The sequence below is a fragment of the Elaeis guineensis genome, chromosome 1 (genome assembly GCF_000442705.2).
Source record: "Elaeis guineensis isolate ETL-2024a chromosome 1, EG11, whole genome shotgun sequence".
Classification (NCBI taxonomy): domain Eukaryota; kingdom Viridiplantae; phylum Streptophyta; class Magnoliopsida; order Arecales; family Arecaceae; genus Elaeis; species Elaeis guineensis.
This window is the reverse complement of record NC_025993.2, coordinates 4265491-4409669: the sequence shown is the minus strand read 5'-3', so window position 1 is coordinate 4409669 and position 144179 is coordinate 4265491. Positions and strand designations below refer to the sequence as shown.

Sequence of the window (144179 nt, the reverse complement as noted above, 5' to 3'; positions counted from 1 at the left end):
TTATAGATGAGGTTCTTGTAACCGTCGGACGTGGTCCCTGTTTTATGACGCTAAATTATCGGACCATAATCACGTAGTGGGTCATTAATTTTCACTAATTGCACCGTGATATGCGGTCGATAACCATTCGTGACGGTATGGCATGTTGAGCAGATCAACCGACCATACGTCGGTAGTAGGCGTGGCCGTCGGTTGATAATTTTGTCATACCATCAGCTCAAGTCGTCCGCTATTTACCAATAGTAATCTGTTGCAGCTAACTCCCCGTCTCTGTCATCGGTAACGAGCACCTGCAAAACAGCATTTACACAGACTAAATGGTGTCCGATGGAGACCTTCCGATGCTTCAGTCAGAGAGAAAGTTGGTGAACAGTAGTTGTTGAATATTCAGTGTAGCAGAGCTCTGATCAAAAGTGGCTTACCGATGCTGTTCACTTACCTCCTTTTTATAGATGAGATTCTTGTAACTATCGGACGTGGTCCCGTATTTTATGGCGCTAAATTATCAGGCCATAATCACATAGTGGGTCATTAATTTTCACTAATTGCACTGTGATATGCGGCGAATAACCGTTCGTGACGGTTTTGGCATGTTGAGCAATCAACCGACCATACGTCGGTAGTAGGCATGGCCGTCGGTTAATAATTCTGTCATACCGTCAGCTCAAGTCGTCCGCTATTTACCAATAGTAATCTGTTGCGGCTAACTCTCCGTCGTCTGTCGCTGGTAACGAGCACCTGCAAAACAGCGTTCACACAGACCGGAATGGTGTCCGACGGGGACCCTCCGATGCTTAAGTCAAGAGGAAAGTTGGTGAACAGTAGTTGTTCAATATTCAGTGTAGCAGAGCTCTGATCAAAAGTGGCTTATCGGTGCTGTTCACTTACTCCTTTTTATAGATAAGATTCTTGTAACCATCGGACGTGGTTCCGTGTTTTATGGCGCTAAATTATCAGGCCATAATCACGTAGTGGGTTATTAATTTTCATTAATTGCGCCGTGATATGCGGCGAATAACCATTCGTGACTGTTTTGGCATGTTGAGCAGATCAACCGACCATACGTCAGTAGTAGGCGTGGCCGTGATTGATAATTCTGTCATACCGTCAGCTCAAGTCGTCGCTATTTACCAATAGTGGCCAAACACTAATCGGTCACCGGCTATAAGTCGGTGAGGTTTGTTCAATCAGTTGATAAAGAGTCGGAACTATCAGTTTGGCCGATGATCAGTCGGAGTTGCATATTCGGTCAGTCGGCTGTTGTCGAGTCAGAGTCGGAAGTCGGTTGGCCTGAGTCGTGGGTCAGTCGGTTTATCCCAACAGAATTTCTAGGCTCTTGCCATCCTGATTTTCCTCCGGTGTTCATATTGAGCAATTCCCCCTCCATAGGTCATATTGAGCTCCTGGTTAGACATGGTTTAGTTTTGAATACCGGTGGACAAGTTTTGTACAAGAAGAGCATAGTGATGAAAACTCAGCTGATTGTTGTTATTCGACTGCTAGATATGGAAAGTCACTGTTCTAGCCATTACCATGTGCTTTTTACTCTGCCACATATATCTTGAATGATCTTGGAATTAATTCACAATCGTGCCTTTATTAATTTCACTGAGCTCAATAGTTGAGCTTCCTGACACACTGCCAAAGTCCATTAATCTCAATCTTTGTCTCTTTACAGTATTCCACAATTTTATGGTGCTAGTAGTTCCTTGAATCTAATTTGCCATATCTTGCCTAAACTTTCTTTTACATCCTTTTCTATTGCTGCTTTATGACCATATGATGCATGCATGAATCTTCATGCTTTTAATCCTTTGTAACAAGTTATGAAATATCTTCTCCATTGTTCATGATCTCATCATGCTGAATCAGATTTATATTTCAACCTTTCTTGTTATCAGACCATCTGATAAAAGAAAAAGGAACTTTGAATTGGTCTATGTTTATTTGCATTCATTCTTCCCTTGTTCTTGCTTCATTTATCATAGATACAATTAAGAAGTGCTTTTGATGGAAAAGGTTAAGATTGACACACTTAGAAGTTCTTTCTATTTTTTCTTTAGATAATTTGACCAGAAGATGAAGAGTTTGAATTTGAACTTTTAATTTTTCATTTTAGAAGTTTAGATGTAAAACTCGCTTCATGCACCACCAAATGCCATGACAAACATGGCACCATGACTACATGCGTGGTTTGCAGTCCTGTTGCTGAGTATCGTTTCTTTTGTGTAAGATAGCTTTGATGGCAATTCCTTAAAAGTGGCTGAACTTTTGTTCAAGAATGGTTTCAAAGAGGCATATGCAATCAAAGGTGGACTCAGAGGGAAGGATGGATGGCAGGTTACTCTTCTGTTACTTTGTAATGTTAATAATGAAGGAAAATGGCAGCAATAATGATGTTGTTATTTTGTGTAGGCTATTCAAGAAACCTTGCTTCCACCATCCGTGCATGTTTACCCAAGAAAGAAGAGCAAAGCAACAAATCCCTCTGGTGTTAACAGTCAAAGGACAGATGAGCAGAACAATGAGAATGGTTGGGCACTGGCCTCTTCAAGCATTCATCAGGACAAGAACCAGAATACAGGAAATGATCACATAGACTCTGTGGAAACTGCTTCAGAAGCAAAACTTGCTCCTGAGAGACCTTTGTCACCATACCCAAATGTATGATTCTCAACTTCTGCTTCTTACCATTGAACTTTTTGTTCTGGGTTCCATTAAATACATAAAAATGCTTCAAATATATATCCATGTTTGTGAATTAATACTAGATGCATTCACATAGATGGAGTACTTGAAGGAAGTGCTTGTAAACCTTTCTTCCTCTTGAAGGAGCCCCCTGAGCCCTGACCCAAATCCTAAAACCTAGTTAGCCAGTCACGGAGTCTTATCATACAAATAACTGATGCATTTGCTTATGACCTACTTAATTTGTGAATGCAGTACCCCGACTTGAAACCACCCTCTTCTCCAACTCCTTCAAAGCCATAAATATTTTTTTGAGTGATGATGTGCAAAGGTTCGCTGCTGGATGAGAGGAGGAGCCATCACATGCATGACGCCAAATTCTTCTCCACCACCACCATATATTTGAGCATTTGTCATGGGCATGAACGGCTAGAAAGCTATTTGGATTGAGGGTTTGCTTGGTTGCGTGCAGCTTCACTTACTTCCAATAAAATTTGCAGTTGAAAATAGAAATTGGATTGAGGGTTGCTTGGTTGTGTGCGGCTTCGCTTGCTTGCGATAAAATTTGCAGTTGAAAACGGAAATGCTGCAGTTGCATTTGTGGGTATCTTCTTAGTTTGCCTGTGATTGTGGGAACACTTCTTTTTTATCTGGATGCCTGCACCCAACTATTGTAATGGCAAAAGTTTTGTTTGATTGTTTGATGCTAGCTCTACTACTAATCCACTAAGATTGCTCTTTCAGAAACAATAAACTGTGTACTTATTTGTACAGGATTTAGCATTTTATTTCTACGATATAATCATGTCATTCCAATGCTTTATTCTAATAACAGTATTCCTTTATTTTCTTTTTCTTTTTTTTTAATTACAGATCCCACCACAGGTGGGCGTAACACCGTCAAAAAAATGTTATAAGTTTAAATAAGAAGGGATTTGGGCCTTGGAGCAGATCGAAGACGTATGCGATCAAAGAGGCGATAGAGGCAACTCACCGAGGCACACGCAACTCTCTCATCTGCGGCTATTTGTGGGTTTTCGAAAGAGAATAGAGAGAATCCGGAATAAAAATTTTTGTTAGCAAAGAGGCCCCAAATATTATGCTTAGATGGTGGCGGTCAGGAGGACGTGACAACTAAAAAATATTCTAATTGAAGAAAAACAAACAAATTTAGAGATGCTGGAAAAAAAAAAAAAAAGTTTCCGAAATACGCCCCCTTTTCATGCAATTATTCCCCAAGTACGTACGAAAACGCGGTAAATTCTCCCTGCTCGCACCACCTTTATATGACCTAAGAAAATTCTCTCTCTTTATATGGCCGAAAAATAGCGCTGTCAGCGACACGGTGAGGGTGACAGAGACCAAAGATTTGGCTACGTTTCTGGAGATTAGCGGTGACGGTGCCCTTGTAGCAGCACCGACCATCCAAAGGTATACCAGGAGGAGGGCAAGAGTGAAGGTGACAAAATTGATCACGAGGTGCGTCTCCATCGACAAGTGCAGGTGGCGGCCCATAAGATCCAGTGGTGTGGTTGCGAGAATGAAACCGCCGGCGGCGACGAAGACGGCAAATGTGCCGACTATGATGAGGTTCGGATCCCGGCCCCGGCGGGCTGCCCCAGGGTTGTGGACCATGGGGCTGGAATGAAGAGAAAATTAGGGAGGACGGAAGGTGGGCTGAGGAAGGAGAGGGCCAGTGGGGGAGAGATGGTGGTGAGGCCGCGAGAGACCAAAGTTTTGTAGAGGTAGAACGGGACGGGGTGGGGTGGGGCCCCGAAAGAGACCGGAACAAAATTTTACCAATAAGAAAAGAGATAGAGGGGGGTATGGAACGGATAGGTGGCGAGCAACTATTGGCTCGCAATGACCAGATGCTGGAGAGGCTGGCTGGGTGCCAGCTTGCTTCTGCAAGCAACCCAGGAAACTTCCAAGCTAGGTGAAACCAACCTCTGGCTGGGAGCTTGAAAGATCCGTCTGACTTTTTCTATATAATTATAACGGCTGAATCTGATTGTAATAAGTGATGACGTGCAGTATATTATATTTTAAATTAAATTTATTTTATTTAAATTTATTAAAATCATTCAGATGCTGTGATTACACGAATGTTAAAAATTTTTTAAATAAAAAAACTAACATCTATATAAAAAATTATATAAAATATATTTTTTTAAAATCAAAATTAATAATAATTAATATTTAGATATTAGTAAATCATAAAATAATTTTTAATAAATTTTTGAATTCTTTAACTTATTCGTTTTGAAGAAGAAAAGTTTTAAAAATTTCGGATTTGAAAAAAAAATTGAACTAAAATTCAAGTTTTGACTTCTTATTTTTAAAAATTTTAATTTTTTAATATTTTTATTGATTTTAAATAAAAAAATATTTATTTATTTATATTTATATTTTAAAATTAATAAAAAGTAAAATAAATGAAGATATTAACTTAAAATAAAGAAGAAAAGAAGAAACGGGAGAGTCGCCCTGTCAAAGGGCAACTTATAAAGTCGCCTTATCAAAGGTGACTTATTTCTCTTATCCATCTGGCCTCCAGCAGGCGGTCAGGTTGGTGAGTTGGCAAAGAAAATCATCTTGTGAAGGGATGATTTTTTTCTGAGCATTATTTTCGTAAATAGTTTGAGCTCGATATTATTTTAATAATTTTTTTAAAATTAACCATAAATTGATAAAAAATCTTTGGATGGAAGGTGTGATGGGATTGGACGGGTAGAGAGGCATGCATTCGTTGTTCTTTACTAGCTTCCTCCAACAGCATCATTTTGTTCGAGGCTCTCTCGGCGCCTTCAAGTTCGCAGTCGAGACTGTCGAGATCAATGGCTATTAATGGTTCAGTGATTTTCAAATCGATGATGGTGGCGAGGATACTAAAATCCATTGATTATTTATTTATATTATATAAATTATATATAATATATTTTGTTAGACTATGAATATATTATGATATAATTAATGAATTATATGGATCAAATGATGTATTATCCTATATTAGCATGATCTTCGCATTATTATATTACACTAGTAGAGGTGGGGCAAGCTCTAGGAGGATAAAGGGAGTGGGAGTCATGGTATCAAAGCGATGCGAGTAAGTATTTAGCACGAAGATAGAGTGCAACCAATGATCACACGTGCACTCAACTGTGGGTGCAAGAGAAAAAAATATAGGATCAATTGATCCCATAAAAAAAATTAATCCATATATTTATATATTAAATTATTATTAAAAAAATAATAAAAAAATAAAAATTGACCCCACAACATAAAAATAAAAATCAAAATTGGCCCCATAATATTAAAAAAATAAATTAATTTTATAATTGACTTCATATCTCATATAAAATTTTGAAGAAATAAAAGATAAGAAATACTACATCAAAGGAGTAATTATGACCAATATTTTCTTTCTTTGATGATTCACATGTCTTACCTCTCTTTTCCTCTCTCCTTCTCTCATACCATTTTGATATCTCTCCCTTTCTCTCTCTCTTTTTCTCTTTCTTTATTAATTATTTTTTTATTTATCTTTTAATATTCCATCCCAATCCCATCCGTCCACCTCTTATATTTAAATCTTACATCAATTTATTTTTTATATCCTAAAAAGATCACATTAATTTATTTTTTATTATAAAAAATATTTAAGATATTATATATTATTATTTTTTTTAAAAATAATAATAAATTTAAAAAATAATATTTTATTATTTTTTTTTCTTTCTTCATAATTTGTCTATTTTTTTATTATATTAATCTTATAAAATAAAATTTTTAGATCCGCCGCTGCATGCCCTGGTGGTGGAATTTTTATTGTGATTAGTTTTGCAATAGAACCAAAAAAAGCAACCTACAACTATCCACCGAGAAGCTACTCATGGTGAACTTATTTGACAGCCTCCAGATGTAGATAATATGTGCACAGCCAAATGGCTTCTTGGAGGAAAGTTCCAATCTCCTGGGGAAAATTGTAGCAGGCCAAGCCTTTTGAGCTTTTTGGAGCCAGTTTGGGAAGAATAGGATTGGCTCAAATCCTATAAAATTTGAGAATCTCAGAGATAAAAATTTTATTTTATATTCTAACTATTATTTAGCTAGATTAATCATGAGATTAAAAATCTATTGGAAGTGGCTAATCCCAATGGAAAAAAATAATCATCTCTATGGATCTATTTTTTTTCCTGAGATCGCCGGGCTTTCCTCCTCGTTCCTCTCATGTTCTCTTCTAAACATGACATTCTTTTCTCCTTTTCTGTCATTCTTCTCATGCGCACCCTCTCCCTCCTCCTCCTCCACTTCTCTACCCTCTCGCCACCTCCTCCCACGCTGTCTATATCTTACTGCCCTCCTCCTCGCTGTCACTGCCGCCATGCTCTTTTATTGTGCTTGCCTTTGGTGGCCTTTTTGACCCCATCGCTGCTACGGCAACTCTAGCTGACACAATTCCTTGAAAACCGATGATTCAATGTCTTATTTCAGATCGAAGAGGCCCTCCACTCTCTTCTATGTTGGATATCCTATAAATTTTGCTCATCAACTGTTTGATGTTATGCTAAAGTGAAGATGGTAAATATTAAATATAATGATTCCTATGATAAAGATTCTGATGGGATTCACACCAGCAACTATAATGGTTTAATTTCTGACTTTTCGATGGGTAATTTGGTTTATACTCACCATCTGACAGAACTAAATTTTCTCTTTTGGAGATTAGCCTTTTGCCATGATTGTATAGCTGCATCATCTATTCTACAACCTATCACAATCTACTACTTAGTTGTCTCGCTGATCCTTTCTGAATTTCTATGATGTGCCTATAGATGCATTATACTACTAGCTGTATTCTTAGGCCCCTATACTCTTAAGATGTTTCATGTGTCTTCTGCTTTGGACTTTAAGTTGCTAAAAAATTTATGCTATTGTCTCTTGAAGATAGTATATCCCTGCTTTTCTATTGGCCCATATGATAATTCAATTTTAACCTGAACTGAAGGGCAGAGACTCAACAAGAGCAATGGCTCTTTACCTGTAGCCAAAGAATTCATTACCTTGAGTTTATTTAATATGCTGTTGCTCAGTTTAAAATTTTCAGATGATGTTTCAAGTTTTAAAAATTCTGATTGGAAATACTCCATAGCATTAAACTGCCCATGCCGGCCTATAATTCCAAATTGGAGCTTGGTTCCACTAATTATCTTGCTCTATCATTATGATGTCTCATCTTTTACAGGGTACCATGCTTGTATGATATGCTTATAATTGTTGCTTGCATTATGAGAAAATACACTATTTTCAATGCTTCTATATATCTATTTTACATGTAATTTTTGTATTGCTCTTTGTTTTGCTTCAACAACATCCTGAATTCAGACTTCTGATATGCACTGAAGAGGTTTACTATCATGTCAGTTTTCTTCTGTTTACTATCGTGGTTTCTTATTTTCTTAAAGGAATTGGGAAGAAGAAGGAGGGAGGAGGAAAAAATCATAATTTATCAGTCAAACATAGAACAGGATTATTTACATGAATTTTTTTTTCTCAATAGAATTTTTTGTATAATCCTATAGGATTAAATCCTATATCATATCATGATTTTTATCTTAGGTTTAAAAATCTTAGATATCCAAACATGTTCTCAAGGGCATGTTTGGATTTTTCAACGGATTTGGTTTAAAAATGCCTTCTCATATTTTATAAGATTTGGGCCAATCCTATCTTTCCCGAACAAGCCCTAAAATTGAATACGGTGAGAAGGGATTACAAAAATTTTTAAAACAAAACGCAAGGGATTATGAATCGTATAAAACAAAAGGACTGTGAAATCTTTTCTGCGCGAAGTCAAACCTTTTTAGGTCTTTAAGATTGAATCTGCTATGGCCTAGGCTAGGCAGTCCAAGGGCTCTCGTCCAGAAATTCCATCAATTTGAGAGTGGCATTGAACTACCTGGGCCACCGGCTTCCAAGCCATCAATCTAAGGTAAATTGGAGTTTGCTGACGGCTGCATCGAAATTACTTGGACACAGCCATTGCGAGATATGAAAATGCTACTCAGGATGCTGGAGGAAAAGTCTGTTATTCAACAGGTTACAGAAGGGATTACATAAAACATGGAGAAATTTCAGAACAGAATGCAAGAGATGATGATTTTTTTAACAATTTATAAGGAAATATGAATTTTTTGGAAAGAAATTTATGAATGATCTTTTTTTATTATATTTTTAAGAACATTCAGGAGGTTATAAAGGGATTATGTAATATTTCAATAAAACTTAAAAGAAAATGATTATGAATTTTTCAACAGAATGCAAGGGACTTGGATTTTTTAAGAAAAAAAACTTAAAAAAAAACTTACAAATTTTCTTTATGAAATTACGACTTGGCCCATGCAGGTCTCGAACCTGCGACCTTCGCGTTATTAGCACGACGCTCTAACCAACTGAGCTAATAGGCCGGTTTGAGACTCGGGTGAGCCATAAATAATATGCAAGATAGATAACACGTGCGTTCTTCATATAATTTTGAGTAACATGCAACTATTGGATACGTATAATACAAGCATGCACACACACACTGTTAGTTTGAAATGGTAGCATAAATACCAAATATACCTTCACAAAACCAGCTGATCTAATGAGCCACCTAACAAAATCCTTCTTAGTCATGGTTGTAAAATCATAATAATCAAGCATTTTTGCTTGTTACTTTGTAAACAATAGTGGTATTTTCATAGGCCTGTTCATGACTAAGATAAGTATCATGTACTTGTGCAGATCTTCATAAATTTAATTATAATGAATAATTATTAAAAAAATATGATTTAATGACTAGTCCCTATGTAGACCGGAGATTAACAAAATATCCTTATTGAGCAACATTCTAACACACGGTCCACTAGCTACAATTTTTTTAATTTCTGGTCCCTCTAAAATCATAGATGCCTAGTATGGTGATGGATAAGGGAGGGACTAGAAGTTAAAAAGCTGGTCCACAACCCTCATCATTGCATATGGGTCAGAGGGATTGCATGTTAAAAATGCCTATAATGTACAATATAAATGCACACAAGCACATAATTAATATATTTTGCATTTATGCTTGCTAATTCACACTTCCACAAAAATTTTCCTTTTTGATCTAGGGTGCACTTTTATTCCTTTAATTTCATGATTTTATGAGTTAGGGACTTGCTCTCTTTCTCAAACTTTTTTTTTTTTGTTTTCTTTGATAACTATCTCTTTAGAACTTGGCCAGAGGACTTACCAAAAAAATGGAGTTTCATCTTAAAGAAAAAAAAAAAAAAATTGTTCCAAAGGATGCCTAGATCTTACGTGCAAAGAACATAGACAATCACTATTTTTGAGCCTAAAAGAATCGTATATGGACGCACATGCCCTAAAAGTGGACCTTCAAACTTCTATGGACTTTTGCAAAATTACACAACAAGATTGGCACTGGCAATGCTAAGTGGAATATAAGCTTTGATGAATATATTCTGATGTCATGTGAAAAGTATAAAAGTACAAGCACTAGCAAGGAAATAGATTGAGATGACTCTAAAAATTATTCACCTCATTCAAATAACCAACTTTATAAAGAAAATTCTTAAAAAAATCATCAAGTAGATACTCTTGATATGAGTTAGTTTGATGTGGGCCATTCAGCTTACCTAATACAGGAGTGACCAGGTAAGAGATTATGCCTAGCCCACATGAAAGGATAGTTACAAACATTTGAATTTCTTTGAATTCTTTCTATTGTAATCTAACATATCAAAATTATAAATTCTGTGTTGAATGCTAATATGAAAAGAAGAATAGAATGGAGTTTTGCTCTTTTCTCAAACTGAAGAGAGCACTTTAATTCACCAACTCTATTCTTTTTTTTTCCCTCATTTTTCTTAAGTACCACTATGCAAGGAACAAATTATGCAACTCTTGTTGTATATTTTATGTGTGTATATACATAAGTACTTTACACACACACTACATGAGTTGATGATGTAATAATTTTTCTTAATGCCGGGAGAGAGATCTCAAATTAACAAAGTAGGTTGGTTTTACCTTTTTTTTAAAAAAAATAATATAACAGATAAATGTATTATAGCTATATTACCAAAATAAACAATTATCATGATTGAAAATTTATAAGATGTTAGGCACCCAAATTGATGGTTAATCTAGTTAATAGATTGTTGAAGAGTACTACCTGTTAAACTCTGGGTCAATTAGTTACTTAACATGATATCAAAGCCTGAAAGGTGAAACTATCACTTTCTAATTGGAACATAAAACCTTTTCACAACGCATTTACTGAATAGAGAGATGCTGACTGGCATATCGATGTCCTTTTGGTCAAAATGCTTGGGTATCGCATGGTTTATTATTTGTCGTTGCCCTAAACAATAACAACTTCTTTTGAATTGAATGCTCATCCAATAAATCTGATGGTTGAAATTGCTTCACCATTATAAAAAGTAAAGAATATTTTCCATTCTATATAATAAAGCAAACTTAGCTTGATATCCTTTTTTTGGAATCAACCATACAAATAATTTGTTACATGAATCTTAGGTGTATGTATAAACTAAGAACATTGCAAAAAAAGTTCTTTTCAAGGAAAATAGTAAAAAATAAATAATTCAAAAGAATCCATATACTTGTGATATATACTTGGATGTGATGCACATTGAGCAGAACTACTTATGCGTTACAGAAATAGAATCAATTCTTCCATTGCCGTAGGTTTTGCATCAAATAAAAGATATGATTATTTTAAGTTATGGCTTGGCTAAGTGGCCTATTGAATTGCCAAGATTAGTCACCCGGTGAGCATTAATGACCTTATCAAGAGATGAATAAGAGCATGTAACTTAACAAGTAATGCTAAATAAGGTCCACATTCTCGTTAACTTGGTTCACTCTAATTAATATCTCTAAAAAAGTTGCTCTATTCTGCTAGTGAATGCTTGTAGAACATTAGGCCACCATAGTTCTTTCAAGAAGGCATGATTCTTGAGTCCAACAGGCATTTTCTTTTCTTATTTTTACCTAAGCAGTCACTCTATTAATTTTATAAAATATGATAATGGTTAACATTAAGCTTCTATTACATAAAGACCCATACTAGCCATTACAAAAATAGAAGTTTTGTTGTTACTAAAATCTTCCAATAGATTACATGAGATGGAGGACTAGTTTATAGACTATATCATGGAAACTGAACTTTGACACATCAGGTTGTTGGAATTCCAGATTGAGGCTTTTGACTAAAGAGTTCGATTAAGTCAAGAGACAAGATTTGGCCATACCTTAGCAAGAGGGCTTTCACAAGTTCTAATAGGATGAGAATTTCATTCAATAGTAAAGCCAAAAAGGAAAGTAATAACTCACACGTAAGTGAAACAAACTAATGAAATTGATTTCATAAGGATATATAAGTGCAAGCAATAAAAGGAGAAATAAATCATCTCTGCTGCTCCAAACATGGCCAATTCTACTACTTGATCCCATATAAAAGGAGTAAATTGATTTTTTTGCTTTTATGTGAGACTCGAATCATTTTAGTCCACGACCAAATTCACAAGTCACTTAAACTCTATGTGCAACAAAGTTGATCCTTCATTACTCAACCTCTACATGCAAACATGTTTCTTTTTTTTTTTTGGTAAGGCATGCAAACATTTGAACCCACAAACAATGAGTTCTTCAACATTCATGCAAAATTAGGTTGAGCCTTTGCTCTGGATGACTCAATGCCGATGTAAAAATGTAGATTGAATATTCGCTTCTTTGGTAGAAACTGTGTTGCATTCATTGATTGATGGAAGATCATTTATTGCCAAGAAAGACTTTGGATCTTAAAATCCTAAGAGAAGATTGGAAGCGACCATAGTGGCTTCTAGTGGTTTATTACATAAATAACTCCCTTTCAAATGGTTCTTTTTGCAAATGACTGCCTTACATTTTGATAAGTTCCAGTATAAAGTTAAGTTAATGGCAAACTACCAATACATGACCGCTTATATAAATAAACAAGTGGCCAAATTTAAGCCTTCCAATCATCACAAGAGAAATAATCAACCAAATCTTATAATCAGTCTAATATTTTTGACTATCCATGGTAGTTAGTGTGGGTTTTTTTTTTTTTTTTTGAATATAAATATAAACATATTAGAAGTCTCTAATTTCTAGATTTTCTGAATCAAAATTTTTTTGGGATCAATTACATTTCTGATCCTCGAACAATGTTGGATATTCTTAAAAAATCTCTAAATTACAAAAAGCTAAAGTTTAGTCCTTGAACTATCTAAAATTATTTTAATATTGCCTTCATATGCTATTCTGATGGCTTTCTTTCATTGGAAGTCTGATGTGACAACCATTGATGCTTATATGGTACTTATGTGGCATTAAAATTTTAAAAAATTATTGATCTGGCAAAAATAATGATTATTTTTTTCTCTAATCTTATTTTTCTTTTTTCTTCTCTGATTATCTTTCAGTTTCTCTTCTTCTTTTCTTCTTACTGAGAAGAATCATTATTTGAGGATATGAAGGTTGAGATGGGAGGAGAAGACAATGAAATTGGTGCTGGCTTAGTGAGAGGTGTTGGGAGGAGACGATGGGAGACGAGTGGAGGAGAAGAACCGAGCAAAGAAGGATGGTACCATGGAGGAAAGGGGATTTTCCTTCTTTCTCTCTTTTTTCATTGGAACTTTAGGGATAAGAAAAAGAAGATGGGAGATGAGAGATTTGAGAAGGGGGTGGAGAGAGTTCAATGAGATGGAGAGATGAAAAATAAAGAAAAAATGGTTGGAAGGAAGAGGATGGAACCATGGAGGGAAGGATCTTTCTTTCTTTCTTTTCTTTTTCTGTTGAGATTTTGGGAATGAGAAGAAGATAGGTGGAAGATGAGAGATCTGGAGAGGGGTAGGTGGGGAGAGTTCAGTAAGATGGAGTGGTGAGAGATAAAGAAAAAAAGTTATGGCGGAAAATAGGAGGTAAGGGCCATGGAGGGAAAGTGCTTTCCTTTTCTTTCCATTGGAGTATTGGGGATGAGAAGAAGATAGATGGAAGATGAGAGATTTGAGGAAGAAGATTAAATTAAGAATTTTGATTACATCAAAGTATGTCTAAAATATTTTAAATCACATGAACGTCGGTTTGAGCCATGCAAGTAAAGTTTGCTTTACATAAGCACCGATGGTTGCTATATTGGACTTTCATTAGAATCGTGTCTAAAGATAATATTAAAATGATTTAAATAATTTTAACTTTTTATAGTTTAAGAAAAACTATAAATATAATTTATCCAAAATTATTTTGCTAGCCTGAGGCAAAATCTTTTCCCATCCGATCAATTGGGCGGTAGAGTCTGCGTCATGGTATGATCCAATGGTCTTTGTTCTTCTAAGCGCTCCGGTGTTTCAAATCAAGTTCCAGTTGTTCCCGATGTACTTAATAACAAGTGCTCATCAGATCAGCTATTAGGATAGAATACAAATAAATATTTTTGTGCTTTCGATGTCGACACGTACACAATACTCAAAGTTCGATTTTGCTACTGGACCCACCTCTTAAGTACTGTCTGGTAGGGGATGATATTTTATATCACCCCAGTGATGTGAGTTAGATGATGTGATCATCTTGTTTGGTATTTCAAAATTTTATCTAATGACAAGAATCTAATGATAAATTTGATGATAGCATCATTGTATTATATATTGATGCTATTACCATACATACCTCAAGTGATAGTACATCATTGGATATTGGTAATATACTGAAATTATTTTGAAATAAAAATATCTCTAATCACTAAATTAGAAGAAAATAAAAATCTTCTTCATCTCTTTCTTTTTTTTGACCTTTCATCTTCAATAACACTCCTATAAAAGAAAATCATGATGATTTTCTTCTCTAATCTTTCATTTTTAATAATATCTCTTTTTATTTATTTACTAGATACTATTTTATTTTTATTGACAGATTTAGTTAAACAGTATGAATATCTTTAATTTATTTATTTGATGTCTATTTTATTTCTATAGATATATGGTTAATTGGTATGGATAGAATATGCTAAACCCTTCATGCTTTTTTTTTTATTTTATTTTGATGGACTAAGTTATTTCTAATGGACAATCCTGATATTAATAGTCAAAATTAGCTAAGCCTAGTCAAGTTGATTATATATAATATTATCATAATATCATTTTAATAGCATAATCAAAATAGATATTTATAATAATAATAATAATAATAATAATAATAATAATAATAATAATAATAAATATTATTATTATACTACTGCTTCTATTACTATATGTTTTTATGAGGAATTATAATGAAAAATATTTAATCAAATTATAGAGTAATTATTAATACTAATGTGTAAGTTATTTATAATATTTTATATATTATTACTATCACTTGGTGGTATATCAAACACAGTAAATTATATTCTCAGTGATATACCAAACAAACACAGTGATCACATATCATTCCAATATTTATATATCATCCTAATATCATCTCAATAATTATATCACCTCAATGATCAGTTGATATACCAAATATCATCTTAGTTCGAACTTACCTTGAGTATAATTCAAAAATAATTGTATTTCTCCACTTCTAGGAGAATAATTCGCAACCAATAAAAGTCTCCTCCAATTAAGTGGCATCATCGTAAATAAATAGAACTAACGGCTTCTTTTCCTAAAGCGGAGTTTACTTCCGAGTCCCTCCGCACCGAGAGTTCGACCCGACGCCGGCGTCCTCTCGAGTCGGTCTATAAATACTTCGCTCCAAACCCTCCCCAAATTCCGAGCGTCCTCCCCGCTCTCCTTCGCTCCAACGGGCTCTCTAACAACCTTCTCGAAATCCCTAGACATGGCGCAAGAAACCCTAGAAACCCTCGAGGACTGGATGGTCTCCGCCGTCGACCGGGCAGCGCAGGAGCCCGCCGGGCCCTCGCTCTCCCGCACCGCCTCCTCCAGCCGCGGCCTCAACGCCGACGCCCCCGAGTTCGTACCTCGGGCGCCGCCGCCGGGGCAGCACCCGCGGGTGGTGAAGATCCGCCACGGGCCACCGCCGCCCCCGGTGATCCACGTCTTCCGCCCGCCGCCACCTCCGCCCCCGACGATGAGCCCACCATTCATCTCTCCGGTGACGAACCATGGACCGTTCGAGTACTTTGGGGGCGGCGGTGCCGTCGCGGGTGGAGGATTTGGGGAGCATGAGGCGGTTCAGGCGGCGGTTGATGTGGATCCGTTCCTCCGCCGGGTTGGGAGGGGCTCCCTGAAGAGGTTATCCAAAAGATCACGAAGCAGGTCGGTGCTTATGCTTTCTTGATCTTTTTTATGCTTGGTCGTTATTTTTGTTGGTGATTTTGGTTTTGAGACGATGTTTACGTAATTCTTGCTGTATGGTGACTAGGTATTTGGGGAGGATATTGGCGAATTTTTTGCAATCAGTAATATTTTCACGTATTAAGAATTTGTGATGATCTTAGGAAGAGGCTATTCATTGGCGCATAATAGATATTTTGATATTTATGTGCGTGGATGATAGCATGCGATTTTTCACTTTGAATGCCTCCATCATTGTGTTTATGGTATCAAGAAAGTTATTTGATGCCATTGGGTGTTCTGTTCGGTTTACTAAATCTTTTATGTATTCTAGACGATACACACTAGATGGATGATTTTTTGACAATGCAATTGAAGGGATCATGCTTGTACATTAGGGCAAGAGGCTGTTGAGGTTTCTAATTGCTTTTGTTGCTCTTCTTGACTAGATGTTTCAGTTCAATACTTCTGTTGGTGACTAAATCTATGAGCCTTCCTTACAAAGTATTCTCAACCTACTTTATTTTATACTTTGCTATTCTGTACATTGAATAGTAAAAAGTTAGTTGAAGACGTCAAGTTCAGAATGTTTGGACTAAGGCATTCTATTGTGTTGAATTTTTATGCAGAAAATCTTTCTTTATAGCTATTCAATGATATGAAATTTAATTTAGAGCTGAAGTGTATCTTTGCATCTGATATTCCTTCGTAGGATCAATTTCATAGCCTTACGGCAATTCATTAAGTGCTAAAAATTAGGAAAGAGTGTAAAGAAGGGAAGAAAGAAGCAACAGAAATTCCGTTAATTTCCTGAATACAGTAGTTAGAGTCATATAAGGCACATCATGTGAGAATGAACAACACAAATATCTAAAATGGACAGATGGTTGGGCAGCTAGATAACAGATCCCTGAAGGGCCAAGCTGCTTCTTCCATAGATCTTCTTTTCTTCCTTTTTGTCTTTTTACTCATTATCCACCTATCTTATATCTTCTTACTGTTTTCCACCTCCGTCTCTTCTTTTCCACATAATTTATGGCCTTTTTTTTTTTAATCTTCCTCTTTTCCCTCCTTTTCTCTTCTCTTTTCTCTCTTGTCCCATTGCCAGAGCCAACTTACCTCCCCCATCCAATTCAAAATGAAAGGCCTAAAACCCATATAAAAAGGAAAATCAAAACCTTTAGAAACTAAATCGTGTTATCCCATGATTGTATATCAAGTGGCCACATACATACTATCAATTTGTATTTTTGGAATAATATGCGAGCATATGGGGTTTCTTGCATGTTGACAACAATAATGAAAATTTAAGAGAATATTTTAATAAAACCATGATGGTCTCATTTATAATGAAGAGAATATGGTGGTGAAGATAAAAATAGAGTTCCTAAAAGTTCCAACTGGAGTGATTTTGGTCTGATCAACCAAAAAAAAAACTGAAACAGACCTTTTGTTGGAAGGCCATATGTATTTTGTGGGCTACATCTTACTTTTTTTCTTAAAAATAAAACTCTTTTTTTAAAAAAATTCATTCTTTGCTTTTCTTTCATCTCCTTATTTTTCCTTTTTTTTTTTTTGCTTGCATCCTTTCATATCTTCTTTTTCTTTCCCCCTCGTCTCCTTTTTTAGCTCTCTATTCTCGGATTTTTAATTACTTTTCCTTGCCTTCTTTTTGTCTTTTCTCCATATCTCCTCAAATGTTTCCTTGTGGAGCTTACGCCTTCCCCCCTTGCAGGATCTTTCATCTCCTTACCTCTAGTTTGAAACTTATTGAAAGAATTCCAAATCATGCATCTTAAAGTTTGCTGTTTGACTTATATAAAACGTGAATCTGTGTATGTATTAAACCTTCTTTATCACGTATAACTCAAGTTAAGATAATTCACTTAAGATGAAGCATTCATGGGAGAAATGGTTTTAAGTGAAAACAAAATGATTTGTTGCACAACTGTGGAAAGTTGCTTTATTAGCTATTGTAAATTTACTTTATTAGGTTGCATGCTTCTTCTTGCATATAATTATCGATTCTAATAGTCAGAAATGCAAACAGATGATATAACTCCTAAGGAAATTTATATGGAACATTTACCAATTATCATTTGAGTAAACATTATATCGTATAACATGTTTATCTTTTTTAGACATTTTAATGTACCTTGTAGCTTATGTGTATATGTTATGATTTGATTTGAGCCATGGTTCTAAATATTGAGAATTGGTATCCCTGGTCAGCACAATACATGCTGTACCACATATTGACCAACACATTATACCATTTGATACATGGTTCTAATTACCTTTTTTTTTTTTTTAATGTTATTGTGTTAATGTCCAATTGTGCATGAATGTGATGGTGTATTCATGTGAATGCACTAATTACCCTATTGAATGTGTACTGGAGCTTTATTGTTGCTATTTGACGTGTTTTTTATTATGTAATACATATGTCACCCAATTTATTATAAATTGAATAACTTTACTTGTGCTTTAACAAGTAAAATATATTTAGTTTACATTAAATCAATGAACTGATGAATAATACTATAGATTATGAAGGTCAAGTAGTCCTAGTATTGTGGAGTAACATGCATTGGTAGTATCATTCATTATTTTGCCTCATGTACTCCATATACTGCATCAGTCATGATATGCATGACTTTCATTGGAACACATTGCAGGTGGGTTTTTTCTCCTTCTTTCCCTTTTTTTTTTTCCAGGGGTGGGGGGTGCTCAGGCATGCTTATGTGCATAATTGTGTTTTGCAAAGCTTGATTGACCATATGGAGGGTAATTATGTGCTCTATGGGGGTTATATGTGGATTTCATGCAGAGCCTTGCACGTGAATCTGATCATTGTATGCTCTCTAGGGCATGAATCTGACATGCATATAAGTAACTTAAACATGATCCACATTCAATAAATTCAAATATCCCTTGAGTTTTTGTTTTTGTTTTTTTTTTTTTTTGCATTTTTTGAAAACGAAAATGCAAGGTAGTATTCTATCCTATAATGGATGATCTTCTGGTGATCTGAGATCTGAAGGTGCAAATCGTCGTTGTGACTTGTGAGGACCTCCATATTGCCTTTCAATCCCATTCCCACCTTCAAATGTTGAAAAGCATGGAAGAGAGTTGGGAGGGGGGAGGGGTGGTGTTTCAAAGGAGTTCTGTTACTACAAACTCTCAATCATGTTTCCACCTTGAATGATGGAAAACATGTTTCTATGGAGTCCTGTTTAGCACTAGACATTTGATGCTTAGTTTTGGCCTGTTGGTTTGGTCTTGGCTGCCAAATGGGGTTGTATTAGGCTCTAGCTTACTACATCCAGCCGTTATGGTATGTATTGGCTGATAAATGGGCAATACGGATCATCCCTCAATCGTTGATTTTTCTCATATAATTTAAGGGACGTTTTGTTTGCAGAGCATCGCTCTAATTTAAAAAGTGCATTTTTTCCCTTCCGTGCTTACTATTAATCTTAGTGTCTTTGTATCTTTTGTTATAATAGTCGAGAGCAATCAGTAAACAAACTTTTCAAGTAAGTATTAGTGGGAAAATTTGCCGTACTGGTCGGTACCATTACCATACTGGTGTCAAACCGGTGTGCACTCTCATAATATATGACACTCGGTATGCTTTGCCATCTTATACCACGTACTGACACTATAATAAGATGGTATCAGTATGGGATTCGGTATTGAGATGGTGAATCTTATTTGGTGGTGAATTATTTTGTGTGTCTTGACTTGTGTAGTCTATTGATTCGCAGCTTCTATCACATGAGTTATCAAAACTATCTAAAAATTCTTTTATAGTTTAAGTTTCTAAGAAGCAGATGTATAGCCATTTGTATACTGAAGAAGAAAAAATTTTCGATCTTTTTTTATTGGTTTCACTTCATACTAGAATAATGCATCTTAAAATGACAGGTGGAGTACTATTTCAGTGATCTAAATTTAGCTACTACGGAGCACTTAATGAGGTTCATCAGTAGAGATCCTGAAGGATTTGGTAATAAATTTTCCATTGTCGCATAGATTTTGAACATTCCAGATTAATGGATATGCTACTTTTGTTTTACTTTTGTATGCTCTTGTCTGTTTATATTTGTTATACAAAGACTTGTTTCACTCTCTGATGCTTAGCTCAAGCTCGCTGATGGGGGTGCTGGATCACTGGATGCATGGGATGGCTCCCACATGCTTGGCAGTTTTTGAGTATATGACGCAAAGAAAGAGATAAATGGGGAGCGTAGTCATATCTTGCATGAGAAACATGTTTAGTGACATTAAATGTTAATTAAGAGGGTTTTATGAATTTGAAGTCTCTGTCACTAATCATACGAGTGCAGCATTTTTGTATATTTTGCTGTGTTTTAGTGTAGAAAGAGATATAATATGCATAAAGTAGGACACTAAACTGCTAATTGTTCACTGATTGCTAAATAGCCTTGAGTATCATGTCTTAGGATGCAGTGATCGTAAACCCTTAGTTTTTCCTTTGGGTGATAGTATGTAGCTTTTCCTTATCAAAAAAAAAAAAAGTATGTAGCTTTTGCCTCTTTGGTGTTCGCACTTCAACTCTCATAGGAAGTACCTGTCCCAATTAGACAAAAGCTTCAATACCCCAACTCTTCTTTTTGACTCCTCTCTTAATATGGTGGACTGGGATCCAGGCAGACCTTGGATGCATGGAAGCATATTCTTTTCGTCTTGCATGAGAAATGTTTTGGGTGATGTTCAGTAGGCTTATATGGTTCTGAAGTCTCTCTTACAGTAAACATAGACTGGTAGTTTGTTTACATTTTTTAAATTAGAAAGAAAATATAATATGCTTACAGATCAGGTGCAATTTATTGTTATCCATATTGCTAAATATGCTTAGGATTTTATATCTGTGGTTGCAGTAATTTTAATGCAGATCTATTACCCAAGGGTCACATCCCTCAAGTCATGTCCATGGTTTTTGCACAGGAAGCAGTTTTCTCCATATGAGCTTCGCTGTATCAGTTGGTTCCTTTCATGGGACGCATATGCTATCCCTTTTGCCACCCTAGACAGTAAAAAAGGCAACAAGTTTACCATTCGTCATGAATTCTTAACTTGTTTGTGATGGGCTTTCTCCAAAATTACTAGCCATACAAAAACTTGAGAAACGATATCATCAAGGGATTTCCAAATTCCAAATTAGCTTATAAAGCTCATAAAAGAGTTGACTGGTGGTCACAAATGTTTCATAAGACTTGTCAAGGTGAGTACCCTGGAGTAATGTGATTATGAAGTGAAGCATCTCTGATGTAAGTTAAAAAAATATATAATGCGAATCTAAATCTTATTGCAGAGAAACCTATAAAGCATTATTACTTAGTACCAATGATCAACTTAGAGGAAGAAGATGGGTGGAAAAGACTTCTGGATTCTGGTGCATGGAAATGAGTTTCCTTTGTTGTTATTTAAGGGGTGGACATCTGTTTTATCAATGTTGTGTTCATTTCTTTTTAATTGTTTGCTTTTGAGTTCTGACTATGTAATGCAAGATGTTATGTACATGTCATTGCGTTACAAGACTGTTGACTCATAAGCTGGGTGTAAATTAAATGTAAAACTTAATCCATCTTTTAACCATGTCTTTTATCAATTTTTGAAAAAGTGTAAACTGCCCTAAATGACTCAATAGTCTATCAATCACAGCTCTTAGGCTACCATAAATGAGTCCTTGATCACATGTTCTGTCAAGATTTGCACGCTCTTAACATCTTAATGACGATCCATTGCAATGTGACTACACTTAGTGATCCGCTACATTCAACAGTATGATTTATAACTATTCATGCTTATGGAATCTTTTAAATAGGTGTTGTCACCATGTACCTTGTAAATGCACCTTCACTAGGAGTGACAATGCTAAGGGAGAAATAATGTAGTATCATTGGAATAGACAATCCAGTTATATAGCATCAAATGGATTAGGTGTAAACTGGCTTTGTAGGTGGAGGTGGAGTTTTCTTTCCCCCTTTTTTGGGTGGGGGGCTGTTAGATATATATACATCGAATTGTTGAGATATGGAAGAAAGGTAATGAAATAATTCTATTGCATATTCACTGTTTATGGTGGTTATGTTCCAGTAGACTTTGTGGTAAATCAGTTTCTTATCTTTTGGCTGTTCAATACAATATGTTGCCATAATCATTGAGATGTGGTGAAGAAAAAAGAATAATACAGCCATCTACCAATGATTTACTTTGTATGATAGAGAAAGGAGACTAGCAAAAAAGAGTTTTATGGTATAAAAGATGAATTCCCTCCATAACTCGAAGAAGTTGACATGAGATTTTGCAATCCTGAGTTCATTTCTTTTAATGCAGATGTGGGCTAAAAAGCTAGGTAGAGAAAAGCAATGGGTAATTGAAAATAAGGGTGAAACTTTATTGACCAAATTGCCACCTTATTTGCTTTTAACTGTCAACTGCAAGGAGTTATATACATGTGATTCTGCAAGAAGATGATAAGCCCTTGTGGGCCATTTATTTGTTGTATCTTAAATTGTCCATGCTTGTTAAGTACTGAGAAGGAATCATTGATATCTGGTGTTAAATGTATTCCAAATGATTATTGTGGTGGAAGGTGATAAATAATGCATATTATAATGGTCAGAGCAATTAGGGGGCACTCATCCCCTCTATTTTCTTAAAAAAAAAAAAATACTGGTCAGAGCCAATTAGACAACAAAACTATTCTTTCTCTTATTATGTGGTTGTTCCTGCAGCAATTGTGCCTTACAAGATGTATTTATGAACATCCTTTTGTTCTGCAGTTTGGTGCACATGATCTAATACTAAAATCAACATCAGATTTAAAAGTAGCAACGTAGTTGACATTGTTATAATTATTACATCCTTGTTGTTGATGCAGTGCCAATATCAGTAATTGCATCTTTTAAGAAGATCAAGGCCTTAGTCCATAACAATTCATTGCTTGCTGCTGCGTTACAGACATCATCAAAACTCGTAAGTCTTTTCAGTGAGATTCTCAATTGGATCTAATGCCTTCATTTTGATCATATGCCTTCCCAACAACTGCTTTCCATAACTGGTTGCATGTTGCATTTTGTTCCTCATTCAAAATCCCTTGTAACTTTCATATAGAAAAGTTCTACAGCAGTTTGCTAGTTGGTGGCACTAGTGTCACTGATACATTTATATGCTAATGCTTCTTGCACACTCTCTTCTGATACACCATGCCTTTTGCATTTATAGGTTGTTAGTGATGATGGAAAGAAAGTTAGACGCTTGCATCCCTTCACTGAGGGAGATGTTGAAGAATTGCAGGTTTTATTCGATCACTCCCGTCATCAGTTCTTAATTTATTTATATATATTCTTTGTGATACCTTTTTTTTTTTGCCTTTACAGTCACGTATCGTTGTTGCTGAAAATCTACCCGAGGATCATTGCTACCAAAACCTTATGAAGGTTTTTTCAGCTGTCGGGAGGTAAGGAGCTTTATGTCATATAGAAGTCAATTTTTTCCAAGTCACGAAAATCTTGGTCATTTATGTTGTAAACTTATCTATTGTAGTGTGAAAACAATTCGTACCTGCTATCCTCAGAATCCTAATGGCAACCCCCATGGCACAACTGCTGCAGTTAATAGATCATCAAAACTGGAAATGCTTTTCTATAACAAGGTACATCTTCTGTTTGTCAAATGGCATTTTTTTTTTTTTGCTCATAATAACCATTTACTACTTTAAAATGTTACATGATTCTTATGATGAAGTGGAACCACCTGTGAACTTTTCAGAGTAAAATCTGCTATGTTGGTAGATTTTTATGATTAAGGCTGTATGTGGTTTCCGTCTAATTTTTACCTTGATATGTTAATAATTTTTATTCAGATAAAACTATTCAGTGCTTCCTCCTTATAGTTTTAACCGGGTTAAACCCAAAAGTTCTCTCATTACTGGGGCTTTATTCAAGAGGAGAAAAAGTTGTTCGGCTGAGTAACCTGAATAAAGCTGAAAAAGTGGTGATTTTGTTCAGCTTTATAGCCGAAAAGTTGTTATATTGTTCAGCTTTATTTAGGTTTACTTGGGAACCAAGCATGGCCTAAGTTGTGATTGAATTAAATGAGATATCAGGAAACTCTATAATCTTTTAAGAATAGTGATACTCTTACATGCAGATCTATTAAATATGACTTAACTTACTGATGTGGCATGCTGAGGTGGTGTTGCCACGTCAGCTATTTTTTTAAAAGAAATGGAAATGTCTAGCAGGCTTTTCGTGGTTCATTGTTCTGTTCCCATTTTCCACGCCATATTGCTTTGCACAGGCAACTACTTGAACTCGTGTTGTTGTGGTCACTGATGATTACTGAGTGATGACAATACCAGCTCTCTCACCTCATCTTGATCCCATCCACCGCTTGATCTTCTCTCCCCTTCCCCTTTTACCAGAATGCCTTTAATCTCAGCACACACCTTTTCTCTCTCTCCTTGCCATGGTGGAGCTTCATGAATCCAATATCAAGGCTTTGTCCTCCATCTCCCTAATCTCTGTCCTCTCTCCTTAAGTGGTCCAAACAAGATGGGTTCATTGGACTGGCTGGGCTTTGCCCAATAATTAACACAATTTGCTTAGGCGTGAGCTCGGCCTGGCCTGCAGGCTTTACTTCCAAGCCCAAGTCTAGCGCTCACTCGGACTTTGGGCCGAGCCTCAAGCTTCAAGCTGGGCCTGGGGCTTCTGAACATTTTTTCCAATACCTAAATAATGTTTAAAAATAGTTTAAGAATATTAGTATTTTTAACAGCAATTTCAATGCTTAATAACTACTCTAAGAATCTGGATCTTCTCCTATTAAATTAGATATCAACAAAATTTAAATTTAATCATAAAAATCTAGAGTTAAAAAATTTTGGGCTGGGCCAAGCTTTAATCCCCAAGCGAGACCTATCCTTTTAATAAATGGGCTTATTTTTCAGGTTAGTCCTGTTCCATTAGGTTCAAAACCGTGGCCCAAACCCACCCAAAGACGTCTTTCCGTTCTTCTGCCGCAAGCATTTTGACCATATAGATGTGCTTTGCCAGTCTGATCTCTAAAATGTCATTGATCCTGCCTAGCCTCGTGAGAGGAGGGTGGGAGGGAGGGATTGGGTGGAGGTGGGGGGAGAGGAGGAGGATTCTTGCTGATGACAACAACAGCATTGATGATCATGAGTTGGAGAGAAGATAAAAGGGAAATGTAAGAACCCAAGATCTTTCGAAGAAAGAAGGGATGGGATGCTTTCTGTTCCTTTCTTAAAGATGCTGAACTTAGTGGCATAGTATTTTCTATTGTTTAACTTTGCTATGATCCCTGTGTGTGCATACAAGTGAACATGGAGCATGCTTTAATTTTCAGTAATCACACATTTGGAAATTAGTGATGAGTGCATTAATTTGTCTGTAGTTGCAATTTATATGAAACTTGAAAGATTTATGGCAAACTATTATCAATCCATCAAAAAATCATGAAGTAAATTTGCAAATGAGCTTGTTCTTTTTTAGCACAAATAAAGAATGGTCTTTTTATTTATTTTTTATTTTTTTATGTGTGCAAATACTTGCATAAATAGATATTGTAACCAAACCCCTCTTCAGTTTTTTCCATTCTTCAGATGTATGTTCTTTTGTTGTTTTGGCTTTCAGATTTTAGATCGGTTCTTGATCAAAATTAGGTCTGAATCAAAATATGTATCAACATATAATCCATGTATGATTTTACATGAATTTTTTTTTTCCAATTTACTGGTTCATTCACATGTTGGTATATATATTTTTAAATTTTACATGCAGCTGCATGCATTTGTGGAGTATGAGACTGTCGAGGATGCTGAGAAAGCTGTATGTTCTGAACTTCTATCTCAAACGTGGTTTCCATTTCATGTGCACGCTTTGAACTTCTTTGGCTGAAGGCTCCGTTTATTACTGGGTTACAGGTCACAGAGCTTATTGATGAGAGAAATTGGAGAAGTGGGCTTCGAGTTCGTATACTATCTAAATGCATGGTACTTCCTCATCATTCTTGCTGCCTTTCATCTTTTTAACACATTCATAATAGTCATTTTTGTCATTCATACCAAGGAATCTTTTGTTCCTTACAATTATGGAACATTGCCTGGCTAAGGTTCAACGATATTCTAGACATCAGCCTATTTTAACCAGTATGATAATTCTAAGTTAATGGATGATATTTGCTGTATGCATCCAGTCTATGTAAACCATCTAGACCTCCTCTCGACCCCTAAAAAGAAAAAAAAAGTTAATTAATTGATCTTTGCGTTAATGGATTAGCAAGTTGTAATTATTTTCCTTCAAAAAAAATCAGGGAAAATATTTCCCTGATATTTAATTTTTGATGAATCATTGTCCAGTTTTTTTTTTTTTTTTTTAATTTTCATTTTGGACAGTCAGCTCACTTAGGCAGCTAGTGTGTTGATTCATCTATTACTACTTTTAGGTTTTTAGGATGATTTAGGTTAGGAAAATTGCTGTATTTGTTGATCAGATGCTTTAGAAATTGATGAGATGTTGGGTCCTAACTCATTCAATCGTTTTCTGTTTAACTGTTTAGAAAGTTTTCTGTATCCAAGCCTACATGATATTTTATCAGTGAGATGTTTGGATGTGATGCTCAATCTCTATGTGGTGGTGGTGTTGGTGATTTAGTTGCAATTGTTGTTGCAGGTGGTCACTTAGTCAGTAAATGGACGTTAGAATGCCTAGGCGACCTTTGCCTAGATCACCATGGCATAAGCACCTACACCACCCAGATTTTGGGGGCCTAAGCAGCTGATGAGATGTTGGGCCCTAACTCATTCAATTATTTTCTGTTGAACTGTTTAAAAGTATGCTACATGTAGGCCTACATCATATTTTATTTGTGAGATGTTTGGATGCTCTAAATATTGATGGTGTAGATGCGAACATGGTTTGCCGAATGGGCACCACTGGGCATATTGGCCGGTGACCAGTTCGGCATAGTACAGGTTCATACCATGCCATTCCAGGGTATACTGAAATAGGGAGAGCCGGAGAGGGAGGCGGGGAGGGAGAAAAGGAGGGCGAGAGAGAGAGGGTGTGAGGAGGAGGAAGAGGGAGGGGGGAGGGGGGGGAGGGGGGGAGGGAACCCTAACATGAATCTGCGTGAGCAAGTGAGTGTGTGTGAGGGAGAGAGAGAGGGAGGGATTTACCACTCTTGGCTGTCATAAGCGGTTGTAGGGGCAGCATTCACTAGTAGCATTGGGATGGTGTTTGCAAGTGGTCGGTGGTTGAGGGGAAGGGGGTGCTTAACTGAGTTGGTTGAGGGAATAGAGCTGGGTGAGGGATTTTTAATTGAGCCGGGGAGGGCTCGGGCTCTGTATTGAACCAACAGGGGGAACCATCCTGTTCCTTGTAGGTTTGGCTCGATACATCCCATATCAGATGGTTTAGGGTGATATGGCAAATCATGAATGTTAGTGCTTTAGTAACATTGTTGTGTGCGGTCACTTAGGCAGGAATTGGGCCTTAGAATGTGCAGGAGACTACCCTTTTGGGGGCCTTTCTAAGCAGCTGGGTGACATCTAGGTGGTGGTTTCTGAGTAGGAATTTGGCTATTGTTTTATGGGTTTTATATGTTTTTATTTTTTTTTCTCTATGCATGCATGTGTCTATTTGTGTGTTGTATGTATATGTATTTGCATTCAAACACAGAGAGAGAGAGAGAGAGAGAGAGAGAGAGAGAGAGTTTTTGTGTCTCAGTATGTGTTAAATTTTGTTTATTTAATATATACATGATCTGGAAAAACAAGGTAGATTAATGAGTGGATGATTGTCTTTTACATCAAGCATTTGCCTTCTAATTGCTTTGTTGCCTTGTCAGTCTGCCAACTTGTGTTGCCTGGCTTCTTTGATAACTACATGTTCTGTTCAATTTCTACCAGATATGTGATTGGAACACTGTAGTTTCACCAAATTTCTCATTTATCGAACGTTTATCCGCTCATCTCACCTATAACCCTGGGCAGCATTCTTTGCATACAAGTGTCGCTTAAATATCCTAATATAGCATGTAGATGCATCCAAGATTCCTTCTGGTTCGTAACTGAGTTTTCTTAGTTCTTTCAAGTACATTTAGTTTGTTAACTAGGTAAATTGTAAGTTACATTGTCTTCCCTTTTCAAATCAGACAAAACACGGGCCAGGTCGAGGCAGAAAAATAGGACATGAAGGTGATGGTACTGGAGATGAAGATGAAATTGCCACAACTAATCAGCCAAATGAGAAGCAAGTGGATGATCCTTCTCAGTCATTTGAGGACTCAATGGAGCATGTGGTGAGCATCTGTATACAATTTTTCATCATTTTCTGAAGCTTATGGTTGCAGCAACACTAGTCGCGGTCAAACCAATTTGGTTCGCTCGATTTTTCAATGCATGCTATGGTTGCTTTGTTTAAGAGTTTGTTTCTTATGAATGAAATATATAATCCATCGATCCTTGGTGTTGAAACTGAATTCGTTTTATCTAGCCTGGGAGTATTGAAATGTGGTGCATCATGGACAGGGTGAGGAGAATTTCAATGACAAGGATGGCATGGCAAGGCGCGGCAAGGGGCGTGGCCCTGGAGCAAGGGGGCGTGGACGGGCGCAATACCACCATAATAACAACCGTAATGGGGGCCATGCTCTCGGCACCCCACCTTCAAGCCACCTAATCCATGCTGATCAGCAGCTAGCGGTGGCTAGTAAGCAACCACCTGGGCCCCGCATGCCGGATGGTACAAGGGGATTCTCAATGGGACGAGGGAACCCACTTTGCCCCATCAATACAGATTGATGACCTTCAACGTTAGCTTGATACCGCTGCTACTTCGTATGGTATGTTGGTTGGGGTGATTTGGATAAGAGGGTCTGGAGGGGTGACTATCAGGTTGATCAATTGCAGTTGGCATGGTGAGCTTGTGTGATCTTTTAGACTTAAATTGATTTTTTTCTTCTTCTTCTTCTTTTGGATCCTTGCTCCCATTAGGGGATTTTTTTGGGTGTCGTCGAAGACTGATTTCAGTTTGTCCTCGTCACCTTGTTTCCCTTTTTTTTTTTTCCTGCTTCTGATGCTGTTTGGCGGTTATCATGTAAAAATGAAAAGAAAGAAAATAAAGGGTGAACTGGGAAATGGAGACCGATAAATAATATCCTCTTGGAGAGTTGATATATTTTATGTGAAGATTTATTATTTTAGCTATAGAAACTAAAGCTTGTCAAAAAAGTGTCTGGCCTTGTCTGCCTCTTTGAATTTTATTTTCTAATAATTTCATTTTAATTTTGATACGGACAATTATCATTAGCTATAATTGGCATGGCATAACTTCCACGCTGCGTTATGGCCATCTCTGCAGAAATTGGAATTACTTTCCGGAAAAAATATGTCATGGAAGAAATATTTCCACCAAACAATAAAAATGTCGTGGTATTTGAAGGGAGCTACAAAAAAATGTGAAGCAAATCTATTACTAGCTTCGTGTCGCGCTTGTCACGTGATTTGACAGGTCGCCGGGCGTGTGCGGGAACTTACTGTTTGCTCCAGCAGGATCCACGAGAGAGGGGGAGTGCCGGAGAAGGAAGGGACCGCGCAGGAGAGACGCGGGACCCGATCCCCGTGGTAGAAGTAAAGGAAAAGCATGGGCGGCCTTTTTCTTAATTAATTCCCAAAGGGAACAGCACCGGTGATCCCCCGCACACACTCTGTGGCTCCTGCTCCCTCCTACCCTTGCGATCTTTCCGTGCGAGACCTGACAGGACTTCTCAGCAGCCAGCCGAATGATCGATAAAACTTTTTAGGAGCTGCTAATCTAGACTCAGTGGCTTGCTTTAACCGCACAAGGGCCCTCTTGATATCATTCTTGTTATCAATTTTTAAAATTCATGATGAAAAATGAACTAAACTAAACAATACGTATGGTGGAACCTTTCTTTTTTCTTGAAATTGTTTGTAAAATTTTTGAGCTTCCAAAAGAGAGTGAAAATAGTGCAAATGCTATACTTAACATCAATCTCCATATGGTATTTGATTAATTTGTTGAAAGAAAAAAACATAAGAACAATGATGCCAAACAATTTATTATTGATTGGCTATAGAATAGAGTGTGGAGGTCATCGATTTCAGCATTCATTGGAGAGGATGGGTGTAACAACGTAGAACTCCATCCAAAAAGATTAGTCACAAGATATTATTTGGATTTCTCGATCCTATATAAATATTTAAAATCTTTCCAGCAAATAACTGATGTGAGACTAAATATACACCCGCATGTGAGGCTGAAAATGTACTCGGATAGGCTCGACTGTAGGTTGGGCTAGATCCGAACAAAATTAGACCGGATTTGGGTTTAGAAATGGAGCCCATTTCATTTTTGGATTGGGCTCGGGCCTACCATTGCCCCAACCTAAGCTCGACTGCAAGTGCGATCCTAACACAAAACTTAGGCCCCAATATCTAAATGTATAAAAGTTGGCTAAGCTTAGCCATTTGACTTAAGTTAGGCTCGGAGACTCCAAACTCAAAATCACTCTTCTAACTCTTTCGATTCCAATCTTCTCATTTAATTTTTCAATTGCAGCACCGCTGTTCGCACATTCTTCTTCTCTTCTTTGTTTCTTCTGGAGGGGGCACGTCGTCGAGTTTGCTCCATCAGACAGTGAAGCTCCAGAGGGGGAACATCTAAGGTGGCGGTTTTTCTCCGAGAGGCTCTAGTAGAAGAGGGATAGCTTTCAAAGCCTCCTCAAAATATCCCGGCTCTTCTTCTTCATGAGCATGCTAAAGAAAGGTACGGCATCGAATAGGCTCCAGAGCGCACACTACTTAATCGGCCCGAAGAGGAACAAATCTCTATTAACTAGCCCCGATGCGAAACCCCCACCACTGAAAGCTAAAGGAGGATGGTTGAGAAGGATCTAGAGCTTCGGAAGCCAATAGCCTATGACTAGGCGGCGACAACAACGGGGCATCATAGATTGAGAGGGGGATGGAGGAGTTGGCAGAGATGGAGGCACCGGAGATGATCGTGAAGGTGGTCTTGGTGGTGGTGGCAGCGAAGGATGAGCAGGAGTGGGCAGGTATGGCAGAGCACATGTAGCAGAAAGAGTGGCCTGAGGCCTCGTCCAACGGCCCCGAGAATTCCGACGGTCTCTCCTCATCGGAGCCCACGGGTCTCGAACAAGGCACACTCCGAGCCTAAAGCATAAGGTAAGATAGAATTAAAATAGGAAAGTTCAATAACAGAAAAGATGATAAGAGGTTTAAGCATGAAGAAAACTTATATTCAAATCAATATGATCGATAATGTGAATCATTGAACCACCACCCTCACATTATATTAATATTGGGTTGAGCTCGAGCTAGGCTTGAACTAAGTAATGTCTCGAGCTAACCCAAATGGATTCGAACCTGTGCTCGGGCCTGGATTTTTACACATTTATTAGGAGTTAGCTCGGCTTGAAGCCTGAAAATTATTTTTGAACTAGGCTTGGATAGGGGTAGCGCCCGGCTTGGTTCCACCCCTACCCGCATGGATCCTCACGTACTCTTATCATTTAAGCTAGCTCAATGAATCCGTGCTATAATATCTCCCATTCCAGATGACTTATGAGCCGGATCCCTTTGATTCTATTAATAATAATCCAGGATCTTATCCAAAAAGACTAGCCGAAAAATATTATTTAGATTATTCAGTTCTGTATAAGTAACCTAGATCTTCCTATCAAATAATTGATGTGAGACTAAATACATATCGATATAGGTCCTCACAATGGGTCAATGAGGAGTAAGGATGGCAACGGATAGGGTTTGGATCGGATATTGTACTATCCATCTTCAAACCCAAACTTAATACTCTATACCCAAATTCTACCTTATATCTGATCGGATAAGAAAAGAGATACCCATCTCCATACTCAATGAGTTAGAGGATACCCACGGATAACCCATTTCTCCATACCCAACCCATACCTATCTCATAACCAAAAAAATAAACAACCAAAATAATTTTATGCATATTATCAATCAAAATAGAATTACAAATTCAACATAGAACATAATTTATAAGTTCAAATTTATAGAAATCAAATATAGAAATAGAATTATAATTCAACATAGAATATATAAACAACCAAAATAATTTTATGCATATTATCAATCAAAATAGAATTACCAAAATAAAATTATAAACATATATATTTGGATATGGATTCGGATATTACCCATATCCGTAGGTTCGGATCAGGTTCGGATTCGAATTTGGATAGAAAATAGCACTACTCATATCCTACCTATACCCGTACTACAGTTTTTGGGTTTTACCCAAATCCGATCAAATCTTATTTTTTGGATTTGATCGGATCTGGATATGGTGCATATCCATCTGGTCGGATCGATTTTGCCATCCCTAATGAGGAGCTACTGCTCGGTGAGGAGTTACTTCCATAAAGTCGTTAGCATGGACTTTGCAATAAGATAATTTGATTCTTCAGGTGTGCACTTTTTGATATAAAATTTTGTAAAATGTTCTTATAGTAGAAGCAAGAATGTTGGTTCAACTTTTGAAAATTTGATTATTAATAAAAATTATTTATTGTCTCTCCAAATTTGTCTTTTTTTTTAAAATTTTATTCTTCTCACAAATCCTTCTCTCAATTGTTATTGGTGCTTGTTCATGGTGAGCTTAGGCCAATTGATCTTATTCCGTGGGTGATCGAGCCTTTCTACATACTATCGGCTACTATATAAAGTTTCTAAGTAGAGTGCATATAAATCCATTTACAGCAGGTTCTTAATATTTGGGACCAAGATGCTTCTATGAGGGCTCTCTTCTGCATTCAGCACAACGGAACAATTGCATGTGGCTTTTAAAATAACCAGAGTCTAATCCTTTCCCAAGAGCCAATGCATTGTTTGCGTCCAGACCACAATCCATCGGAGAATAGAGCAAAAATATAGGTAGAGCATAGCTAAGTTATTTGGTACTCAAATGCTATAAGTATAGGAAAAAAATTGCGCCACTTTAAGAGTTTTGACATGCCATCTACTTTGAGAACTATATTTAGAATAATATTCCTCAAAGATGGAGAATTAACCTTTACCTTGGAGTCCTTCCACCAATCCTCAAGGTTGGTGAATTCCACATGCCCTAGCCACAATTTTATTTTTCCCTTGAAACACAAGTATCTTGGTCTCCAAGACTCACTTGAAATCTCTAGATAGATCCAACGTGTTCAAATTTGAGAGATGTATTTGCTTTCGAAGAACAGGATGCACTTTTGAAGGGCTCATGGTTGCACTTCCCGATACAAATACAATTCCATCGAGCTTTGCCAGGGTAAGGAAAATGTTCAGGTTGGTGGAAGTGCTAAATTCCTGTTCTCAGCTCTCAATCCTTAATTCATCCAATTACATTTTCCAAAAGAGTGCATTGCAATATTTGAAGTCTCCTTCAACCACCTCTCCACATCAATGGATACATGTACAAACATCAAAACACACGCATCACACAGACTCAATATAAGGATTTTGGTCCATGTGGTCATTATCTTGAGGCTGAAACCAAGCTTAGTCCCTCTCCCAGCCCTCTCTTCAAGGTGTTAGCATCAACCCGTATCTTTATTCATTTATTTCCAAGGTCGCATAGAGATTTCCTACAATTAGAGCCCCTTGACTTCAAGGTTGCGTGGGAACTGGTATAAATAAGGAGGCCCACCACATGCATGAGCTAGAGGCCTCTCTTCTCTCCTCCTCTCTCAGCCTTAAATGTCTTCAATGGGCAGGAGACAGAAAGCATGTTTTTAAGGAGCATGATACGGGGTGTGGTGGTATTCTCTTCTTTATTTTGCTCATCGTTTCCTTCCTCCTCCTCTCACTCCTCTATTACTGGAAAAGCGTGCAACTGGCCAGACTCCGAGAAGGAACAGTCAAATAAGGCCCATGGTCTTGGCGCTGTCCCATAAATGCCACCATCCCCACCATTAAATACATCCTCTCCCATCCTTTATAACTACCCCGCCATCTCTCCTCCTCTCTCTCTCTCTCTTATATTTAAAAAAGTATTGATCACAGCTATCTATGTACATATCTCTGTTCCCTCCTATAGACACTTAAATTGTTCTCTTTGTAGGGATCAGAGTCCATTTCTTTATTCTCTCTCTTTAAAAGTTAAAATTGGTGTTACATGATGGACAGCTCTTCCTTCTTCCTTCTGTGTCAAGGCTTTAAACGCCTCTCTTTTGCCACCTACACATGTAACCGAGCGCGTGGGGGTGTCGGAATATCCCCCGACCCTCTAAACCGTCCTTTTCAAACATCACCTCACGTATATTGATATATACTCCCCAACTCCAAAACAAAGCCCAGGCCGCGGGAACCGTGCGGGTGCGTTTGAAACTTTGAACCCGTGCTTCTCTCTCTTTGTTTCTTCCATTAATGGGCGTTGGGGCTACCCATGCACGTGGCTGTTCATGGTGGCCCTCCAATCAGGGCCGTACGTTGATGTGCCTGATTAGATGCCTCCTGGGTGAAGAAGGGACGGCTTGGACTCGGACCCTACTCTTCTCTCCATGTGGATGGAGCCGAAGGGTTGTTTCGGTTCAGCACTTTTTTTTTTTTTTTTGTGTGTGTGTGTGATAAACTAGGTTTGATGCATCATGCTCCTATAGATACGTTGCATTAGACGGATACAAAATGGATTATATATGTATATATATCCTTCTAAATATATATAATTATAATAATACTCCAACATGTGTCATCCCAAAAGAAAGTCGGAAGTGCACCATTCGCTGGTAATTCTGTACGAGGGACTGAAGTTTGACACCTCCAAACAGTGAAACTGAAAGCCACCTAATAGCTATCAAGAAATTTTCCTCTAAATGAACGTGGGAAGCTCTCAAATTTTCTTAGCATAAGTCAGCTCTTTTCATGTAGCACACAGTTCACCAACTTTTTTTTGGATGCACATATGTATATGTCCAACTCAATGATGCAACGTACGAAGGTGCCACGTAAACTGAAACCATGAAAAAGCTACAGTTGGTCAGCTTGGTTTTTGTTTGGATCCATAACTCTCATATTTTTCAAAAAGAAGGTTAAAATTTAAAATTCTAGTATTATTTCTTATTAAGTTATGAAAGGGGGAAAATATTTGATATCATGATCTCCTATCGCAATGGGGCTTTCTTGGGTAATCCGGCCAAAGCTACTAATGTATAACATGTTGCATGAATCTTAGTTCCACTATAAATCCATAAATTAAAATTTATGATACTGAAAGGTTTCTTTGTTTTGTTCAAAACAGCGGATGATCCGCCGCACTTTTCGTTGATAAATGAATTATTCATAAACTTACAGCTAAACATGGAGGAAACGTGAGAAGCCATGAAAATTTTGGAAGATAAATTAGCAAGGGAGAAAATTCAGAACAAGATTAATGAATCCAACATTACTTCATAATTGCCTACTCACCGAGCCAAGTTATCTGAGTCACGTCTCAGCAGTAGCATAAGCATTGAAATGAACAAAGTCTTGGCACTATGGCACTCCAACTTTAGCTCGTGACTTTTGATGGAGAGCATCACTGGCAAGACTAGCAAAACTATACGAGATGCGCTTTTTTTGTTGTACAGATCGAGAGCACATAGTATGAGTCAAAAGGGTGATGCCTTTGTGGATTGCCGCTCTAGCATAATTCTTTAATGCAAGTACGGAACATTAGCTATTCAATTTGACTTCCTCAATTCCCAAGGAGAGTAAAACTTATTCCTTTTTTGTATTGTTGCTAAACATACTGCAGTCAACATATGCATAACCAAAGTCTTGTAAAAAAATGCTGTGAACATAGCATTACGTGTAGAAGAAAAATGAATTATCATTGTGAGCAATGGGCGCATAAAAAAATCTCTAACATCTTTACTATATGTGGTTTAAGCTCAGCCTATTTGATTCATGAGTTCCAAGTGAAGAGTTCGGAACAAGAGCATGAGGATAGCAGGTACTATGCATGGATATAAAGATGGATGGATGGATGAGATATATATATATATAGTGAGAGAGAGAAAAGAGAGAGAGAGAGAGAGAGAGATTATTGGTTGGATCAGACCCATCGGCAGTGGACCAATCTAAGCACAGCCATAGAGTTGTAATGCTTCATTTTTGTTTTTTGCAAAATATTTTCATGTATGTCGCCCGTGTGGTTTTTAGTGGGATCCATCTGCGTCTGGTACGGTGTGCTGGCGCAGGAGACGTGAGCAAAGGGCATGCATTTAAGGATGCGTTCATCATTGCTTAGGTACATCAGCAATGTCATGGCATGTATGTTTTGACTATGTTTTGAATGTCTGCACAACTCTAGAGAGGCCGGGAGCAAGAAGGGTTCTCTCTCTCAAGTCGGCATTTTTTTTTGGATTTTTTTAATAGGTGGTGGGGATTGGTGACGGTATAAATGCTTTAGGGCATTAAGTTTGCATCAGAACGGCATTTTGGGAAGGCTTTCATGACACCTTGTATTGATGGCTCCCTCTCTCTCTCTCTCAAAGAAAGGCCTTTTGTCTTTGTTGATTTGTCTTTTGCTCTTCTCTGATAAATGCTTTCTGCCACCTCAAATCCCTAACTAATCTCCCTATTTCTGTCATTTTTCTATCACTCCGCAAAGTCGAGAGAGACTCATTCACAATGGAGGGTTTAGACAATAGAGAAAGGAAAAGTCTTGTAGACTCTGGTCAACCACCAACCTCTTACAGTCTTACTTGAAGACTCAGAGGAATAGGTATAAAACCCTCTTGGGCTTCCCATAAATGTTTCAGCTTTAACTCACCATACTAACCTTTTGGGCTTCCCTCAAATGCTTCTGAGTCTACATCACCATTGAATCTGTCAATATATCCACTCCATGTACCTTTGTCTTTGGAAATTGACCACCAATATGGAATGTAGTTGACCTAACCATATGAGGGTGGTCATGAGGCCTATCTTTCTTGCTGACAAGCAGCAATACAATATCTTCTGATGGCCATCAGAATTTCATGGGCATAGAACTATTTAAGGTTTGATAGTGATGGGAAAACTGATATCTACCGAAGGAAAGGTATCATATGATGGATGTTCATAATTCTATTATCAGCACTTTGACCCTATTAAAGATTTCCCAACCATGCACCCTTGCCCATAGAATTTATTTTGTATGGAAATCTTGTTGTGTGATAAACATTCCTTGACCTTGACCATATGATATTGACTTAACCATATGATGGTTGTCATGAGACCTACCCTTCTTATTGACCGGCATCAAGACAATATCTTTTGATGACCATCAGAATTTTATGGGTACAGAGCCTTATGTAAGGTTTGATAATGATGAGAAAACTGATATCTACCAAAAGAAAGGTATCGTATGATGGATGTTTATAATTTTATTGTCAGCACTTGGACCCTATCAAAGATTTCAGTCATCCCTGCCCATAAAGTACGTTTGTATGGAAATCTTTTTAAGTGATAAACATTCCATGAGTGGTTTATTAATCATGGAAGTAGCACCCAAATATCCCAACAGATCTGCAATTTCTTATAAGATGCAAGAGGAAAGAAGAAATCGAATCCACCATAACAATGCATTAAATTGGTGGATATGATTCCAAAACAATGGATCCAAGTGGGTCCCTTCTACAGTTAAGACATTATGAGCAAATAGTAAAATTTGGGCCAAAGTGGAAGGATTTTTTTCCCCACAAAAAACAATTCTTCTTTCTTCTTGGCATCTCGAACAATTTGAAAATAACTTCCAAAATTCTGTTAACAGGTAATAAAAATCATTACAACAGAAAAGGGTGAGGAAGATCAAATAAGCCATGCAGGTAACGAAGGGGGGATACAGCAACTAGGACTGCCACTATAACAAGCACTCGGAATACAAAATGTCCAACTGGCCAGATCAAGAAGAGAGGATAAAATAAACAACGCTAAGATAAAACAAGGGGGAGAAAAGAAAAATCTATTTCATGTAAATGGATTGAAATTAAAATCCAGGCGTCTTTGTCAATTCTAACTCTCTAGCTCTCAGTTTCATCCGCAAGTGCCCAATATCCTCCAAGCCTTATACCTGCAACTCAACAATATACTTAAGTTTTAGATTTTCTGAACCCAATCCAAACAATGTTAACTATAGAAGCGGCTTTTCTTGAAGGATTTTTCTAACGCTAGTTTCTGTTAATGAAACTGTGATCGAACAGTGTAACCTGATGGAGTTTGCAATCAAAAACTTTGATGCCAACAGCACAATAGATGCGGGCAGGCATGGCATGTACTCATATGCACCACATGCCAAAGCCATAACAAATTTGTCTTCATTCTGAAAGAAACAAGAAGCTAGAAGATTTTTTACAGTAGAATTTTCATTATATTTTAAAAGAAACATTTCTCTCCCTTTTTTGGTGAAAAGAAGTAAGATCGTGGAAGTTCTGGAGGTTTATTCAAATTGAAGTGATCAAGAAATATACATCAAAATAACGAGCTTCTCTTTGGAGCATAATATCTATTTGGAAAACAGCTAGAAATAGACACCAATTAACTTAAAATGCAATATATATTTTATTATAACAAAAACTTTTTTTTGATGTAAATTATTATTACAAAAGCTATCCCGCGGCCATTTGTTCAGCCTTTGATTCTGAAACGTTCTCTATGTTGAAGGCCAATCCACCTTAAACTCCTTGCTTCAACACACAGTTATGCTATCTGGTCGTGTGAATGCCATTATTCAAAGTTAGGCAGCAGCATAATTTGCTCCGAACTTCTCCAAGCAATAGCTTTATGATTCAGATTTTCTTTTCTTTTACTGCAGCAAATTAAGGATTCTTCAAAGTCTTAACTAAAATTTCATCATGCTATTATTCTTCCATGGGACACTAAAATTTCATCATGCTATTATTCTTCAAAATTAAGGAGTTTGAACCACAGAACTCTCCATCTCTATGGGGCACTAGAATCGGCTAACCATGTCATCCAAAATGACCTTCATGCCTTAAAGCATAACCATTCAAGGATAACTGGCAGATATATCAAATTTAAAGCACTAAATGGATAAATAATCTGCATGAACTCGCTCAATGTTGTACGAGTTACTCGATGCAGATTTAAGGGATTTTTCTACCAGACTGTATTATACCAGGTTTTTGATAATTACGTAGAACAGTGCATGCCCACACTACTCCCAAAGTATTTGACCTTCTTAACCGAAACCACCAACTAATATTAAAGCCAGAGAAGTGATTTGTCACAAAATTTGCAACAATTAACTGCTAAAATTCGGCTCCGTTCTTTTCTTAGCTATGAAACAAACATTACATATATTTATATCATCTCATCACTATAAATATTGCCTAGGAGCCTACCAACTCCTTACTTACCTAGGAAATTATATATATATATATATATATATCAATAGTTTGACTACTTTTACATATATGACTTTTGCGATATCATGCAGCTAATCTCAAGCTCTTACTTTTGACTACTAATGTAGAAGAACCACCCTTGACACTAAAATCAAATAAAAGCATAGTGTTATCAAAGAGGAGGAAGCACCCAGAAAATAATAGTAGCAAAATATATAGAAACCTGCAAGGACATCTACGACGGCCCGACGCTCGGCCGGTCATTCCTGCCGGCAGAACTTGGCTTCAGGAACTGCCCACCCAATGGCCCGATGCTCGCCGCCGACGCATTCATAGCTGCCACAATTCCTGCTGCATCATATGCTCCATTCGCACCCAATCTCCCCACCAACTCCCCTTCAAAATTCCTCATCATCAAGTGCTGGTTGGGACGAGGTGGCTCCCGGTTATTTCCCGCCGGGAAGAACTGCTCCCTTCCGAACCCGATCGGATGATCGGCATTAAGGAAGCCGTGCACGCCGGCGGTGGCCAGCCCGCCGCCGAAAGTGGGGGCAGAAGACCCGCCGCCGGCGGCGGCGGCGGCGGCGGCGGCGGACTGGTACTTGGAGAGCTCGGACTTGGCGCAGGAGAGGTCCATCTGGAGCTGGCGGAGCTGGTGCTGGAGGATGGAGATGACGCCGACGCAGCCATAGACGGGGTCCCGGAGGCGCATGTCGGCCTCGTAGGCGAGGGAGTTGACGGCGTCCTCCCGCTGGTAGGGGTGCAGCTCGTTGAGCAGCTTGGTGACGTTGCTCGCGCCGAAGACCCGGTGCACGTGCACGAATTTCTGCGGCTGGTCCGGCGGGAAGTAGGGCGCGAAGACGCAGTCCGGCTGGCACTTCCGGCGGAGGAACTTGCACGCCGCGCATGGCGAGCTCGTCGATGCGGTCATCGATGACGACACCGCGGCCGATGAGGCCGGGACCGGCGCTGACGACGACGCCATCGCAGTAAGAATCCTCTTCCCTTGAATAATTCTGAGGAAAAGTTCTCAAAAAAAGAAAAAATTTTGAGACGGGAAGTGAGTAGAGATTTTGTTCTCTTAGCTTTGAGATATTTTGATTAGATTATGGATACATGGAGACATATTAACAGGACAAAAGAGAGAAAGGAAATTGGTATAAAGATGGAATGAAGAGAGAAGAAAGGTTTGGTGAAAAGATACGTGATCATGAGCGTATATCCCTTCGCGTACTTTCTATATCCTCTCTATTTCGGATTACAGGAAAGGGGAATAAAAAGAAAAAGATTTGGATCGTGGGATTTGTTGTCGGATTTGCTTTGCCGACAAATCCCGCGATCCAACTGTAAAAAATAAAAAATGAAAGAAAATAAAAACCGGTTACGGATCTTATAATTGGAAAGTATAAGTCGAGAATAACGAAGGAGTTCGGCGTTGTTCTCTTCTCTTCTTCCTCTGATATCCTCGGGAGATCTTTCTGCAGCTTATTTTATTTTATTGAAGTTAAGAGCGAGCAACCAGGACTGGCACGCGTTGATCCCTTGCAAGTAATTTATTAATGAAAAAAATTTCATAACAATGAGTGATGTAAATAAATATCTACCATTCTCTGCTCTAACTCATCGCTTTCTTCGAGTCGGTGGTTGGAAAAGAAAGAAAGAGAAAAGAGGGAAAGGGCGGTTATCCGATCCGACGGCGACCGCGACCGCGACGGCGCCGTTAAAAAGAGAGAAGGTACCTTTTTATTCCTTCTTGTTTGGCCGGATCCCGCCCTCCGCTCTTCACTGCGCCTCCTTTTCGTCTCCCTCTTTTTTTATCTCCGCGTGAGTGAGGGCTGGACTTGATTTGATTGGATTAAAGCCAAAGCCAGCGCAAGGGAGGGGAGTTGTCGAGAGAGGGAGAGAGAAGAGGGGGAGCAAGGAGAGAGATAAGCGGAGGCGAAGCACCGAAAGATGGTAGGGGGAGATGGGGCGGCGAAAAATAGGAGGGAGGGAGAGAGTAAGTGTGATATAATAAATGGAGATGGGTAGAGAGAAGGGAATAAATGGGATTGTGGGGGTGTGGGCGGGGTGGGATCCCGGAAGGAGGAGTTGGGTGGTCGCATACTCGCTTGACCAGGTCTCGATGATTTGACGCTTCACCCCATTCTAAACCCATAATCTGAAGTAACGGCCGTTAACAATAACTGATCTGACCCTTTCAATCCCTTCATCCATGGTCCTCAGAACGTTACCCCTTTTTTTTTTTTTTCTTTACGGATCAATTAGCTCCAATAAGATTAGAAGATACTAATTTATTTTTATAAAAAAATTATAAAAATATCTTCTTAATTTTAATTCAATTTCACTTACATTTTCTGTATTTTAAAATGTATCAAACTGACATTTCTAATTATTGATATGTTCCAACATTATCCAACAGTCTATTTTCATTAATAAACTTTTCTAAAACACATCTCTTTCCTCCTCCCTCCTCTTCAACTGATCATCTCTTTCATAGCTGGTGTCTCTCTTTCTCCTTCTTTCCTCATCTTCTTCTTCTCATTCATTTCCCCTTCTCCCATTCCTCCTCTGTCTCCCTCATTTCTTCTCCTTCCCTTTCTTCACCCATGCTCCTCCTTTCCTTTCTTCTCCACTTTCTCTACCCATTCTCCTCCTCCCTTTTCTCCTCTCCTTCCTGTACACTTCTCTTCCTCATCTTTTTTCTCCAAGCCATCCACAAACTATTCCTCTTTATGGCAGCCTCTTCCATAGCTTCATCCATTTTTACCTTCCCCATCTTCTACGTCCCCATCCTCTTCTCCTCCCCTTCATCCTCCTCCACCCTATTCTTTGCCTGTAGCCCTTCTCCCCTCCTCCCCTTTCTTCTCATTCCCTTTCTCCTCCAAACCAATCCATGAGCCCTATCCCTTTAGATGGCTCATTCTACATCCGTCTCTTCTTACTGGCAAAAAAAATCTTTTTTCTCTCCTTCTTTCTCACTCATTTTTTTTTCATGATGGCTCTCTCCACCTCCTTTTCTTCCTTATCCATTTCACCTCCTCATCCTCCTTTTCCTTCAAACCGCCCATAAGCCCTTCCCTTCATGGCGGCCCCTTCCACCTCCACCCTTTTCCATCGATAACCCATTCTTTTCCTCTTCTTCCTCTCCACCCTCTTCTTCTTCTTATCCTTCTTCTTCTCCTCTAATCCATTCTTTACCCATGACCATTTTTTCCTTCTCTCCTTCTTCCTCATCCCATTTTTCTTCCCATCTTCTTCCTCCTCCAAGTCCATTCATGAATAAAGGATATTTTTGTCCATTGAGAGAAATCTAACACCGTTTATTAATAAAATGAATAGCTGGACCATATTGAAATATATCAATAACTAAAAAGGCTAGTTTGACACTTTTTAAAATATAAGAGTGTAAGTAAAATTGGACTAAAGTAGAAAAGATGTTCCTATAAATTTTTTTATTTTTAAATATAAATTTTAGTATTATAATTTGGCATGAATTATAATAATATTACAAACAAAATAACTTGTTTGATTGAGATTATTAGTATAGAAATATTCTAAATGATAGAAAAAGAAGAGGAATGATTAAGACTATTACATATATGTACAAAGAATCTAAATGAATTTTGATACAATATTACTAGCTTACTTGTCTTTTTATATTAATACACCTATGTTCCAAGCTAGTTTATTTTGAACCACATTTCACAATTAGGCATTTGCATCTCAAAATAACAAATGTTATGATAGTATTGGAGTCCTTCGATAGCTCTAGGAATGTTAATGCCCTAATTTGGTTATTTTTATACCATTTCAAACTGAATCATTCAGCCACCACTAGTCAAATTTTTGAATATGCTTTTCATTTAGCCCATCAACATGAACAATCATGTTATACATGTTATCCAATTAATGAAAATGATACCCTTTTGCTGTTAAAATCTTCAAATAATTGGAAAGCAACATGAAGGTAGGTATGGAGGGCAAAATAGAAATTTCATCCTTCAAAAAAAAAAAAACAAAGCATCCCAGGGTCAATTAAACAGCACCTGGTTTAAACTTTCCATGTGAGTGTTTTAGCACACAATATGGAAAAAAAAGAAAAGCAAAGAAAACCATCTAGATGACTCAATTTACACATGGTTGTCGACCTTTGCAATGCTATAATACGTCCATTTTAAAATGATGTTGTTCCTTAGCAAATTTATTTTAGCAATATGGCTGATTCCAAACTTAGGGAAAATCATTATTTGTGCATAAATTTCTCATTTTCACCCTATCAGCACAATCTCATTTGTTAAATTTTTGCCAAGCAATGCTAGTAAGCATTTATTTTAAATATAAAATGACTCTTATCTTATTGCATCAGTACCCAAAAAAGCTTATTCAAAACAATCTCTATGTAATATGAATTAAAGATTGGAAATTTCTAGGTATATTATGGATCAAAAAAGGATAATAAACTCATTTGACACTTAAAATAACTACTAATTGACACCAAAAGCTGAAATCATAACATGAGAGGCAATGCTATTGAACAAGAAAAATGAATTTTAACAAAAAAGGTTATGACGAGGGTTATATGTGCCATAGTTATTTTCAAAGGTATATTAAAAAAAGTCAAATATATATACTCCTTGATTCATTTTTGTTTTGAAGGAAGAAATAAGAAAAAAATGCACTTTATACAATTAGGAGTCTATTTATCAAATTTGGACACAGCAAGATGGGGCAATAAATTGCTAAACCAATCTCAAGCAAACCCAAACTATAGGGTTTGGGTCTGAAAACTAAACCTAGGGAGGTATTGGGATTCTTTGGGTCCCAAAATTTAATCCAATGTATTATACGATTGGGCTTGGGGTTAGGCGGCAAAGCCAAATTTTAAAGTAATATAGGATTGGGTTTAGTGATTGCTTGACTGCTTCCTTGACACCGTCCAACGTTTGACAATGGAAGCAATGAAAAAGAAGTTTGGTAGTTGGTTCATCTATTCTATCCATTCAATTTGAGCTTCTCCATAGAAGAGATGCTAAAATGGAAGTTATATATTTATACACAAATATATTTTATTTTCCTTTTTAATTAAAAAAAAAACTAAGTAGAGAGCAGTTTGAACCATAACTCACTTGTTCTACATCCATGGCTTGTGGTTTGAATAATCCGAGCCAAATTAGGTTATCTAAAAAATGAATTAGGTTTGTTAGGATTAGATTTTGAGAATTAGTAAGATGCTTCATTGAGATAAATAATATAAGATTAAGAATATTTAGCATATCTTGAAATAATTTTAGCAAATTTTTATATAGACTTATCAATTCACTCTTTTTTTTTCTTTTTTTTTTTTTTTTTAGATATGATTAGGTGATTACTCCAGATTTATTATTCAAAGGAGATTGTGTACAAGGGGATGGTGTTACCAGGTATGCGGACAACCTGTTTACAAACCATCTCATTACATAAGAAGTTAAGAGGGTTCGAAGCTTGTAATTAGAGGGTTTGGAGCTGGTGGGCGTCTAGTCCCATCATACACCAAGTCAAATGTTTGCTTCTGCACAGCACTTCCCCAGTGAGCTGATGGTTTTGTGTTGTAGCACAAGCTTTATCTATCTTCAGCTGCTTCTCCTTGCAGTGGCACAGATGACCAATCTAGTAATAGAGATACAGCTTTTTCTGCTAGTAGTTTTTGATGTAATGGCTTCAAAGTGGATGATTCATTGGTTTTGTTCTTTCCACAAGCACCAGCTTACCATTGAGAATAAGCAACTCATGCCGTTCTCTTACTCCTTTCTTGAATCATTGTTCTCCATTGTAGCCAACATTCAAGAAGTGTTTGTGGCAGTTATTTGAACCAATTCTTGTTTTGCTTTTGTTTTAGCAATTAGGTACCTGTAAATTAGAATAGAGAGTGTTATAATAATTAGAGCAACGAATGTTATAACAATTTCATTTCAAGCTAAGTCAATTCAGTCAGGATACTCAAACGTTTTAATATGCTCTTTAATCTTTATGTAGCCCACTGGCATTTGTATTCATGTTATATGGAGGGTAAAATAGATATTTCACTGTACATTTGAATGCATCAGATCATCTAGTTTACAACTTTACATGTGAGTGTATCGGCACAAAATATTCAAAAAATCTGTCTCCTCTAATTATCCCATATTTTAAGTGTTCATGAGGCTTCATAACGTGTGACTATCAGCTTTCACACTTCTTTAATACTTCTCCATACTTTAAATACTGGATTTTTCTGCATATATGTCTCTAGTAATATGACTTATGGTAAATGCTTCGGCAAAAATTACTTTTGCATATATACTCATCATTTTAGTCCATCAGCAGTGGCTAGCATGCTTGTAAATTCTTCAGCTATTAGTGACAATAAGTAGCTACTTTGTATATATAAAGTGACTCTATTATCCTATTTGGTTTTTTTCCTAAAAAGTTTATGCAAAACATAGCTCTCCACAATACAAATTAAAAGTGGATTTTTTTATAAAAAATGTATACTAAAACAAAGTATAATAGAATCATCTTATATATACTTAAAATGGATACATATTGATGCTAACAATCAACATTGTAACATGATAGGCAACACTGCAAAAATAGAATAAATCAAGAGCTATATATGCAAATACAGATTTTTGAAGGTTACATATAAACAAACCACATTGTAGGGGTATGCATGTAAAAATTCCTGAGATAGTACAGCCCACATCATTCATTTTTCATTTTGGGCCTTCTAAAATTGAGTTGCAATTATCCACATAAATAACTTTAATCAAATTAAAGGATTACAATCATCCACAGATTCTGCATGCATTGCACATGCCAAATTATATTATTTATTATATAATATGGATAGTAACTATCCATATAGTTAAATATTATTATAAATTTTGATTCCATGATAATTCCAAAATCAAATTTTATCTTTCTCAACAAAACCAAAATTTTGTTCTTGAAATAGTTGCATAATAACAAACACAATTATTTTAAGTTATATGTTCTTTTTGAGAACAAAGGTAGGGCTACCACAATCATTTTAACTAAGTGTTGTAAATTTCTCGGGTCAAATTATTGTGAGAACATCTTTATTGATTTAAACTTGTAAAATTCTCCATTGGTGGAGAGCTGCAATAACCATGTTAAAAGTCCAATTTTTGACTAATAATATTAGTTATTTTCATTACAACAGTAGTCTTTATATGTGTGTGTGTTTGTTTGGGGGGTGGGGACTGATCTATTCAACTATAACTCTACGTACAAGTTGTGCAATTTACATGATTCTTTCATCATCTCAATAAATGAGTGGCCCTTGGGCTAGCTGAGACAGAATGGTATTATTCAGAGTCTCTCTCTCTCTCCCTCTCTCTCTTCCCCAACCCCACTCTTCAGTGGACAATTAAAATTGAAACTTAAATGAACCTAGGTTTAAATACATGTATGACATTAAATGCACATATTGTATGATCCTCTCACCATCTTATTAGATCCCTCTGCATTCAATGCAATGATAGCCACAACTCATAACACCTCCATTCCCACCCCGACATAAAAGAAAATAGTAATGACCATAATAACGACCTTTTCACCAGACCGGATTTAAGAGGAGGACATGGAAGAGGCATCAAATGAGGAGGCATCGGCTACGGGTGGATCCCTCTATATTTTAGACCCATGGGGTTAATTAGGATGGCACATCAAATGGCGACCCTTCGACGGACTTCGCGCCGTGCAGTACTGTACCATGGAATTATAATTAAGTGGCCAAGCTCGTAATTAATTCCTTTTACATGAGCCTTCAAGAGTGCAGTACATGTCCTACCACTTGAAGTGTAAAGCTTCACATTCATGCCCAACAAAATTAAATTAAATAATTACTATTTTTTCACCTAAGCTTCCTATGTGATCTCCATCATACTTTTTGTTGCGTCCAACTCCTTAGCGCCTGTCGCTGATGAAGAGCACCTGCAAAATCAAGTCCTCACAGATCGAAGTTGTGTCCGACGAAAATCCTCCGATGCCAAAATCAGAGAGGAGTTGGTGAACAGTAGATAAAATAAGTAGCAGAGTCTTGACCCAGAAATTATCCTTATCCGGTGCTACTCATTTACTCCCTTTTATAGATAATTCTGATATAATCGTCGAGCACGTGGTCCCGCTTTTTATGGCACTAAATTATCGGACCATTATTGTGGAGTTAGTGGGTCGTTAATTTTCACTAAATACCGTGACACGTAGTTGATAATCGTTCACAATGGTTAGGATGTGTTGAACAGATAAACCGACTATATATCGGTAATACTGATAAGTCGGTAAAAGATCCGCATGTGCATCGGCTGGTAACTCTGATATGTCGATGGTCTTCGGTCGACGATTTATTGAGTCATCAGTTGTTGGTCAGTAATAACCGATTCTCGATCAGTCAACCAATTGTAAGTCGGTGTCGTATGCTCATTCGACCGATGTAGAGTTAGAGTCAGGGGTCGGTTGTATTGTCCCAATACTTTTGATAGAAAATTTCATGTTCACATAAGAATTAGGCACCCTCATTCTTGATGCAAACATTACAACAACGTATGCTAAAGCACAAAAAAAAAGCTGCTAAAATTCATGAAATTGTCTTTAAATATTTATAGCCACCATGGTTAAAATTTTAGCAATAATTAATATTTGTATTTATATATTTAAAAAAACTATAGAGGCAAAAAAAAGTTGTCTTTGTAAATAGATACTTTTAAAAGTTTTTTTTTTTTTTGTCACCATATCATACAATAAGGGCAATTATTTTCTCGATTATATATGAAAATTGTTTTTAGAGGCAAATACTATTTGCCACAACAAAACTCATAATGGGAAAATTATTTTTCTCACAGTGAAACTAAACTCTTTCAACATGATGATAAGTTGAGGTTTTGATTGACTAAGTGGTATAAGTAATGTTGGAATTTTGATTCTAGCTAGCTTGAAATAGTGTGAGAATAATGCCACCAACTTAATTATGTACAATTTTAACCTATAAAATGTCCATCTTGATAGATAATATATGTACATTGTGTGGCGTGAAATGCAATGATTCAATTTTCTCCATCCTAGTGGAAGTATCACAATATGATATTTGTGTTAATGATGACCATCCAACACATGCGCTTGATGCAAACTAGGCTGTAACTCTATAATTACACCCCCTCCATTTTGAAGTCATTCTAGGTTCGAACTAGGATGTGTTTTTCCAAATGTTTGGCATGGTCAAATCATTAAAGCGTGATGATAATGGGTATCTTTAATCATAGTCAAGGGCTAATGAAAGAGATCAATTTTTAGTGTTTGTGAGGATCAGCACTGGAACTAATAAAAATTAACACCTACTTGCACTGGACCCAGATTCTATCTAAAATAATTTGGAAACTTCTGGTTAGTTATGGTCCAAGGTTAGATCTTTAAAAAATCTTAGGTTCTAACTCTCTGCACCACATTTGGTTCCCTGAAATGCGTATTGTAATGGAATGGAGATTCTAACTTTGGCCTTGTTCAAGCATTTGATATGACAATAAAGGACAAAACCATATTTTCTTTTAAATCACTATTCTTTCACTTGATGAAAGGGGAATTTTACTTATACATAGAAGGATGGTTATTCTCATGAAAATAGGAATTGGTGATATTTTTGATAATGAACCAACCAATAATTTTATGGTATCAAATGGTAGGAAATAGCATGTTTTGATGTGAATTAATTATCTATGATTATGATATCAAATGAAAATAAATAATTTATTAAACATTTAATTTAATGTATTATTTTAGTAAATAAAGATATCAAGGAGCACACCTTGTAATATTTTATCAACCAGTACTTAAAAAGTTTTACTCTGTATCATAAACTAATAAATGAGCATTGTATAATGCATAAAGAAGGTAATATCTTTATTGAGGATAATTTCTGATTCTTGCATTTCATTGTTCTCCAATAGGAGTATATATAGATTACAAGGTCTACCTATTGTAGCAATTACAAGAAGAAGGAATATCTCGATTACATACTAAGTAAAGAGAAACGAATATCTCGATTACATACCAAGTAAAGAGAAACCAAATGTAGAATAGCTAAACAAGGAGAAAGATCAAATAGGAGTGCCAGCCAAATATGAATATGTGTTGACTTGCTAAACATAGAAAAGAGCCAAATAAGAGTGCAAGCCAAAATAGAATGTTGGGTTGGAATGAGTGTGTGCTGATAATGCAAGTTAAAGAAAAAAATAAAGATATAAATATAAATTATTAGATAATATTGAACATAAAAAGTAAAAATATATTAAATAAATATAAAAAATTAATATAAATTAATAAACAAAATATAAATATGACTAAACATTTAAAAATTATAAATATAAAAATATAAAAAAATTAATCTTAAAATTTGAAATAGTAATTTTAAATTTAAGACGTTGGGATAATTCAATCGATCTCCAACTCCGACTCTCCATCGGCCTTATGAATACAATACTCCGACTAACAATCAGTTGACCGACTGACAGTCGGTTATTTTCAACCATCGACGGACAACCACGTCGACTCAGTAAATATCCGATTGATCACCATCAGCATATCAGAGTTATCGACTGATGCTCATTCGGAACTCCACGACTACCGACCTACTATTATTACCGACATATAGTCGGTTTATCTGAAACTGCCAGCACAGAATGCTAGAACGTGATCAATTGCACCCCATGATCATATAATGCCAGAATATGCGGAACCCACATATTTAACCGTTATGAATGGTTATCGACTACATGTCACGACCATCAATAGGTATAAACCATCCATTAACTCCATGATTATAATTTAATAAAAAGTGAGACCATGTATTTGACGGTTATATCTGAATTATCTATTAAAGAAAGGTAAACGAACGACATTGGTAAGATAATTCTGAGCTAACACTCTGCCATTTCAAATATTCTTATCTGCTGTTCATCACTCCTCATTGACTTAAGCATCGGAGGGTCCCCACTGGATACAATTTTGGTCAGTGTGGACTTCATTTTGCAGGTGCTCTTCACCGATGACGGACGCTATAGGAGATTGATCATAACAGATTAGCACATCGGAAAGAGGTCGAACCTTTGACTTTCTGCTTAAGAAACAGAAAAGAGCGGATAAGAGGATGAAAATTGAATTCAACGACCTATCTATTACACTAACAAGGTGCTTCATAATGTCGAAGTAAGATATTCAAGAGCGAAGAAAATGATCTACGCTCTAATCATATCATCACAACGGCTTCGTCCATACTTCCAAGCACATCCTATTGTCATCTTGACAGATCAATCGTTGAAGGTAATTTTACATCGATCTGACACTTTAGATCAAATGATAAAGTGGATAATAAAGCTCAACAAATTTGATATACAATATCGCTTCCGTCCATCGATGAAGGCACAAGTTTTGGCTGACTTTGTCGTCGAGTGTACAATACCTGATAATAATCTTGAGGATAAAGTTAACGATAAAATAAAGTAAGTTACAACTCTCGAGTCTGACTTAACGTCAGCATAGGTGCTACATATTGATGGAGCATTTAATACACAAGACAGTAGAGCTGGTCTCATCCTCATCAATTCTGAAGGAGTTGTAACTGAATATGTCCTTCGATTCAATTTCAAAGCTTCGAATAATAAAGTCGAATATGAAGCACTCTCAGTCGGCTTAAAGATTGTCAAAGAGCTTGACATTGACAGCCTGAAGATTTTCACGGACTCACAGTTGATTGCTGGGCAAGTTAAGGACGAGTTTGAAGTCCGAGATCCTATTATGATGAAGTATCTTTAGAAGGTAAAAGATCTTACGTTGATTCTAAAATATTTTGAAATCTTTCACATCCTAAGAATAAAAAATGCTCGAGCCGATGCACTTTTCAGACTTGCAATAATTTCATTCAACTCGCTGGGTCGGACATTTGTCGAATACCTTGAACAGCTGAGTATTGATAAAGTCGAAGAAGTGCTATAAATCAATGATGAACCAAACTGGATGGATCCGATCATTCAGTACTTGACTGATGGAACTCTACCTACGAATCCCTTAGAAGCTAAATGACTCATATGGATGGCCTCGCAATATATTTTGATGAATGGCTAACTTTACAAGAGATCATTCTCTCTTTCCTTAGTAAAGTATTTGGGACCAACAGACGTTGACTATGCACTCAGAGATGTTCATGAAGAAATTTGTGGAAATCACTTGAGGGGCAAATCTCTGGTTTATAAAGTCTTACGACAAAAATACTATTGGCCCACTATGAAAAAAGATGCAGTTGAACTTGTCCAACGATGTGAACCATGCCAAAAATATGTAAATATACAGCATCAATCGACTAGTCAGCTGACGTCAATTGTTGGGCCATGGTCCTTTGCACAATGAAGAATAGATATACTTGATTCTTTTCCTCCGACGTCTGATCAGAGAAAATTTATAGTGGTTGTCATTGATTACTTTAACAAATGGATAGAAGTCGGACCTCTGATATAAATCACAGAAAGTAAGATGGAAGACTTCATTCAGAAATCAATCATATGCAAATTCGATCTACCACATACCAGCATCACCGACAATGATCGATAATTCGACAATCAGAACTTCAAAGAGTTCTATGCAAATTTTTACATTACGCACAAACTCATATCAATCGGCCATCCACAATCCAACGGTGAAGTGAAAGTGACAAACCGAATAATCTTGTATGGACTCAAAATCAGACTGAATGAAGCTAAAGACCTCTGGATGAAAGAATTATATCCGGTCTTATGGGTATATCGAACAACTCCTCGCATACCAATGGAAAAATCGCCATTCAATCTGGCTTATAGAATAAAAGTGATGATCCCATTTGAGATCGGATTACCATCAGTAATGATGAAATAATATAGTGAGTCGAGCAATTCAGAATGTTGGAGGGTCAATCTAGACTTACTTCCAGAAGTTCGACAACAAGCTCAAGGTCGGATGGCAGTATATCGGTAAAGAGTAGCTCGGTACTATAATGCAAAAGTTAAACCCGAAGATCTTCTATCCAGGAGATTTGGTCCTAAGAAAAATAAAAGTTTTAAGACCTCTAGATCAGAAAAAATTATCTCCGAATTGGAAAGGATCCTACAAAATAACCGAGATACTTAGATCGGATGCATATCGGCTGGAAACTCTTGAGGGAACAATTATTCCACGGATGTGGAATGCTGACGATTTAAAGTTATATTATTAATAAAGTTGTTCATATGTACAGTATTCAGAATGAAACATTGAATTTCATAATCACAAAAATTTTGGCCAACTACAAAGTAATATTAGACTGATAAATGGATGGTCAATTCTTATCGACTATATTTTAATTTTTCACTGTAAAAATCAATACATCGACTATATCTCAATTTTTATTATAAAAATCAATATACCGACTGTATCTCAGTACCGACTATATCTCAATTTTCTACTGTAAAAGTCGACTCTAATTGAACAACTATTTATGCCGACTTAGTTTTAACTAAGTGAAATACTATGGCAATACGATCCAGATCAAATTGAAACTATACCGAGTTGACTACGATTGGTCGAAGGATATTCGGCTTACTATCGTTTATCAAATAATTAGATATACTGACTTGACTATGATCGGTCGAAGGATATTCGGCTGATCACCGTTTATCCTAATACCTAAAAAGTATGTCAATTGATATTCGACTAACGAATAATTCTACAATTACTATCGAACATTCAACTTATCGATCGATATTCGATAGTCAAACTACGATTCTACGATATTGCAAGTACATAGAAAAAAAAATTATACTTGAAAAAATTCTTTCACTTATTGAAAAGGAAGTCACAAAAATTAGACTAAAATTCGATTACAAAATTCTTTCAATTACAAAAAAAAAAATAAAAATGCTACACCTGTCACCAGTCGTTGTCTTCATCTCCTTGCTCCGGTGCAACATCGACGATTGGAGCAGCTTCTGGTGCAGTCGGTGCGTCGTCTTCAGTCGGTGTAGCCCCTTCTTCAGCAGCTTCATCTCCCGAGCCAGGAGGAATGATGCTGCTCAAGTCTAGGTCCGGATATAATTTTTCGATTGCATCTCGATCGTCCTCATACCCGACGCAGTAGGAAGCATATCCGTCTTCGAGAATTTCTTTCTTGATTTTTTTAAAATTCTTGAAGTTCTCGACGGCTAGACTTAGAGCGTTCTTCACCGACTTTACTTCAGTTCGTGCGGAGGCCAACTCAGCATTGGCCAGTGCCAGCCTTTTCAGGATGGCCCGATGCCTTACGTGTTCAGCTTCAAGTTCATCAATGCATCCATCCCTCTCTCGTCGGAGCCAATGGATGGAGTGCTTCTTGCTCCTGATCTGAGACTCGAGGGATGAGATGTTCTGGCATGCCGATTCAAGTTCGGCCTTAGAGGACTGTAGATTGACCGTCATTCAGGAGATTTGCTCTTGAAGTTCTTTCTCCCATTTAGTTACTGCTTAGAGTTGTTCGACGGCAGTATTCTTTTCGATGGTGACGGCCACCACCTTATCCATCCACGACCGACGAAAATCGATAATCTTCCGATAATCGCTTTTTAGATCGTGCATGTCATGCACTCACTGAAAGCAGAAGATAAATCAAGTCAGATCAAATAAAAAAAAGAGATGTCAGAAAATTTACCCCGAATATCATCGAATGAAAGGAAGAAAATATTTCAACGATAGTCTGGTTCTTTCTATTCTCCCGATTAGTCAGGAGAAGAGCAGCTTCGATAAGCCGCTTGGCCAATGTCGGATTGGCCAAGGCTGACTCACCCTTAGAGATCCGAATGTCGAAAAGAGTTTGAAGGCTAGCAGATGACCCGTCATCGGCTAAAGTCACTGGCGCCTTCCCTCGATCTTCGATCGACAGTTCAACGCTTGAGAATGTTGGAAAGTTGGAGCTCGACTGCGCTCGAGAATGTTCTGCTGGAGGAACGGCTGGCGCAGCTGTAGACTGCTCAGATTCGGTTGCAACTCCCGCCCTAATCCGAACCTCTACTGATGGAGCCGTCATTGATACTGCTGCAACCCCGTCCTCTCCTGCTGTCCCATCTTCAACAGATGGTACCTCAGGAAGCATTGTCAGGGCTGACAACATCAAGATTGGCTCAGGAACCATCTCTGATGGAATGTCGGATTCCCTCGCCAATACTGATGGAGTAGAAATCCGACCCTTATTCGACGATCGAGAGGGTCCAGCTTCAGCTGCTGCCTTTTTCTTGGTAGCATACGTGCGAGCGGATATCAGCGGTCGATACTCATCTCTTGGCTGCATAGCTGCAATCAAAACAAAAAGATTGATATAAAGTTTAGAAACAGACATGAAAGATAAAGTAACCGACTATATTATACCTAAAGAAGTGACCGAACTAAGTCCGGCATTGTAGAGAGCTTATTCGGTCATCAGCTCTCACTGCGGTAAAACTGCCATATCCTTCAGTCGGAGAAAATCTTTTCGATCATTGGCCTCCATCCGACTGTTCTCGTTAGGGCCAGTCCTTGGATCACTCCAGCATGAAGAAAAATCTCAAGGAGAAAAAGAAGAAATAAAAAAAAATTGGTTCTTCCATCCATGAATAGACGATGAAAGATCGATGATAAAAGATAGGCCTTTTCTCAAGTTGAAGAATCATCAATCTTTGACCTTCGGATGACGATGAAGGACTAAGAAAGATCGAAAAAGAGAAGGACGAGGAACAGTCGGTATAAGCTGACACAATAGGATGAAGCTGATGATTAGCCGGATAGAATTCAGGGCCAACTGAGCAGGACAGAGACCATAATAATCAAGAAGATTTCGGATGAACTCCAGAATCAAAAATCGAAGATCGACCCGAAGGTCCTCGATTAAATTACGACCAGACCCAGAGGAGAAAAATTCATCCGACCATCCGAATTAGGAGCAGAAAGCTGATACTGCTCCGGGATACGGTACTGCTCCCAAAGCCAGTCAACATTGTGTTCGGATAAAGAAGAAGCTTTCATTTCTGGATCCGAAGGAGAGTCGTTGGTTGGATTCTCCGATCAACTATCCCGAGAAGAAGAAGCTTTTCTACTAGCCATGAAAAATGGAGAACTAAAAAGAGAAAACAAAAACCTCTAGGGGAAAAAACCTAAAGAGGAAGACAGGAAAACTCAACTTGAAGTCAAAGGATGGTGCGAGAAATAATACCCTGGAGCTCCTAGTACTGGGGCGACCTTCCAGCAGAACCTTCTGTTGAAGAGGATGTTAACAAATGCAAAGTAAAGCCTGGATGAAAATAACTATGTATATATATAGGACCCCTCAACGGTCTGGATAAAATCGATCAAACCTGGATCTCCTCAGATATCGACACGTGGCAACATCAAGACCGACCATTGGTCGGATGATTCGATGCATTCATTCCCAGATCATGCCACCTTACCGTTATCTGCATGAACAGCTCAGAGCCAATGATGTTTGGACATGTGGCCAATATCTACTAGACAGAATCAAATCATCCAGATGTCTTGGGCGTCGAATTATCTTATCAAAACGACAGCCCAATGATGATTTCACAGCTATCGAAACAGCAAAATAGCTGAAGATCTCTCATATTGCAAAAAATCATTAATACCAGCAGTCGAGTCGGGGCTCGAGACAGCACGTGACAACTCCTTTCGTCCAACGTGACAGACCACGTGATAATATACACGTCAGACCACCTTGGACTTAGGAGTGGAGGGCAACTATTGGGATAATTTAACCGATCCTCGACTCTGATTCTACATCGTCCTTATGAACACAATACTCCGACTAACAATCAGTTGACCAACCGACAGTCGGCTATTCTCAACCATCGACGGACAACCACGATGACTCAGTGAATATCCGACTGATGATCATTGATATATCAAAATTATCGATCGACGCTCATTCGGAACTCCACGACTGTCGACCTACTACTATTACCGATATATACTCGGTTTATCTGAACTGCCAGTACATAATGCTAGAACATGATCAATGGCACCTCATGATCACATAATGTCCGAATATGCGGAACTCACATGTTTAACCGTTATGAATGGTCATCGACTACGTGTCACGACTATCAATAGGCATAAACCGCCCATTAACTCTATGATTATAGCCTAATAAAAAGTGGGATCACATGCTCGATGGTTATATCTGAATTATCTATAAAATGGAGGTAAACGAACAGTATTGATAAGATAATTTTGAGCTAACACTTTGTCATTTCAAATACTCTTATCTGCTATTCACCACTCTCTACTTATTTGAGCATCAGAGGATCTCTGTCGGATACAATTTCGATTAGTATGGACTTCATTTTGCAGGTGCTCTTCACCAGCGACAGGCGCTACAGGGGATTGACCGCAACATAAGGTATGTAATATAGTAAATAATAAATAATTAATAAAATATAAAATAAAAAGTTAAATATATTTGAAAAATTAATATAAACTAAATATATAATTAATTAAATTATATATTGGAATCCAATTGTTATTTCTTTTTCATACATTTTTTTCCACGTCCAAACAATTGAATGGAAATCGCGGCTCCAATTCACCACATTCCATTGTCATTCTATTTCGATTTACATTTCAATTTATTTTTATTATTTGAAAATAAACATAATATTAGATTTTCTTATAAATTATATATATATATGTAAAAGTAAAAATAAAATAAAATCCACTCCTATGAAAGTCTCCTCCATGTATCAATTTCATCATATATATATATATATATATATATATATATATATATATATATATATATATATATATATATGTGTGTGTGTGTGTGTGTGTGTGTGTGTGTGTGTGTGTGTGTGTGTGTGTGTGTGTAAAAGCAAAAAATAAAATAAAATAAAATCCACTCCTATGAAAGTCTCCTCCATGTATCAATTTCACCAGACAGCAAGGGTAGGTAAACACACCCCTCTCCAGCCTGGCAGAGAGGGTAGTGGTGGTGTATTGTCGTCTATGAAAACCGCCGGTCGGCCGAATCAGATATTTTCCATAAACGAGCCTTCTCTCCGTGGAACTCTCCCCTACTTTGCGAATGAGTGCGTTCCAATTTAAACAAAAACATTAGTACCTGTATTTATAATCTTTTTTTTTAAAATTTTCCTCGAATCAAAAGGTTGTACAAAAAGTCATAGCGAGGATCGCGTGCTTCTCGCGAGTGCAGAGCGTACGACGGGGGGACACGGAAAAGAAGGCTGAGGCCTCAGAGCCAAAGAAATAGTGAGAGAAAAAGTGTTATAATATATGAGAGAGAGGAAACAGATTCGTCCCTTCGAGGTGACCCATCCTTAAGCTGACCCTTGGGTAAGGCGACCCACACGCCCTCCTGGGCCAGCGTCCGGTCATCAGGTTGACTTCAAGCATCGACTTCCGTGAAGAGGGGCAAAAAAAAAAATAGAGACACGTCAATGTCAGCACCAACCAATCGTCCCTTACCTCGTGATTCGTGCTGCATATATACATATATTTATGTAGTCATAATATTTATATATTTATAATATTATAAATTTGTAGACTTTTGCCACGTGGCAGTTTTTTTGAAGGATGGGAATGACGTGGTTCGAGGAGGAGACAAAAGTTTACGGCGATCGAAGTAACTGTACGCTTCATCTATTGATTTGATGTTTGTTCTCGACTTCACGTGCGAATAAAAAAAAAAGGCAGGGGATTTGATGGGGATTTACCATTTACTTTTTGGTGTTAGGCGTGGACCGAGTAGTACGGGGCGGGGGAGACAAAACGGAGGGAAGCATTGGATGGGGTGGTGGAGTTAAATGCCCGGGAGTAGATGTGGATGTGAGCCGTCCCATCATGGGGATCTCCATGCTTGCATCATGGGTGATAAATGCTAAATGTTGCTCCATATGTATATACATGCACTCCCTAAGCTTTTTCTTATGATGCGTCAAGAAATGGTTCGTACGGCAGAAGAAAGGACGGTCGGATCATGTCATGCCATGCCAGTGCAAGACTAGCTAGCATCAAGAATTAATAGACGATAGCTGTGGCACTTCCTGGTGTTATCCTGTCACTATAAACATTCCATCATCCTTCTTGTATAGGTCATGATATTTATTTTTTTTTTTTTTTTTTGCAAAATTCGCACTTGGGGTAGGACGGGGCTACTTTTAAAGATAATCTGGCATGATCTCGAAGCTTGGTAGAGTCTTATAAGATATTCTGAGGAGACATACAATTTGTTATTTGTGTTTGAGAATCAAACAAATCTTCAACTATTTGTGTTTAAGAATCAAACAATCTCTGACTATTTTGTACTAAAATATGCTTATCTATCTGTCCTTGGAATAGAACTTCATATAATAACTAATTAAATTATTTTTATTATGATTTAGGAAAATGCAATTCAAATATCTACAAAGAATTTTTTTTTTGTTTTGTATGTCTAAAAAAGTGATTGCCTATTTTATATACCGTTGCAGTCGAGGGTTTATGGTGCAGCACGTGAAATATTGTCCACTCTAGTCTATGGACCTCATAATTTTATCTTTTAAAAAGTACTTCATATGAAAAGATGGTCCTTTTCTATATAAGCTAAAGTTCTCCTTGACTCACAATCAGGATTAATGATGCCTTTCTTTCTATACCACGACATATACTATCCTTTAGTTTTATATTTTTATGCATTAATTGCCTAGTAGAAGAGAGAAATATCATCACATATGCAACATCACAACATCATATTAATATCTTTTGAAGGAAGAGTTTGGCCCATGAAATTGACTACTATGGAGTCTCCACAAAAATACATACTCTTTTGATAGGTAGTACATAACCTTATAATTTGCCCCCTCCTCTAGCTCTTCCTCCCAACAAAAGGATGTCCAAATTTAAGCTTCGAGTAACTATCCTCATATATTTGGACCAAGCTAGATTATTATTTGTACTAAATAAGATAATTATTTATACTAAGTAAGATTATCTTACCCTCTCAAGAAAAGATATAACAAAGATAATTATAGTTATATATTTTGTATAATTAATATAAGTTTATATAATTAGTTTTATGCAAATGTCTGCCGAATTAACAAGCTATCGAAGTGCATATCTAAATTCACATAAACTAAAACATAATATGGTGGTGAAAACACTCTATTCTAATGTGGATTAATTACATCCATTCATCAAGTACTCCTTTATGGCCCAATCACAAGCATTGCACATCTACTTATATATGCATATTTTTACGCACATGCATATATCAAATTAATATAACAGCATCAAATTCATTAGTATCTTAATATAATTTTGAGTTTCAAAATTAGTATTTACGTAAATCTTGGATAATATGTTCACTATAATGTATTTGGATCACTATCATTCATCAAACAATCATCCTAGAGTTTAGCCTTATGTGTGGCAAAAGTTTCAGAATAAGATCAAATAGCAAATAATTGATTCTTTAACTAGTTTGTCTAGTTATTTCATTAGATCAAAAAGTAGAGATGATGAGTTTGGTTCACAATTGAAAATGAATTTTTAATTGCCATCTGAGGAGGCTACTACTTATCAATGAGTTAAAATCAACATGGCACCGATGAAGATACAAACTAAAGCTCAAGAGCTTTCTAACATAGTCTACATTTGTCCATGCTCTCTCCCCTTTTTTAGAAGGTTGTTGCTTTAGAGTTCAATTGACCTGTAAAGGTTCTAACTTTTCATCCAGGAGGGCTGCAAGGGCTCAAGTTAATACTTAAACTACCATTTGTTGGTGCAGAATTCTTCGCATGCTGCATTTTCTTTTGACCAAAATCACTTGGGTTCTTCTTGACCTCTTGAATAGATATTAGCAGCAGTTCGACACACCGGCTAGCAGCTTGTTTGGATGATCCTATATAATCCAGCATGATCATAGGACCACAGCCTGGGTCAGGCCCAGATTTATAGAATTCTCAAAAATAGGTTCAAAGTGGGTCAGCCTGAATCCTATAGGGAGAAAAACGCATCTCAGAAGATCTATTTTTCTCCCTATGAAATGGGCCTAGAAAAGTTAGATTAACATGGGCTGGGCCAAGCTGTGTTTCCAATACTAAAAATCCCGGAGGATCATCCGAACAGGCCTCAGACGCGTTTCCTGGGCCCCTATGCTTAAAACCATCCCTTCTCCATTCTCACTCCGATATTCTCCACTCCTGAAGCCATGATCGCATCCTCTGGAGGCTCTCCTCCACCGCCCTTCCTCTCCTCTCTCTGGCAAAAGCCTCCTTCGATTTCCTCCCCTTCTCCAGAATCCCATCTTCTTCTCCACGGTCACTTCCGGCCTCTATGCCGACGGCCGCGAAGACGGCTATTGAGGTGCCTTTCCTGGTCCTATTCCGGGGAGGGTGAGGAACCGGTGAGTTACCGCCACACCGACGCCTATGCGGCCGTCGGTTGTGAAGGTTTTCGCGGCATCAAGCAGCCCCAGAAACTTACGCCCGTGGCAGAACGAATTATGAATCGGAGAGAGACCATGGGCCCTGGTAAGAGAAAAAGGGACTTCATGTTTAAATTATGACTCAACGACCGTTCCGTAATTGTTTTCTAATTGCTAGTAGTCGAGGGCATTTTTTAACCTGTCTCATAGATTTTAAGAGAAGTGCATCTGCATTATAGTTATGCATTTTTCACAAATAGTTGGGCACCAGAGAGCACTTGGTCATCACAACTTTGAGAAAATTTGAGAAAATATGGCCATATGTACACACAATTGGGGCTTGTCCTAGCTTTTGGATTTGGGAGAAATTCTTTGTACACCGCATGATGTGATGCAGAACGTATGCACCGCATGTGATGATTGGCTCATGCATGAAACCAGATAGTAGTGTGGAAAATTTTTTTTTTTTTACTTAGTTCTGTGCGTAAGCCAATCACCGCGCAAAAAATTTCTTTTAGATTTGGTGGTTACCTCCTCGTTGAAAAGGAATTAAAAAAAAAAAAAGGATTATGTGTTGCATGGGCGTGGTTGTATCCCCTCGTGACATGGTGGCTGGATGTGTAAATTTTGTTAGCATGAGTGACTATATTATGACTTATTTGCCTGAGCCAGTTGGAGGAGGCTACACTATATTAAGCCAACATTCTCTCCAATTTAAAGCTCATTTGTTGGGAGGTAATTTGGTATAAAAAAATAAATTCTCTATCAAATTATCATTTTTGGTATGAAAAATGGATAAAAGAAGCGATAGAATAATTGATAGATCCTATAATTATTTTCTTGAGAGAGAAGATAAAATAAATACTACAAGAAATGTGATATTTATTTTTTTTGTATTTGATTATTTGATCTAAAAATATTATTTCTTGATGAAAATATCCTCAATTATATTATATTAATATATAACTAATATTAATCATAATATATAATTAATATTGATTATAACAATATATTAATATATTTATTAATAAATATTGATTATTAGTAGATCAATTATGAATATTTATTAATTATCAATAAATCTAACATATGATTTATTAATAATTAATATATTCTTTTATATATCAAACCATCGTAAAATTTATTAATATATAATTAATTCAAAAATATTTATTAACTCATATAAATATATTTTAATATTCAAAATAGATAATATTGATGACATTCGTGTAAGTAGACCATGAATGGCTAACAAATGGATCAAGAAAAAAATGCTATTACTTGAATTTTTTATTCAAAAATATTATTGAAAATATGGCCGTATGCCTACATAAAATTATCTCTAATCAAACATAATAATATTTTTTCCATTCTATCTTGTAGAATAATTTTTTTACAAACCAAATATGATAAAATTTATTTTTCCTCACAAATTATTTTTTAAAATAAATAATTTTCAAAAGTTATTGGATTTTTCCTTAATCTAACATACCTCAACCAAATGCATCCTTAGATTTTGGTTAGAGAGTTTTGCTTCAATTCATAGATCATCCATGTATCGTGAAACTTTTGTGCTTTAGATCATCTACAATCAACGATGAAGACTCCATCTCATATTTTGCAGCCCCCCCTCGTAACTTTTGTAAATTGATCAATTCTAGCTTCTAATTTTTTTATACAATGCAAATAGGAGGTCAAGCCGAAAGCAAAATCTCTTTCTAAAGGAAGAATCTAATTGATGCTCGTTTTTTTGTTGATTAGATCCAATTAATGTTTTACTACCATTACTGATTTAACCAGAGTTAAATTTTATTTGCGTTAAACTGCTCTTCTCTTCTACCAAAAAAAAAAGCTCCTCTTCTCACTCAAAATCAACTTATTAAGCATAATAATCCTCTTCCCATCAATTGGGTGGCATAGACTCATGGTTATTGGCTCATTGCAGCCGGGTTCCCGTGATATTCCAGTTGGCAGTTCCCCCAACTAATTTCCCCAATTGTGATGCGAGCGTTTCCCCGAACTAACCAATGGATGGACAAGTAAAGGGAGTGGACAAAACAGATTTAAAATCCGATGGCTCCCCGGCCTGGAGAGGATCCAATGCAACATGACTTGCAAGAGATAACGGATCAGATAAACAAACTGACGCACACGTTTCCGAGCTCTGTTTTCCAGCGGGGCAGCGATTTCCAACTGCAGCTGCACCATGGTCTTTTGCAATTCAAATTGCAGCGGATCCACTCTACCTCTTTTACATGCTACCTCCCCGGACTCCGAGTGCGCGGTTCCCTCCTTCTCGAAAGACCTCTCACCGTTTCTTGGACGCGAAGTCACTGTTCTTCTTCTTCTTCTTCCTCGTCTCCTTCTTCTTGGTACTCTCTCTCTCCCTCTCAAAAGAGCTCTCACCGTTTCTTGGACCAGAGGTTACTGCTCCTCTTCTTCTTCTTGGTATTCTCTCTCTCTCTGCGTCGATTAGACATATATTTTGTTTAATCTTGATGTTGACGGCTGGTGTTTGATTCTTATTCTGATCTTTTCTTGAATGTCTGATAGCAGGAAGGGGCTGAAATCTTTGTTCAAGTGAGTGTTCGTTTACTTCGGTAGGATCTCTTGCTCTGGATCTTTAGTTTTAGATAATCACATATTTTTCATCGATTTTAATTGGATATCTTTGAATAATGGTGCGATTTTTCCACTTCTTGGCATGTCTGATTTCGGGAAACTCTAAAGGTTCTTGCATTTCGGTGCTGAAGCCGAACTTTGTTTTGGCTTTGGATTTTCTGGGAATATGGGAATCTGAGCATCTTGATTTTGATTTATATTGCTGTTCATGATTTATATCTTGTTCGTTAACTGTGATGGGTTGGGAGGGTTTCAGCGGATAAATAGTTTGCGTACAAGATGAGAAAGAAGCTATGCCTACAGCCTCTGAAAATGGTCACTCCTACTTCTTGACGTTCTTTGATTTCTGCTAATAGGTGCCCCTACGTGTTGCACCAAAAAGCTCGGAGGCGAATAATGCATGACATTTGCAGTCTATCTGTTCGAAGTATTTGATAAGACGATCAATTCTCATCATGATTTTGTACCAAGGCTATGCTATAAAACCAAACTAAAAACTAGTATCAGTCTGCATCCATTGGCTACTCAATTTTAGATTCTCAAAAAGTTTTTGCATTTTCTTTCCTGTTGCGCGGACAATATGTTCTAGCTTGGTGAAAATGCAGAAACACCGATCATTGAAATTTAGGTTAGGATTTTATCCATCAATCTACTGATGTTAACAAAATTGGGCCAATTATGTGGAGTATCTAGCTAAATTTTTTAAATGCATATCTATATAATTGGATAATGATACGGATTTATTTCTTTTCCTGTCCTTGTACCTTTTTTTGATGCTGTATGTGAATCCCCAGAGTAATGCAAGTCATGCATAATCTAATTGAGACTTGAGCCAAAATAGTATTAAAGAGCTAAAAGGTTGGGTTACTTATGGATCAAAATGTTAGCCAAAGAACAAGGGCCTATAAGCATAAAAAGCATGTAGTAGTGGGAGGATATTGAGGTTTATATGTTTGCTAGGTTATCATAATGTAAAAACAACTAAAGGTAGGTTTTGTACAATTTGGGGATCTATAGTAGACCTTAGTTCTATAGCTTGTAAATGCATTGTTTCAATTATGTGTATTACATATATCATAATCAATATAAAATGATGAAGTGCCTCTTTATATTCTTTCTGGTTTGCCTCCTTTATCTCACAGTGGACCAGAATGTAGAAAACTAATAGTTTTTCAGGTAGATGATAGAAATGCTTGAGGTTCCAAGGGTCTTCCTAATTAGCCAAATCTTCATAATAATGCAAGCGGAAAGGTATGAGCATAAAAATGAATGACATCCTGCAACAAGTCCATACATATCTTGCTCCATTGTAAATGCTGCCAATTATGAGGCTTAGTTCTTTTCCATTTAACACTATGGTTGTCATGATATAAGGATTAGAAGTAGTGAAAGGCAACTTCTAAGTTTGAAGAAAAACATTCAGATATTCCAATCAACCTTCATAATAATGTTAGATTGTGCAAATATTCAACCTTGACTAGCATGAGATATGATATAGTTTTTCTTCTTTTCTCCACAAGATAAGGGAGTCAGCAAGAAAGACACAGAAGCTCATAGTGGAGTATAAAATCAGATTAATCGTGGATCTAATTTTTATTCATGTTGGATGAGCTTAAAGAAGATGGAACATGAGGGATCAAGTGATTGTTGTTTGGAGATATTGAAGACATGGTGGTAGAAGTTCATGAATAAAATGAGGAACATTAATAAATTAACCATGCAAATTGTTTGCACACTGTTTGGTCATGAGATGGCGACCAGACAGAGCCATCCAATAATGACAATGCATATTGAATGTTTATTCTCAATTGAAATTAGCATCAAATGGAGCTTTTGTGGAGCAACACTAATGCCTATTATCCAAAAGGGCATGATTGATCAAGTGTGTATACTTGCTGTAAGGAGAGAAGGAATCCTCAGTGTCCAGGAACTAGGAAATTGCTGTCTGGACGATGCTGTTCATCTCAAATTAGCTTATAATATGCTGTGTAGGTAAGTAAATACAAAATAATCATCACTAGAAAAAATTATTCATTTACACATCTTAGGATACTGCTAAAGCAATGCTGTTAGAACCCAGTAGAAAGCCTAAAATATTATTCCTCTTGCTGAAGCTACTATGCTTGAAATGAAAATTCTTAACCAGTCATAACAACTTTGATTATGTTGGAAGCAACATGCAGAAAAGGGAGGGTTTTACAGATTTGGATGTGTAACTTTGATCCTAAGATATCAGGCTACAGTCATCTTCAAGATAGAATGGTTATCCTTCCATCATCAATACCATACTCTAGAACTAGCCAGAAGTAAACAAGTTTTGAAGCACTTCATGGGACCATTCAAGAATGTCGTAGTTTTGTAGACTACTTGCAGCTCTTGCATACCTTTCATGATAACAAGCTCCCAAAGCATTAGCCTCTTGACAGGCCAGTCATGATGGTTTTTCAATTTGGATAAATTAGGTGCCTCCCCACAAGACTGAGGCTCTTAGTGGGTGTGAATTGTTGTAAGACTACAAATGATTGGTGCTAGCTATAAAAATATCCAGTTTACCAGGAGCATGACTCAGGTGCTTAGGACGACAATCTGGCAAAGAAGCAAGTCAGATCAGGGATATATCACCCATGTATTTTAATGCAAACTTAAATAGCCTTACTTTTAAGATGTGCTATCATCAACTTGTAATTGAGTGTCATCAATAATTCATGTTGTTTAGATAGTGGTAACCTCCTTCTGGGATAATTAAATAACCTAATCAGAATTTAAATTTGAAAATTTTGTTCTAAAGTGTTCCAATCATGTCTCAGTATGTGTAGTTAAATATGATGCTATGATGTCATCACTTTGGTGCTTAATTATATTCTACGGTATGCCATAAAATGCCATAAAATGCAGTTAGTATGGCACTCTTTTTATGTGACATGGAAGCAATTTTTGCACCCAATGTCACAGGAGCATGTAAAATCTGTGATGGTGGAGTGGTTCTTTAGAGGCTAATGATTATAAATTTATGGCTAAAAATAAGCATATCAAATTTAGAGGCTAATGATTATAAATTTATGGCAAAAATAAGCATATCAAATGCTACTAGTACCAGTATATACATAGTTGAGGTTTTAGTTAAACTCAATAGCCAATAAGATGCTGAAAGGCACAAGCTCTTACCATGTTGTCCTTGTTGTACATAAAATAAAAATGAAGATACAGATGGATAAATTGGAGATTTCTGCAACTGCATCCTAAGAACTGGACTAAATCAAGGGCTTGTACATCCTGGGTGGATTCCAATGCAATGGTAGCTTCATGGTCACACAAATAGGGGAAGAAGCAATCAAAATGAATCTAGATTGTATATACTTGCGATTATGTGCAACAGAGGCCTATAGGGTACATAAATGCAGACAGGAAACATAGAAAGGTAATTGAAGATGCTCATATTGAAGAAGATGCATGTTTTTGGATATCGGATGGGTTCCTAAGGCCAACCTTATATAGTTAGCAAAGGCCTTATTTTTAAAGGTCATCATCCCAAATGCCAACTGTAAAATATTATTAGTAGAAGGTCATTTCCCTGGCTATGTTTGATTTATTGCTTAAGAAATGTTCCAATTCTTTAATGGAGTTGCGAACCTTGTACATCAACACATATAAAGGCATTGACTATGTGAATATCTCCAATTTTTTTCATTGAAAGTGATTTGATGCATCAAAAATACATGTGTATTATGATCAATAGATATATTTTTGTCTTCTTAAGCAAGTAAACTGCCAGTTGCGATTGATGCTCCCATGTGTTGCCCAAGAACTTCGTATTTATAGAATCCAGCTAGATCTTTTAAGTCATTGCTGGGCTTGTCGTATTGTTCTCATCAGTTCAACATTTTATAAACCAGCTTGCCTATGAACACCAATATGCAGAGAATCTTATCAGCACTGTTCACATTGACCATCTGAAATTTTGGTTCCTTACTAAACAACACCATTTTTGCACTGCAATGATGATTTTTTGAAAGTGGGACAATCTATTCCTGGATTTTTTTTTTTTTTTTTATATGAGCAGCTAGATAGGTCTAGATTAGCACTTCAAAATTATGATTAGTGGATATACAAGACGTTCAAAGAAAGGACAAAGTCTCATTCAAAGATAAGCAAGAGCTTGATTTTCGAACGCCGGCTATGTCTTATCAAGCCAAAGACTTGCGTTCACTCTCTTTCACAAGCTGGTCTTTGGAGAGATTGGTGTTGGATGCACTCATATAAGATGGGGTACAACCCCATGAAGAAAAAGAAACTAAGAACGAAAAGAAGAAACACCCGCCAAATCAGCCATAACCAGCAGACTGGTGGTGCAGGGGAGAGAACAGGGGAACAAGAAGGACCCATCGTCGGGTCTCCCAGCCAAGCTATCAGTCGGTTGGTTGGCCTCCTGGTAAGCATGAGAAATCTGGAATAAGTCCAAGGAGGCTGCACAAATCTTTTGATATGATCTGATAAACTTTGAAAATATTTTTGATTTTTGGAAAGGCTGAATGAGAATGGTAGGGGTGGGATGTGGGTTTGGTTTATCTTTTGGTTAACAAATTCTCTCCCTTGTTTCATATCCTGTTCTGCACCAAAGATAGATGAATGGCAAATTAGCAACTGTAGTATAGCAAGAATTTTAATTAAATACTTCACAAGCTGAATTTCATGAACTCAAGTTACATGTCTTAAGACATGTCAGTACCTACATATCTGTATGGCCGGCTTCAGACCCCATCTATACATTGGATTCTGTATGCTATATGTCTGAATCTGTGTAAAAAGCCAGTACATAAATCCATGCTTTAAATCTTGGTATGGGGTCCTATATGTGTACCTCAGTGCACATTGATGAAAGGGAATCAACGTCTGCAAAGCCCTTTGGCATTTCTGCTGGCAATATTTTTGAAGCAAACATCAAGGTCACTTGTACAACAACCATCTCATTTGCTGCTTTAACCAAGCACCTAGTTTACCATCATCCAACAATGGAATATTTTTTATTTCCTGCAGATGCTCTTGATATGGTCACCCCATCAAAGAAAAAAATATGATCAGCCATGGGTGAGTGACAGGGTTCTTCTGATCTTATTATGATTTTCGCATGCAACATAAGAACAAGCATTTACTATGTTTACATTTGCACTTGCTGCTAGAGCATGAGCCATGGCACAACTGTAAGGTTGCTTCACTGTGATCTAGAGGGTTATGGGTTCAAAATGTGGAAACAATCTCTCCACGTGAGGATAATATTGCATACATCCGATCCTCTCCAGACTCCATAATGATGGAAGCCTCATGTATTGGACTGCCTTTTCTTTTTTTTTTTTTTTTTTCAATGTCTACACTTGCTGCTGCAGAAAATGAACTCATTATCTAGTCACTCTTCGTCAGATAACAGTGATCCAGGTAGATCATAGTTTAGCTTTGGGAACTGTCTTCTAAGCACTTATAGTAGTTCAATTGGCAATGATGCATGTTTGGTCACCTAAATTTCATCCTCGTGTAGTTATTGCCTCTTCATGATGTAACTAAGATACAGCCACATTCAGGATAGAGAAAAACTGCTTTGCAGTGACTACCTGAATATGTTATTTATATTCAAAGAAGGGTCACGTTTCAATTCTTAACTACCGTCCAATTATGATGATTTTGCTACTTGTTGTTGGTATTTTTCCCAAAAACTAAAGCTTTAGCAAGACTTGAATGCCGCAAGATACAGGAAATGTTCTCAGATTAGTTAATTGAAATAGATATCATGTACTATATTTTGCTGATTTGAACGTTCTACCGGTCTGTCCTTGCCGACCATCCTAGAATGCCGTGATGTCTCTCCTGCAGATGGTGGGAATCTGTTAGCCTTGTCATCAAAGAAGGAATGTGCTGAGCCATCGGCGAGTGATTGGACCTCTAACCCTCCTAATATCTGCCCTTCTATGTTGTTGCTTTTTTGCCGCTCAGTGTGTAGGTAGCTAGGTGCGAAGAAATGGATGTGATTCCGCTTTTTGTTTGTGTTTAACACTTCCAGCAGCAGAATGAGGGCATCCCTCTGGATTCAGGCGACACAGATGACGGTGAGTTCTCAAAACGTATGCACCCTGAAAGAGTGAAGAGACCTGAACTTAACGCTGCTTTCAGATTTCTCCTTGGAAGAGCCGAGGAAGAATTGGCCAAGTTTATCTCCACATCCAGACCAAAACAAAAATTCAGATCAAGACCGAACTAAGATTAAGCCAGAAAATGAGCCTGGCCTGATGGTATACTATTTTGACTATAAAAATATCACTTTGTGGGTATATGTAATGCCCTAACGCTTTGTTGGTCCTCAGGATGAAAGTGAGGATAATTACCTGCTCCTTTTTCAGATGCCCTCATCTCTTCCAGTTGCAAAGCGGCCTAATGCTGCTGCTGCTCATGCTGTTAAGGGGAAAGAAATCAAGGCTGAAGGGAAATACTGGGCAAGGGATGCAACTAGCAACATATTGAAACAGATTGAGGATAAATCTTCAAAGAAGTCTGATGGGAACATTCAGGACGATGCTGGTGCATAAGAGTGGCATTGTAAAGTAGGAATTCATATCTTTAAGGCAAGTACGTTATTTCAACTTCACCTGTTTATTCTTCAGCATAGATTTGTCAGTAATAGCATCTGGGAACTATTGCATTCCAAAGCATCCATCCTCCCAGCGCTGCATAGGTGATGTTTGTGATTGGACAGGAAATTTTGTTAAGATTTAACAACAGCAAAGCTGAGTTCCTTCACGCCTCCAGAATTCTCTGCTGTGAGGCTGCAGCTTAGGATAGAGTACCAATATTAACTATAGAAATATATCTTTTGGAAATAGTAGTTACTGGTGAACCCTCATGCAAGCTGTGTTTATATGCTAGTACTGCATGAGGAACTCCTGGTTTCAAGCTTGTAATTTCACGAAGAACACATCTTGATTCTGAAGCTCGGATTGTTATGTTTGCTCCTCTGCTTGTCATCTTCAATAATCCCAATAATTTTTTTTCTACTGTTGATTATTTGCTTTGCAGGTTTCTCCATGTGCAGAAATCAAATTTACCCAACATGTTGCATCAGCTATCAACGTTAAGAGCATAGCTGCAATCTAAGCAATATCAAGAAGCATGTTATTGTGACACCTGATGTGGATTCCCTCTTAGGATGGTATGACTGGTTCTGGCTAATGCTGGTGATTTCTTTTTCAACTTCAACCTCTCAAACAGGCAAGAAAAATTGCAAATGTAAACTTTTGTAGATAGAGATGTCATTCTTGTACAATGTCATATACAGCAACAGATAGCTGATAGCAATATGATGTACTGAAGAACAAGATCTACGGCTGAAACTTTCCTAATATACATGGGACTTTTGCTGCTTGACAGTGTTCATCATATTCATTCTTATCAAGTTTCTTACACAACTCAGTGACACCAGAAGCTTGAAAGGTAAAACTGCTGGTTAATTTAAGTGGCGATCTTTGTTTTTTATAATTCAGCAAGGGGCCCTGCTCAAGATAGGGTATGATGAAAATGACTACTTAAACAATGTATATTCTTACTTTCTGTAAAAACAGAATAAAAGTTTTGATGTATAATCCTGGAGGAAGTGAAATAACAGAGGTCCTTAGGACAGAAAGCAATTTGGTTTGAGGATAGACTAGATGTCTCTACCAACAGGTTTATTTTAGAAACAGTAAGCAGACTGGCGGCTTTCTTTATGAAAAACCTTCAACTTCCTGGACCAAAACATCAAGATCAAATCACTATCAAAAACCAACTAGCTTCCATCCATTGATGGGATACATTTCTTGATGCACTACAGATGAAGTTTCCGGTCATTTGACAATAGATTAAGAACCACAACGAAGGTGCTCTATCGGCCAGATCATCTGAAGTTACATGCTAGATGCTGATAGGAGTACAACAGGGATTGAACATTCACCAGAGGTCTTCCAAAAAGTTTATTCTTTGGTATGCAATTTGGCATTTCCCCCAACAAATTTCCCCTACTGTAACATGCCATAAGGCGTTTCCCCCAACAAACCAAAACCAATGGATGGACGAGTAAAGGCAGTGGAAACCAAACTAAATATAAAAAAAAGATTTAAAATCCGATGGTCCCCTGGCATGGAGAGGATCCAATGCAGCATGAATTGCAGCAGATCCGCTTGTGGATCTGATAAAGAAACTGAGACACACCTTTCTGAGCTCCATTTTCCAGTGGGCCTGCGATCTCTAACTCCAACTGCACCATGGTTTCTTGCAATTCAAATGGCAGCAGATCCACTCACCTTTTATATACTACCTTCCGGACACCGACTGCCTGGTTCTCTCCCTCTCAAAAGGGGCCTCTCACTGTTTCTTGGACCAGAAGTCACTGTTCTTCTTCTCTCTCCCTCTCTCTCTCTCTCTCTGTGCATCAATTAGATGTATATTTTGTTTAGTCTGATATTTACGGACTGGTGTTTGATTCTTGTTCTTATCTTTTCTTGAATGTTTGGTAGCTGAAAGAGATGAATTCTTTGTTCAAGTGTCGGTTTGCTTAAGTAGGATCTCTTGCTCTGTATCTTTAGTTTTATATAATCATATATTTTTCATCAATTTTAATTGGATATCTCTGAATAATGCCGCAATTTTTCCACTTCTTGGTATGTTTGATTTCAGGAAATTCTAAAGGTTTTTGTATTTCTATGCTGAAGCTGAAATTTGTTTTGGCTTTGGTTTTTCTTGGAATATGGGAATCTGAGAATCATGATTTATGTAGCTGTTCATGATTTATATCTTGTTCGTTAACTGTGATGGGTTGGGAGGGTTTCACCAGCTAAATAGTTTGTGTACCAGATAAGAAAGAAGCTATTATGCCTACAGCCTCCGAAAATACTCACTACCCAGGAAGTCTTCCAAAAGGTTTATTCTTTGGTGCAGGCTGAACGTGAAAAGTGATGAGAATAGTCCTCTCAAAAAAGAAAGTGATCAAAATAGGGTCTCTGTGAATTTCGTAACCATGCCAAATGAAGATTTCAGAAGAAACTTGAACTACATTGTTATCAAGATAGGAAACTTTGTCAAGACATTACTGAACATCACTCATTTCCATAATCCCAGCTACTCCATCATGCATGCAACTAAAGCTCAAATATCTGCTACCATGATGATATAACAGCCCATGGTGAATTTTGTGGAGCAGACGTTCATCTATTTATTATGACCCAAGCAAATTATTCCAAAATGGTATGTCTAGGAAATGCAGTTTATCTCATGACCCGCGATAAATTTGAATGGGTTAAGTTCTAATATTGTACTTACCAAGTACCCATGATGAAAAAGACTAAATTTCAGCACAATCAAAAGCAATTGGCTACCACTCAGTTTGCCTTTCTCAAATTATACGTGCTCTTGATTGCATCCCAGAATGCAGGAACAGCATCAGAATCAGGGACTTCCTTAAAAGTGGGAAGATAGTTCAAGTCCACTATGACATGGTCTCCACTGACTTCTTGAATCTGAAATTTGAAATTTGCACAACAATAAGGGAGCATCATTTAAGCTGTCCATATTTTGCTTAAAAGAATCTTTCGTACTTCGATTAATAGTCTAAAAAACCTCCTAATCAGCAATGTAGAGAACCCTAATAAGCGTCTTATCATGTAAATCATGGTGGGTATTGTTAAATTGCACCTAGCAGCAGCAGTATTACAGCTTAAACATTTCAGTAGAGAAAGGCATGGATAACTTACAACAACATCAAATCCAAAAATAGTAAGACCAAGTTGTCTTCTTAGCTGTTTTGCAGCTTTATTGACTAGTTCCACATCTAAAGATAGTTTAGCAGCCTTTGGCCCACCTGCTGAGAACTGGTCCCCAGTAGCAACTGGAAGAGACTTCAGACTGTGTAAGTTAGAACAGAAATTTATATATTAGCTGTTCATCCATTGTAAAACTAGATTGGAAGTTCATATATCGGCTGTTTATCCATTGTAGTTTTTGGTTCTTTCATCTGCTTTTAAACACAGGCATAATGTGCAGAGGCTAGCAGAATGGTCATAAAGTTCCAAAATACCTGTTAAAAATAATCGGTGCAGAACCCTTTTTCTCTGATGCTGATAATAGAAAACTGGCATTTGGCATAGACTTCTTAACAGCATGAAATACTTTGTCTCCCAGCACATAAAACTTAAATATTGAAGACCCATGATCCACATATTCCTGCATTATCAGTACAAGAAGTTTTCAACAAAAGAACCCACATTGGACCTAGTATTCCATGAACTACAGCTCCATGATGTTGTTTAAGGGATCAATTTAAAGCTAAAATGCTAAAAGTCAAATGAAATAGCAGTGCAGCAAGTAGAGCCAACTATAAGTTGGAACGTCGAGTCCAAATACCAAAGCAATGCTTCCAAACCTTGTACAAGTTTTAAGGTCAAATACACAGCTTGAATTTTGTATGGGAGATCAGCAGGCACTCGTACAAGACTTCTGATGTGCATGGCCAAGCCAGGCCTATCAGGTCAAGTGTATTCATCAAGCTGCCATGAGTATAGTTGGCTAGTTGCAATTTAAGTTCCAAAGAATAAGCATTTTGCAGACCTGGGTAAGTGTACCAAGATGGTCTGGAAAATATAAGCCCATCCATTTAGGTCTAGTTTTGAACTTCCCAAACTGGAGTGCTGGACTTGGTACGCATTGCAAGGGTAGAGCCAGGATTTTCGCCTTGGTGCTCCAATAGAAGTCTATGCTTTCTTTGGCCCCTTGAGTGAAAACGTGAAGAAACACCAAATAGAATATATAATATTCATAATAGCAATTTTAAAATTACATCTTATATTTTTAATTGAAATTTTCTGTTATTTTGATAATAGTGCTGTCGCTTTCATAACAAGGCTGGGTTTCCATATAAGTTTGAGTTCAATGATTTAAAAGAATATTTTATATTACCAAATAATCACATATAATGATAATTAATTACGAAGAAAAACTTCTCATATATATTTTCATTAAAAATCAATAGCAAACAGTTAAACCATGTCACTCTATATCTTGTTTCTGAAATGTAGTATATACCTGTACATATTTGTACATAAGAAATATATTTTTGTATAGAAGTTCAAAAAAAGGGGAAGAGGATTGGAGGATGAAATCTAAAGGAATTACTGGCCTTAAATTTTTATAATTCAAATCCTCACAATCATGGTAATCTTATTTCTCAATTACTTGGGTCGGATGATAGATACTTGATGGAATGGATACTCTCCACCAAGGTGTGTGTGTAGAGAGAGGGAGAGAGGAGGGGGGGAGAGAGAGTAGTCAAAGTGGTCACAGGTCCAAGGAACATGAACGTGCCAAGGTCTCTTGAAGCCTGAGCGCAGCGGCAATGTGACAAGCAAGAGAAAAGATATGATGCCAGACAACAAAACCTATATTTCATTTTTCCATATGATGCCAGATAACAAAACCTATATTTCACTTTTCCTTATGATGGCATTCCTCAAAATTGTACATTGCATGGAAATATATAGAATTTATTCACCAGTATTTACATACAAGTGTATAACCTATGTTATGTATTACCTTAAGAATGTAGCATTTTAGTCCAACAAAATGTTAAAATATAAGTGGGTAACTCTTTTGTAGATTCACTATACACACTCCCAATTGCACGTAAGAGGCTCAAAGTAAAAAATAATGGGGCATCCCAATTCCACATTTTATGGTGGAGACTAAAAAGCAGAGTTTTTGATGCTAAATCATTGCTGAACTTCTGAGCTGCTGTGGAAAAGAAATAGGAACAACAAATTGATCTGGATATGCATGCACATAATAAGTACATATGTGTGTCTGTTACATACATATATGTATATGTAGAATTGTAGATACATATGTACATATACATATATGTACACATGCATACGCACATACATATGAGCACAGAAGCATCAGTCAATAGTTGCAGCAGCAGAGGAGGGCCAGTCCATCTCCCAAAAGAAAAAAAGGAAAAGAGAGTAAGAGGTAAAAAGAGAAGAAGAACAGGAAGAATAAGGAATTTATCAAATGGAAGAAAAAGAACACCTAGTGCATTTGTCCAAAGACTCCAAACCCTAGATCTATATGGCGTCCACCTCTTAATCTCCTGTCTACCTCTCTCCTTTTTTCTACAATATCTTTCCCCCTTCTCTCTTCTGGTTAATCACCAAATTCCTAATCAAAAACAGTACAATGTACTTTTCTATGCGTTTTCCTGCAAGGCATATAAAAGGCATGCTTTTTGAATGCCCAAGTGAAGTCGCCTAGCCATGGGGCAGACAAGGTGTGAAGGTGGTGCCTTTGCATTATCAGCACCTTAGGTGCGCCTTCGACAACATTGAGAGTAGTCACATGAAAGATGAGACACAATTAATGGGATTAGGAAGAAGAGAGAGACTTGCAGGTCTTGGAGAGATGGTTTAGAGGCCCAATTTACTTGGAGAGAATAGGTGGATCTTTTTTTTTTTTTTTGTCCTTGACAAGATGGGATAAAAGATGGGAGGCTTGTGGAAGACCTGGAATTGGAAACCAGAAACCAATTATGGAGGGATGGTTGGTTTCTCATCTTTTCTTTTCTTTTCTTCATCCATTTACACTTTGTTAGGATGAATTGGAAATTTAGAATCATGGGGCGAACTTTATTAGATGAATTTTTACAGGCACAGAATTCTCAAGATATTATATAGGTTTCAGTTTTTTGCCTGTTCTACACAGCAACTGTGAATAGCGATTAGGATGCATGATAGTTGCAGGTTTCAACTCCTCTCCACACCAAAGAGTTTAATTTCATGAAGACTCTTACTACCAAAACATTAACCTAATATTCTACATTTCATATAAATTCCACCAAGTAATTGCATTTAGGATCTCTATTAATAACTGCGAATTAATAAAAGTAATTCTACTATTATCAAAATTATAACTTTCATCTCCAATAATCTTGTCAAGTGCCTCCAGATAACTTTTATGATCCACCTCAACTAAAAAGGAGTTCCAACCTTTTTACCATGTCTATTGATTTGGACTAGCTAACCATTTCCATGAGTTAAATTCAAGTGTATGGATGAAAGCAAGGCAATGCAAAGGCATTTTCATTTTATCCACCATATAGTAACAAAGATATGCATCTCATTATACACTAGAGTATGGTTATAATAGGTTTAGTATATTGGAACCCCAATCTAAAACTCTTCTTCAACAGACCCCAAATAGTGTCAATTTTCTCATACAACTCACCGATACAGGAGTAATCCAAACATGCATATCTAGAATAATCCACTCAGGTTTCAAACTTCAAATTGGCCATGGCTACGCCAAAAGCTTATCCCTAGCAATTTGTTGCATTTTATTAAATTAAAAGGGCATCCTAGTGCATGATGCTCCCACTACTGCAGGGTTTGGAGAAGGTTAAATGTAAGCAGTCTTGCCCCCGTATGCTGAAAGGCTGTTTTCATGTTTGAACCCATGATGCCCAAATCGCAATGGAGCAACCTCACTATTGTACAAGAGCCCACCCTCTTGCATTTTGTCAAGTTCATCCTTCCAATCTCTGTTTAGCTTCTTTCATTGGGCATTTAGAAACATATGGCTTTATACCGATGTTTTAGAAGATGGTAGGTAGTGGATGGGCATGCAAAGAGCTGCTTATGTGTAAGAACTATGGGGGTGATTGGTGATCAAGGAATCCTAAAATAAGGAACTTAAAAGAATTGTAAGAACAAGGAGATGCCAAGAAAAATATTTATAATACAAAAAATTGAACATAAATATTAAATAAGATATAGAAAGTTGATGGGAAGTAAAATTGGAAACATATAATACTAATACAAAAAGCGATATACTTCTCTATGCTCAAATTGATAAAAGATATAAGGCAGGCAGCCAGGCAGCCAAGGAGCCATTTTCCGAAATATTGCTTCTTCTCTCTACTAATGCTGCAGAGCAACAAAGATTTCCAGATCTTTTGTCTTCTTCACTTTCTAAATAAAAAGGTTGAAAACAATCAAGAATTGTAAATAAAGAAATAAATAAATAAAATTGAGTTTGGACGTTCCAATGTCTGACAACTCAGGGAGCCAAGAAGCCATCTTCCGAAATATTGCTTCTTATCTCTACTAACTGCTGCAGAGCAACAAGGATTTCCGGATCTTTTATCTTCTTCCTTTTCTAAATAAAAAGGTGGAAAACAATCAAGAATTGAAAAATAAATAAATAAATAAAATTGAGTTTGGATGTTGTTCAAATGTCTGACAACTCTGACCTTTATTGAACAGCTAATTTGTAACTTGATTTTGGGCAAAATGTATTTGATGGAAAAATCAGGAAAAATACTTCTTTGATTAGATTTTAAAGCATTTTTCAGGTTTTGTGACCGGGCTGTTTTTCCACAACAGATTTAAAGGCAAAAAAGATGTGTTAATAATGAAACCTGAGAACTGACAGCTCCTCAAGGTATCTGACTACCCTCCTTTGCTGTTATATGTTTTCCCAGCAATTCAGACTATTCTTCTTCTAAAAAAGCAATATTTTTCGTTAAGTAATGACTACGACCAAAACTTCCAGCCTAAGAATTGAATCCATCTTCTTTAATTATCACAACCTAGCAACTTTAGATATCAGGGTATTATCCATCAAAATTTGTACCTCTCATGTATTCTGCTCGTCCATCAACAAAGGTCTTCTTGGACTCTAATCTTCTCTGTCCAGAAAAGTTGCTCTCACCATTTAGAAGCACAAAGAACTAATTTATTGGTTAATCAAACTTGCATGATGTAGCCCAATCTGGATAACCTATTGATGCCAACGATGCATTAAGATATCACAACTGAAATGGATCACAAATCACTTAGAACATCTAACATCTATATTGATCTTCTGATGTGCTATGTGTACTCCAATCATACAGGTAATCCAACAGCTGATAATTGGTGTGTATCATGCTATAGTCACTCTTCAAGCTCAATTGATTTAAGTCTGCATTTAACAAAATCTACTCCTCTTTCGGGAGTTAGGGCTGAAAACGGGCCGGGATGGGCCAGGCCACTCTTCTACCCAAGCCCAGCCTAAAATTTTTTTCTACCTCCTACCTCCTAGCCAGGCTTAGGCCCAAAAACTTGTGGAAAATCCCAGCCCATGCCCAACCGAGCCTTCTCCCAGGCCCGACCTGAACCCCATTGGGGCAGCTCAAGTTATCCATTTGGGATAAAAATAGGGCTGGCCCAAACCCGATTGAAGCTTAATTTTTCAATCTTCTATACTGCAACTTCACATTTTTTCTGATAAAATACTGTAGCTTCATGTTAGCAACCATCCGATGATCAGAACATATTTACCAGAAAAGCAAATTGATAACACAATTGGAAATGGCATGCCTATCTTCTAAGCAATTCATAAACAAGTACCTAAGTTTGGACTCCATTTCATGCTGGAGTTCAAGCTCCATTTTGGGCCTCATTCGGGCTCGGGCTCTGGCTAGGCCCAAGTCAAGCCAATGATATACCTGAGCCCAACCCAAAGAACATATGGGCTCTGTATTTAACTCCAAACCAGTCCAAAATCTTTCAGGCCTAACCCATAACACAACTCAAAGTTGGCCCGGAACAATGGTCCTCGGGCCAGCCCAGGACCAATTCCAGTCCTATTGGGAGTTGATCAGCTAAGATATATCATATTCACCATCAGCATGTAATCCAATCATACAAGTGATCTAATTATGACACAAGCAATTTGATAAATTTCAACTGTATGTTAAAGCAATGCAAACCACAAGAGCAATTGAAGTAGGACTGATCCATTGTGACTTAATGGCCTACATGACCCATTTCATAATATTGGTGATGCTAGGGTTGGCTTAGGATTATGATTCATATATCATTTTTCTATATTTATTTTGCATGGTTGATGGTAAGGTTTCCAATTGTCACCTTGCAAAGAGGCTATTGCTGGATGCAATGGTAAAAGACTTGGGCTGACAAGCATGATGGCGTAGGTTCAATTCCTAGGGCAGCCACTTTATGCGGAAAAAAAAAAGCCAAAGGGTGGTCTATGCTCAGCCAGCCCCTCCTAGAATCCTAGATTGCCGAGATCATAACTGGGTAATGGTCTTTTTCAAAGGGCCCATTGCTTGGTACAATGGTAAAGGCTTGCACTGACAAGTGCAATGGCATGGGTTTAAGTCCAGAGGCAGCAACTTTATGTTAAAGAAAAAAGGTAGGTCTGTCCCCAGTTTGCCCCTCTCAGGACCTTGGATTGCTGGGAACATAACTGCGCAATGTGGTTTATCTGGTTGCCACCTTACTAATTGTAGTCCATATATATTTGATGCGATTGTCTGGACTATAATGGACCTTATGTTTCACACTCCAACTACTGGATCTTCTCATATTGAGGGCACTGCAGTGACTGCTTTACCTAAACTATGTATTGATGCATGACGTCTGATTTTGACTTGAGCAACCAGGCAGCCACCATAGAATCACTGCATCTAAAAATTCTGTAGGTCTCTTTCTTCCTTATTCCCTCATCTTCTCTATAATACTTGATCGTCAAATGGGCCTTGGTAAAGTCACTGTTTTTGGCCAAGACTTGTGCTCGCAATTGTTGGATCTAAATAGCTCTACCTCAATGGACCTGACATCCATGACCTGACAAGAGTTTGCTCAACACCTGATCCCACAAAAGCATGTGGAGTGGTTGGAGAGCGATCGATACTGTAACAAACGTAAACATTTGAGAACATTACATGCCATCTTTTTTTTTTTTTTCCTTTTTGTGGGAAAATAGGCCTTGATTTGGACAATTGGCAAAGAAGGATGCATTAAGCCAACCATGATTACAAATCTAATTTATTCTCAAGTTCTTTAAAAGAACCATGAAAAAACATAACTTGAAGCAAAATTAGTTCTAGTTTGTAGCCTGATTTACATTTTATATACTTCTCGACTATATATACGTACATATACGTACGCACGCGCACGCGCGCTGTACATACACGTGTATACACGTGTATATACCAGTATATACACGTATATATATGTATATATATGTATATTTATGTATATGTATATATGTGTGTGTGTGTGTGTGTATCGAGAAAGAGAGAGAGAGAGAGAGAGAGAGAGACCAATATGAAAACCAAAAAAAGCTAATATTAGTATAGCACTTTTAAGATTTTTGTTTTAGGACAGTGTAATCATCTGAACACCTAAAGCATGTCATATTATCAGAAAGTTTATGTTCCACATAAGTCTTGGTAATAACTTATGAAACATTAACTCTATAAAAGACCAAACTGTAAAAAACTGAATCACAATGTACAAAGCGCAATTTCTCTTGATATTCATTTTGATGCCAGAGGTATAAATTTTCCTGTACTATATAAACTTATGATGCATCATCTGCAGGTGATTCTTGTTTACCTGAAGAATAGCTGGAAGTGGAACAGGAAGGTCCACAAAATCTTCAAACTTGAATACTAATGCCTGTGAGGAAGGATAAGAAAACAAAAAATGATTTGAGCAAGAAGCCAACTTAACTAAATTGTATGGTGCATAAATAATGCTAGGTCATATTGCCTGTCAAGTAAGAATGATAAAGATATAATAACAATGATGATTTAAAGATAATAACAGCAATGATTTGAGTATATCCATTTCTCAAAAGCTGAAAGGTGGAGATAAATTTTTTTTTGCTGTAATTTTCTTTCTTGTAGTCCAAGATAAAAAAGTTATCTTGGAACTCATAGGTAATAACTAAATCAACTAAATAGCTTTTATAGCCGAAGTTGCACTTTGTCAGTTGTCAGTCGAGCCAACTGGAAGATAAAAAGATTGACCAAGTTTGCAGAACTAAAACCATTTGCAGATTGAGCCACTTCTCATTACAAATGACAATTGCTGAAAGAAGTTATCACCACAAATGCTTCTACATTCTGCTTACAACAGTACTACATTATTCATAAGGGCAAGAAAAGGGGAATACTGGAATAAGACGATAAGAGAATACCATATTATGAGCATCCGCAACCCCGCATGCGATTTGTGGTTTGACAATGATTGGAAAGGATAAATTAGCTTCTAATAGTCGATCCCTTAGACTAGGATCATGAAAGATATCAACCTACATAATTAAGCACAATATGCAATTATAATTTACCCACAAACATAATAGCAAGGATTCAAATACAGGTGGTTCAGTATAGGGTCAGCATTGGTGTTAGTCCATAGAACAGTAGGTATGTACCAGAAAGTACCAATACCTTCTTAATCTAGTTGATAATGACTGTTTCAATCTGTGCCAACTGTACCAGTACCATACTGTTCCAGCTCAAGACCAGTATGGACCCGATACCAGTGGTTTAAACCTTGTATAATAGATTTGCAAAAGACTAGCACCATAACAAAATTATCATATTTGTTAATTATGTTCTAGAGATTAACCTGGGAGGCTGTCCCATTAAAAGGATGATGTTTATTGCTACAAATTCCATCAAAGAAAGCATTCATTAGTATGATTCATTCCAAAAATATTCAAACGTGACCTGGAATGCAGGTTTTGTGCCTTGAGCAACCACTTAGGCCCATAAAACCACTAAGGCACGTTCTGGAACACCTAGAAGCTGTGTTAGCAGTGCATGGCTTCATGAAAATGCTCAAAGAGAGGAAAAGAAATAAGGCGCCTTCAGTGATAAAAATCAGCAAAAACCAGATTATGACACAGTCCATATCCAAGGAGTATGGCCATGCAGACCGATAAGATATCAACTCAATAACCCATCCGATGTGGCATAAGAGTTTTATGCTATTCATAAGGATTTGGCCTTTTTAGCAGGGTAAATTTCTCATTCCTCCCTTGCCACCTTGGATAGTGAGTGACATCAGGCTGCATAACATTCTCCAAATAATCCCAATTTTGCAGGGGAGCTGCAACAAAATGAATGCACTGCATTTCTGAGATATCTGTATCATGCCTACACGCTCAAGAACAAGTATGCAAACTGCATTAGTCATCAATTGTATGGCCCAGTTGCTACTGCTTACAATTTTGTGTTGCTTCTATTGTTTATTTAGCCATGTTGAGGATCGTTGAAGCATGAAGTCTTAAGACAGTAACAGATTGTTTAATTTATATATGATAACTGGCATGTAAGCATAAATAAGTGAATGGGGAGAAGAAGGCTAGTCAACCAGAAGATGTGATTTGTGACAATTACCAAAAGCATGCAACTAAAAAGCAATGGAACGCTAATTAGTACTTCTTTTATTTTGTCTCATTTCAATTGCACAGATCAATTCAGGCAGCAAACAGGTACCACTCTGAGAAAAAGACCTTTAAAAAATGTGGTGCCCGGAGTCTACACCGATCATTGACATTGAGATCCTGCAATCCAAGAAGAATTTGTTGGATCTTATGGCGATCAAGTAAAGGGTATATATTGTCAAGTGGGTCCATTAAGCAACAATTTGGATGGTCCTGGATAGACCTGCATAAAAATAAAATTCATTACAGAAGGATACTGATGTTAATGATCAGCAATAGATAGCTCAAAAACAGTTAGAGACCCAATGGAAAAAAAAACAAATACAATGACCAACTTGTTTAGTGAACTACCAGGATGGAACTTATTTGGCTCGTCACCTATGAGCAAATGAACTTAATCTGACAGAAAATGTGTGCTGTCACAGGTGCTAGATTTTCAGATCTCTTAGGGTTTAAATTAATTGGGTGAAACAGTGACACAAACGCTGAGATACCAGTTTGATAAGGTGAACAAAATGATAGAAAAAAAATGCTGGTTATATTAACTGTATTTGGAAGCTAGCATAGGCACAACTATCAGCAATATACCTCAAATGGAACTAAACAAACTATATAGATACAATGTTTATGGTATAATCAGAAAATAGCACTCTGATATTGGTAACCTGATCACTGGAGAAGCAAAAGAACAGCTTAAGAGGATTTGTTGATATCCTTTGAGCTACAAATGCTATCAGCAAAAGTAAATTAACAGCATGGGCACTTAAGTTGTAGCAGGATACAGGGCATACTGATGCAGGAACACATCTGGCAGTACTGATTTCAATGATAACATGTAAACCTGTCATTTATAAGGTACATTAGGAATCAAAATTGATCAAGCTCCTAAATTTTGGGTTAATTTTTAGATTTTGGGTAGAAAATAGAAGGTTTAGAAATATCTTTGTTTGATTAACAATTGATCAAATTAGACATAAACAACCTCATGTTAACTCACTGCTTAGGATATCTTGGGTATTTGCAAAAGGGTTGAAGTTGCTGCAAAAGAAGACAAGCACATGAATACTCTTGAAATGATTATTTAATAATGGTTGCCCTTTTTAGAGGGTTCTGGGGAAAGACATTTTCTCTCCCTCACTCCCTCCTCATAGAGATTTTTGTTTTTGGATCTAATTCAGATCTGATACAAAAATAACTTTCCTATACCTTTTAGTGTTTTACCTTATTCACCACTTATTTGACCTACATAGCAACAGATCCAATTCAAAATTGATTATTTAAACATAGAGTAATCCCTTGTTGCTCACTTGTGCACTATTGTTCACGGCTCATTACCCTACTCTTCTCCTATTACTAACAAGTTACCATCCAGAAACATAGATCCAACTCCTTCACACTGGTGTTCAGATTGAATCAGCTAAAATCTATTCTAGAGGCTTGGATAACAAAACAAAATAAACTATGTTGACCTCTTTTTCATGTTCAGATGTGAAAGCAAAACTGAACAGAACTGCTTCTCGTTCATTAACTATCATAATATCAGATCCTCACATATATTGATTTTGGCAATCACCTTTCTAGTTCTTGCATTCCCCTGGAGAAATAAATTCCCTTTGGAAAATCCAAACAGTAGTCTGGCTCAATGCTGAGGATCTCATCAGTTGCTTTATGGAGGATTACATCAACTTCTTGTATTTGAGGTGCCAAAGGAAGTTCAAATGTGAGAGGAACAAAAAGCAATCCATTTTGAGTAGGATACATAGGGAATGCGCCTCTCTGTCCAAAACAAGTAGTCATGCAAATGAAGTTGCAACCGCAGCATTCAATATAATACCTGCATCTAGTTCTAAACCCAGACTTGCCTTTGCAAAATCTTCTTCACGAGATGGTTTCATAACATAGCCAACCATCAGGACTGGTGTGCAGCGCATCACCTGAAGCAAATAATAAAAACATTCTAAATGGGTCATATGGAGATACTAGATCAACTATGCAGATAAACAATCACCCTAATAAAGTTGACTCAGAAGTAGAACCCGGAGAACAAACAACCTTCTTGCTGAAGCTGCAAATAGTAATTGGCAACTCTTCCAACTTGTCAATAAACAACAACTCCTTATCCATTGTCCCACCCCTTTCAACACCTAGATTGTAGTAAGAAATCCAATTAAAATAAACATAACAGCTGCAAGTGCTCAGTTAATTCAAGAATGAACCACATATCTTGATTATGAGCTTAAGAAAGCACAAGGAATAGGTCCATATTTAGAATATGGAAGATTCCCTGTCTAGACAAAAACAAACACTCACCAATACAAATAATCCTCCAACCATGATTCTGAAGCTTGCAGAAAAGTGTTTCATCTTTTCTGGAAGTTACGTAAAAGCATATCTCTCCAGCTGCATGCCAGTCTGGCAATGACTCATTAAATGAATTCCTTGCATGTGATCCATGCAATGAGATACAATCAAAGGAGTATGATCCGGCTGTCTGTTTAAGAAAGATTTCCTATAACAAGCAGTTATAAAGGTCAAGAAAATTAGTATGCCAGTCTAAATTGATATCAGCAACGTAGGTTTGTTAAAATATTGGCATGAACAAAACATAGTAAACCATCAACCAAATGTTTCTCGAAATAGTAATGCTGGCTCTTTATTCTAAAATCATAAGAAACATGGCATAGAACAAGAGAATATACTTACAAGGCTTAAGAATAATAGTGCAATCTTACAATATCAAAAACAAATAAAAACATGTCCAAAGAAAACCGAACAATTAGGCCAAATCATAGACATAATTATTACTAATAAGCTCCACAAATCCTTGTTTCCTCTGCATATTTATCTAGTATTACAAAAAGGCCTTGAACAATTTGAATTTAATACCACAGAAGAGATCAAACAAACAAAAAACTTAACTAAGTATTAGTAATTTTTCACTTGCAGCTAGTAATTAATGGTGGCACACCACAAAACTACATAACATCAACCCCATATTCGCTGATTTAGGAACATAGATGATGGCAAAAATGTACTTTCCACTTTCAGAACAGGACCAGGAATCAGCAAGCAACTCTGAAACAAGAAAGAAACCATTGGAAAAGTTCCCAAAGTGATCTATGAAAGACATTGATGTCACAAATGAGAAAAACGTATGCAAAATGTACATAAACCTAAGTGCATTTAAAAAATGTTTTTTAATTACTTTGCACCATTTTGCACGGGTTTAGCTTTTAGGGCGACATTTTCTTCTCGTTTATTATATTGGGAAACTGATAATATGCACTTCCCGAAAGGGTATCCACAGAAAAATAATGTCAACTTGGAAAGCCTTTTTAGGCTTCTATGAAAAAATAAAAAGGTGAAAGTTCTAGAAGGACAACATGCAAAATTCAACGGGCATTCCTAGTCATGAGAGTTAACTTGTTTTATTATATCTATTTGACTGGATGACCACCTAATGTGTCTAAACAACCCTGGGCCCCCAAACAAGTAATTGAAGCCAAAATTTTCTGCATCATCTTGACAACTATGCACAAAATATCCTTTTCCTTGCCAGCATGTCATGTAATGGATAGGCATTGATACATCACTCACCAGACCTTAGAGTTAACATTAAAATAATAATAATAATAATCATCAAACAAAAAAGCACCACGTATCCTCAGTACATTAGCTTTAGTAACACAACAACCTCTTGGTTTATGCAAAAGTATAAGAATTACAAACTAAAGAAATTGTTGATGTAGAAAAGGGTACGAACAAAGACTGACTTTCATTGCATAAACCAAGCATAAGATCTCAATAAAGTGTTAAAATAATATGTCTTAATTCTTTTTTCATAACCAATAAAGTCTTTTCAATTCAATTACATTTTCCATTTCCATCAAACCAATGAGTTTCGATTTCAGTGGTTTTCAAGTTAGTCTCAACAATGGCCATTGAAAATTACTAAGTAAAACATGTAAAAAAAGAAATTAAGAGAAAAAGCGACGAAAAATAAAATAAATCTATAAAGTATGTATGTTGTTTTGGGACTTCTGCATTTGTCATATAGGTGGTTTTGAATCTATCAGAATTGTTTAAAAACTAAAAAAAGTCAAGAATCACAGTTCAGAGTGTGACAATGGTTTGGCATTTGATGGCATTCTAGCATACAACAAGCCAATGATTTTACGAATTTAATATTTAGCACTGCAGGACTTATTTTGAATAGCTTATTGCATTAATTCAAATATCTTTTCAAAGTATGTAAAATTTGAATAGAGAAACTGCCGTCTAACATTTAAAAAATAAATGAGCATAAATTAGAATTGTAGACCGTCTGGCCTCATGAGTTATTCCAGCTGAATCTCCAAAGTTGGCCCTAGTTTCTTGGTTATGACCAATACCAATACAATTTGGTCGCAATTTTGAGCAACACTCCAAACACAAAGCCAATATACTCTAAAGAGAAACAACAACACCATCACCCCTTTAAACAAAACAGTTCTTCTATAACGGTTAACTCATCATACCCTTGTGGAATGATGCAAAAGAATTTATCAGATAAGTTTGATCATGTTGTGTGTGGCTACCTTTGTGATATATCGTACAACAGAAAATCATCAAGCAGTTTTACAAAGAGCATGGATGCATCCTAGTTCATTTGAATATGAGTCCGGGATTTCTTTTCAAAAGAATAAAAAAATCTAACATGCCCAGAATCATGGTTTCAAGTGCCGATGATACTTTTGCTCAAGATAAGTGCCAATAATATAGCTTGACTCATCATGCTAGTCCAATACTGGCACAAGGAATGGGCTGGTGCAATGCCATTTAACTCCATTTTTTTATTTTTATTAACTAAAAGAACATCTCAGTACATTTTTGTCTTGGGATGGTGTGGCACATGTGCCAGCATAGCACATAGTATGCCATTGGGTGACTGGCACAGCCACTCAGAACCTTTCTTGATTCATTGCTTATCTTGTTTCTTTCCACAAAATGAATATTGCAAGAGACTGTAACTTTACCATTACAAGGGAGAGAATGTTTCACTGTTGACATTCATTGGATCATCAGTGTTCTTCATAACCATGTTTCTTTATTTTATTTCTTATAATACATTCAAGTCTAACAGGAAAATCACACTCCTAAAAATGCCATTTAATTACAAATAAATCTTATTATGACTGCATAGCATCTTGTGCCCCTTTTCTGAAGATTAGCATCAGGTATTACAAAGGCCTTGAAACTTTAAATTAATGTTGGAGAGATCAAATTCCAATACCCATGTATTATGCTATATTTCTTATAATATTTTTAATTTTCAACAATCAGATGCACATAGCTTTCTGCATTAAACCTTTTCATATTCCCTATCTAGACTCATTTCAGATCTAGAGAAATTTTGGATGGCTGCTCCCTAGACCTTGAATCATATAAACAATTAACAAAGATTTGCCCAATCCTCCAATTGACCAACAAAGATGCAAAGCAAGCCAGCAGTCAATTTTGATGTAAGCATTAGCTCGTTGCATTGCATGTAAAATTATAGATATGCCCAATCTACTAGAAAATAACACACTTATATGCAGGTGCAACTTATAATTATTTCTAAAATTGCCTCACATATACAAACAAGAAAACTGCTCACATTTTTTCCATAAACAATCATATAATGATACGTTAAAAAATAAAAATAAAATAAAGCTAAGAGAATAACAAGATGCACCTTTTGTGGTGATAGATCCTTTTGGTAACAAAAACCCTGCGAAGTAAGTGTGACATAGAGGTTAGAACTTTTCATGAATAGGATCACGCCATGCCAATTTTCAGGTAAAGAGTAACAGACAAGCAAATGATAGGATATGCCACAGCACTCAACTGATAAACTTTTATTTGGATAACCATCCACACTAGCATTCAAGGAAATCATACCGCATGCCAGTGAAATTAATCATTGATAAACACCATACAGTATAGACAGCAGACACCTTGTTCCAAAGCTTTAACACTTTGAACGGAAGATTGACAAACTTGTTTAAATTAGAATGGAGGACAAAAAAATTTGGGTCTTCGTTTTCTAAAATGATTTTGATAGTGTTCAAAACCAATACAGAAACTACAGGAATAGGAGAAAAGAACAGCATTCTACACAAAATTATTCAACCTTAAAATTCAAAATAGACATGACAGATAAACCCAACATGCAGCATAGAGAACTGAATATATATATACTGTTTTCCTATTCTAAAATTCCCAGTACAAGCATCATCAACATTTTCAGAAACCAATTCAAAAGCACGGAAACTTTTTTTTCTTATACATTCAAACATTCACGCAATTTCTCTTGCTTCAAACAGATCAAATCAAGAATGAGAAACCTAACTACGAAAACTGAAAAGAGAAAAATGGAGAGAGAAAAAGAGGAATCAATAGCGATGCATTGAAGCTGCCAGAAGGATGGCTCCTTGGACCGATTGCCACAAAATTTGATCCCAAAAACAGAATTCAAAGACGGCCATTTCTTGCCAGACAAGTCAAGGGCTTAAGAAATCAAGAGATGAAACAACAAAAAGAAGAGGATTTTGGAAGGTCGTATACCACGCGAAGCTTCGAGTACTGAAGCCTACGAAGAAGAGTTGCGGATCCCGGAGGGAGGTAGAAATTACCGCTTCCGGCATCGGAGAAGAGGAGCGATTCGTCCAAGAGAACCCCTCGAACGCCGCCCATCGCCGTGCACGGTTTCCGCTCTTGGAGCGGTGGAATTTTTAGCTCTCCCCCTCTCCCCTCACACAACTCACTGCCTGCCTATGGGCCTTTTTGTCGTTTCCATCCAAAAGAAGGCCCAAAAAAAAAAAAAAGGGAGGAGGAAAAAACTATCATTGTTATTTTTTAGTAAAGCTAGTAGTGTTCAGAAAATAAATTATTTTAATTTAATAAATATGAAAAATAGAAAAGGATGGTTATTTCATTTAGATCAAAAGGTTAAGTGGACTAGGTGTTTTCTAATTTCTGGGACTCACTGGCAAATATTTTATTTTTTAATATTTGCTAGCAAAAATTAAATTCCATACATGGTTCTTGGTCTCATTACATGCTCTTTTAGGTAGTGTTTGGTTAATTGCAACTCCCTCCTTAACATATTTGGGGTTAGGGATTTGCTACAGTGCTTCCTAAAATGTTATATATAATAAATTTTTATTTTTCTTTACCGGTCATTGTATAAAGAATGATCCAATTTTTCCTCAAGGCAACCAATTAGAGCTGGTGAAAAGCCCACAGATGGATGGCAAGTATCGTAATTTGGACAAAATCCAAGTGTCTCAACTGATACCCTGTAAGAAAATGGCTGAGAATGCGTGTGGAAAACTGCAACTGGGATTCACTTACACCCAGCGACCAGTTACCAAACAGGTACAGCGAACAGATATCTTCAAATTATATTTCTCTAATCATATTTAGGGGAAAGAAATCTGGATACTCTTTACCTCTCCTCTATGCTACGCATTTCTCACCTGCAATATTGACTCCCCTCTCTATCAAATTAGATGTTAATCAAGTATGATAAAACAATTTAAAATATTTTTCATTTACAGGAGAATCACAGCCATTCACAATCCCATCAGTCCTGCTATGAAGCACTGTTACATGAAAAAAAAAAAAGAAAAAAGAAAAAAAAAAATCTCTTACATATGAATGGTCGTGGTTGCAGATGTCATCATGTGTCCAGATTTCATATTACACCAAATTTATTTCCTTCAGGGCACAATAATGAATTACAGACACCAAGATGTAAGAGCATTCACCAAGCCACATAAGTAAAAGAAAAAAACTGATCAGATAAGAGGATCAATGCCATCCATGCTTCCTTCCACTTACATGGCACATACAGGAATCTGGTTCATGCAATCCAACAGTTACAGCATCCAAATAATGAGAAATACTCCAATTTTTAAGTGACTATCAGTTTATGTTTTATCCATGCAGATTACCACTGTTCAAACTTACAACTGTTTCAGCACAATGGCAAACAAGCTGGAGAACAGGAATACTTGTGTAACACCAAAAAGTATTTTGAGTGTCAATCGAAAGAGTAGAAAAAATTAAATTACTCTGGGCCCTCTTTCAAACAAGAACAATTTTCCAATAAGATTTCCTGCCAAAACTTATGCAGGACAAATAAATTCGGTATCCTCCCGAAATCCCATTTCTATAGACATGATTTCCTTATCTTTGGTTGTGATATAGATGGAGGTAGTACAACAATTCGTTCAGTGATAATCAGTAAAGCAGAAAAAGTCTGCTGTTTGATCATTTTAATCCTTGAGAGGAATTGAGTTGAAATCTGTATGTCAAAAGCTATTTAGCTGAACATATTGGGTAGAGGTCTGACAGCCATGAAAGCATCCACCATCTGGGAAAAAAAAATCTAGAATTGTTAGTCATGAATCTCATTCTGGCTTAAATTTAAACAAAATGTGAATTAGAGAATGGGAGGTGCCAACAAAGTACCTGCACTGGGGCAAGAAGGAAGAGATAAAACAAGAATGTGAAAGAGTCCATGTACAAACATCACATGAAAATTCAAGTTCAATGAGAAGATTTGACAAAAATCAAAAGTAGAATAGAAATGTAAATTGGTTCTCATGAATGTTTTTCATTTTTTTCTTATGAATAAATATAAACTAAAATATATAAACCTGTTTTAGTATCGGTGATAGAAGATGCTTCTCCATCTTTCAAGAAAGTAGGGAGTCATCATTTTCATGCACCAAGGGGTATCACGTGACTCTTCAGTCTAAATGGAAGATGACAAGAAATACTTCTCCATCACATTCCGCTATAGCAAAATCAATTTTTTCAAGACCCTTTTTAGATAGACAAGTAGGTTATTCATGTATAACTTACCCACAGTGGAGGAAGTTAACAAAAGGAGGAGGACATTAAAAGGTCAACGACTTCAATCAGAGAGATGAATATAAAATTATATTTTATGTTTAAAATATTAAGGAACTTTCCACTAAAAATTTTGAAAAAACTGCATCAGCACTTAAATCTGCTAAGTATCAATATAGTAAAATGAACTACTAAAATTATCTCTCATGCCATATATTTGCAAGGGTTATGACATTTACAAGGTTAACACACATAACAAAAAAAATAGAGAAGACACCATACCTCTAGGTTGGCTCCATATTTCCTGTGGTTCTCTATAGAATCTTGGCCACCAGAAAAAGCATATCTATTCACCTACAAAGAAAAAGTATCAGTACAAATAATGCCTTTTTGGTTAGGATTTGCAGATACCATACATGCTCATTCAAGACATGCACATAAGGTTTGCAAAGGGTCAGGCTGGGCTAGTTCAGCTTTCACAAAGGTTGACCTGGACACAACCAGACCCATCAAAAGTTGTCATTCTACCGACAGCCAAGAGCAGGTCAGATGCTCCAGGCAAACCTGCCCATCTATCCTGTCTATAAACATACCAGCTCAATCTAAATAATGGCCTAACTTTTTTGGTTAACAATTTTAAATACAATCCAAATTCACAAAAGTTCTCAACTTCTCACAAATTTTAACAAACAAAACCCCAGTCACTTGTATAAGACTGGAAAAAGAAACATAACCATGGAAATGGTTATAATTGCTTCAGAATGAAAGACCAACATTAATACGAATAAGCGAAACATATATGCCCAAAAAATGGTTTAAAACCTCAAATTCCCTCTTCCTTATCGGCCTTGCAGTGTAGCTCATCCAAAAACTGGATTGCTTTCAGATTCTCAGGGTTACCATGGTGTTGCATGGAAGCTGATGAAAGAATCAAGATTTGGACATGAATTTGAGTCTTGACCATGCAACTTCCCAATACGTAAAAAGAGAGAGCAGCAGGGGCACACAGGGTAAAACAATTAGCTAAATTATATTTCTATCTTTTATATATTTATTTTTTTGATATTGAATGGATTATTTTGGTAGTTCCTTACACATATTTCCCATCCAGACTCCCACATTAGCTTCAGGATGCAAACATGGCATTTTGTTAATTTATTGTCAATACCAACATCCTTCTGGCAGAACATCCTTCACCAATCTCTAGAAAACCTGCTACAGATGTCATTTTGGTAGGTCATAATTGATCAGTTGGGAACGGGGAGTGGGGAGAAAGATTATTTCTTTGGTAAAGAATTTCATGATTCAAAAACTAATTTCAGAACATCCATACTGGTATGGGTCTAAACCACCAGAAATGCCTTGAAATCATATATATTATTATATGTGCTGGAATTCCAGGTCTCAGCCATATGCAGCCAAGTAGAGGACCCCATTACATGCCTCCTGGACTTTAGAAGGCAAGGAATGCATCGTTGTTAAATAATACTATAAATTAGAATGTGAAAAGGTTCCTAGCAAAGAGAAAAATGGTAAAGAAGAAATTGTTGAATAGGTTGTGAAGAACACAAACAAAAGAAGAGTTTAAAATGAATACATTATTACGTCGACAGAGGAGAAATTGAGATGGAAATTCTATTGAGATGAGGAGACTCAATGAGGACAACTAAGATATGTGTTTCAAGAAAAAAAGGAGTGAGGACCTCAGAACTCTATAAACAGCCAAATTCTATTTTAACACATTATAAAATAAATGACAAAGCAGTTGAAGCATTGTGTGTAATTAAGGCCATGACCCAAAGCTTTTCAAAATCAGCCATAAAAACACAGTATTCTTCTATAAACACAGTATTCTTCTGTAAGATGTGGGACAGGAAAAAGCTTAGCTGATCTGTGGTAACCACTATATGTTAGTGACAGATGAACTGATTCAGCTCAATTCTTGATTACATTGGCATGTCACTGTTGGCACCTGTCTTTTGTTCTAAAACTGAACATCCGCCATTGACTAAAGTATTTTAGAGAAACTCATGAGCAAAATCATAGCCTTGCAAAAAAAAAAAATTATACATTGGAAAAAATCAACCTGCTCAAATGTGAGAAGAAAAACCTGGAATGTACTGAAAACTCCATTGACTACAGTTTCTCTTAGATCAATTTTCCAAAAGCACTGAGGAAGTCAAAAATTTACTAGCGCAATACAATCTGTTTCCATTGCTAGTCAAATATCCAGTGTAGAGGATTCTTTTAAACATCCAGTATAAAGGATTCTCCATACGCTAAACAGTATCCTACTCTGACCTTATACCGACAATCAGAAAAAGCATACCAGAACCATAGGAGTTCTCATGAAATATCACACTTGATCAAAAAACAAAAGTAAAGAAAAAGATATTGATCCTAGACTTGGAACCAATGGGAAGTAAAACTTCAACTAGAGGAAAATGTCCAGTTAACATTCAGGATTACCAAAGCAAATTACACCTTAATTTTTAATAAACATTGGAACATAACACACATAAAGAAATATAAAAATTGGGATGCTACATAGAAGACAAACCTTATTTTTTATGTCTTTGGAGGAATCTGTCACATATATTGCAGAATTTGGATCACTTGCTGACATCCTTCCTGTCTCCCCCTGTTCATATTCAGGTTCAGGAAACGAATAGACATGAATGACTGATCCATAGGAAACTATGCAGTTAAATGGAACATACTCAAAATGGTAAAGTGAAAAATTTAAGTAGTCGTCTACAAGAAAATCAAGAAGGTTGATAGATGGAGAGTGGATTGCAAACAGCATAGTCTCATTCGACAAGCACTATGATTTTCATGTGTTTATATAGCTACTCATTTTCTTTTACTTGTGTTTAGATGAACATGTAGAGAAAATTATTTATTTACTATAGATCTCATTCCCTAGTTCTGCAATCCACTCCGTATGAGCTGATAAAGTCAGATCTCACTGAGTGTCACAGAGTACTGCTGACCATTTGTCATGGCATAGTGCTTACCTAGTCGAGCAGGTAATGCATGTGGAACATTGATAAGGGATGTGGCACATCAACGCACATATCTTGTGGTAGTATCACGTTAAGCATAAATCATTAAATCTTGCACAATTGTCATGGATCCAACAAATTGATCCCCTGATGCCCCATTTTATAAATTTGACCTTTCTGTGCATTATATAAAGCATGTTCCTTCTTCCCAGATTCATGTGTCACCCATGCATCAATAAAGCTCCTGAATTTATTTTCCTAACAAGTAGGCACACTGAAAATTTTGAAAAATGTTGCATATGACACGAACAGGCACTTCTTGCTTTGAAATCATAAGAAATGACAAGAATTTAAACCTTGAAGAGATAATATTTCGCCTTCACTAGTTGTTTAAGTTGTAATTTTGGTGAACTTTAACCAACAGCAAAATTCATGGAACATAATTTGAAGGAGTAAACATGTCTGGAAGACTTTGAAGATTGCCTGTGCCATGCATGTGCCATATGAAGAAGCTTGTCACAGAGAGAGAGAGAGAGAGAGAGAGAGCTTAGAATTAGACCAACTGAAGTTCTAACGAAGAGAGGTACATGGTTCAAAGTTAAAACAATGCTACTTTATAATGCTGACACAAGGCTCAATTAAATTAATGCAAAAAAGTGGAAATACAGAATGATGAAATGATAGGACCTACTTGTTTCAAGACTGCTATCTTCTTTGTTTTAGCAGTCCATCCGAGTCTACTAGGGTTATGACCCAAAAAAATAGAAATTGTATGTATTTATTAAACTTGTTAAGTCATGAATGTAATTCTACTTGATCTACAAAATAAAGAAGAAAACTTGTTATACAGTTAAATGCTTGCTCAGGGCCCCAGTGTCCTTTATAGCTGATGGATTTCACAAAAGATTATTTGGTGCAAGCCATATGTTTCATTTTGGTGATAGATTCTGAGCTCTCTTTCTTCTTATTCTTACTGTTATTTTCCCCTCATCAGCTAGCAACATCTGTAACTCTCTTTGTTTACAATAGAGTAGTTGTACAAGACTAGCATATTTGCAAACACAATAGATCCATAACATTTGACAGATAACAAGTGTTAATCGTTTTCAAAATTGAACCAAAAATACAACTTCAAATAGAGATAAAATCAAATCATGAATTTACCCTTTCTATTTACCTATCATATTACAGTATTGTTCAACTTCTATTGTAAACACATTTCACTTAAATACCTGAAGAGCAGAGAAGAATGATGATTCAATTAAAGCCGGTTTTTGGTATCCTATCCTGGGAGCAACATCTCGTGTCATTCTGAAGTAAGGATCCTGAAATGAAAGGTGAAACATGGTTGGGTTGTGGAAACCAGTCAGAAACAGCTAAATGAGGCTAATATCATAGAATACAAGGGAAAAGGTTGGAACATTTCAAGCAAAACATAATTATGGAGCAAGAAAATAATTAAAGATCAGGTAAAACTACAAGCAAATCAAATAACCAGAAAGCAGAGAGGGAAATATTGATCTGGAACTAGTCATACCAAGACATGTGACAAAACAACAAAGAAAGAGAATAGCGCATCATGTCGCCAACCTATATGCACATCTGAGATGAATAAAAAATTTGTTTCCATGTATTTGCTATTAAAAATGTAACTAAAGACTACAAATCTCTGTTTACAAAGGTCTAAATTTACTTTGTATACAGTTATAGCTTCCAGTCTTTGATATCAAATTTCATGCAGTCACTAACAGAAAGCTTTGTATCATGAATAACATTATAAGGTAAACAAGAATTGCTTAACAGCAACAAAAGACATGATATACAAAATAGACTGGCAAAAAACAGCTATAATAGCACACTTGACTATCCTCGGATACAAAAAAAAAAAGAAAAGAAAAGTGCACGTAGGCAAATTCCACACTAACACCAACAAAATATTCATCACCCTAACTCAGACACAGAGTGAACAAAGTAGAAATTATTCAAGCAGAACTGAACAGGCCTTGTATGTCAGACATCTGCAGTTGCTTGGTGGTAGCAGCAACATGAGAACCTATCATGAAGTGATAATGAACAAAGCAGGAACAATACTGAAACTACATTTGCTCCCACTGTGAATTGTAAAATTACTAGAAAATTAAATTGCATTGTGTATTTGATCTCTAAAATGTGTTCTTACACAGTTCTAATTTTAGAGGTTGAGTTTGCTAATAAAACATGGCTTTCTGCTGTTCAAAAGAAAACAACAATAGAAAGATCACGAAGCTAGTACCAATCAGCAGAGATTTTCATAAACAGCATCAATGCAAGAATCAATTTACAGAGATGATGAATTTGATTGAAGAAGGGTGCAAATGACTGATGATTTCAATAAAGGCATCAAAGAATTCTTTTTTTTGGTAAGTCAGATAAATTAATTAATATAAGTATACATACATCTGCAGGGATCGGAAAACAAAATATTCAATGATTGAGAAGGAAGACTTGTTGAAGAACCCCATAATGTAGTCCCAGTGTGACTGGTTACACAGCTCGTCATCCAATCAGCAGCACTCTTAGCTTCCCTGTAAATATATGATACCTCAATAAAGAGCAAGGCACGCATCATCCACCAGCAATCATGTAAAAGTAGATGAATTCTGGCATCAGCACCAGGTGGATCTGAAAGCCATCTAACAACTAGAAAGGAGTCTCCCTCTAAATAAATGTGAGAAGCTCTCATCTTGTGCATAGCATAAAGTCAATCCTTCCCATACAACTCATAATTCCTCCATTGGCACAATAGTATCAAACAAGGAAGGCAGAACCGGAATCAAAATCGGGACCTGTGCTGGCCAGCCGACGGTATGGCCGGTACAGAGCCGTATCGGACTGGATGGCTCGTACTGCCGTGAACCGATACAGAGGAGAAGGGAACCAAGGAGGAAGAGAGAGAGAGAGACAGAGAGGGAGGAAAGAAAGAAAAGGGAAGAGGGGAAGCCACCGGAGAGGCTGCCTAAGGGTCTCTGACTGACCACCGTGGCCGTCGGACGACACAATCGACGCCTATGGTACCGCGGACATGAAATAAGGGCGATCGTCCCTATTTCATCGGTTTTTCTAAAAAATCCTGATTATGGTGAAGCCAGCAAATCCATTACCTGCTTCACCATTCATCGGCATTTTAAAAAAAGATGCGATGAGGGAATAGGGGCGGTCGCCCCTATTCCACAGCCACGGCTCCGTCCGGATATTTTTCGCCGTCCGATGACCACGGCAGTCATCTGGTGCCCTCTGACAACCTCTCCGCCAGCTGCACATCCCTCCGGTACCGTCGCTTCCCCTCTCTCTCTCTTTCTCTCTTGTTTAAATGCCCTATCAGGCGACATCAAGCTGCAGAGGCCAACGTGGCCCTCCGGCCAACCTCGACGGGCCACCGCTGGCCTCCAACAGCGTCGTCCTATCTTCCTCTCCCCTCTTCTCTCTCTCTCTTCCTCTCTTTCCCTCTCTCTCATCTGGTGTTTTGATTTATCCGTCTAAACCATTTCAGTTTGCTACCAGTATGGCTCACAATGCCTTAAATTGTCCGGTTCAAGATGGTTCGGCTAATGCTGGGACTATCAAAGAATGCTTTTAAAAAGCACATACCGGTGGAACCATGGAACACCAACAAACTAGCATGCAAGGCAAATTATGCATATATGATGGATGGAGCATCTAATAGTTCCCACAAAGGCTACCTAAGCTCTTCAGGACCAAATGAAAACCTCAAATATTAAGTTGAACAGAGGTGCATCACTTCTCCATCCACTAAATCAAAGCCCACCAACTAGACCATTAAAATATTAATCTAAACCAAAACATCTGGTTTCTAAAAGCCATTGGAACATCTTGTTGAGGTTTAATGATGACCACAAGCTGTAAAGTATGATAAGCAAAATTGTAGTCAAAATTAAGATGCATCAGCAACGTATCCTCAGAGTTTCTACACAATTGGTTACTAAACAATCAGAAAGTGGATCAAGAAGTCAAGCTATAATGATCAACTATTAGATACAGGTGATACACCCATATGTGGTGACTTCATTTTGTACAAACTAGACTGTCAAAATGTCATTCAAAATTTCAAATCTGGTGTCTTCACATTCTCTAAGTTTGTTCACAACTCCTGGTTGCTTATCATACAAATGGACAAGCAAAGAAGTTCCAGATTTTGATCATGTCCCTGCGAAGGGCTTATTACCAGAAGCACCACCTCTTTTCAACAGATAACATGGATACTTGTGCCAAAATTTTCATGCACAGTTAATATAATAGCAGATCAGTTATCAGTATGTTCACCAGTCCTTCCTAAACCCCACTTAAGAAAATTCAACTAGGAAATTTGATCTACAAAGCGACAAGTGGACACTTTGAAAATGAGGAAATTTGAAGTATCCTGACAATTCAATGTTTTAATACTGGATGAAATGACACGGCACTGCTTGACAAGATGTGTTGTAAAACCAATTACAGCATCACCTTTCATGTCAGTTTTTGGAACTTCTAATAGTTATTGATCTTATAACCTTATTTCCCCACATAGTGAATGGTGCCAAACCTAATATTATATGAAGGGTCTTGTTTATACTATTGAAACGTGAGGAAGCCAAACTATCAAATTGTACATCATCATTTGAATAAACACAATGAAGCTATATATAGAAGTCACAGAATTCTGACATATTTGACTAACAAGAAGATGGATAAGTTGATCAACTGCACATGCTTGCACATGCAAGGTATAGAACAGAAACCAAACTGAACCACTCATCAATTGATAATCTATACATACTTACACAACACATAAATAGAAAAGGATGCACCAAGCTTGGTTCTTAAATATTTAAGTCAGAATCTTCAAGACATCTTGGCCATGTGCCATGTGTTCAGGTAACCAGTCACTAAACTTGTGCCAAAATAGATATCCGGGTGAACAATAACCTAATTAGTGGGGATATGTCAATCTTTACTATAGAGCATATGCATGTTTAAATCAAAACAAAGTATTAAATATTAAGAAATTGGCACCTGGTCAATGGCACATGGTATCAAGCAACGAAGCTGGTCCTTTCCAGGGAAGAGATGTGGAAATGAACTAGGGAACGATGGGACTTCCTACAGATAAAGAATTTATGTATGATATTAAGATGAAGCAGTTCTTTCTAAACTGCCAATGCAGATAATGTTAGAGAAAAGCACAAGTCAGGGACACACACACGAAGCCTTGTACATATAGACTAGAAAGCTAAAATAACTGAAAATTTATAAGCATTTTTAACAGTATTTTTAACTGAACCTGCACAGGCGGGAAGCTAATTTTTCCAATATGATCTTCTTGTGTGAAGCCAAATATTCCCACAACCTAAGTTACACAAATGCAAGACATAAGAAAACAGTACTATAACAAGAAAAACTTATCCCACATAAAATTGGAATTTATCTCAAATGACTCTAGCATTTACCTTATTAAACGTGATGCACTTTGCAACCTTGACCATGTTTTCATAAAAGGCACTGCAACAAAAATCCGAAGCATCAGGAGATTAATCCATTGAATGAGAGTTAAATTCAGTGTCACATGAAAGTTTTATGGATGAATATGCATAGTTGTGATGCGACTCTTCCGCAGCCAGCAATTCCTCATTCATTTTATTCTGTCTTAAAAATCGGTGGTTCATTATGTCTACCTGATGAGCTCAACATCATCTCTAAACTTCATACGTGTGTTACCACGCTGGCGAAGTTGAAAACCAAAAAAATAATATTAGCAATGATGATGATGATGATAACATAAAGAGTATGGCAACCTATCGAGTTCAATGCCCATCACCAGCATTTACCAATCATATTTTTGAGAATTTACAACCTGTCTTTTTGTATATAAATAAATATAGCAAAAATGTCAATCTCCAATGGTAGGAATAACTAAACAACATCCACTATGCAAATGGAATTTAAGTGACCTTGAGGTCAACCAATTAGAATATTCAGCATAATGATTGCTGAGCTTTTATGTATACAAGCAAAGTATCTATGCATATTAATGCTCCAGAGTGAAATCTAATAAACTAAGAAAAAACATGAAACAGAATCAAACAGGTGCAGCACAAAACCTGTCAAACATGACCTCAATAACAACATTGTTCTTGTTATGCCACTAGATATTGGCATATCTATTCATGCAAGTGAAAGGACAACACTCAACTATAACTTACCCACCAACATAATTAAAATCTGAGAAAATGAAAGTTCTTGTTATGTCAAAGCCACATGCAATTATGTCTTTCGCATTCTCATGAGCAAGCATTTTACTCTCTTCTACTGAGAGATTCTTCCACATGCACTTCTCATCATCAGTTAGCTGTATTACAAGAGGAACCTTAAAAGCATCCTGCAAATATCTGCAAAAATCATAAGGAACAACCTATTACTACATTACTGACTTAGCTTTTCCTAGAAAATATATAAATCTAGAGAACTTACAGAAGATAATGTCAAGCTGGTGAAATGCACACCATGCACACTATGCAGAGTCAGAAAAAAAAACAAAAGGTTTCACCGACAAAATTTTTCTAGGACAAGTTCCGCACAAGCCAAGCATGATTAAGTAAATTGGCTGGACCGGGGCACGATCCAAGCTAGGACTGCAGATGATGTATTATAGAAATATGCATATTATCTTTTTCAATAAGTCTAATTTAATGTCAGAAATGTTTTTCAACAAATTCTCTATACACAAATTAAGCCAATGTCAATAAGTATTTGAAAGAACTAGAAGTGACAATGGAGGAAGCCCATTAAAGGAATGATTGGTGAAAATAGATTTATTAAATTGATCTAGGATGATAAGTGCAAGGCTTGAAAATTTTGGTTTATCATCATGCCTAAAAATTCAGTGCAGCCAACATATACCACCACAGGAATGGGCTTCTAATGAAGCTTAGGTCCAATTCAAGAGATAGAATGAGAAAATCCAATAATAAGCTCAGTCTTGGTTCTGTGGCTTTAATGTAAGTGCAACTTTATCCTACATAGAAATTAGCACCATATTGATAGAGAAAGAAAGTAAAAGAAACAAATCCAAGTAAAACCAATAAAAAAACATGTAATGAATCAGAAAGCTATAAGATGCTAGTGAAGCCAACTCAAATTCAATCTTTTTTCATGCTTCAATCGAGAAGGATTACAAGGATCATATATTTGTTGAATGTTGAGAGAATGTTACTTGCAGATACAAAGAAACCGGAAAAGGTAATTGCTCATTTTTGTTTCTACGAGCATTTATTGACAATCCACAATACCTCACATCACATAATTCACTTAAGCACGCAGACAATGAGGTGCTTTTGGTTTACTAAACCTTTCTCAGAGAAGAAAAAGAAGCAATTATCAAGTCTGTTCACAAGGGGTGCTTTTGTTGTCCATGATGGAGTTCTAGGATTCAATTTTTGAAACCTTATAAAGATTGAAGTGACCTAACACTTGACCTCTTACACAATAAGATCCTTAATCAAACAAAGCATATGTATGTAACTTCACAGCCCTCATTTTAGGGAGAGCTGCCATACTACAAAAAAAAAAAAAAAAAAAGAGTAAATTATTTATGAAGTTCTTTAAATGGAACCTTTAAGCAAACATTGTACGACTGGTTTTCAGACATCCCAGCAAAAATGCCTTCATCAATGGTAATGAAAAATTAACAGATTTTTCCTAAGGTAGAGGTTGCTGCATAAGTGAACAAATAGCCCATAGAAAAGTGGCTTAACCCAACCAATCGTGCTTGCAGACCGGAAAGAGTCGCTGGCTTATCACCCATCAGATCAGATTATCCAGGAGAAAAATTAATGACTCTACCAAGCTTACATGTTGATCAAGGTCAAAGGACGAAAAAAACTAGGTTTTACTCGAGAGCATCAAGAAGGCATATGGCAAGAAAGTTGAAATTTCCTAACCACAAGTTGACAAAAGGAAAACAACGCATGTAGTCTAATTCTTTCTTTTTTTCTTGCTTACCAATGGGAGTCCAGTTCAATTCTTCAAGTTAGAATGCATTTAAGGCCATTGTAACCTAGACATGTGATACAGGTGGAGGTGCTTAAAAAAATAAGCACATAAAAAGGGGCTGATGGAACAAATTAAAAATATCGATATTTTACATATACAAAAGCCTGAATTGTGCATGCCATTTAAATTAAGTGTGAGATAGATTAATAATTAGAAAAACCTAAAGGTAATGTCAATCCTAACACTTTTGCTGAAATTTGAGACATTAGAAGGATACATTTGCCTTGGTATTCGATATAAATTGTCCAGAGAAACCATGTTGTTAAGTATTCAAGTACCCAATTATTCCACAATGTCCAAGTAGCCCAAATCACATGCAAGCCCAAGAACCCAGGAGGGAACCATAAATTTATGTCCACGCAACAAGAAAATGACTACCATCAAAAAAGTCCCAAACAACATTTATGGTCAAGGTGTACAGAAAATTCTCTTGATTGGGTTTAGAGTTCACAGAATAAGAAAGGAAACAAACCAGGATCAAACAAATGAAGAAACTTGTACCTTTGAGACTCAAATGGAATGCACCCCTAGAGTAATGAAAATAGAATTTGACTGAATGAAGAGAAAGATAGTACCAACAAAATTTTTGGCATGATCCACATGATAAACTGTTATTTCTTGACACTATTTTATCATTTAATAATATAGTTATCAAACCAATATGGAACAAAGGCTTGGTGTAAAATACATGATTTTCAAGACTGTGAATTGCGAGCAAGTTTAACTCCAACTTGCAATCAGGAAATTTTATACTGACACATCTAAAGATTGTAATTCGACACCAACCAACCACAAAAAAATCAAAATCAGAACATGATGAAAGTATAGCAGAATTTAACTCATATACAAACTATTGACGAATTCAAGAACAACCAGAGAGCCAAGTGAGATGAAAGCTTACTTCGTGAACATGAAGGGAACTAGATGACCGAGATGCAAAGCCTCCGACGACGGCCCCCTCCCCGTATACAGATAAAACTTCTCCACCCTCTCGTACACATCAAGTATCTCATTGAAATCCCTAACAGACAGCAATCCAGGCGCATATCACTCAATGCCACGACCCAAACGTAAAGAGAAAGCAAAAAGATGACATCTTTTTGACGGGAGAGGGATCTGTGGGCGAAGAAGACGCCGCGGCGGAGGAAGACGTGGGCGGGGCGGCCAGTGAGGCGCTCGACGCGGTCGACGAGGGAGCGTTCGAGCCGCTGGCAGCCGAATTTCTCGATCAGTTTGTCGTAGTCGATCTTGCCGCCGTCCTTGGCGGTGACCTCCCACGGGTTCACCACCTGCTCCTCTTCTTCCCTGCCTTCTTTCTTCTGCTCCTCGTTCGCCATTGGAGATGGCTCTCGAGAGGACTGGGTCAGGGCTTCAGGGAGACGTCGAGTGTGTTTTTTTTTGGGGGGGGGTGGCGGGGAGGGTGTAAAGGTTCGAAGCGAAGAGAGCAGCAGGGATTAGAGCTCAAGACGGGATGTTGGAGACACCTCCCGGAGTCTGCAACGGCGTCAACGACATACGGGATGTCTGGGCGAATTGCGGGACGGAATAACTTGCGAGAGGCGGATGTCTAACCGACGAAATTTCATTTTCGCAAAACAAGTTTAAAAAACAAAAAAAAAAAAAATATCTTGGGCGCTTTGGGGAAGAAGGGGCCGAGTCAACGAGGCACCTAGTCGTATCTCAAGTCGAATCGATTCAAAAAATAATGGATTCGAGATGATTCGATCTTAGTTGACATGCTGTCCGGATTTGATGGCTGGACGAAGCCATCCAAGATCACATGACGGGAATCGCCGCTCGGATTCAGACCCGAATCAACAGCCAAATCGAAGGAAGGGGCTACGGAGGGTTGTATAGGCATGGAGATCTATGTAGGCGAAGGCACGTATGCGATCCGACCCGTCAACAAGTTTGGCCTGCCAGCGCTGGGTTGGGATGCAGCTATCAGCCCGTTCACAAGCGTTAGGGCCTTCGTGGTGCATGGACCAGATGGGCCACAGATGGACGAAGGGGTTGTGGGTGGGCAAGCTGGTTGGGCTTAGGCCAGCTCAAACAGGCAAGGCCCAATGACTTTGATGCAGGCGAGCCAAAAAATGGATTCCGTTAGTGTGGAGCTCCTACGCTGTAGAGTCCAAGAGTCTGTTTGGGAGGATCATGGTGCGGTGGCATCGTAACTCGATCAAGGAAGATGCCTTCTACAGATATGAGCAACAGGTGGCGTTAGTCATATCTGAGCAAACTGATGGTCTTTGGCTTCTGTCCGGAGGATATGCGAGCACCAAGTACAGGGAGCGGAGGGTGCTATAGCCCAAAATTTTCAGAATGGTGGCGCAGGGCCTACTTTCTCTTATCGCTAGGGATTTCAACTATATAGTGGAGTCCCATGAGAAGATGGGTGGCAAGCAGTATGTGGATAGTATTAATTCTAGAGAGTTCAGGGATTTCAATGGAGACTTGGGCCTGATTGACCTTGGCTACACTAGATCCAGATTTACAATTGGTGCAACAACTGGCTTGGGACAGCTAGAATTTGGGAGAGGATTGATCGAGCGTTGGCCATTGTTGCCTGATTTCTAACACCAGGTGCAGCACCTTCCGAGCATTGCTTCGAACCGTTGCCCACTTCTCATCACCACTGAGGGCCCATGCTTGCCTAGAGCTCGGTTCAGGTTTGAAAAGTTTTGGACTTTCTATCCGATAAGTTTTGGACCTTCTATCCGAAATCCTAGATCTGATTAGGGATGTTTGAAGGATGTTGATCCGTGGTAATGCGAGATATAATCAGAAGGCTCGAGTTTGCGCGGCGCAGGCATATCTGATGGAACCGACTGAAGGTTGGTGATATCTTCAAGTAGATCAAGGGGGTAAAGACGAACATTACGAAGCTCCAAAGGAGAGAAGATAAGGAGGGGGCCTTCAAGAGCTTGACCCAAGGGAGCTTTGACATAAGCTACTCTGTTGAGACAACAGGAGACAATATGAAGATAGAAGTCTAGGGTACAGTGGATCAAGGAGGACGATTGGAACATCAGATTCTTTTCTCAGTTGACGATAATTCGAAAGTCTACCAATTTCGTCAGACAGCTGAGGGAGAGCATTGGTAGAATGGTGGAGGGTATTATGAGATTAGGAGATAGATTATGTATTTCTTTAAATCACGTTGGACTGCCCTCTTGAGCGAAGATGCCCCCTTCCAGGGGTCCTAGCTTGTTTGCCACATTTTTGAGGAGGGGAATGAGATTCTAACTCGCCCTGTGTCTACTAGGAGGTACGAGAGGCCCTCTGGTCTTTTGAGGAGGATAAGGCTCTGGGGCCTAATGGCTTCCCCCTTCTTTTTTTTCGATGGTACTAGGCTATTATCGATGGTGAAATGGTTGAGGCGGTGCAGATAGTCTTTGAATCTAGAGGCATCCTAAAGGAGTGGAAGAAGATGATGATCATACTCATTTCGAAGAGAGATGATGCATCAACCCCACATTACTTCCGACCGATCAACTTTTGTACCACTATCTATAAAGTGTGTGCGAGAATTTTGATCGGGCATCGAAAGTTGGTTGTTCCTTACATGATCAGTCGGGAGCAGGGTGATTTTGTTAGTAGCCATTGCATCATTGTTAATATCTTACTGTCGATCTTAGGTTTGATTTTAATGAATAGCAAAACATTTGAGTGTAAAATTGATATTAGTAAAGTTCTTAAGTATTTGAGAAGAAATTTCAAAAAGCTAAAATCTTATTTCAAAGATATTCAAGATTTCGATTTTGAAGAATCAAAGAAGGAAGAGTTAAGAGGCCAAGCCTTATATTTTTTAAGAATAAAAGGATTGGAGTCAACTTTAGTACAAATTCAATATTTGGCACAGGTTTAGGGTCGACTCAAGCAGACTTCGAGTCGACTCCGGTATGTAGGATGGCACTGATACAGACTCGAGTCGACTCCAGCACATCTCAAGTCGACTCTCTTAGAAAAGATAGAGAGGTAGTTTTCTGGATATAGTGCTCAAATCGACTCTCGAAGATCTTGAGTCAACTCCAAATCTGCTCAAGTCGACTCCATAGTTCTTGACAACTCCAATGGCTAGTCTTCAGAAAGCTGCAATTTTGCACAGAAATCTCCAAACAATTTTTTTTCAAGTTTTAAAGGTTACAAACCCATTCTTAGTAATCCTAACTTGATTTAATATGTGTCTGAGCCATTATTAAAGTAAAAAAACTTAAGAAAATCAAGAGAACATAAGAGAAAACCACAATATACTTTAAAAATTTTGTTGAGGCTTAAGTGAGCTACCAAAAAGAGGTTTTCAACTGCAACCACCAGCCTTCTTATGTAATCAAGTATTTCTCAAGAGGAAGAAGAGAGCATTCATTGCAAAATCCTCCCAACTCCTCAACTAATGCATCAACGACATATCATCAGCTCATTAAGAGGCTTAAGTTTTTGTTAAATATTTTTATATTCAAATTTCTATATTACAAGTTTCAATTGAGATTGAAACTTGAGGAAAAGGCTCATCCTAGCCTAAAATTGAATTTGTACAAATCTAAGAGTGGCTTGGGGATAGATTTTAGTTAGTAAGCCCACAAAATCAATTGGGTTAAGATTGTAAATCTGAAAAATAATCTTACTATAATCAAGTAATTATAGTAATAATTCTCAAAAGGATTACTTGGAGAGTGGATGTAGGTATCGAGCTTAACATTGAACCACTATAAACTTGAATGTTTATGACTTTATGATTTTGCTTCCTAGTTTCTTACTTTATTGGTTTAAATTTTCATTCATACGTTCATTACTTCTACTGCATACATAATTAGCTCATTCAAATAGAGAATATATTTTTTTAAGTTAGTAAAAATTTTTGAAAACCCAATTCACCCTCTCTCTTGGGCTGTATTTTTTATCAATACTTGCTCATCCAGAAGTTTATGCATGATATGCGACATGCACCCATTCGTCAGAGCTTAATGACGATCAAGCTGGATATGGAGCGGACCTATGTTGGATAAGCTGGCAGTTCCTACATCAAACACTCCATGAGTTTGGCTTCTAAGATAAATGGATCGGCCAGGTCATGGATTGTGTGAAGATCCCAAGCTTTGCCATCCTAATCAATGGCGCCCCCATGGACTTTTTTCATTCAATGGGCAGTTTTCGCCAAGGGTGCCCTCTCTCCCCCTATCTTTTTATTATATATACTAATGCTCTCTCCCGTACTCTTGGGGCAACGGTCCAAAGGACAGAGCTAGAGCCCTACTGGCCTAATCTTGGGAGTCAGCCACTCTTACACTTTCCTTTTACAGATGACTGCTTGCTCATTAGTCAGATTTCAGTTCGAAATGCAAGGTGCTTTGCAACTATTGTTGAGGCCTAATATCAAGCTTTCTAACCAGCATGTGAATCTACAGAAGTCCACTGTGGTCTTTAGCCCTAAGATGAGGGTCCAGGTGAAGTAGGCAATTCAGGACAGATTGAGAATCTCTGAGCAGATAGAGATCTTGACCTATTTGGGGGTCCCTATCACAGAAGGAGACTTCGAAGGACCGACTACAGGCATATAGAGCAGCAAGTCTGAGATCGCTTCGATGGCTGGCAAGCCAACGCTCTCTTCATGATGGGCAAGAATATCCTTGTAAGATTGGTTCTAAGTTCTATTCTGATCTATTTCTTGGTGAATACTATGATGCCATATTCTTCTCTTAGGGGTCTGAAGTAGCAGTTTCAAAATTTTTTGTGGGAAATTGGACATGGGGCTATAGGCTTCACTTGCTTTCTTGGGATGTGGTCTGTCAGCCGGTGCGGGATGAGGGTCTTAGAATCCAATCCTTGCTAGTCAGGAGAGAGGCTATGATTTTCAGACATACAGCTAGCTAGATTTCTCTTTCAGTCTGATTGTTTGTGAAGCAGGATGATGGTAGTTTGTTATGGAGCTTAGAGTCTGGAGCCCCACATCCATATTGATTATAGCTACTCATTCATATGGAAAAAGATATGTGCATGCACCCCTACAGTGGTAGCTCAGATCAAGTAGCTGATTGGAGACAGAATCTCGATTGATGTGAGCCAGGATGCTGGGATCTCTAGTTTGCCTCTCTCTCATTGGCCAACCTACGTCAGCGCAGAGGTGGACAACCATCTGTGGGTTTATAATTCGATCACTATTGACGACAGGAGTTGGAGGGCTCAGGAGGTTACCCACCTATTTGGCGAGCAACAAACTGACATGATTTTTGCCATCCCAATTCTTGTCTATTGGAGCTAGGACTTGAGGGTATGGGGGCAGTCTTGCTACTCTATAGCTCCTGCCAGGGACCTCATCGATATAAGCAGACCAGTGCCAGATAGTAGGATCAACATAGCTTGGATTTAGAGAATGGTTGCCCATCCCAGGTTTAGGCTTTTTCTCTAGAAGGTTGCTTAGGACCAACTCCCGACTCGGATATTTCTCAAAGATAGAGGTATGGAGGTTCTAATTATCTACCTAGTTTGCGGGCTGGAGGAGGAGTCAACGGAGCATGCTCTCCTTTGCTATCCGAGGGTGACTTTGATTTGGAGGATAGTAAGGGGCTAGCCGTGGAGGGAATCAGTGGCCCTTAGCTTCCTCCCTTCTTAGACATGATCCATCGGAGCATGGCAAGGGTTCGCCCGGGGGTAGTAGGATGGTGTATGTCACTTATCAGGTTTGGCTGTCCAACAATAGCCTTTTGTTTGATACTGAGATTATATCGATTCAATGGGTACTGTAAAGAGCCTGTTGCTTAGCTATATAGTGCTGTCACTTCGACACTGCTGGTCCGAGCCTTGCTGCCTCAAGTTTTTAGGATTCTCTTGCTGCACCTACAATGACTCGAAGGGTTCTTTCATTTCCTGAGAGCCACCTTCCTCCGAATCTGTCAATGTCAACTTTGATGGCAGTGTCAGAGATCGCAATGATGGTTTGGGCTATGTCATCCGGAGCCCGAATACTAGACTTTTGGTGATGGGGGGCTCACAGCTCTTTGAGCCGACCATCCCCAGTGTTGAGCTTCGATCGTGCCGCTTTGGCAGGCATCATCTATACGAGACAGGAGTTGTGGGCTGAAAAGATCTTCATTGAGGGTGACTCCACTCCAGTCATTGACTGAATTTAGGATGAGATGAAGTATCTGGATGTTCATCCACTTCTCTACGATATCTGAAGGTCCCTTCATCACTCCATCGAGATGATGTTCAGCATGTTTACTGGAAAGCTAATAGTACTGCGGACTTGATTGCTTTCTTTGTTGCAGAGCATACTGGAGACTGGACTTGATGTCAAGATGACGTCTGCCCTCGGACTTTAGAAGATATTTTGTATTTTGACTCTTTGAAATGTTCTTACACTAGATTGGTATGACCGTTCGTTTGTACCAAAAAAAAAAATCTCTCTGATGATTGGTGAAAGAAAAAGTGATTATTATTTTTTAATTTTTAATTTATTCAATAATAACTTTTTTACTGATTTAAGTCATGCTTAACTTCAATTAAAAAAATAAGTCTAATATTGCTACACTTTTAGGAAACTCCATAAGTAAAAGGAATGCGGGAGAAAACTTGTCAGATTTTTAGCATTTTTGTGATTTTATGGATAAAAGGAGTCTCAAGTTCTCCAGAGTTTATATGTATAGCGATTCCTTAGTTATAGAAAAACCTAAACCTATTTGGATTAAACATATGACCTGCCAAATAAATTTTAAGTTAGCATTTATTTCAAATTAATTTTTAAAGATATGTCTAAGATAGTTCGAGCAGTGCATCTATGTTAGGATTTGACGCCTCGAGATTCAGTCCATATTGAGTCCACAGCGAGGTTCGCGGCGAAAAATGGAGTCCAACGAGACCAAGATCACCTGAATCGGAGCTCGGATGGAGGAGATACGAGCTTTTGAAGTCGGCACGAGAATCGAGGCGGCGGAGGACCGCCGGCGACCGGCGGCGGGCGGCAGCGGCGCGGCCGCAGGCGGTGGCGCACGGGACGCGCGACCCAGGCCGGCGCGGGACGCGCGACCCTGGCTCGCGCGGTGGGGGCCCGGGGCCCAGGCGGGCGCGCGGCCCAGGCGCGTGCAGGCCCGCGCGCAGGCGCGGCCCAGGCCCGTGCGCGCGGGCCGGCCCAGGCCAGCGGGCCTGCTGGCCCTTGCCCCGGTCCACCGTGGACCGGGTGGTCCACGGCCCGGCCTGTGGACCGCGTGGGCGTTTCCCACGCGTTTCTCGCGGTCCACGGCCCTATTTCGTGGACCGGAGCACGATCGGAGGGCCCAGGTGATTTCCGGTCTTGATCTGACGGTCAGGAGGGTTTCTTGACTTTGTTAAGGAGTCCTAATCCCTCTCTAATCAAGGATTAAAGTCAGTTTAAGCCTTTAAAGGCCCTGAGAACGAACAGAAGAGGTGGGGGTTCGGTTTCTCGCCGCCGTACGAACCGAGAGGAGAGAGAGAGGCGTGAGGCGCTGTGAGAGAAGGAGCAGGAGGCTTCTGGACAGCGGTCGCCAGGCTCTTCAGGGGTTCAGGGGGTCTCCAAGAGAGAGAGAGCTTTTGTGAGGGGAACTTCAGATGAGAGAGAATTGAGTGTACAAGGGTTGAGGGTGAGGTCTCTTCTTGTAAAATTTTCTTTTCATAGTGAAGTTTACATACCCCGTGGAGGAGAGCCCTTTTGTGGCTGATCCACGTATTTTGATTGTTTTTTCTTCTGTTTTGTTTCTTCTTTCTTCCTGCTGCATCGCGTGGTACTGGAAAGATCTTGAGAGGTGGTGTTTTGGTCAGACATCCACCCAACAAATATTATTGTTATTGTTAAAAAATTTCAAGATGGGATGTCTTCTATGCTACCCAAAGGCCAACTCGAAGTGATATATTGCTCTGTTAGGACTCCTGGCAAAAGTTATGCATCAGATAAACTTCAAGATTGGAAATAAACTAAAATGATAAATGACCTTTTAGCATTAGTCTTCTTAATTTTGAGATTAGACAATGATTTATTCTGTGCATAATTTTTTTGTGTGCATCGAATGGATTGATTCATAATTTTGTCATCACCATCGATCTCCATTTCCTATCAAAAACATTGGTCGTAATTCTTATTTATTTTATAAAAGAGTTTGATTCATAATTTTGTCATCACCATCGATCTCCATTTCCTATCCAAAACATTGGTCGTAATTCTTATTTATTTTATAAAAGAGTTGTCTGGTGTTGGATTCAATGGCAAGCTCTACCATCTCCTTTCATGTAGCCTTTAATTTCCTTTTCCTTTCTTTTCTTATTTTCCCGTTTTTGAGAAAAGTGTTAGCTACAATGTCATGCCACTATTCCTGTCAGCTACATCTTCAAAAAACAAGAAGAAATTAAAGTTTACCAAAGAAGAAGAAAAAAGAAGTAAAACCATTCATCTGGACTGAGGCACGATTTTGAGGTCTAAAAATTTCAGATTCCCCAGGCCCCAAACTAGCGTGGCCTAGTTTCACGGTTGGGTGGAAATCTAGACATAAATATGAGGTCCTTGGGCTTCATTCCGACCCGGGCTCCATAAGATAGGCCCGGCCTGAGATTACAATTTTCCTTTTTTATTTTTTTTGAAAAGAAAAAAGAGAGAGCTCTAGTCAAACAAAAACTTTAATTCATACCTAAGCTATTTATAATTGAGTTGCAAAGAATGATACCATACCCAGCTCGTTTATTTTATATGGAGATATGTACACAATTAGTTAACATTCACATCTTAAAGTAAAGATGAAGAAGGGCCAGGAAAAGGGGATTGAAGGTATAGTTGTCCGGGGAAACTGAAAGAAAGGAGTGGGAAGACAATGTGTCATTGAAGTATAGAAGAAAACATGACAGATTCTGAACAAGCCACTCACTTCGCCTTTTCCTTAATTTTTTCCTTTATTTCCCCCATTTTGGCTTGACCATGAATTATGCATGGCAAGTTCTAAACCCACAACCATTTCGAATGTATACATACATATCTTACCGATTTATAAATAAAATAACTCACCCAATTGGAAAACCAAATCCAACCCAAGTTGCCAATTCCTTTCTTTGTTGGGCAAATTGGAACAAGATGGCGAGATTGCCATGTCAGAAATTGCCCCCCTCGCTAGCAAGTGGGCAAATTGGGCCAGCCGATTATGTTAACAGGCTTTACATAAAAAAGCTACGTTAATTTGGATTGCCAAATATGGTAGCCACGGACTATGACTAGAGTTGGGGCCTTGTTACATGATGGCGAACCACGGACCAAATGGTTTAGGTCATTGGGACCTGATGTATACTTCATTTGACATCACTTTCATTTATCAAATTTTAAAAATAAAATATATACTTTTAATTTTTAAAATATAAATATATTTGATATAATTAATTAATTTTAAAATATAAATATAGTGATAGCGGTAGAGACGATGATATAAATGGTAGATACGATGGACATGATGTAGGGGTTGTTGGCAAAAATAGTGTCTTTTGGAGGATGTAGCATGATAGCGAAGGGATTGGCAACTTAGCAAAGACAACATTGATGGTGGCAGTGTAGTAAATGCAGTAATGATAGAGATGGCCATAGTAGGGGTGGTCAAAATGTAATGAAGATGATGGTGATGGTGGTAGCAATATAGCAATGAGGATGATGATGGTGGTGAGGGGATGCTAGCATTGCAATAAATGTAGCAACAATGATAGTGATGGTGTGACAATCTTACCCTCGTTCATTTTTTTGAAACTCAATTTGGACTGTTTGTCTGTCCAATTTTTGTTTGTTTAGCTTTTTTTTTACTATAGTCTATTTTGAACTTCTTCTTGTTTTTGTATATATTCAATCAATAATAATCAGATGGCAGGTCTTCTGCTTCCCTTTCACTCATAAAGAAAAAAAAAAAAAAAAGGATAGCAATGATGTGGCTAAGATAGCTGGACAAAAATATTGATAGACAATAGCAAAAGCATCTAAGGCGGTGAAGATGGTGTTATTATCATGATAGTAAAAAAAATATATTTTTTTATTTTTAAAATATTAAAAGTAATGAGTTTGTTATTTTTATAAACATCAAAAATAAAAATTTCTGATTTTCATTTTTTACAAATAATAAAATTTTATTTTTAAAAGATATATAGCAAACAAAAAATGAAAGTGATGTCAGAGGCACCGAGCTTTGTCGATGTTGCAACTGATCTTATCCTATCCAACCAAGGATGAGCTAAGGATAGACAACTCAAGACCAACAAAGGTTGAATCGTTACATCTGAAGTTATTTTCAAGAGAGCTATGGCTAACATTCATACTATATTTGTTACCACCTTCACCGATTTCCATGTCAGAAATGGATATAGATGCCCTTTCTAACCCATTATTATGTTTATTTGGCTCATTTTGGCATGAGAATGCTTATTCCACCGTGAGCAGGATTCTCATAAAATGGGATATATAAAACGACATCTGACGAGTTTGGATATCATTTTTCTTGTTAGTGGTATATATGGTTGAGTAATAATAAAAAGAAGCTTTTACTATATGTATATATAAGGAAAATATATTTTTTACTATTATACGACAATGCAACATATTATATAATACCATATTTTTATCAATATTTCAATAATAATGTATTTTATATTACAATAAAAACTTAAATATGATGTAATAGCGCCACACCAATAATTGTTACGACTTTAATATATTTTAAACTAATAATATTACCAGAAAATAAAATAATATGATATTATTTTAGATATTTTATATTATAGGACTGTATAAATTATCACACTCTACTGATATTTGAATTATAGATTATGATAATTTTAGTATTACCAACTATAGTAAAATATATACTTATTGTATTATTAATATCAATTATAAATATGCTATTGCCTTGTCTAGGATAATCAAATCAGACAATTTGATCATTCCAAAAATTGATATCAGGTGAAAGGAAAACATCCTAATATATATTCTTAATGACCTAACATGATATCGTGTTGGTTAGGTTGAGATAGAATATTAATATTTTAACATTTCTAAAGGTCTCATGTAGCGCGCAAGTAACTTCTTTATGGTTCCTACAGAACAATAATCGGTTAAAAAATAAGATTAAGTATAAAATAATTAGAGGTGGTAAGTTACGACCAGTGCCATAGCTGAGATATTTTAATCAAGTTTAACTCAGAATACATTAGTTCAAGTTAATTACAAACAAATCAACTTATTTGCGATCTATATCAAGTTCAAGTTTAGATCTCTGATCAATCCATTCAACTTGTTTGTGATTATTTAATAATTGAACCGATTCACAACCCATATTTAACTCATTTACGAGCGATTTAATTAATTTGAAATCTATTTAACTCATCTCAATCCAATTTAATATAATTCATTTAACTTATTTTAAATCCATTTAACCCATTCCAAAGCTACGTAACTTGTTTAGTTTGATTTAACCTGTTTAGTGAACGAATTATGAAGATGATGAGATGGTATTATCTATTTAATAACAAAGTTTTGGAATTTTTTATCTGTGTAATATATAACTCAGAGTTTTTTTTGAGTCTAGATTAAGATTGGTAAAATTTTTTATACAATCTTCGTCCGACCCCATTGAACCCCTTACGGTACAAGCTTGCTTTGGAAACTTTGGAAGTGCTGTCAAACTATTTGGCCTGTAGCTGTTGGCAGGATATCTATCATTTTCCCCGAGGTCAACGTTCCAGTCTCCCACATTATTAGTCTACCCCATACCTCCACGTAGAGCAAACACTTTTATTTATTTATTCATTATTTTATAAACAAGCACTTAAATCCACAACATGAAAGCCCAAAGGTGGCATGGACAGGGTCACATCAGAAAATTTAATATAGTGCATGAGCGACACGTGTCGAACCCAAAGAGGAAAGATAAAAGACTCCGTCTGTCTTCGTCCACCATTTGAGACATCCTTCCCCCCTTGGAGTTGGAATCGGAGCCCCACCCGTACCATGTTCCGTCCCTATCGCCACCTTCTTCTACCTCCGATACTTTAAAAAATTAACAGAGATCGCAGAAGGGAAATTAAAGCTACTTCTTTCCGTTGTTTGATATAGAGTTTCACTCCATTTTTCTCTGGCTTCTATTCACCCAATCATAAATGTCTGGAACCAGGGAGAAAGACTGAAAGAGGGAGTAGGTTACCGAGGAAGGAGAGTGTCCTTAGTACTTGTATCCTTGTGTATGGAATCCGAATCCTTTGATATTATTGAATTAGCTATCAGTGGCCTGGACCATGGAATCCCATGAGTTCAAAGTTTCCAACTTCCTAGCTAGCTCCTAAACTTTCCTTCACCCACTACTGTTTGTCTCTTCCATGGCAGACCAGCTGCCGTTGTGCAGGGTTATCCGCTCTATCCAATTCACGGGAAACAATTAATCTCATGTCCTGCAATGGAATCATGCATATCTAAAGGATTTGAGACATAATGCAGTGGCTGTCCTCGGCCGACTAGAAATCTCCATCAGTGCAAATGCATGAAGACTTAATAATTACTTTCATCTCTCTGCATATAATATTTATTTCTTTGTTCAGTTCATAACTTTGACAAAATTACTTCAGTATTAAACAATGGATAAATCACGTAAACTTTAGTACTGCAATATTGGGCATGATGTGAAGAAAAAAAAATATATTATTTGTACGTATGTACTTGTTTACATAGCACGATACATATAGCTAGTATTGGGGCACCAAATAACGTAGATATCACGTATCTATGCGCATAAATCTCGAGAAGTATGATGAAGGATGTTCACAAGAATCTCGAGATGCACAATGACATTTAGGCCTTGTTAATTTGGATGGTAGAAAGATTTTATCAGTCCGATTAGATGTTCTAGCGAGGTCTCTCTCTCTCTCTCTCTGGGGTAGGAACGAGCTCTCACATCTCACAAAGGAAACAAAAACAAACGTTCAAAAGGAAACAAAAACAAACCCAGAACAAAACAGATATATAACTTTACATGACAGAATCACCAAAAGCTATTCTTATCAAAAAAAAAAAAAAAAATCATCCAAAGCTTGAATCACCTCAAAATCAGAAGATGAAGGATGTGCTCAAATGTGGTCAGTGCTATCAGTGCACCATCGACCGACGGTGTTGCTTCATGATAGGCATGTTGTATCTCAAACTATCACTACAAGAATATTGAATATCTACGATGGTATTAATGATGGAAAAAAATTTTGTTACTAATAATATCTTTTAGCCATCACAAAATCGATCAAAAATATTACCGTCACTAATACTATATGCGACGGCAGTTTAATTATTAGCGATGACAAAAGTCATTACTAAAAGTGTTTAAATTTTTCAAATTTTTTTGGAATGTTGAAACATAAAATAATTATTAGCGACGGTGAATTGAGATTATTAACGACGAAAATCTTGCCGTCGCTAATAATTTTTTTTAAAAAATTTAAATAATAATCTAATTTTTTTTTTTTTGAAAATGTTATTAGCGATGGAATTAGTAATGGTGATACTTTTCTGTCACTAATAATTTAAAAAATTATTTGGATTTAATTTAAATTCAATTCGAAATCCTATCAAATCTAATTTAATTAAGCTTTGAATCTAAGTCCTACTTAGATTATAAAATTCAATTAGCTTCAAATTAAGTCAAGATTAATTAAATTAAATCTGATTTGAATCAATTAGGAGAAAATGAATTTCAATTTGTGTTCAATTCGAATCCAATTCGAACTCGATTCTAATTCAATTCAAAATTCTGTCAATTCTAATTCAATTAGACTTCGAATCTAAGCCCTACTTGAATTATAAAACTCAATTATCTTCAAATTAAGTCAAATATAATTAAATTTAATCTGATTTAAATTAATTAAAAAAATAATAATTTTCAATATGGGTTCAATTTGAATCCAATTCGAAATCCTATCAAACCTAATTCAATTAGACTTTAAATTTAAGTCCTAATTAGATTGTAAAATTCAATTATCTTCAAATTAAATTAAGTCTAAACAAATTTAATCTGATTTAAATTATTTAAAAAAATAATTTTTAATTTAAATTTAATTCAAATCTGATTCGAACCTAATTTGAAATTCTGTCAAACCTAATTCAATTAGGCTTTGAATCTAAATTCTACTTAGATTATAAAATTCAATTAACCTCAAATTAAGTCATACCTACTTAAATTAAATCTAATTTAAATCAATTAAAACTTGATCCATGATTTAATTCGAATCCAATTTAAAATTCTGTTAAACCTAATTCAATTAAACTTTGAATCCAAGTCTTACTTAGATTATAAAATCTAATTAGCCTCAAATTAAGTCAAATTTAATTAAATTAAATCTGATTTAAGTTAATTAGGACTTGATCCATGATTCAATTTGAATCTAATTCAAGTCCGATTCGAATCCAATTCAAAATCATGTCAAATCTAATTTAATTAAGCTTTGAATCTAAGTCTTACTTGAATTATAAAATCTAATTAATCTCAAATTAAGTCAAATCTAATTTAATTAAATATAATTTAAGTCAATTAAAACTTGATCTATGATTCAATTCAAATTCGATTCGAAATCTTGTCAAACCTAATTCAATTTGATATTGAATCCAAGTCCTACTTAAATTATAAAATTCAATTAGTCTCAAATTAAGTCAAACTTAATTAAATTAAATCTGATTTAAATCAATTAGGATTTGATTCATGATTCAATTCGAATCCAATTCGAATCTGATTCAAATCCAATTCGAAATCTTGTCAAACCTCATTCAATTAGGCTTTAAATTCAAATCTTACTTGAATTATAAAATTCAATTAGCCTCAAATTAAGTCAAACCTAATTAAATTAAATCTAAGTTAAATCAATTAGGACTTGATCCATGATTCAATTCAAATCCAATTCGAAATCCTGTCAAACCTAATTCAATCAGACTTTAAATCTAAGTCCTACTTGAAATATTAAAATTCAATTAACCTCAAATTAAGTCAAGCCTAATTAAATTAAATCTAATCTAAATCAATTAAAACTTATTTCATAAATTAATTAAGCTCAAAAATTTAATAAAATTTAATAATAATTTTTAACCATTCAAAAAACAACTGAGGAAAAAAATTTAATATTAAACTTTAATATTAAAAAAATTAATAGCATTAGCGACAGAATAATTTACTGTCGCTAATAATTTTGAAAAAAAATATTATTTTAAAAATTTTGAAAAAAAATTTAATATTAAATTTTAATATTTTTTAAAAAAATTAATAGCATTAGCGATAGTGGATTGGTATTAGCAACGAAAACTGCCGTCGCTAATATCCTAGCATGTAAAATGGAGTTTTACCGACTGTATTACCGACGACTATTGCCGTCGATAATAGTCCGTCTAAAAAACACCCTCAGACTATTGGAAGAAAAAAAAATTCTGCACTCATCTCCTTCCCACGAATCCCCTCTCGTTCTCCTCCTTCCCGACTTTTTTCCATCTTGCCGACGTCTCCTCTTGACTGGCGGCCACTTCCCTCCCCAGTGCATCCTTCCCAGCATTCCTCGCTCCCCGTACATCCTCCTTCTTGGCGTCCCGACCCCACTGACGCCTCCTACGTCACGGCCTCGAGCCCGCTGCCTCAGCCCTACCTCACTTGCAACAGTCCCGATCCCATCGGTACCTCCTACACTACCGTCTCGAGCCAGTGGCTTCGGCCCGGACCTCACCAGTGCCTCCAACACTACGGTCCCGAGCCAGTCGTCCCAGCTCCGCCTCGCCCACGATCGCCCTGACACCATTGGTGCCTCCTACGCCGTGACCCCAAGCCAGCCGCCCCAGCCTCACCTCGTCTGCGGCCACCCCAACCCCGCCGGCACCTCCTACACCATGGCCCCGAGTCCACCACCCCGGCCTCGCCTCGCCCGCGATCACCCCGACCCTGCCGGTGCCTCCTATGTTGCAGCCTTGAGCCAGCCACCCCGACCTTGCCTCGACTGCGGCCACTTTGATCCCGCCGATCGGACCTTGCGGCCCCTATCCCATTAGGCTTCCTGTGGTTCCATCCCCGCCGACCTGACCGCATGGCTCCTGCCCCACCGCTCCAAGCCCGTGGCCTCGACCCTGCGGCCCCGTCTCTGCACCAGTGCACCTACTATTGTGAGTATTAGCGACGATAGGGGCCGCATCAATTAGATGCATGAGACTTGAGATTATATTATGGCCTCTTTTACTTCTTCTCATATGATGTCTTAAAACTGACGGATGTCGATGGATTTTGGTTGCTATATTCTTATGGTTACCTTCTTAATTTTTTTTGATAATGATCCAAACTAAATAGATATTGAAGAGACTGGCCTCTTGTTCTTCTTTCTATATAATGTTTTAAAGCTGATGGGTGCCGATGGATTTTGGTTGCTATATTCTTATGGTTGCCCTTCTTATTTTTTCTGATGATAATCTAAACTAAATGGATATTGAAAGGACTGACCTCTTTTCCTTCTACCTATATGATGTCTTAAAATTGATGGGTGTTGATGGATTTTACTTGCTATATTCTTTTGGTTGTCTTCTTATTTTTTCTGATAATGATTCAAACTTAATTAATGGATATTGAAGGGAATGATTCTATAAATTACTATGGGCTCTTTTTCTTGTTCCCATATGATGTCTAAAACCTGATGGATACCAATAGATTTTGTTTGCCATTTTTTAGAACAACAGAAAATTTAATGCAATGAGAACTGATCTCTTTTTCTGTATATTCGAAGTCTTACATATTTTTTTCTCTTTTTGGGAGGTCATTAGCCCTGGAGCAACAACTTACTGGTACATTATAGATTGGAACTTGCTTTTCCTTAAATACCCTCTGTAAATAATAATTTTCTTGGAATTCTACAAGTCTAGAAAGTCAAAGACCGAGGTTCCACTTACTTAAATATCTATTTATTTTACTAGATCAACTTGATGCCTCTAGTAATATTGTTCTTGATTTGCGGCAGATGATGTACCATAGCAGACCTATTTTTAGACCCACCAATCGATATTGATCCTTCATCAGAATGATTAGATGTTATATAAAATTGTTAATTAGCATATACAATATATCAGCAAAAAAATGATTCTCATCCAGCAGTACATGATAATATGTTGGTTTGCATGGCTACAAAGATAGAAGTCAAACTCCATCGGGTGACAAATACTTGCGACAAGTTGCCTTGCATCGAAGAATAACTACTTCTTACAGAAACTAGGATACTCGAAAGGGAACTGAATCGTACATCATCAAGACCTGGACAAAAGTATCCCATTGATGCAGTTAGATATCTTTTTTCTGATTTATGTTTCAGACTAATATTACTCATTTTTTTTTAGTCATAAATTATGCACGTTACTTTTATGAATGTGGTATAAAGTTAAGGTATCATGATATACAGTTAAATAAATATGATATATAGTTATTTTATCCTAGTGCATAGTTATTACAATTTGATATATAGTTATATTTATTTTTAGAGATTATAGATCATATCTTTCTAAGGTCGGAGCTGTCATAGTCGAGGAGGGAGCACTGGAAAAGAGAGCTCTTATGTAGCCAGCTCACATAGTTCTATGGTACACATGTCATGTGGTAAACTCTAATACTTTAGTAATTCTGAGTCAGCGACTTCAGAGCCTCCTGGATGCCATCTGCGATACGATCATGGAGCTTCTCTAGGATTTATAGTTGTGCGATCGATTGGGCTCATCATCCCATCCATCACATTAGATAATTATATTACTAAATTTTTTTACTTTTTTTAAGTTTTTATATTTAGAAGCTTCATATATTTAGGTTTGAGTCCGAAAAGTAGATTTAGAAAATAAAAATTCAATCTAACCATCCAATCGATGGGTTGGAGGTATTTATAGCTCCGTATCATCAAATAAAATATGTAAGAATAATCTATTCAAAAATCGAAGAAGTATACCGAAAGATATGCCTCTGTATTGAAACTTACTAATATTATTTTATTTTTTTCATTACAGGATGCTGGGACATCTGACTCTCATCCACCAATTGCTGGAGAGGAGCAGGAGGAGGAGGCATATGATGATGAGGATCGGATCTGATTTTTTTGTTGTATTGTATTTTTTAATATTGCTTGTAAAAAAATTATATAATTTATATATAATATAATTAGTTTTTAATTTTTGATTATCATATTATCTTTAGATTTTAATTGTAATAAATATTAAAAATTATAATTTATTATGATTAATTAAAATAGATTTTAAAAATAATAATTATTTTTTTAAAAAAAATAAAATTAATTATTATCAATGGTATTAGCGATGGAAAATATTATCGCTAATACTTACTTTTAAAATTTTTTTAAAAAATTTATTTAATTTAAATTTTTTTAAAAAAATTAGAGACAACATTAGCGACGGTATTTACCATCTCTAATATTTTTTTTAAAATTTTTTAAAAATCTAATTTAAAAATTAAAAAATAATTAGTGATGAAATTCTTTCGTCGCTAAAGCTGTTGCTAATAGCCTTATTAGTGACAGGTAGGATTTTCATCACTAATAAAGATATTGGCAATCAGAATTTTTCAAATTGACTGTTACGACGGAATTAGCGACGGCGAGATTATTAGCGACTGTATGTGGACTATTAGCGACGGCTAGTTGCCGTCACTAATAGTGTGAATTTTTGTAATGTATCGAAGCCCTGAGCAATTCTCTTGTATTCTTTGTAATCACTTGATCATCCATAGGATTCAATTATGCTGCTTCATGGAATGGAGGAGGATGAACAGGTCACTCTGGAAAATAGTTGGAGAGCTATGTATTAAGAGGATTGGCGCTTTTTTTGTTGGAAGAGAACTTTAAAATTTTTTGACATAATTTAGAACTAAATAAAATAATATGATAGAAAAATTATAAATGACTTACAGAACATCAAAATATAAAATTAATCCAATTTGAAAATATGTTGGATACTGTCTTAAGGCGTATTTCCATCTCTCGTGTAGAACAAATTGAAAAAACTACTTTAAGATACAATCAAGATCCTCCATCTGTGAGCACAACCATGAAAAAGGTTGATGGAGATCCTTTTAGTATCTAAAAAAATAATTATTAAAAAAAAGATTAGAACAAAAGATGCTAGAAGAAAGAGAGGAAGAGGATTAGATGAGAAAAATCAGGTGACCCTTCTATAACCATCCAATATAATCATTTATGATCGTTTGAACTTTTGTTGACCCATTAAGACTTTAATAAAAAGCCCAACTGTCAGAAAATAAAAATAAGATTAAATACATATGACCACTTAGTAATTAGGAGCCTAGTGGTCAGAAATTAAAAAAAATAATAATGAAAAAATTAATGGCATCATAAATCTTTAAATGATAAATTAATTAAAAGATAAGATTAAAATGTGTGAAGGAAATTTTAGAAAAATTTTGAATTTTTTTTTTTGCAATCCCTCCAATATTTTTATCATAACGACCTCCCTAGGCATTGTACCAATACTAAAAATATGGCACCAATCACCTTGGCATGCTAGTAGTAAAAGAACTTTGCTTTGTACTAGGGTTAGGTCCCATAGCATTCCTCAATTACTTTTAATGACCCTGTACTTTATCTCAACATGCCCTAGTTGATGAGAAATTATTGGTTAGAACAGTTCTATCATGTGGATTCTACACCATCCAATAATAAACAAGCACATCATCTATTATTGGAAAAAGGTGCACCATTATCCAATCTTGATTAACAATTTTAAATAAAAAAAGTTTAATTGTTAACTATGATTGGCCAGCTGACAATTTTTACTACTTTAAATGGTAAAATATCCATTTTCTTAGATGGTGTGCTGACTTATTATTGGATGGTGCAAGGAACACATGATATAACTATTCTAATCAATAATTCTCCTTGTTGATTGGCACCACTTTCTAATTCAGTATAGTTGTCATCTTGCATCCCAATTTTCGAATTGATCATAGATGCTTTTCACCTAAACATGCATATAACTTTAGCATTTTTATTATCACACTTGAATATGAAATTTGCTTTATATATATATATATATATATAGACCATGTTGATGCAAATTTCTTTGCAATTGAATGACATTACCAACATGAAAAGTTCCATAAGTATATCCTAATACATAATAGTATCTATTCATGGCAATGTTTAAAAGCATCCTACCCTTAGAAGGCCTCAAAGAGAGGTGATGTTCTTGAGGATGGTACCAAGAGGAAAACACCATACGAGTGCGGATCCTTTGTGCTCATGCATGTGCAGGTTAGTGTGTGACACACGTCAAGTCCTATTGGGCGTCATTGGTGTATCACATGGCACATCGATGCATGGCCTAACCATGCATGTGGCACATGCCCCATTAAGCATAGGGCAGAGGCATGGGGGATTAATCTAGGCAACACATAACTTTGTGGCTTTTTCCTTTCGATTAATTTCTCTGATGATGATTTGTGTCAATGTTTTAAAATCTGGACCATACATCAAACCCAAAAAATTACTAAGCCAAGGGTCACTTGTTCGACCATATGGTCAACCAAAAATAAATCATTATATCACCATGATATAATAATATTTGATTCTAGATCCTGCACCCTATGAAGTTGTGCATATTCAGTTTGTCTCCATATTGCCCATTTCTAAAATAGAAAATTTCTATATAGTCTCTCTATTTGTTTGGCATCCCAACATAACACATCTTTCATGCTCCAAATAAGAGCTGCAATCAATGCATGAAGATATACTACTCTATATGTATAATTTTTAGTTAATTAATATTATAAATATAAAAACATAAAAATTGAATATATATATATATATATATATATATATATATATATATATATATATATATATATATATATATATATTAAAGATACATATATGTATATGCATGTATTCTCTTAAAATTATGAAAATTTAATAAAAAAAAAGCAAAAAAAAATTCTCTGAGATTCAATAATCATGGAATAAACAAGAGTCATGACCACTAAATTTCTTCAGGGCTAATAAGCTATAGAATATACAATAGTGGGCCCATTCACTTTTTTTTTTTTCTTTTGAGGATCATTAATCCACTGTTTCAAGATTAAGTCTATTAGTTTGTATGATTCAATTGAACCTAGTAATAAAATAAGACTAAAATAGGCTCCAAGGAGCCAATAACAAAAAACAATCTTCTATCTCAGCGTAAGTAAATTAAGTAACTAAAAGAATATTTAGAGAGGTTATAAGCCAAACTTCGTTGAAACCAACTGGCATAAACAAAGAGGAAATCAGAACCCCTCTCTCTCTTCTCTCCTCTTAAGAAATAAAAACGAAACATAATGAAACAACTTACCATCCACGATATCATTTTTTTCCTTGATGGGTCTACGTAGGCATGGAGAGAGAGAGAGAGAGAGAGAGAGAGTAGAGAGAGATCAAGTAATAAAGTCCAAACTCCAAATAGTGGCTTACCATACGGACCAGAAACAGTTATGGGGACCCTTCATCTCAAACCTTGTACAAACCTAGGTGAGTGAATTGAATGAGCTTGCAGCCTTGTATTATTATTTATTAAAACAGAGCCAACGCCTACCAATGTACCAGAAGCACCGAGGGGTGGATAAAAAGAAAATGGTGATGATATCTAGACCGTACAACGAGACAACCATACGATGCAATCCGCTGGATCAAACGCACGCGGCTCTCAATTATTGTGAGGGGGCCCGACCATGGAGCACGAAACGCGAGGCTCCGAGGCGACGGAAATGACCCAACGGACGGTCAGGATGAGATCATGATCGGTTCTGGCGCGTACGAGGGGAGCGTGTTGCGGTACACCGACAAAAGCTGCGTCGGATCACATGGGATCCGATATGGCGGATCGGATAAAGAAAAGAGCTCGAAGCGCATCGGAGCGAGGGCGGCAGAACAAGTACTTAGATAAATAATGTATACTACTATTGAGTTTGATATTATTGTCCTCTTTATAGCTTTAAATCATGGAGAGGGTCCACTGGGTGCGCCAGGAGAAGATGGACACGTACGAGACAAAATAAAGAGGTCCGCTCTGTCAATCATGGATCATCCGCTTTTCTCGCGATGGTGTATGATTGATCAACAAGCAAGACATATATCTTGCTGCATCTTAATCTACTGGATCAAAACCATTGAATCATCACCGCTGCATGATATAAGAAATTTTTTTAAAAAAATTATAAAAATATTTTCTTAATTTTATTTTAATTTCACTTATATTTTCTATATTTTAAAAATATATGAGCAAATCATCTATTTTTATTAATAAAATTTTTTAAAATGATAAAAATACATATTTTCTTCCTCCTTTTTTTTCTTGAATTAATTTCCTCCTCTATGACCGGCGTATCTCTTTCTCTTTTTTCTTTCTTCCTCCTCTTTTTTCTCACTCATTTCTCCTTTTCTCTTTCCTCTTCTTTCCCCCCTCCTCCTTTCTTCTCCTCCTCTTTCTTCACTCATTCTCCTCCTCTTTTTTCTTCACTTTCTCCATCCATTCTCTTCCTTCTTTTTCTCCTCTCCTTTCTTCCCATGCACTTTATCTCCTCATTTTTTTTCTTCAAGCCACTTATAAACCATCCCTCTTTATGGCGGTCTCTTTCATCTTCATCCATTTTTACCTTTTTCATCTTCTTCCTCCCCATCCTCTTCTCCTCTCCTTCCTCATCCTCCATCCTATTCCTTGCCGGTGGCCCTTCTCCTCTCCTTCCCTTCCTTCTCTTTCTTTTTTTTCTCCAAACCAACCCGTGAGCCCTATCTCTTTAATTAGATGGCTCCCTCTACATTCACCTCTTCTCATCGGTAAAAAAATCCTTCCCTCCCCTTCCTTCTCACTCATTTTTTCTCCTTCATGATGGCTCCCTCTACTTCCTTTTTTTGCTCATTCATTTCACCTCCTCATCCTCTTTTTTCTCTAAATCGCCCATAAACTATCCTCTTCATGATGGCCTCTTCTACCTCCATCCTTTTTTACCGATAACCCATTCTTTTTCCTCTTCTTCCTTCCCATCCTCTTCTTCTTCTTATCCTTCTTCTTCTTCTCTAACCTATTCCTTATCCATGATCATTCTCCCCTCCTCTCTTTCCTTATTCATTTTTTCTTCTCATCTTTTTCTTCCTCCAAGTCCATTCATGAATAAAGAACATTTTTGTTCATTGAGAGAGAAATCTACAACCGTTTATTGATAAAATGAATGGCTTGACCATATTGAAACATTAATTAGAATGACTAGTTTGACACTTTTTAAAATATAGAAGTGTAAGTAAAATTGAGCTAAAGTTGAGTAGGAGTTTCTGTAATTTTTTTTTTAGCAGCTCCAGATCGAGAAGGGGATATTTTTCAATTCAGTAATGAATTTTGCATGCTTGTATCAAGAAAAATTGAACCTTGCATGCTTCAACTTGTGATTGAAATTTGGATTTCTTGAATTCAACTATATATGAATATGAACACAACATAAGATTAAAGATTTATGAAAAAATCTTGTACTTTATAATCTCTAATTTTTTAGAATAAAATTTTAGCATCATTTCTATCTACTAACATAGATCAATAAATCAAATCATTTAGATATTATATATGTCTCTTTTTTTTTTCCTTTTTTTTTTTTTCTTTGTGTGTCTTTACTCAATCAGCTTGTCACAATAGAAAATGATTCCGGCACACAACCTAGACTCAATCCATAGACCTAATAGACGTTTCAAAATTGTTTCTTATGCTTTTTGAGTGGATATATTTTACATAAATATTTGATACGAATTGGCTAAATAGATTTAGGTATTGGAGTGGGAGGTACTTGCAATGTTGCACCTGGTACAAGCAAGATTCTTGATAATACCAAAACACATTGTCAAGAACAGTAACTTACATGTGAGGAGATCCTACTTCTCATTTGAAAACAAAGTAGGATGACCGAACGCAAGGGTAAAAAGTGCAATCCAAAAGACAGCAGCAGCAGCAAGGCAACAGATGATATCACCACACGACTGCTTGCAATAATTGTAGACGAAGTATATGAGACCGTAGCCCCCGTCCAGTATTTTCACTCCACAAATAATGTGGTCTACTGCATGTGCATTTTGATGTTTACATGCGAGACCTTCATCAAATATTGTCTATAAATATAAATTTTTTTAATATTTTTTTAACAAATTCAATATCTTCAAAGTCTACAATAACAATCTAAGATTTTATTCAAAAAACTTAGCTGAAAGATATTATTTAGATTTTTTTAATTTTATATAAATATTTAAAAATTTTTCAACTTAATAATCAAAATATTTTTTTTATATTTTTTGAATGAGTATTATATTTTAGATAAATATTATGATATGAATTGGCTGAATAGATTTACGAATTGGAGTGGGAGGTACTAGCAATGTTTCACCTGGTACAAACAAGATCCTTGATAATATATACCAACACACATTGCCATGAACAGTAACTTACATGTGTACGTGGAGATTTTCTAAGAAACGGTAACTTACATGTGAGGAGATCCTACTTCTCATTTAAAAACAAAGTAGGATGACTGAATGCAAGTGTAACCCAAAAGACAGCAGCAGCAGCAGCATAAAGAATGATATCACCACAAGACTATTTGCAATTGTAGACAGAGTATATGAGACCGTAGCCCATCCAGTTTCACTCCACAAATAATGTGCTCTACCGCAAGTGTATTTTGTTGTTCACATGCGAGACCTCCATCAAGTATTTGTTTTTCATCGAGCAATCGGATATACATGTGTGACCTATGGACATATAAAGATTTTTTCAATATTTTTTTTTGCAAATTCAACACAAAGATCTTTTCAAGATTTACTATAATAATCTAAGATCGAAAACTAATCAAAAAATATTATTTAAATTTTTTAATTTTATATAAATATCGAAGATCTTTCAAATCAATAATCAATATGGTACTAAATACATAGTCGCATGAGTCTTCGTCAGGCTAAGAATCTAAATTTATACAAATCCATTCATAAACACTCCGATCTACTCGTGATCAATCTCAATAATCTGTATTGTAATATTCTCCAGTCCATATGGATAATAAATTAGAAACCTCAATCGATTTGATCCAATATTATTTATAATAACTTAGAATGTCACTATAAAAATTAGTTGGAAGATATATTATTTGAATTTTTTAATCTGCATAAATATTCAAGTTCTTTTCAACGAATAATTAATATAGAACTAAATACATATCCACTGATCCTCATATTTATAATATTATTTTCATAAAAAAAAATCAACAATATCATTGATTTGTTATAGATATTATATTTATAATGATTAACCAACTCGCTGTCAAGTGGGTTTAAGATGAGTCTAAGGTAAGATCAAGAACACCTAAATAGCCTCATGTGATCGAACGAATCCTTTTCCCACGCCGTGTTCATTCTCGCAAATGGGCTGGCAATAATATTATCCAATGCAGCTGTTCATGGTGACACCCATGCATGAGGGCTTGAGAGGGACATGCATGTGAGCATGCACTGGAGAGGTACTACACATGATGAACAGTTCGAGTGGCCGGAGAAAGTCGACATGATGGATGGAGTGCATGTGACAAGAGAATGCATGCATTGCATTTCCAGATTGGAGAGAGACTGCATGCAAAGTTTTACACAGGATAGAAGCCTTTCACATGCTTCTCTTTGCCGGTTCTTATCGCGAGGTATGTTAGGAAATAAGGAGAGATTAACTTAGCCATTATCTCTTAAAATTGGACACCTACGAGCCTAAAAGTTCATTTGGTTGGGGAATATGAGATTATGGAACAATTTAATAATTTTTAAAATCATTTAATCTAAAAAAATGATTATGAAGGAAAGAAATTTTATTGTGTATGGTTGATAGAAAAATCACTCCATAAAATAGCATCAGAAAAAAAATTACTATATTTGATTAGAAAAAATTTTATATAAAAATATTATTAAATTTTTAATAATTAATATTTTAAAATAAAAAAATAAAAAATAATATTTTTTTCTCGATCTATTTGTTAGCCATCTATAGCCACTTACATAAATATTATCAATGTTAGCTATTTCAAATATTAAAATATATTTAAATAAATTAATAAATATCTTAAATTAATTATACATATATTAAAAAATATATTTTTATTTTAAATAAATTTTAGTATATAAATAAAATATTTTAATTATTAATAAATCCTATGTTAGATTTATTTTAACTAACCTCTATTTATTAATTATTTATTAATAATTAATATTTATTGATAAATATTAATATATTTATAATTATTTATAAAATATTAAAATAATATATTATTATATTAATATTAAATATAATATAATATTAATATCATATGGTAGAGAATATTTTTTTCCAAAAAAATAATGATTTCAGGTTGTCTCTATTCGATAATTCAATAGGAAAAAATAAGTACTATTTTTTAATTATATTTATTTTATTTTTTTAAAAAATTTATAATTTTTTTTTATTTTTTATTTTATTATTTTTTATATAATATGATATATTTTTTATGTCAGATTATCCTCAACCAAAAGGGCTGGTTGGCGAAATGGTCACAAAATTTTGGCAATGATATCACGAAGCAAGCAAGTTCCTGGTTGATGCACCACGGAGCAAGCCAAGGAACGGGGTTAGCACGTCTCATCAGCCTTGCTTTTCTTCGCACCTGACCTCGATTGGAGGAGATATTGTCTCCGTCTGATTGGAAATCTGGTCACATCAAATCTTGATGTAGATAAAACCCTAATCGTACTAGCATTTGACCATGTTCGATATTTTTTTTATCAGAAGCCAATGGACGAGTGATATGCGGAAAGAATCCAGGCATGCGAGCCATCCAAAGGGGCCGGCAAACAAAGTGCACAAGATTCGATTAATTCTCTTCGGTCTATTCACATATGATTAATTATTATGTAAGATAAATTTAAATATAAAATTTTATCTATATTTTTATTAACTAGATTAAAAGAGGAATTACATTTTGATGGAACAAAACTCTAAAATACACCAATATTTCACACTCATAGTTTAGAGCTTGAATGGATATTTAGGCAACATTGCAACTAATTTATAAATTTTAAAATTAATTAAAAAATTAAACATTCAAATATAAGTGAAAAGATGAAAGATATTTATATAATTTTTTTTATAATTTTATTTTTGAAGAGGGTAGGTTTGGTTTGCTTCTGCATAAAGTCATTGCAAATCAGAAAAAATCCTCCACATTGTTTATTAGAATAAAGATAATTTCATTTTACTTTATACTAAAAATATTAAAAAATATATTTTTATTTTATACATGCATTTGTCCATTCTTATTTTCCTTTATCTCGAGCTAATCACATTCATAAAAATGAAAAAATCCTCTTCATCCATGTATTAGAATCAATCAATTGATGAGCGGCATCCTTAGTTAGCAATTTCGGCATGCCATGAACATATGAGCATATATATTGCATGTTCGATGCATCACTTCAAAGAAAACAAAAGGTACATCATTATCATGTGGTTTTTCTAAAAAAATTATAATTAGGGAAAACAAATCATAAGCATGTGTAAATGAAAGTTATAATTACAAGGCCAGTATGTCAAATAGTATCAAGCTAGGGTTAGACTCAACTCACGTCTAAAGTGGGGACTCGGTAGCTAGGCAGAACAGACACTCCAAGTTAGGGCATCCATCAGTGCCAGATGAAGACAGGCTGGGCCTAGCTAGTTTGAGGACACCCAACATTTTTAGCAGAAATAGATTGAGGACCCACCGGGTACAGCATCAGATTTGGCTTGTCTCTTGGCCCGTGTCATCCTCGGTCTTGCATGGATCTTACGAAGACTTTGATGGGAACTAAATAGATTCGAACCAACTTGATATCATCCAAGTCTAGCTCCCTAAAACTTAGATCTAACCTCCTGAATGATGGAATATTATATCCAGGTTTAAATCTTAGACTAGGAGCAACTTTGGAGAGAAAATTTAAGAATGAACTCCCATAGCTTTCTGCATCAATCTTGCTCAGGCCAAGCATAACAACTGTCAGGAAAAGTTACAAGCTATTCCCAGCACACAGCCTTATTGATGCCTCTCCCTCTCTCTCAAAAACCAAAAAATGGGTAACTTATGGAATAACTATATTCCCTGCAAACCAAACAAACCTAACAACCTAAGAGAAAGGGAGATGTGAGGAGGGGAGACTGCAGTAACCATTTGAGTCTCTCTCTCAGCAAAAAAAAAAAAAAAAAAAAAAAAAAAGAAAGAAAGAAAAAGAAGAAGAAGAAGAGTGATGAGTTATTCTAGGAGCTGCAGCCAAACGAAAATAGGATAACTTATGGAATAACTATTCCCTTCAAACCATACCAACCTAACAAAGAGAGAGAGATGTGAGGAGGGGAGCTTGCAGTAACCATTCGAGTAGATTTCGTGGAATAACAAACAACTATCGGTACCGTATCGGGAAGCTAATCATGTGGACTCTTCCCAGATGAGCCCCCGCCATATCAGTGCCGTGCTCTGGATATAAAAGCTTAAGCATTTAATATCCCCATCCACATGACAACCTTCCCCTTGTCCCAGTTTAGGGAATGTTTTTAATATATTCTGAACCAAAGCCTACCATATAAAAATTAGAAAACACTTGCCGTAATGGAAGGAATGTAGTAATCTATTGGTACATCCCAGATGGATCGTTCTTCTTAACTTGCCTTTATTTTAGATAGGTATGCCTAGTAATTAACCATCGAGTAGACCTATGTTTATTTATTTATTTTTTTTAAAAAAAAGTGCGAAAGACTATGCAGTTATATGTGGTGCCAGTGGAAGGTGCAAATTTTTCATCAAAATGTATTAATCATTCAAATTGGTTGGCCACTGTGACTTGGGGTTTATCTCAGTTATCACACCTTTCTTCTCGGCAATTAAAGATTATGTATTCGAGCATCGAATGGTGTATTATCGGTACCTGGATCTAGATAATTATAATGCAGGTGGATCTTTCTTCTTCTTCTTTAATTTCTGATAATCATCTAAAGGCATTATACTTTATCCTTTTTACTTAGATGCTGACTCTGGCTTTTCAAGGTTATTCACTTTGATATTAATCTAACATTTATATTTAGTATATGCTATAAATGTACCGTTTTAGGGGCCAGGGATTAGGCAAAGGCATATAACAAAGACAAATAAGGAATTATATAGAAAAAAATTAAAGCACGAGACACTATGACCCTCCTATAGATAATTATTATACGATAGATTATGTAAAACTGTCATGAACTGTATTTGTAGACGCATAGAATCTTCAATTTGAAGCTCATATCAACCATCATTACCACCAAAAATATCTCACCCACTACTTTTAAGTCTGAACTTTTGTTCAAGCACAACAAAATATGGTAGATTACAGTGCAGCCTAGACAACAAATACAGTTCATGAATTAAGTTTTTCTTGCATTTGATGTTAAGATTGCGGATTCTTGCAAATCAGGGAAAAGGAAAAGACCATTTTAGATTTTTCAATCCTTCCAGGATCGGGCCCTCCAAACCCCACATCTCTCTTTAGTCCCTTCTCTCCCTCCTCTCGCTTTGTCTTTCCGTATCCCCGGCACACTCTCGTTCCATCAATCTCATCAAAGTGGGTTAGATTTTTGCCAAGCAAACGCTAAATATAGTTTTAAATCTCTTTCCATCAATATATTTTAAGCATTGCAACATCCAACAAGTCAACTTTGCTTAATATCAGTTTTTTTTTTAAAAAAAAAATTGCCGCATTCCTAATTAATCAATGGAGGTAGAATGAAAAAAATTAGAGCACAGTTGGTCATTTTCTTAAATACATCACATCACTAAGATCCAATGGAAACCAATCATTGGAGCTCATCCCCCAATTGTTGGATCATACTAGGATGGGAATTCCAAAGATGAAATCCCTCTTTTGGCATCATGTAGAAATGGTTTGACACTTTTATTTATTTATTTATTTATTTTTTTTGAAGAGCTTAATATCGGATCTTTTCTTTAATCTGACTTTAACATGTATTTCCTTAACCACAAGTATTTAGTCGTAGTCCTACACACCCTTATACAAGATTTTCTCATTCTTGAATTTATATTGCACACACTCTTGTGCGCAATTACACCATCCTTGTACATGTGCACAATTAATTATACCATCCTTGTACATACTTATATCTATATATACAAAATTATTTGTAATCATGTATGTACTGAGAGATAAGCGAATACACATGATGACAATCAGGAATTAAAAAAATGATGAAACTTAGGGTGGATATTATTCCCTAGAAGAAAGAACTGGTATTAAATACAATTTTTATGTTTACCATTTGTGGATGTATCTTGGTGAGCATACCATTTCCCAAATCTAATTAATATATAGAGCTAATAACATGAACATTTCTTGATACAAATCTACGTGGGTATAACCTGTAACAATTTCAACATACTAAATACTACATACTATATATAAATATACACATATATAAATATTTAAAAATTAAATAAAATATAATATATTTAAACTATTTATCTTGTGGTGCAACTGCCTGCTTCATTTGAGCTAAAAGTGGTCTTAAAAGGTCCCACTTTTACTGCATAACGATCTTTCTTTTTTTTTTTTTTTCCATGACAACTTGCATAATTACCACGAGAGACGCACACACAAGACACGCATCCTGACAAACTCACGGAATGAGACTATAAAAGAAAGGAGAGAGATAGAGAGAACAAAGACTCAATTTCTTTTCACGGTACCCCTTCTCAAGTTCTAACATCACCCCCAGCACTTTGAAATGTGACGCCATGGCTGCCACACTAACAAAGACTCCCCAAAGACCCAACATAAGCATAAACAAAAAGGAAAAGAGCAAATAAATATTTAAAATAAAAAAAAAAGGAGGAAAAAAAGGAGGAGGACCCCATTCCACATACTGCTCGAGAACCCACTCAGGTCTCGGCCGTCCTCGCCGGGTTCTGCGCCGCCTGTTTACCGCCCGCCCCCGCTCCTCCCGCCGCCGCCCCCGCAGCAGCTCCACCGCTTCCATTCGCGCCCGGCCCCGCTCCTCCCGTCGTCGCCGCAGCCGCCGCCTGTGGCGGACGGAGCTCCAACCTACCGTCGATGCAGGCGGCGCACTTGCGCTCGATCCACCCCTCGAAGTCGTAGCCGTACCCGAATATCCTCCGCCCGGAGCAGAGCCGCCCCACGATCCCCGCGATCACTCCGAGCACCGCTATCACGGCGAGCACGCCGATCACCGGCCCGTACGACCCCCCACCGTTCGCCGTCGACACCGCGTCGTACACCGGCGAGGGCGGCGCTGGCTGCTGCTGTTGCTGCTCCAGCGGGTACGACATTTCCTACACGCCAAAAAAACCCCACAGGATTCGATTCTTCAATGCCTTCCGATGCGAACGGATCGAAAAAAACGCCGAAAGATCCGATTTTTGATGAATTTTTGATGCGAATAGGGTTCCAAAAAGCGAACAAAGCTGAGAAAAAGGGGGAAAGCACTGGATCTTGAACAAGATTCAGACGCATCAGGTGATAACCAAAAGAAATAAAACCCAAAATCTCTTCCCCTGGGCTCTTCCGGAGCCCAGAGAAGAGATTAAAGATCGAGAAAACGAGAGAAGTGAAGCAAACCAAACCTCAATCCCAGGACGAACTCTTCGAATGGATTTCCGACAGCTAAACCTCTAGATTTTCCGAGAGCGAAGAGCGAAGAAAGTGTGGAAAAAAAAAAAAAGGAAGGATTTTTATCCCCGGTGGGGAGAGGTGGGGGGGAGGGTCTAGAGGTTTGTCTGAGAGATGGAGGAGCTCAGCCGAGGTGCAGTACTCGTTGGAAGAGTTCAATCCCAGAAAAGCTTGATGCATGCCACGCGTCCAATCCGACGGCTGCGATGTGGTTCCAACGGAAAGGTGGTACCCCGGCAATAAATTTACTTTATTTGGTTTGGGTTTTGCTTTCCATTTGGAGCACCGTTAATGGATGCTCTCTCCTTTGCTGCTGCTTTATTAGTGCGACCGTGAGCATGCTGCCCGTGTTTTTGATGATGTGTTAGTGTGACAAAAAACATTGGTGAGGTTGGATTTTTTTAAAAAGTTCAATGAGGGCTGGCTTTCCTTTGTAGGGCTCTGAAATCAAATCACTTTCAGTGCATTTTATCTGGGCAGGGTGTGGTGGGGTTCTAATGGGCTCAACTTGGACCACATATGGAGAATGCCAAACATTAGAGAATTGAACATGGGCGTGAGGCTTAGAAAAGAGAAATGCTTGATTGGATTCACTTTTGTTTTTTCCATCACTAACTTCCACATCCTCATTGTGGGATGTAGGGTCCATGAGGTGTTGGACTTGGGTGATGATGAAGAGATTGGTGTTCCCTGCAGTCCATTTATCAAATCATTTTAGGCATAAAAAATTGCCAAATTGGATAAGGACCATTAAAAGTTAGATTGCAAATGATTGGAGTAGCTCAAGGTGCAAAAGATACTATTGATGACAGTATCGAATAACATGAGAGTTTTAGTTGAATCCGACAAAGCTAAGGGGATAAGTCAGTTAATGTTGTATGCTGATAGAATGATCAGTTAATATATGCCACATTGTCGACATATGCATACAACATCATGCTTCTCGACAAATAGGAGGTGGCAGATGCTAAAATAATTTTCTCAAGTGTAAAATCATTTCCACATAGATTGTAGGAGTTGGGTATGGGTGGATTGTGACTGGCTAGAGTGATAAGATAAGATTTTTCCGTTAATGCTGATAAATGAATCGGACAAAATTTGAGAAAATTAGGATACAGTTAGGGTTGCATGCTGATAACATAATCAATAACTATGTCATGTTTTCGAGATGTATATAATAATATACTCGTTAGAGAACTCGAGGTGGCATAGAGACCGATACAATGGTCAATTAATATATGCCACATTGTTGATATGCATACCACATGATGCTTTTTGATGAATTGGAGGTGGTAGACACAAAAAAAAAAAAAGGGTTCTAAAGTATCAAATCACTTGCACCTAGATTGTTGGAGTTGAGTACATGTTCCATTGTGACTAGCTAGAGTAATGAGTAAGATCCAACTTTCAATTAAAGCTGCATATGGATAAATGAATCTAACAAAATTAAGAGAATTTTAAGTATCAAACTGTTTGAACCCAAATTGTAGGAATTGAATACTTGGTAGCACATTACTGTTGAAATGTACATGAAGGAGTTCTCTTTCTATCCAAAGTTGTATACCGACGACTTCTACCAATTATGATTAGGCTAGAGTTAACATTTCATGTTGTTAGAACGATCAATAGCTAAGCAAGCAGTGGATACATGCTGCATTGTTGAGATAAATGTAAAGATATGCTTCTTGACATATTGGGGGTAGGAGGCACCGAAACAAACATTCTGCAGTGTCAAATCACTTAAAACCAAAGTTGTGGGAACTGACTACATGGTGGTTTGTGACTGACCGGAGTCATAAAATAATTTTTTTATCCATTTAAAATTGCACATCAAATAATAGATTATACAAAATTGAGAAAATCAAGCTGCGATAAGGTTTGTTGCAAATAAAATAATTGTAGTTGCATATAGCCTTAAAACACCCCACGTTATTTAGATACATGAAATGATATGCTTCCCAAGAATTAAAGGTGGCATGTGCTAAAAATTAGTTGCAGTAATATGGTGATTATATGGTGAAAATCTCTTTCCACTCAAAGTTGCATGCCGACAAATAAATCAGACAAGATTGGGATTAGGGTAGAATATAGGTTGTAGGCTATTAAAATGACCTATAACTATGCAAAAGTTGAATATATATATACCACGTTGTTGAGATTAAAGCAAATATATGAGTTAGCAAGATCGATTATTGGGCGGGCTTCGGGCCTAAACTATATTCATTGTTTAGTCATATTTGGGCCAGCCTATTTAAAATTTGACATTTAAGTGCCCGAGCTCGGCTCATGATCAGCTCTAGGTGCGAGACATTGAAACAAAATTTTGAAGTATGATCACCTAAACCAAGGTTGTGAAAATTGGCTATGTGGTAAGTTGTGAGTGGTTAAAGTAATAAGATAATCTCTGCTATCTTGCATGAAGCCCAACTCCTTATATGTGTCAGATGTTACATTGCTTCCACATGCCACTGAACATTGTCTTCTGCAATGGACTTGATATATGGCAGATGGAAGGCCGAATCCCTGACACGGATGAACATTGCTACTATCCCTTTTTAGCTTAGAGTTATTTTATTTTCTGATTTGTTGGATGTATCTATGGTAGTCATATACGATTCATACATATATTTGAAAAAAAAGAAAAAAAAAAGGCAAAAAAGTACTTCCAAGGAAAGTAAGGAGACCGCTGCAAGGCCAAGGTGGGCCATGGTTATAATATTGTTGGAATGGGCTAAGACTTTAAAGGTGCAATGCAATATATATTGGGCCCACGACCTTTCCATGAAACTTCCGCGAAGTTGGTCTCATCGTACCAGAGTTGGGCTAAGGTGTGCCATTGGAAACAACCCTGATATAAAATATTAGCCGTTCCAGAGGAAGCCAGATAACTTGTCCACAATAATTACAAGTACTTAAACACTGGCTGTTACGTGACATATATCAACAATTCTTTTCCCCCCTAAATATAATAATATTTTTAAAATTTAAAATTGTATAAATTTGCCCCAAATTTGTTTGGTTTTCATTCCCAAGTTACAATGGTTGTTATTGCAATTAATTAATTTTTAAATTTATATATATATATATACCTTTTCAAATATTCAAATTTACATAAATATTTTTTTAAAATTAATATCTGCATGTATACCTTTATAAAATATTTTTTTTGCATATGTACTCATATTATCTAACATCGTTAAAAATTAACAGTTTAAAATTAAAATAACTAAAATATCCTTATAGAAAGATGTGCAAAAAAAAAAAATATAGGATATATATGTAAATAGTAATTTTATGAAGGTATTCACACAAATTTGAATATTTAGAAAGATATACATGTAAAAAACTCTTAACATAAATACATCTTTTTTGGTTTGTTAATTTTTTCTTATTATAATAGAAAAAAATTAACATATATAACTAAAATAATAAATTTATTTAATTTATTAATTTACATAGATAAAATAATTTTTTTATCAAATGATAGATTAAAATTATTTTATGTAGAAAATAAATAGATTGTAACCATTTATGTTTCCTCTGATATATAATAATATGCTTTAAGAAAAGTATCTAAACATAATATTAGATGAATAGCTTATATATTTGCATAGAATGGACATAGTTGTAGATTTGAATATTATGTAATAATAAGAATTTATAATCTTATTATATTTTATTTTAAAAATTTTTATCGAAAATATATTTGTGAAGTGTATCAAGTATATCATGTTGTTATAAGATGGATATATCGTCCCATCTTACATAAAAATAAAATATAATATAGTATTCTAATATATAAAATATTATATAATATCATCATCGTGTTGTTATATTATGTAATATGTTACTACATTGTAGAGTAAGAGGGTCTGAATCCATTTAGATGAAATAGATAAAAATTAAATCAAAATTTTTTATGTATATATTCTTCTAAATATTTAAATTTGCATAAATATTCTTATGAAATTGTTATGTGTATATATACTCTTATATTTTTTTTTCGTATATCTACCCATAAGGATATTTTAATCATTTAAATTTTAAACCATTAATTTTTTAACGACTTTAAATGATGTGGGTATATATGTAAAAAAAAAGATATATATATAAAATAAGTATTTTGTGAGGGTATACATACAAATATCAATTTTGAAAGGATATTCATGCAAATTTGAATATTTATAAGGGTATACATGTAAAAAATTTTAATTTTTATTACAATGCTGCAGTCATTATTGTAATGATTTCAGTCAAAAGATAAGACAACTAATGGGCATTGTAATTATAATTGTCAAGATAGTTAATAATTCTTTTATTGAGTGAACAATAATTTAGACATGTAGTTATGCAGTAATTTTTTAAGTACTGTATAGTTTTAGGCTATGAAAGATGGGACAACTAAAGGTATGATAATATAACCAATATTATTGAAGTCTTCTTTTTAGGAAAAATATTTTAATAACAATTAGTGGAAAAATTGGTAATAATTAATTAATGATTCTTTTACTCAATGATCCGGATATGATTTATCATTTACCTTCTATCATCACTAGCATATAAACCAAATGATCTATAGAATATTTTTTTTAAAATTATTTTTTAAATATAATATAACAACATAATAAATTATAGTAAATCAAATTTTATTGTATATTAAATAATAAATTTTAATGATGGTCAAGCAGTATTTCCCACCACTAACATTGACATCCATTTGGTAAATATAGAATTGCATATTAACTGAGTTTTCATCATTTATATCGTATATTAATATCGATTTGCATAATATGTGGGATATACTTGCTCTCTCTCTCTCTCTTTTTAACTATTTCTGAAATGCAATAAAATAATATAACACATCATGATCAATAGGATGCTTCAATAAATTAATTTTTGTTACATATTAAGCAATAAATCTTAATAATGACCAAACAAAAACTTGTTATTAATAATGCTATATATATAGTAAAGGAAAAGCTTTGTACAAATTAAGCCTCTATGTTAAAATTTTCATATTGATGTTCACATGGTAAACAAAAATTCTGTTAAAAAACTTCTTCAACTAATAGATGCATCATTAAAACTATATACACACACACGCACACGCGTGCGCACGCACACGTATGTATGTATGTATGTATGGAGGTAGAAAATAAATTGATAATATATATTGTTAGAGTAATTATTATTTTAGTCATTTTAAGATACTGCATAATTTCAACTAATAAAGGATGAAATAATTAATGACCATTATAATTATTATAACCGTCAATAATAATTTGATATTTGTTATAATAAAGGCACCTCTAGCAATACAAAACTATTATCGATGAATATTTTTTTGTAATGAATTAGTAAAGACTATGATTATAATATTATAATAATTTCTAAAATCTGGAGAGAATGACATGTTGGAACACCTAGGTTAATATGTTTGATGGAATTTGTTGGATTTAGATGTTCAATATTAACCAAATATAGACTTTCGGGTTATGGGTCAAGAAGGTTGCCCTAGTTAGCTTGTTTAGGTCTTAAATATTATCAAGAATACTCTAGCTTGCTTGTTTAGGTCTTAAAACATTATCCAGAACCGTTGCTAAACTACTACTAAATTAAGTCGATCAATCTAAGCATGATTCAAGGTCCTTTTTCATTTGGATAATTAGAACCCATGACTATTTAACTATTACATACGAGTCTATTTAGAGTAGGTTGATCATGTGTTTAAATAAAGTTAAACTAGAGCTAGCTTAATAAAGGCTCAATTACAAGTTGAAAATCAAGATGCATAGTTGTAATCCATCATGCTTTTTTGTTCCTATTACTTGATTGGGAATAACTTATCTTATTTAAGCTAAATCTCTATTTTTATCCTAAATCTCTAATTTGAGTTACTTTTCTGAACCAATTTTGCTGAATGATATATATTTCGAATGTGAAAAATATAATATTTAATAGTAGCAATAGAAGAGCTAAATTTTGATAAAGTAAATTTTTAATTTTATTAAAGTTATTGACATTAAAATCATATCAAGCTCAGGATCTTCCTATCAGATTATTTTTTTTCAAGAAAAAATCTTTATATATCCAATATTAACTTTAAAGAAATGAGCATTTGAATCTTTATACTTGCATGTCATATACGTATTAATCAAATAAAGGATGGAGGTCTAGATAAGATAGAATATTTTTCAATTCCACCAGTGGTGGTAGTCTTTTTTGAATAATCTAAAAATTTCGGACCTTGATGAAGGTAGTTAGTCTATCCAATAAAATCAAATGCATAATGTACTAGATATTAAGCTTGATTAATGTAGTTTTCTATTTAACATAATATAATTCGACATAGTAATTATACCATTGAATGATGCTACTATCATAATTACAGGTTGCTATAAAACCTTCATATCATTTAAATGACCTTAAGAGTTTTTAAGTATAATTTCTAGTGTAGATAAACTCTTAGAATATGTTAAAATAGTTATGATGGTTGGGGGTAGATTTTAGGGAATGGATTTGATGTTAAGTGGAGTTATAATAGAAATTTGTATTCATGCTATTTAGTTTCTCCAATTTTCAATCATATAAGATAGAACTTCTTGTTGGAAGAAAATGGTTGATAGCACATAACCTCAAGAATAAATTGCTAACTTGAAGATTTTTACCCAAGTATCCTTGGAAAACACAATTTTCTGGCCACACAACTCCTAAATGATCCCACTTATTTATCTGTAACAATCTAGAATATTATTCAAAAAGGCTAGTCAGAAAATATTATTTAGGTTCTTTGGTCCTATATAAATATTCAAAATTTTTTCGATGAATAAACGATATAGGACTAGATACATACCTGCACAGTCCTCACATACTCCCCATTTAAGCTCTGAGATTCTCATAATGCTAATGGTCCAAATCCATGCATCCATTCATAAATACCACAATTAGCTCGTGGTCAACCTTACTGAACCCATACTGCAGTATTCTTTAGTCCACATTGACTATGGACTAGATTAATTCTAATACTATTTGTAACAACTCAGGATTTTTTCCAAAAAAATAGTCAGAAGATATTATTTGGATTGATTAGTCTTGTATAAATATCCAAGATCTGCCTAGAAATAATCGATGTAGGATAAATATATGCCCACACAGAATCTCGCACACCAAAAGATAGATTATATACTAAGAAATATGCTTTTCAATGAGATGCTTTATTAAGAGAGATTTCTTTCTTTGCAAAAAGAATACAACTGCTACTAAGAGATATATCTTTTCAGAAGAGAAATTCTTTATGCACTGTGGGCGCCCAAAAGAAAATCCGATGTAGTGCGCACTATCTTATCTGATTGATCTACGTAGTTACTACTTTCTAATATGCATTTAATGCCTGCAGTTTTATTTTTTTATTTAAAATTTAAATAATAAAAATATATTCATTTTTTTTAAAAAATTATGATATTTTTATCCATATTATGACATCCTATATGTAGGAAGTCATAATTTGACGCAGCATGTCATAATATGCAAAGAAAGTCATAATTTTTTTAAAAAAATAAGGATATTTTTGTTATTAAAAATCTTCAAACGAAAAAAATAAAACTACAGACAATAAATACATATTAAAAATACAACTACAGGCAATAAATGCAAAAATATCCCTCACATATTATGACATTCTGGGATATATTATGATATCCTGCATGCAGGAAGTCATAATTCAATGTAGAATGTCATAATTTTTTTCAAAAAGGAGAGGTATTTTCACCATTCAAAATTTCAAACAAGAAAATAAAATTGTAGCTAGGCATTAAATATGTGTTGAAAAGTGGTTGGATAAATATGTCCTGCTATATTATGACATCTTAGGCCATATTATGACATTCTATGTGTAAAAAATAATTTGACGTAGGATATCATAATATACCATAGGATGTCATAATTTTTTTCAAAGAGGAGGAATATTTTTATCATTCAAAATTTCAAACAAAAAAATAGAACTGTAGGCATTAAATACACATTGAAAAGTGATGGTTATGTGGATCAATCGGACAAAGCGGTGTACTCCACATCGGATTTTTTACACCGCCTGTGGTGTACAAAAAATTTTCTTTTTCAGAAAGGATACAACCAATAACATATGCATTTTTTAGACTATTCCAAAAGATAACCATCAACAAGTTAGCATATCAATACTTGCATTCCAAATTTATGATTGGCATATCCATCCATAGTTTCTATATGAGAATTTTTATACGCTTATTTATCAAAATGGGCATATACAAGTTCTTGATGACTCTCATAGCCAATTGGTTATTGAAACTTATACCATACATGTTGCAAGAAACTATGTGCTACCATTGTATAATGATGCATTCTCTATCTTGACCCATATCATACTTCTCTTAATTGTATAAGCTTGCTGAGGTCTTTTACCTGAAGTAAGAAGGCAACCAAATTGAGACTTGATTAAACTAAAAATAGTTTTATATTTCTTTGATAAGTTATGGTGTAGGTGATTAGAAAGAGCTCTTACAA

General features: G+C 36.4%; 6 protein-coding genes, 1 long non-coding RNA gene, 1 other non-coding gene and 1 pseudogene across 21 annotated transcripts in view; 4 read left to right on the top strand and 5 right to left on the bottom strand.

Annotated features, from left to right (window-relative positions):
* LOC105034874 (rhodanese-like domain-containing protein 4A, chloroplastic) overlaps positions 1 to 3471 on the top strand; it is a 7111-nt gene extending 3640 nt beyond the window's left edge. The window contains 3 exon segments of the mRNA XM_073260089.1: positions 2238 to 2340; positions 2416 to 2664; positions 2944 to 3471. Of these exon segments, the coding sequence (XP_073116190.1) occupies positions 2238 to 2340; positions 2416 to 2664; positions 2944 to 2991 (400 nt within the window). The 3' untranslated portion in view covers positions 2992 to 3471.
* Positions 3472 to 9081: 5610 nt separating this feature from the next.
* Positions 9082 to 9155, bottom strand: TRNAI-AAU (transfer RNA isoleucine (anticodon AAU)). Its single transcript has one exon. It is a non-coding gene; the product is annotated as a tRNA-Ile (tRNA).
* Positions 9156 to 15462: 6307 nt separating this feature from the next.
* Positions 15463 to 29139, top strand: LOC105034867 (la-related protein 6B). Its single transcript, XM_010910186.4, is given in 11 exon segments — positions 15463 to 15984; positions 15987 to 16037; positions 19986 to 20067; positions 22969 to 23063; positions 23313 to 23384; positions 23468 to 23547; positions 23634 to 23742; positions 25892 to 25939; positions 26035 to 26103; positions 28266 to 28412; positions 28642 to 29139. Coding segments are annotated over 11 exon segments (1413 nt in total). The 5' UTR covers positions 15463 to 15597; the 3' UTR covers positions 28915 to 29139.
* Positions 29140 to 37982: 8843 nt separating this feature from the next.
* On the bottom strand, positions 37983 to 41533 carry LOC105034859 (protein ASYMMETRIC LEAVES 2). 2 transcript variants are annotated; one of them, XM_073250745.1, is made up of 3 exons: positions 41246 to 41533; positions 39730 to 40535; positions 37983 to 38212 (listed from the first exon to the last, which is right to left on the bottom strand). In XM_073250745.1, the coding sequence occupies exon 2, from the start codon at positions 40489 to 40491 to the stop codon at positions 39742 to 39744; it is 750 nt and encodes a 249-aa protein (XP_073106846.1). In that variant the 5' UTR covers positions 40492 to 40535; positions 41246 to 41533; the 3' UTR covers positions 37983 to 38212; positions 39730 to 39741. The 2 variants fall into 2 exon arrangements, with proteins under 2 accessions (XP_073106846.1, XP_073106847.1); XM_073250746.1 differs by having other exon boundaries at positions 39730 to 40522; positions 41246 to 41528.
* A 19237-nt stretch (positions 41534 to 60770) lies between these two features.
* LOC105034834 (uncharacterized) lies at positions 60771 to 71025 on the top strand. Of its 6 annotated transcripts, XR_012142257.1 has the most exons (7): positions 60771 to 61090; positions 62930 to 63432; positions 63538 to 63584; positions 68641 to 68691; positions 68784 to 69884; positions 69993 to 70214; positions 70666 to 71025. It is a non-coding gene; the product is annotated as an uncharacterized lncRNA (long non-coding RNA). The 6 variants fall into 6 exon arrangements; XR_012142252.1 differs by having other exon boundaries at positions 63541 to 63584; positions 68641 to 69884; XR_012142250.1 differs by having other exon boundaries at positions 68641 to 69884.
* A 1602-nt stretch (positions 71026 to 72627) lies between these two features.
* LOC105034839 (inositol-tetrakisphosphate 1-kinase 6) lies at positions 72628 to 89710 on the bottom strand. Its single transcript, XM_010910150.4, has 12 exons — positions 89503 to 89710; positions 88631 to 88666; positions 85225 to 85423; positions 84967 to 85058; positions 84777 to 84848; positions 84488 to 84690; positions 82984 to 83137; positions 81661 to 81774; positions 81075 to 81137; positions 73694 to 73839; positions 73371 to 73521; positions 72628 to 73136 (listed from the first exon to the last, which is right to left on the bottom strand). The coding sequence occupies exons 1-12, from the start codon at positions 89629 to 89631 to the stop codon at positions 72999 to 73001; spliced, it is 1497 nt and encodes a 498-aa protein (XP_010908452.1). The 5' UTR covers positions 89632 to 89710; the 3' UTR covers positions 72628 to 72998.
* A 1122-nt stretch (positions 89711 to 90832) lies between these two features.
* Positions 90833 to 104417, bottom strand: LOC105034829 (tryptophan--tRNA ligase, cytoplasmic). 8 transcript variants are annotated; one of them, XR_012142193.1, is made up of 10 exons: positions 103789 to 104413; positions 101039 to 101224; positions 100286 to 100337; positions 100120 to 100185; positions 99852 to 99938; positions 96035 to 96127; positions 94358 to 94438; positions 92080 to 92151; positions 91414 to 91699; positions 90833 to 91315 (listed from the first exon to the last, which is right to left on the bottom strand). XR_012142193.1 is itself a non-coding variant. In XM_073259778.1 (10 exons), the coding sequence occupies exons 1-9, from the start codon at positions 103797 to 103799 to the stop codon at positions 91607 to 91609; spliced, it is 741 nt and encodes a 246-aa protein (XP_073115879.1). In that variant the 5' UTR covers positions 103800 to 104413; the 3' UTR covers positions 90833 to 91315; positions 91602 to 91606. The 8 variants fall into 8 exon arrangements, 6 of the variants coding, with proteins under 6 accessions (XP_073115879.1, XP_029118184.1, XP_073115953.1 ...); XM_073259778.1 differs by having other exon boundaries at positions 91602 to 91699; XR_012142220.1 differs by having other exon boundaries at positions 91280 to 91315; positions 91602 to 91699; positions 92080 to 92143.
* A 30314-nt stretch (positions 104418 to 134731) lies between these two features.
* Positions 134732 to 135890, bottom strand: LOC105049819 (uncharacterized). Its single transcript, XM_010929580.4, has 2 exons — positions 135596 to 135890; positions 134732 to 135304 (listed from the first exon to the last, which is right to left on the bottom strand). The coding sequence occupies exon 2, from the start codon at positions 135299 to 135301 to the stop codon at positions 134894 to 134896; it is 408 nt and encodes a 135-aa protein (XP_010927882.2). The 5' UTR covers positions 135302 to 135304; positions 135596 to 135890; the 3' UTR covers positions 134732 to 134893.
* Positions 135756 to 144179, top strand: part of LOC109505339 (pentatricopeptide repeat-containing protein At1g07590, mitochondrial-like) — a 17010-nt pseudogene continuing 8586 nt past the window's right edge.

Bases quoted from the DNA above. Each gene is read 5' to 3' on its own strand.
- LOC105049819 (XM_010929580.4), bottom strand. From the start codon at position 135,301: ATGTCGTACCCGCTGGAGCAGCAACAGCAGCAGCCAGCGCCGCCCTCG.
- LOC105034839 (XM_010910150.4), bottom strand. From the start codon at position 89,631: ATGGGCGGCGTTCGAGGGGTTCTCTTGGACGAATCGCTCCTCTTCTCC. The intron at 83,138-84,487 runs GTGATTGCCAAA...ATTTTTATGCAG, and splicing joins GGAATGCAAGAACTAGAAAG to GTCTATCCAGGACCATCCAA. The intron at 73,137-73,370 runs GTAAGTTATCCA...TTCAAATTTCAG, and splicing joins TTTTTGGATTTGATGTTGTT to ATTCAAGAAGTCAGTGGAGA.
- LOC105034829 (XM_029262351.2), bottom strand. The intron at 96,128-99,851 runs GTGCCAATTTCT...CTTTCATTTCAG, and splicing joins TACCATGTGCCATTGACCAG to GATCCTTACTTCAGAATGAC. The intron at 94,439-96,034 runs GTATTTAAGTGA...GAATATGAACAG, and splicing joins CATTCTTCTCTGCTCTTCAG to GGGGAGACAGGAAGGATGTC.
- LOC105034859 (XM_073250745.1), bottom strand. From the start codon at position 40,491: ATGGCGTCGTCGTCAGCGCCGGTCCCGGCCTCATCGGCCGCGGTGTCG.